Source organism: Rhea americana, unplaced genomic scaffold (assembly GCF_003343005.1).
Source record: "Rhea americana isolate MKP2758 unplaced genomic scaffold, rheAme1 scaffold_0, whole genome shotgun sequence".
NCBI classification, from domain to species: domain Eukaryota; kingdom Metazoa; phylum Chordata; class Aves; order Rheiformes; family Rheidae; genus Rhea; species Rhea americana.
This window is the reverse complement of record NW_028185037.1, coordinates 3,860,789-4,004,967: the sequence shown is the minus strand read 5'-3', so window position 1 is coordinate 4,004,967 and position 144,179 is coordinate 3,860,789. Positions and strand designations below refer to the sequence as shown.

Sequence of the window (144,179 nt, the reverse complement as noted above, 5' to 3'; positions counted from 1 at the left end):
GGCTAGCATATCATAAGATCACTTTAACCTCCCTAACATGCTTTATCATCACTCACCACTTCCTTACATTTGGTCACTTGAAAATTTCACTGGTATTAATTTTACATTTTGTTTCAGATTACTGCTATAGATACGGAAGAACTCTAGACCAAGATAAGTCACTGTACARACCCCATTAGATGTAGCCCTTTTAATGGGATAGTTGTGTTGAAAGGAAGGAGCTCCTATTACCATTTTCCTGAAAGATCTACGCTTGTAGTCTCACAAAACAGTGGAGAACAGTGTCTGCATAAAGGATGGGATTGTATTATATTCTGAACATGTAATTACAATGTCTTGTTATGTTAAAAAACACATTTTTACTTGGTTATAAGAGACAAAAAACAGTATTATATCTTAATATAAAACATCTTAAAGAACACATATTAAATGTTCACATATRCATGTATCTGTGGACAAATACACATCATTGGCAAACTGATATAAAGCATATATGTTGGTCAAGGTAAATCTGGATTTGTCCTTATTCTATATCTGCTGGTAGTATACAGAAATATTTATAGGCCACAACAGTATTTCCTAATACTAACTTATTTTTCTAGTGGAAAGCTAACCCTCTTTTCCATTGTTTTTGGATGATTTTTTTTCCCCCTAGTTGACCATTGTCAGGTCTGCTCTGGTTTTATGCCAATAGGCAGATAAAATCCAATATATGTTAATATGTTATAATATACATATATGTGCAGGATACAGACATTGAAATCTAAGAACTATTTAAATTTCAACAGTATTATATTATAAAAGAAATCTTAAAACTGGGGTCTTGCTGTGTACACTGATGAGGTTGGACCCTTCATCTTAAGATTTGGCTTTGTATTTCTTTAAGAGTTTTTTTTTTGTTTGCACTTGACATTGTACTTCTTGTAGAGGATTAAAATGTAAAGTATTAATARCAATGTCATCATAACTGAGCACAAACGTACTGTTTCCATCATCACTCTGCTCCGTTTTAATAATTTTAAAAGCAGTTGAATTTTATAAAAATTGTGACAAATCATTTCACTGTGGTGCAAACAAACTATGAACATCACAGCTTTGAAAATCGGAGCATCTTTTGTGTACCTGAGTTTGCTAACTTTAAGTAACTCCAGGTTGAAAACCCGCACGCCCGGAGCACCACTTGCCTCGCAGAGAAGCGAACAGGCTAAATCACTGTTTTTCTCACTGTGACGGATCGGGAATAAATCCCAGGCTCCTTCCTCAGCGCCTGCGGGCGGGGGTGTGGCCGCACCGGGCGCGGTGCCGGCGCCGGCGCCGGGGGAGGCAGGACGCGGCCGTTGGGACGCGGCCGTTGCCGGGGGCGGGGCCTCGCCGGGGCGGGGCGGGTTCGCGCTCCCGGAAGCGCGGCGCGCTCCCGCCTCCTGCGGCGGGTCGGAGGTCGCGCGCGCGCGCGGCGCCGCGGGCGAGGCGGTGGCCGCGGCGCCCATGGAGGGTTCCGGGGACGAGGAGTCCGGGGCGGACGAGCCGCTGCAGCAGCTCGTGAAGCGGCAGCGCAAGGAGAAGCGGGAGCTCCAGGGTGAGGCGCGAGGGGCCCGGCGCGGCGCCAGGCCCTTGGGATGGCGGGAGAGCGGCGGGGCGCCCGGCCTGGCGGGCCGGCCCCGGCCTCGGCCCCGGCCCGGCGCCCTCACGCCGAGGGCAGGCGCAGGCGAGGCTGGGGGCGCCGCGGGGGGCGCCCGGCGGAGGGAGGAGCTGGGAGGGGTGGGGGCGCCGCACTGCACCTGCCCGGTGGCGGCAGAGCAACGTGACTAAGCGGTTCTGCTGGCTGGATTCACGTGCCCCGGGGTGTCGTGGGCGAGGACGCCCCTTGTGTTGGGCTGTTCTCCTAGTTGGAGCACTGAGAAGGTCGTTTGTATGCTTGGCTTTCTTGGTGTCGAGTGAAAGGTCAATCTGCAGCCTGTCATCAGTTAGAGGGATAGGGAGGAGGAGAGGGACTRTTTATCTGCACGTTATTGTGAAATCTGAAGGATTGCGAGCTTTGAGATGCCTCTTCTTTCCTCAGATTTGATCGACATTGAAATGAGGGGTAGGAGCCAAGACTCAGGGTTACATGGCTGGAGTACAAGTCAGGAAGGGCCAAGGGAGTTACATGTTTAGCCAAAGGAAGAGAAGGCTAAAAAGGGAATATTTAGTTTCAGTCTTTCTCCACCTAAGAAAGGGGAGACACAGCAGATGAAACCAAACTGTTTTTGGTTAGGAGAGGCAAGTGACCTACATGCATCACCTGCTTGAAAAATGTGTTCTTGAGAAGTGCAACTGATGGATAGCAAAACAATTTTTTTCATAAGAATTAAAGTAATATGGATCTCAGCCCATGAATATCCAGCATCTCCACCTAATGATCCTCTCCATCCTCTGCACAGTTTGTACTCTCCTTATGTGTTAAAGTTGTGTGTGTTCCTTAACTTCTTGCATGGATTTCAATTTCACTTTTAATTTTTATTAATAAAATTGCTTCCAGTGCTTACAGTACAAAAGTTTTTCTTTTTTTTTTTCTTTATATTCAGACAACTTTCTGTGCTTCCGTTTGTGCCCTTGCCTCTTCTGTCACTGGGCATGAGAAGGGAGAGTATAAGGAAGATGAAGCCTTTCATATGTTTGTACATATTAAAAAGATTCTTCCTGAGCCTTCTTCAGGCTAAACAATTCCAGCTCTCTCTGCCTTTCCTCACATCAGAGATGATCCAGTCCATTAATCATCTCAGTAGCCCTTGCAGGACTTCCTCCAGTAAATCCATATCTCAGTTACACCAGGGAGCCCAGAACTTGACACAGTTCTCCTGGTGTGGCCTCACTAGTGTTTAGCAAAGGGAAGGATCACTCTCTCAACCTGCTGGAAGTGCTCTCTCTCCCCCTAACACAACCTTCTTTGCCAGAAGGGCACACTGCTGTCTTATGATCAGCTTGTCAACCAGGACTCCTAGGTCCTTCTCTGCAGAGCTGCTTTCCAGCCTGTCAGCCCCTACCCTGTATTGATGAACAAGGTTATTCCTCCCTAGGTGCAGGACTCTGCACTTCCTTCCCTTTGTTGAACTTCAGGAGTTCCCCTCTGCCCATCTCTTCAGAGGGACCTTGACAGGCAGAATGGCAGCACAGCCTTATGGTGTATCAGCCACTCCTCCCAGTTTTGTATCGTCAGCAAACTTGTTGAGGGTGTACCCTTTCCCTCCATACAGGTCACTGATGAATAAGGTGAACAGGGTTGGAGTCAGTACTGGCCCCTAGGGGGACACTGATGGCTACAAGCCCCCAAGAGGACTTTGCACCACTGATCACTACCCTCGGAGTTCTGCCATTCAGGCAGTTTTCAGTCCACCTCACTGTATGCTCGTCTAGCCTCTACTTCATCAGCATGCCTATGAGGATGTTACGGGAAACAGTGTCAAAAGCCTTACTGAAGTCAAGGTAGACAACGTCCACTGCTCTCCCCTCATCTACCAAGACTATCAATTCATTGTAGAAGGCTGTCAGGTTGATTAAGTACGATTTCCTCTTTGTGATTCCATGGTAACTGCTCTTGATCACCTTCTTGTCCTTCATGTGCTTGGAAATGGTATCCAGGATTCAGGTATCCAGGAAAGGTTCCGTCACCTTTCCAGGCATCGAGATGAGGCTGTCTGACCTGCAGTTCCCTGGGTCCTTTTTTTTGCCTGTCAGAATGATACTTGCTTTCTTCCAGTCCTCAGGCACCTGTCCTGATCGCCATGACCTTTCAAAGATGATTGAGAATGGCCTCACAGTGGCATCACTCAGTTCCCTCAGCACTTGTGGGTGTATTCTATCAGGGCTCGTGGACTTGTGTATGTTCAGTTTGCTTAAATATTCCATAACTTCACCCCCTTCCACCAAAGCAAAGTTTTCTGTTCTCCAAAATTTTCTGCAGTCTCTGTGGCCTGGGATTCCTGAAAACCACAGTCTTAACAGAAGAGACTGAGGCAAAAAAAAAAAAAAAAAAAAAAATCAGTCCCTTTTCTGTGCCCTTTGTCACCAGGGCCCCTGTCTCATTCAGGAGTGTCCTACATTTCCTCAAGTCTTCTTTCTGCTGCTGCTGTACTTAAAGAATCTCTTCCTGTTGTCCTTGACATCCCTTGCCAGATTAAACTGAAGATGGGCTTTAGCTTTCCTAGCCCTGTCCCTGCATGATCAGACAAGTTCTATTTATTCTCTGTATTCCTTCAGGGCCACCTGCCCCTGCTTCCACCTTCTATATACTTTATATTTGAGTTTTGCCACAAGCTCCTTGCTGATCTGCCTTTGCTTGACTTCTCACTCATTGGGATGGACCATTCTTGAACTTAGAGGAGGTGATCCTTGAATATTAATCAGATTTCTTGGACCCTTCTTCCTTCTATGGTCCTGTCCCATGGGATTTTTCCAAGCAACAGGCCAAGGTCTGCTCTCCTGGAGTCCTGAGTTGAGATCCTACATTTTGCCCTGCTCCCTCTTCTCAAGATCTTGAGCTCCACCTCCTTATGGTCACTGGATCCAAGGCTGTTCCCAACCTTCACATCCCTAACCAACCATTTTTTCTCTAATACTAATTTTGCTTTAAAAAATGTTATTCTAAGAACTGGTAAACTCTGTTTTCACTTTTAGTCTGCTACCTGTGTGATGAAAAATTTACACATCTTTCCTGCAAAAAGATTTGAAATCTTAATTCCCAGATAATCCTATTTGAAGAAACTGAGGCTGAGTTCTGCTGTGTTTTTAACGTTCATAATAGCAGTAATAGTCATAATGGACAGCCTAATGTCTTAACTGTTGCAATATACTAATATGTTGAGATTTTTGTTTGTTATGACTTGCAATCCTCTTTCCTAGAATGATTGTAGAGTATCTTATCTTCAGGGGTAATGTCTTATTGCACTACTTCTTTAACAGCCAAAATTCAAGGCATGAAAAATGCTGTTCCTAAGAATGATAAAAAGAGACGAAAACAGCTGGCTGATGAAGTTGCCAAGCTGGAGGCAGAACTTGAACAGAAGCACAAGGAGGAATTAAAGCAGCTGAAGGAAGCTTCACCTGAGCAGAATAAGGTACATGCTTTAACTTTAGCTGAATTTGTACCAGTACAGCTTGTACTAGCGATTCTTTAACTTTTAAAATTGATAATTCAGTCTTAAAGTATGCCTCATTTTCTTCTGGTAAATCTTCATCTTGAGAAAGGTTCAGCTATTATAGTAGATGGGCATTGCTGGAAGGAATATTTAACTGTATTATTGTTTTTGTTGAGAGGTATTTGGTTTTACTCCTGAAGCTACAATAATAGTTACGTATTCTTAAAGAATAATTACTTTTTAGTTCTTGTTATGTTGTAGTTATCTTATGTAGACTTACTAGAAAATTAATGACCTTCTTTGATAAATTTTTGACCGATTCAGTTTGTTTCATTTTGCAATTCTGTGAGTAATGTAATTGAACTTTTTTTAAGAACACGCTTTTTGTGGTGATGAGAGTTGACTTCTTAAATGTTGCTTATTCTGCAGGTTGTAGCAGCTTAGCTACTTAAATATTTCTTGTGTGCTGTTTGATGGCAAACATCATTTTATTTTAAAGAGAAATCTAAAATTAATTGCAGGAAATATGACCAGTTATGTAAACTAAATACTATAAATACTTGTGTGACTTACAATAATTCACCTACGTTTTTATCACTAATTAGTAAGTAGGGTGACTGAGACTCTTGTTGTAAGGAATTTGGAATTCATAGTTTTCATTTTGTGTATGCAGTACTGAAAAGAACTATATTTGTATCATATGCTTGAATGTAAGGACTATTTGTGCAAGTGAGCTCATTCATATACTTTCTCCTGCCTAAAAAGGAATACAATTAATGGCTAAATTGGTGCAGTACAGTTATCTGTGAATGATGATAATGCTTCTTGGTTGTATATCTTTTTAAGTGTTTACTTAACAATGTGCATCTTTCAGCTGTGTAAACATTTTAAAGAAACAAATAAAGTTGTCTTTGATTAAGAACTTGAGTGCTGTTGTGAAAAGTTTTGGTTTACAAGCGTTATGACCCCATAAAAATCTTACATGTTTTAATTTTTAGTCGGATGCTTAAGCAGATGATTAATGCAGAAACATTAAACATAGTGCTTATGTTTAGTATAGACTGGTTTCAAGAGTTAGTTTTGACAGCTCATTTAGCCAGATGAAATTGACTGAGGACCTTTCGAGCGAGAATCCTTGCCCCGGACATAGGTTTCCCTGAGAGGATTTAGGTTTGAGATGTATGTATTCTTTTATTTCTCAGCTTTTTTTATTCAGATGTGCATATCTCCTTGGATGGCATCTGATCAGTAACATAATGAGGCTCGATTTGACATTGCTCTTGACAACTGTCAACGCTGTCTTTAACAACTGCTYGTGGTACTTTGGTGTGGAAGGTGGAGCCTTCTCCTGCTCTGATGGTAACAGAACTTGGTAACAGCTGTTTAGGTACTTCAGTTTAACAGACTATCTGCTGGTACTTTGAGGAAAACATTCCGTTGTAGCCACTAAGCAGTGCTCAGGCTTCAATGTGGAGCCTATGAAACAACATATGAATTAAATTTCAGGTATGCAGTTCATAACTATTTTTTGTTGAGACTAGATAAAAAGAAATCAAACAATGCTGGATTGAGATGTGAGATGCTTTACTTTGGCTTTTTACGGTACTGTGTTACACAGGTTGTTGTGGATAAACTTCATATATATACAGTGAAATTACCTAGAAACATACCTTTAAAACTGTTTCAGGAGATGCACATCTTGGTTATCATTTATATTACTTCAATTATTAACTCTTTGTTCTTTTTTTTAGCTAGATTCTGTAGCTGATGGGGTTGCAAATTTAGAGCTTGAAAGACTAGAGCAACACATTCAGCATCCTCGAATATCAAAAGCACAGAAGAGGCGGGTATGACTTAAATGCTTAAGTAAATTGTTTAAATGTTAAATGAGTTCTTCAAAGAAATGGTGGTAATTCTATGCCAAGAGTAGCTTTCTAACATTTGGTTGAAGTTATATTTATCTAAACTTAACTGTGGTAACTGAAGCTAAAGAATTTTCCAGGAGATACTACACGGCTAACTCAGTATTGGTGTCTTATCTACCAGGTGTGTTGAAAATCTGTACGACTGCTATCTAGAGATCTGTAGGCATTTTTAAATATCTGCACTTGTTTACACTCAGTGATAAGCTGGGAACCAGAAGAGTTCAGGAGATGGGAGCCAGAAAAAAAAAATTAAAAATCATCCCAAAATGATTTTGAAGGAATTTTACTGAAATTTCACTGAAACTATTCATACATAAAATAATTGAATTAAAGTAATCTAAAATACTGCTTGTAAAATATGCAAGTAATAGAACTTGATAATTTAATGAAGGAAAAGAATTTTAATAGTGAAATTCTTTTAAACTTTTGAGATGTTGAAGAAATACTACTGTCTAGGCCATTGGGGTTAAGTCTTGTTCAGGCTTCAGATGTGCAAAGGATAAACAGTCTTGTACTTGCATGAATGTGAGTTCAGGGCAAAGTCTGTCTTCAGATGTGTGATCTCTAATGCAGAGATGCACCGTTACAAATAATGATAAATGGATGCTGTTAATTCATGGCTCTATTTCTTGGCAAACTGGAAACTTTGCAGTCTAGTTTTCCTATATCATGGTTGTATAAACTAGTCGGATCTTGCTTTGTGGTGAATTTTAACTATGAAAATGAAAAGATCATCCCTTGTACTCCTTTTTTATTATTATTATTATTTAATTTGCGTTTCTACTTTGATTCTTATTCCTTTGTTAGCTTAGGCCAAAACTTATGCAGCATTCTATAAAAATCTCTTGTTTAATTAGAATACCCCTTCCTATGACTTATACTATTCTGTGTGGTTTGCCAAAGTGGTGAAATTTATAGGTATAGAAAATATAGAAATTATTGTGATTAATAGCCTCTTTATGGGTTTTGCAAAGTGTTATTTCTATGTGTTGAAATAATTAAAGAGTTCTCTTGTTACACAGTTTTGGGTGTGGACCTAACTGAGGCAGTTAGGACGCATTGGTTATTTACATTTCCTAAGTTTTGGGTCTAGGAAGTTTGTAAAATTAGGTAGTACTGATTAGGGAGAGCATTCACAAACATGAATGTATTGAGGAGACATTTGAAGAGCTGTACAGACATTTTCTTAATTTTAGCATTTGAMATAGTTCTTATTGTAACAGTAGGCATGCATCTGGCAAATAATTTTGTGTGTTTTAAATCTAAGGAAAGAAAAGCTGCCTTGGAGAAAGAAAGAGAAGAAAGGATAGCTGAAGCTGAGATAGAAAATTTAACAGGTGCTAGACATCTTGAAAGTCAGAAACTTGCCTCCCTATTGGCAGCAAGACACTTGGAGATTAAGCAGATCCCATCAGATGGCCATTGCATGTACAGAGCTATTGAAGATCAGCTCAAGGATCACCAAAATTCCTGGACTGTTGCAACTCTCAGGAACCAAACAGCAAAGTATATGCAAAGTCACTTTGATGATTTCTTGCCATTTTTAACAAATTCCAGTACTGGAGACATGTATAGCAGAGGTAAGAATTTTAGAGGAAGAGATTTTAAGAATTGTTTTAACTGTGATAATTCTTGAACTTTTCAGTTACAGCTGAGATGGGACAAACCCGTTACAGTATGTTTGTTCCTGAACTTTGTTATGGTTTGTTTCTGCTGTTCTCTGTGGAGCACAGAATTGTGATTGGCTGTGTAACTTGGTATTTCCCATAAGAAGTGACAATATTTTTATATCTGGATTGCTTGGTTACTAGATGGTAATCATGTTCTGGGATGGAATTTAAATTGTATTATAAACAGCTTATCTACTAGGTTAACGATGATTTTGTTAACTTTGATATCAGTGTTTTTACTTTGACAGAGGAAAGTTAGTGAGAAATAAGATAAGCTTGAAATTTGAGCAAATCTATCTCATAATAGCTTTCACAGGTGTCTGTTGTTATTCTACACTTTCTTTTCACTGTTTACCTTAGATGTTTTGCAGCTCTTTTTCAGAAACAGATTAAACTGGAAAACATAAAGGCATTTAGTGTAGAACAACGTTGTAGGCTGAGTAAATGCAGCTAAATGGATTTTATGTACTACTTATTCCACCAATGTACTGTTCGTTCATTTTTTACTGTGTGTCTGGAACACCATGCAAGTTACTTTATCCACTTCTTAACTTATTGCTGTATTCATAGAATTCATTTAATAATTATTGCTGTAGAATTCATTGAGTGACTGGTGCTGTAATGCAGTCTTTACCACATTGAGAGGGATAATTGTCACAAGGTAAGTATGCTCCAGGTGAAGACTAGGTGTCTTCAGAGCAGTAGGGAGTCATAGTTTTTTTGTGTGTCAAAGCGTGTTTTAAGGAAAATGTGTGAAGAGCAATTCTGAGCAGAACCTGCTTACAGGATTCAGTAGCCTGAAGTGGTGTAATTTAAAAATGTTTTCATTTGAAAATCTCCTATAGGAAATAATTACAAAAGGTGTCTAGCTATTAACAGAGCTACTGTGGAGAGTGTATGGCCATATTCTTCTCCTGGTAAAACCATAGAAAAGTGGATATGCTGGAAACTCGCGAGTTTACCAGTTTAGCTTTTTGGACTAATTTGATTCTAGCAGTAACTTCACTCTTTTTCTAATTCATTGCAAATTCAGTTTTTTTAATATTAATAAACACATATTATTGTAACAGTAATTTTTATGAAGAAACATTTTTTGTTCCTTATATTTCCTTAACCCCAAATTTCTTGTTATGGAAAGAATATTTTCTTTGTTTTAAGTATTTCAAAAGTTTAGAGCAAGGCAGCCAGTTTGGAATTAACCTCCCCCAAACCAATCCTCCTATTGAACTACATATAATTACAGGATTTTAAAAACATATTTTACATCTAGCTGACATAAGAATATAAGAACAAAATGTAGTAGTTGCTGTTACATTCTTCTCTAGAGTCTCAAACCATACCTTTTGAAACAGAAAGAAACTAATGCAATTTCATGCTTTTTGTTATCAACTGTTCCTTGAATTAAAAGTTTGAAATGTAAGACTGTACTTCTTTCTATTTCTGTTCTCAGTCTACATTTTTTAGCTGTGTTTTTATTGGCCTCTAGTGTTCTTATTTTTCCTTTCCCTTCTCTTCAGGAAACATATTTGCCTACATAATGCATCTTGTCTTCTTATTTTTTCATTATACAATCAGTAGTTTTCCTTAATTGCTTGTCCCTGAATGAGACAATTACTGAAAGTTGTTTTTTGTTTTTCTTTTTTTCCCTTGCAGAGGAATTTGAAAAATACTGTGATGATATAGCAAATACAACTGCATGGGGTGGCCAGCTGGAAGTAAGTACTGTCTTGTTAACTTTTACTTGTGAAATCTGAAGTGAGGGAATGTATCTTCAAAAAGAGCTGCTTAAAAAAAAAATGGAACACATTCACAGCTTATCAAGAATTTTCTTCAATAGTTATAATTGTTTTTCCACCTAAATAACCTCTACTGATGGTCCCCTGCTGTTTTGGTATGTTTGGAAACTACTAAGGTCTTTAACTTGCATTCTGTCAGTATCATTAGAAACACTGACAGAAAGTATTTTATCATGCTGAGTGAGATGGCAGCAAAGCTGTCTGTACTGGAACAATGTTAGATTTTGTGATACAGAATGGTATTTGAGCTTGAGAAAATACGTATTTCTGTTTGACTTAGTTTACATTTTGCTTCGTACTGTTTTTTGTTTCATGTAAGAAGTAGTTAAGTTATTGAAGCTAACATGACGTTACCAGTTTCTTATCAAAGCAGTGATTAAAGCAACCTGGTTTTAATTTAAATTTAAAAAAAAAACTAAGCAAATTTGTTTAGTTTTATAAAGTATGTTTTCTACTAATATTGAAACTTTATACACAAACTCATCTGTTCATTTAAAGTAAATGTCATGTGTTATTCCCTCCCAACACCCCACACTCCTCCACTTTGGACATGATCCTATTCACTGAATTGCTTTTATATCTTAAAGCTAAGGGCTTTGTCACATGTTTTGCAAACGCCTATTGAAGTAGTGCAGATGGATTCTCCTCCTATTATTGTTGGTGAAGAATATTCAGGCAAACCAATAATACTAGTGTAAGTATGCAATTTTATTCTCTCTTAAAATTAGTTCACTTATTTATACAAGAGAGGGCTGATCCGCTCTTTTGTTTTATATTACATACCTGACATTGAAAAGCTGCTTCAGTAATGATCTTGCAGGTTAGAAATGGTGTTTATGATTTTCATACTGTAAAGATAATGTAATAAACATTCTTAAAATGCTGACAGTCCGTCTGATGTATGGTTCAATCACCACTTTATTACAATGTTATTTGTATACTATATACTTACACATGATATGTAATGTATATTAAAATGTTATTTGACCTGCCAGATAATTAACAATGTAATAGTGCAATTGATGTGTGAAACAGCAGAAAATATTTCTTATTCAAAATTTATAATCTGTGCCAGGAAGACACCAGAATTTAAGCATTGAAGCTAATAAATGTTAATGTTCGTGCAGTATTCTTTTCATCAAACTGAACACAAATTTTCTAATTTTTGTTAGGTATATGAGACATGCCTATGGATTAGGAGAGCATTACAATTCTGTAAAACTTCTAACAGACACTGCTACAGAAAACGGCAGCTAGCATAAAAAGTCGAAAATCCACATGGATAACAGTTTCATCTTGATATGTCGGGCTCTGGTCAACTCCTGAACAGACTGGAAAGTAAAACTACCTGGAATATAGTAAAAATGAAAAAGGTTTGACTGTAAATTAGAAATAGCTCTTGATTTTAAAAGCAACAAAAAACGGTATTTTGAATTTGCTGGTATTGATCACATTTAGAAAATGTTCTCTAAAATGCTGGCTGTGTAAATCAGAACATTTTGATAGAACTTCATCCCATGACATAGTGAAAATACTCAGCAGTAAATATTTTGGTTAATTTGCATTTCTGCTGAAGAATTAAGGTTGTCTGAAGAGTCCTACTGGATTATTTCTGGTAGATTTTGATGACTGTGGAAGACTTTAGACATTTAAAATTACTGATGCTTTTGTTTAGACTGATGGAATGTCCTTTGCAGTGGTTCTTTAGTCCCATAAGCTCCAGCTTTAATACTGTAGTAAGGATCCCATTTGTTTGGGCAAGGAAGAGCTGAAGGCAAATCCAGTAGTACTGAATATCTTGGGTGAAGTAATCACAAATATAATCTTATTTTATGGACTTTCATTTAAGCTTTTACCAAGGTTTGAGGACTTCTCTTTTGTTTTGCAGCTGACGTTAGGAACTGAACACTTGATTCTCTTCTTATTACTCTACCTGTAGGAAGAGCATTGCTGTTTATGACTGTATGTCATAGCGTTAATGTGAGTTAACTGTGCTGTTCATCCTTTGTAATCTTTCATTTATGCACTTTGCTGATACAAAAAGCTCATAAACAGAAAACTCTTCAACTTTCCTCAGTTCTGGTAGTGAACTCATCTGAGCATTCTGTTTATGGATCTGCTGTTCTATGCACTGAGGTGTAGTGCTTCATAATACTTCAAACAGCTGATTGCATACAGATGTAAAAATAACCGCCTTGTTTTTTGTCAGAAACTTTAAAAGCAATCTACAGGAGAATTAAGTTGATTTCCAGTGCTGCTTTTGGTGTGAAAAAAAGACTAGAAAAATTTCATTTTATATGCCTCGTCTCTTTTTTTTGTCTTGAAGTTACTAGAAATATGACTCCAAAAGTGACGGCATATTGAAACCAAGGTTGTTATGCAATCAGTTTTTTAATAACAAAGTGATTTTTTAAAAGCCTCAGTCAATGACTCCATAATTGTCTGTATTTTAGTGCTGATGAATAGATTTGGAGAAAAACAGTTCTTGTCAAATTTCAACACCTCTGCCCAGAGCTGAGGATTAAGAGCTAACAGTCTTCATTTTGTAATCCTTCAGTAAAGCTAGGTAGCAGTTTGGCATTCCCGGGACTTCTAAATAAATAAATAAACTGKTTTTTTTTTGTTTTTTTAAGAAGAAAATCTGAGATAAGTGTTCTGTTCATGGATCAGACCAGGTTGTCTGATTTAAAGCACTTTTGAAAGAGAGGAAAGTTTAAATTTCAAAATACTACAGGCACATTTTTTGAATAGGCAGAATTTGTGATTATGAATTTATTAGAATGATGCCTGTCACAGGAAAATCAAGTATTAACCAGATCTAGAGTTTGACATACCCTTGTTTATCTGATACAGTATGGCAAATATAGTGTGTTTATAGGAATTTGATGAATCAAGTTTACTATCTTGACTGTAAAACCCTATTTTTAATTGCAAACTTAAAATTGGATACCTTGATGTGAAAAATCTCTATTCATAATACTGTTACAAATTTCACTAAAGAATCATTAAAAATATTCGTCAGTGTTGCTTAAAAATGGTATGATAGGAAACACACATGCTACTTTTTACTGATTCCCTGAGAAAAAAGTTCTTCAATTTACTAGGTTTTCATTTTTGTTTGATTAACTGACAGAGAAAAGATGCTGGACTTTTGGAACACCTGCACCAACAGTTTGTCCTATTAAAGATGTTTACAGTTTGTATAAAGCAAAAGAATRTTTTAATATGATGAGCAAAAGATCCTTGCTCATGTTGTATGGGATTTGCCAAAAAATAATAAATTGTTTTTTGTGGCAAATTTTCTTGCTGTCACTTTTAATTTTGTACTTAGCTTGTTCAGATTATAGTAAGTTTATTCATTTAGTTTGTATGGCTCTACAATCCTTTGGTAGTATGATGTATGGTCCTACTGTAGTCTGAGGTCTCCAATAATTGACCCTTCCTATTCGAGGGGGCAGACTTTATTCTTTATGAAGCAGAGGTTGATTATGTATGTTTATAAATGAATTTTACCTTCAGTATTTTGGCAGTTAAACTTGAATTCTTCTAAAAAATGTACTGAAATATTCTTGAACTTCTCCATATATGGTGACTGAACAAAACCGAAGGTTTTTAAAATTTAGCTTTTAACTTCTTTGTGTCTGATTACTTTTTTTTTTTTTGCAAAACAGGGCTATTTTTGTTTTTCTCCTACTGATGAAAGTATTGCTTGCCAGTTTCTTCAGCCACTTTTTTTTTTTAAGGACTGTGTTAAGTAATTTTTTGCAAGGTAGTAGATTTCCAGTATGTACACTTACACGAATGGGAAACTGTCTCATGGGCTGAATAATCTTTTCTGTACCGGGAAGTGTGAGCTATGGTGATTCTGACGCTGACCAGCGATGTCTTCATTACAGCTGTCACCAAAAAGACGAGGCGTGAACAGCGTTGGTGAAACCCAAGCTGTTYGCTCCGTGCGAAAGGCTTCGCAGAGCCGCCGTGCCTCTTTGGGCGCTGGTGGTGGGTGCGCCAAATGCTTCTTGCTGGTTTTGTTACGCTTTACGGCATTATGCTCTGGAAGGAGGAGCTTGATCTGAAAGCAGCCGTTACAGACGCGGGCCAGGAACTCCTGAGAGGTGTGGGGCGGGGAGCTGCGGCGCGCTGGCCGCTGCCGGGCCTACGAAGGCCTCTCCTCGTCGCGGCCGCTGAGCCCGCGGCCGAGGCCGGGAGGCCGCGCTGCGCCGCAGTCTTCGTGCCGGCGCCGCCTCGGAGGCCACAGCGAGGCGGGGGAGGGCGGCGGCGCCGGCGCGCAGCCGCGCGGGGGCTCGGGCCGGCTCGTGGCGCCCGGCTGCGCGCGCTCCCGCCCCGTGCCGGGATGTCCTTCGCCGCGCGCCGTAGCGTCGCGCTGTTCCTACGGCGACGGCGTTGCCGGCCGCTGTTGCCGGAGCCGTTGCCGTGGCAACGGGCGGCGGCCGCCGGTATGGCGGCGCGGGGGGCGTCCCCGGGGCGCCGTGCGCGCCCTTTGCGGGAGCTCGTGGTGTCGCCCAGGCTCCGCGGGGGAAGCGGCGGGCCGGGGGCGGCCCTCAGAGACGCCCGGGGCGCGGAGCGGCCGCGCTGGGCCGCCGTGAGGCTGGTTCCGCCGGCTCGCTCGGGCGAGCTGTGCTCACCGCCTCGCGCGCTGGGAGTACTCCCAGGTGGAGACGCATGCACAGGCTTTATTAAGATGCAGGTTATTTTATAACTATCACRAGTTTAACACGTTCCTTGTTGTTTTGCTGTTTTATAATAAACGCTTCTGGATTTCCCGTGCGCACAGCCTTCCTTGGCATTTCACCGTTCTGCCCAGCCTGTCAGGCTTCTCCGACTGACTTTCTTCACTTAAATATGCTTTATTTCATGAGAATACGTAGCTACTATTTTTGTACTCAGACAACTGTAATTCTGCATATGTGAAAATAATTTGATTTATGAGATTTAGTCCAAATTCAGACTGTTCAAATTAACATTATTATAGCAAAGAAGTATGACTGGGAGTAGAATAAATTGCTTTATATTTTATTACCTAAGTGTACACATTACCCGGTGTGTAGATATGTATGTAATTATATATATTTTTTATATATATATATATATGTGCACTATATATAGTTGGAGACCTGTCCATTTCGTTATTTTAAGTTCTTAGCTTTAGTGAATTACAAAGTAGATTGTGATTTTTTTTTAGAAAGTGAAACTTGGCCTTTCTACGCTTAAGTTTAGGACTAACATATTTTATTAAATTATTTTTCTTTATGTATTAAACGCAAGTTAATTGAAGAAGTCCTTAAAGCTTACTGCTAGATTAATTAAATATATATATATATATTTACTGTACTTTAAAAATACTTCTAATCTATGTTAGATAATAATCATTCAAAAGCATTTCATGAGAAATGATCCAGTTCTCTGATCATCTTTGTAGCCCTACGCTGGACTCTCTCCAGTAGCTCCATGTCTCTCTTGTACTGGGGAGCCCAGAACTGGACACAGTACTTGAGATGAGGCCTCCCCAGGGCTGAGAGAGGCAGGCAGGATCACCTCCCTCCACCTGCTGGCAACACTCTTCCTMATGCACCCCAGGAGACCATCAGCCTTGTTGACCACAGGTGCACATTGCTGGCTCATGCTCAGCTTGTCCACCAGGACCACCAGGGTATTCTTTGTAGAGCTCCTTTCCAACAGGTCAGTCYCCAGCCTGTGCTCATGTGTGAGATTATTCCTCCCTAAGTGCAGGGCTGTGCAGTTCCTTTTACTGAGCTTCATGAGGTTCCTCTCCACCCAGCTCTCCAGCCTGTCCAGGTCCCTCTGAATGGCAGCACAGCCTTCTGGGSTATCAGCCACTCCTCCCCGTTTGATACCATCAACAAACTTGCTGAGGAGGCACTCTGTCGGGAATAAACTGAATAGGATTRGAGCCAGTGCTGGGGGACATGCCTAGCTGCGGGCTTCCAACTAGACTGCACCACTGAGCACAGCCCTGAGCTCTGCCATTTAGTAGGTTTTCAGTCCACCTTGCAGTCTGCTCATAGGATCTATAATGTCACTTGCGCTGACTTTTCCTCAGGTATCAGTTACATACCCACAGGTGGTGATACATGTATGCAGCAAACTGTCTGATTCCTGTCACACTTCACTAATATCTTAGAAGTGTAAGATCTGCAATATTTAATAGAGCTGGTGATCCACAATTTTTTGATGCTGTGCTTTTTATAATTATTTTGTTTCATATTGCATGGGAAAGCAAATATTTCTTAAAATATACTTACTGAATTATATGATTTTCAACATGACATAGGTGTCTTTTCTTCTACTTRAAAAATGATTGCTTTATTGGCATTTACAAGAAGAGCTAAAGGAATTATTTTTATAGTATTGAAGCTGTAATTTTTACAATCCATCCATATAATGATTTTCTGATCAGGTATATRTGAAGAAAATAGGGTTAAACATATTATTTAGTATCTTTACTTGGCACTATTTGAACATAATATTAGAACTTCATATTATGTTTCCCTGATTATGACATCAGTTTGATAAAACATGCATACATAAAGAGATTAAATGTGTTTAAGTGAAGAGTCAAGGATGTGTTTTGACTTAGATAATCACTCCTTGTTGTCAAGATGGGTCCAGTCACTCTTTTCCATCATTGCTAATCCAACCATAGTCTTGTCTATTCCACCTGTATAAAAGCAAGCAAGACAGTGCACATGGAACTGTGTGTGCAGCACTTGCAACGTTTYGTAGAGCAAAGATTGTATCTCTTACAAATTCTGAGATTCTAGGAAAAGCAGCAATCACGTTAAAATAATAGTCTTGATAGGAAGCATTTTTGACTCCCTCTGACCCCCCCCCCCCACCTCCTTGAATATTTCTGCTTTGGACTTTGATGCAAGTAGCCTTCCATAAAACAACAGATTCATTCAAAATTCTGAGTATGAGTTAYGATCATGTGAGGACGTATGCTTTATTGTATAGTTTAGAGGAACTGAATTTGAAGACTGGGTATGATGAACTAGTGATTTAAGAAGAAAATTAGTTGTTAAAAATGCTATATTTTCTAATGAAAAATAAAGGAAGTAAAATGACAACTACAGTTATGTGTTTGTGGAAAGGTCAAGAGTTGAGAGATATGTAAATATGAATATTCAACAYCAATTATATATACTAATGACTAAGATTTTTTTTTTTCTGAATAGATGTATTAGAAAAATTGGTAATTTTGAATCTGAACAATAGTAGACTTAAATGTCTTCCTCCATAAATAAACAAGTTTAATTATGATGTGGTGAAGTCTAACCTGTAGCTCTATAGTTTTTAATGGTGTGCATATTAGCTCAAAATACMGTATTTACWGGTATTACATGTATCATTTATCTGYGTGCAACAACTGCTAAAACTACTGCTTTGGACTATTGGGTAAATTTATGCTATCTTTTAGCATACAAYTGAGTATGAAGAAATAAAATCCTAGTGCTTCAATAGAACAGCTCCAAATAATTTTAAAATAATCTACAGCATTTTGACATTTTTATCTGATTTTCCTTTTGCCCTAATGTCCTAYTGTAGTAATTACATGGTTTAAAGAAAATATAATCTGCATTTCAGTTTGTGACCCTGAAATGGGAAGAATCAAGTGCTGAAGCTTTTATATTGCTGATTGTATAATAAATTGGAAAAAATATTTCCATYGCTAAAAAGGAAAGAATTCTTAATACTTTATTTGGCACACTTACTTCATTGCTGATAATAGTGATGGTGTTCTAGAGAAATGGTTTTGACAGCACCTTTAAGTCTAAGCATTTCATGTGTCCATAAATCAAGTAGATTACAACAYGGCTAAAACACAGGGAAGAGGGGAGTTTGTTTCACAGCAGCTTGCCTTGTGGTAAAAGATGTCACTAGAGGCATTTTTTGCCTCYTGTCCATGATCTCCTTTTTTAGCAGTAAAATTTTTAGGGATATTTCTAGGAAAACTTGCAGAAWTTATGGTTTATTAAACTGTTTTACCTATGCTGCTGATGTGACAGACTCCAGGGAAAAAATAAGAAAGGTCAAATTTCAGATCTATGTATAAAGAAGTTCCACYTGMATATAAGGAAGAACTTCTCCACTGTGAGAGTGACAGCGCACTGGAACAGGTTGCCCAGAGAGGCTGTGGAGTCTCCTTCTTTGGAATTAGTCGAAACCTGCCTGGATGTGACCCTATTTAACATGCTCCAGGTAGCCCTAGTTGAGTTGGGGGTGTGTGTGAGGGGAGGTGAATTAGATGATCTCCAGAGGTCCCTTCCAACCTCAGCCATTCTTTGATTCTGTAACATATATCTGCTGCTACTCTGTCTCTAAGAGTAAGGGGTGCTTGCAGCAGTGTGACTGGACAAGTTGATAATGTGGGAGGTTGCGCCCATGTGCTATGAGATGCTTGTGTGCAGTATTGTTCGGACTTACAATGGTGAAATCATCCTCGCTAAATGTGCTGCCAGCAGATGGAGCAGCGCCACTGCCTCTTGTGGTTGGTTTGGGGACTGTGGATCTTGGCCAGCTGTGCAACCTTGCCCCTTCACCAGCTGTAACTGGGCATCTTACAGTTTATGAGTTCGCTGATGTGAAAGTCGAGTGAGTGGAGATAGGCAGTGCCTCTTACACGGATGATGTGGGAGGCTGCAGGACGCAGACAAGTGGGCTGCGTATGTTCCAGGGTGTCCTGGTCAGAYGTACAGCAGTAGCATCTTCAGGGGTGCTGCACCCTTCGTGTAAAATCAGTGACTGTTGAGGACTCCAGAGATACCCTGAAGACCGTGGTGAGTGAGAATGACATGTTAGAATACCTCAGCTGCGTTCTTTGAACAGTCTAAAAGACAACTGTTTGGGCCATTACTTTCTGGACCATGAAGTTGTAAGTACTTTTTTAYTTTCAATTCTCAGAGACATGCTACCCTACTCTATCCCCTAGCTGATCTCCTGTGATATATTTGTTAATGACAAGCAGACCATGTTGATTACTTAATCTCTGTAAGTAGCTGAGCAGACTTAAAAATAGCATGTGAAATATAGAAGGCATTTCTGCTTTCTTTGGCTCCARTAAACACTAATCCACAAATTCCTTTGTTTTGAGAGACTTTAATAAAACCAGCCAGACAAGTTATGATTGATCACTATATGCATATGGTATGAATACTATTAAATACAATTAACATCCTTAGCAACTGCCTCCATATGTTGTAAATATGTATATCATAAAAAGAATTGTTCACTTACAGAAAAAATCTTGAGAAAAATTCCACATAAACTGACATAATCTGTATGTTCCACATTAAATACATCAGAAGTGTTGATCCTCCTTGCTGACTAGAAAAATTGGAGTGCTTAAGCTTAAATAGTAACCAGATAGAAAATATTTATKGAGAGCTGTTTTCTGGAAAGGCTCTCTGAACTTCTTTCTGCAACTGTCTTGTGATGATACCTGAAGAGACTGAATTCATGAAGAATTTGAGGATACTGCATCAAGAAAAAACTTAAGGGATCTTCCAGATGTGAGTATTTTTTAAAGCAAGATCTTTTTTTCCTTTTGAATAGCAGTGTTGTCTTAGGAAAACATTTGAGCAATATGTATTTTTAATGATTACACGAGTCATGAAAACACACTTTAATAATTGCATTCTGGAATGTGTTTAAAGACTTTTGAGGAAGTTAAGGATCTGGAGTTTTTAACTTATCTAGTAATTATTCCATATATATGTATATACATATACATACACACATACATACATATATAAACCCATAATATTCAAAATAGGAACAAAGCCTCAACAGTACAAATAGGCAAGTAGGGCCAAGTTTTCAGAGGACTACAGTTCAATCTCATTGTGTTTGTGAACTTAGGTTTGTTCAGATGACCTGATTTGCATCTTATTTGCTGTAGTTAGGTTTTACTTTTGTATGTGGAAAAATCATTCTGTYGCCACCAGACCCATTCAAGGAAGCATCAGATGTTGTGTGTTGCCACTAAAATTAGTTGTAAAGTCAGCATTTGGGTACTAACACTGTACCTTGCCTGTTATTAATATACTTTCATTAATTGGAACTGTGAGTCCTTTTTATGATCAATAATATATGCATCATTGAGAAGAAAATAAAGTTTTGACATGCAAGGCTTTTTCCTGTTTCAGAATGATAGTATTTATTGAATCTGATTTGCATTGCATATTCAGAGTTATCTTTGAGTTATATATTATATTTAACCTGCAAAGTCAGTAAAAAACTGAAATGAACCTCATTGCTGCTAAACAGAAAATATTAAAAAAAGCCCCACAGATGTTAATAGCTATATATCTTGGCTGCTCCTTGGAACTACTGTTTTAGCTGGTAATGAAAATGCTTTAAAAGTACTCACCTGAACTATGCATTTGTTCCTATCTCATATTCTCACAGATTTAAGTAATTACATTAAGAAATGAAAATTAAGTTATGAATTGGAGACTAATGGTAATTTCAGATGTGCAGAAGTCTTATATAAGAGTCTTTTGTTACTTCACTTGAGCTTGTGATATGTTAACCTGTAGGCTGCTTAAGCTTCCCATGCAGTGAAGAGGAAAGTTATAATGAGAAAAATGAAATATTGATGCTACAAGCAGTTTATGCAAGACAGAATGTGGTGCTAGAAGAGATCCTTGGGAATTTTGAACAATAATTTTATCTTTTGCTATTGAAGAAAATATCATTCTTTTGCTAATTCATTTTTGTCACTGTGAGGCAGCTCTGTCGCCTTTGAAAGGCTGTGGCAATTGTGGACATTCTTCATATCGGGCTTGATACYGGGGCCGACACGCTTTACCATCTTCATTAATAATCTGGATGATGGGACAGAGYGCACCCTCAGCAAGTTTGCAGATGATACAGAATGAGGAGGAGTGCTTGACAGACCAGTAGGTCTGCTGACACTCACAGGGACTTTGACAGACAGGAGAAATCTGCAGACAGGAACCTCATCAAGTTCGACAACAGGACAYGCAGAGTCCTGCACCTAGGGAGGAATAACCCCAGGCACTCGTACAGGCTGTGGGCTGACAGGCTGGAAAGCAGCTTGGCAGAGAAGGACCTGGGGGTCTGGCAGGGCACCAATTAACCATAAGGCAGCAATGTGCCATTGCATCATAAAAGGCCAGCAGCATCCTCTCGTGCATTAGGAAGAATAAAACCAGCAGGTTAAGGGAGTTGATGATTCCCTTCTATTCAGGACTGGTGAAGCCACACCTGATGAGGTGTGTAGGAGTGGAACTGTATTTTTTTTTTTTAAGTTTAAAAGATGCGTCCCTAAGGGTATAGGGTTTGTGAGGTTAGGTGGGTGGGCAGGAGGTGGCAAAAATTGCTTTTTGAATTAGAAAATAACTGAACTGAGACATTGGCACCAGGAAGACGTATGTGTATTCAAAATTTGCATATCAATGGGTCCCCTGTGTTGCAGGATAGGTGGTGAATTGTCCCATATGATAGCCCTTTAGAAAAACTTCTTAGTTACAGAGATTTTTATACTGGAGCTGGATGCTCYTGAACAGTTGTAGAGATATAACATTGCTGGGATTAGAAAAAAAATAGGTGGATAGCTTGCAGGACTGGGGTGATGGATAGAGGCTCCTCAGGAAGGAGGGAAGATGAGGAGGAAAGGTTTGCGCCCTATGAAGAAGAGCAGCTCAGATGCTTAGAATTCTGCTCTGGAAGAGATGACAGGGCCGTTCATAGTTTAGGGGGCCAGGGTCAGAAGGGCATCCAAAAAGGGGGTGGGTGTCTGCTGCAGACCAATCAATAAGGAAGAGAGGGTATACAAAGCCTTTAAAAACAACTGGAAGTGCCGTTAAAAAATTCAAGAAGCTCTATAACAGTTTGCTGGCTGCAGACCCTGCATCCAGGGCCTACCTCTGATAAACTGATTGCATACAGGACTTCTCAGGTACATCGTACTCATACAAAATAACAAGGGGAGACCATTTCAGTGTGCAAAAGATGCAAATTCAAGATACCAGAATTCTAGTAGCTTAGACGCAATTGAACACCACCTTCTTAATCCTTTTCCAAAGTATGCAGACTTTCTTCTGTATGTTCCAGATTTAATATTTGAGACCTTTTTCTGATTATACTTACTACAGGCTCAACTTTAAAATAAGTTGAGTTGATAGTTCAATTCTTTCCTAAATAAAAATACTTGAAAATACAGATAAAATAGCAGGTTGAAGTAGATTTAAAAAGGACACACCAAGAAAGATAAAGGTCAACAATGCATGGCTGTAATTTTACAACAAAATAAATGTTTCCTTGAGGAGCACTTTAATAACTGTATTATTTAGACAAGGTCAAGCATATTTTTTTCCAGGGTCATTTTTCCCCTTAAGCAATTCACAATTGTTGTTTTACTGGATTTTTCATACAGCAGTTAAAGTCTTCCATTTACTTCATTTGCCTTGAATCTGGAAAGAAACAAGCACATTCTAAACTGTGATTCATCTACAGATATTTCAGTGTTAACCTCATGTCAATATGTATGAATCAAAAGACAAAATTCTATTGACAAGGTTCTATACCACTTCCAACATTTAATTATTGCTACTGTTATTCAGGAACATATRAGGACCACTTAATAAAGCAGCAAAAATTAAAAACAGATACAATTCTGTCAAAATAGTACATGTGCGGCTACATTATTACAAATTATTTAATCAAATTAAAGCCTGTAATGATTAATTTATATTGAAACATGAGAAAGATTTTATTCTATTTCTTCTCAATCTCAATTTTCCAAACTGTTTTTTTCTGCTATACAGTTTATTTGAGAGAGGCATATCTGCAGCGATTATTGTGTAACTATCTCTGATTTACTGTAGTTTGAAAAAACATTTTGTATGCTTTCTTAAAAGATCTTTGGACATAATTTTCAAATGAGGATTTTTTCTTTCCGTTTTTCAAAGGGAATCTCACTGTATTTGTCTTAAAATGCTGGATGCTGGGATAGCAATAACCAGGCAGTTTTGCCACTTCAGTTTGTGTGATCTATATCACAAATTAAAAGGCAAAATAATGGAAATAGAGACGTAAAGAAAAAGATAGATGCTCTATGCAGTATGTTACAGTAAAGCTATTCCTTTGCCAAAATTTAGGGGCACGTAGTGCTTCTAGTACTTCTAATAAATGGTTCACATATTTCAATCAGACAGCTAATCCTCATTTGCTCTACTAGATTATTCTTGCCACTTGAATGGCAGTTTACTGGAGAGTTAGAAATTGTCAAAATCAGCCTATTTAAGACCCAAGATAATCAGAATACCTGAAATTAATATATTAAAATATTTCTTACTTGACTGATTTTAGAGGTATTTAAATATTTGTTACCTATAACAGATACTGTAAAAAAAAAACAGATTAATTTTAATAGTATACTCTCTCAGAAGCAAAACCTTTCTTGCTTTCCATTTTAAAAATGAAAGTTAAATTATTAAAAGTTGGGAATTTATTCATTAAAATGCCATACAAAGAAATTATATATTGACAATAATATATCTCATTATAGTAAGTAATAATGGAAGTGACTTAAAAATTATGGAAGCAACTTCACTTCTAATTTTGTTGTGGTACAGCTAACAAACATTTGCTTTTGACATACAGAATTCTGGGAATACATAATCCGTAACTATACTGAATAATTGAATTTAAATTATAGTTAAAATTGTGAAACTATGATTCTGATTGTCACTCATCTGCCCATGAAAATATTAGAAAAATATTGTCTATGTTTATTTATTTATTTATTTTAGTTTATTTTCTCCATGAAAACAGTAGTTACACAAGCAGATTTCTGGAATTACTGCTGAATACATTACAGGCACCCAAGATCAAAGAGCATAACATTCTGTTCATTTAGTTTATGTCTTCAAAGATAGTTTAACCAAGTGTTTGAAGGACTATATACCAAGATTAGTGATATGTATTCATTCTCCTTTGTTTTTTTCCCCTAAGTAGAGTAACTGGTTTCAAAATAACACAAAGCAMAATGCAAAGTGATGGAACTTGGAATTAGAATGTGGGTCTTAAAGCTTGGGAAAAAATTCATAACAAGGTTCTCAGTGGCCCAAGATTATCAAAATGAGCATACTGAAGGTAGTTTACAGGAAAAAAAAAGTTAAAATGCAATCATACTTTCCTAAAATTCAGTGGAAAACAGATGAATAAACATGAAGCACTAATTCCAYGGTTAGATCCAGTTCTATGCACTATCGCAGAACACAGAAGGTTGGAAGGGATCACTGGAGGTCATCCAGTYGACATCCAGCTCAAAGCAGCAGATCAGATTATTAAGGCCTTGTCTAGCTGAGTTTTGAGTTTCCAAGGAACTGCACTTTGAGCAACCTGTGCCAGTGCTCAGCCACCCATGCTGAGATTTTTTTTTCCTGTTAAATCCAAGCAATTTCTCTTGCTGCAGCCTGTGCCTCTTGCCCTTTCACTGCATATCTCTGAGAAGAATCTGGCTCTGTTTTCTCTATAATCTCTAACCCCTTAAGTACTGGAAGACTGTGTTTAGATCCCAGTATAGTCCTCTCTAAACTAAAATCTGAGCTCCTTCAGCTCTCCTCCTCCATCATTTGCTCCRGTATTCTAACGACCTTAGTAGTCCTCCTTGCTCCACTTTGTTAACACACCTCTTGTACTGGGAGACCCATAACTGGGCGCAGTATTCTAGATGTGGCCAGGTGGGAACAGTTACTTCCCTCTTGCTGATACATGCCCATTTGCAGTCAGTCTTCGTTACCATGAGGGTGCACTGATTCACCGTTTGCCAGGACTCCCAGGTCCTTTTCTGCAAAGTTGTCTCCCCACCCACTTTGTCCCCAGTACTGTCTGTACTACTGCATGGGGTTATTCTGTTCCTGGTGCCAGATTTTGAACTTGTTTTTGTCTAACTCAGGAAGTTCCTTTCTGCCCACTTCTTCCCTTCTTCCAAGGTCCCTCTTGACAGCACCTCTACCCCTCTGATATAATTACTACCTCTCCTCTTCCCAAGTTCGGTGTCACCCAGTAAATTGCTGAGGAAGCACTCCATCAAATCTTCAAGGTCTGTAATGAGGGTGTTAGGCAATATCAGTCCCAAGAACACCAGCAATGCTACTTGAAACTGGCTGCCAGTTAGAGTCCGAACAACTGACAACTACCTTTTTCAAGCTAATGGGACAGATAATTTTGTAGTCACATTTTAATTCACCCAGCCTGTCCTGTTTGACTTCAGGGACGTTATGCGAGATCGAGTTGAAAGCTGTACTGCAGTCAAGGTAAACAGCATTCGTTGTTCTCCCCCATCCATAAAGCCAGTCATTTCATCATGGAAGGCAATCAGATTAGCTGGGCACGGTTTACCCTTGGTACATCTGTTCTGGCTGTTTCTAATCAGCTTCTTGTCTTTTACATGCCTTGAAATGCTCTCCATGAGGACTTGCTCATGGTCACTGCAATCAAGGCTGCCACTATCACATCCCAGGCCAATTATTTCTTATTCCTGGATTAGCAAGTGCTGACTTGGCCTATCCAGTAAGTATGTAAAAAGCTGTCCCCGGTGCACTCCAGAAATCTCTCGGATTCCTTGCACGTCAGCATGTTGTCCTTYCAGCAGATACCGGAGTGATTAAATTTGCCTGTGAGCACCAGGGCCTGCAACCCTGGAAAGGTCACAGTAGGAAGGTTGCAGTTCTATGAAATTGTCATACAACTCTATTTTCATGCAGATTTCTTGGAAAAAATAAGATTTTCTTTAAAAGCATACCAACTGGATTTTTTTTTCCTGATCAAGAATGCCTCTCAATTAACAACCTTTTTTTTTTTTAATTGTCTTTATAAATCTTACGAGATGGAAAGCTGTTTAATACTTAACTCTAAAACTCAGTGGCGATGATAAGGCTGTGTTGAAAATAAATAGTGATAAGAGCGGAGACTGATCGTTGTTTCTGAAGTGAGAAGTAATAGTTTATAATATTTGAATAAATTACTTTAAATCTTAAATAGTGAGATACATTTATTTAGACTAATATTTCCAAATATTGTGGAAAAGTTTTAAAAATTGTATCTCTCTTCACAAATACAGGATATAGCTGCAAGATWTATTCTTGCGCAAATAAATAAGAACTTTACAAAGAATAGTAAAACAAAACCCAAAAGCATACTGGATATCTTCTGAAAAATTAGACTGTACAAAAGATGGACAAGAATTTCTGAGTATGTCTAGAATGGATGCTTTTTGTGCATGTGAAACCCCTCATTCTTCAAATGACATTCATGACAACTGAAAATGATCTGCTGGTTTGAATGATCTTATGGAGATTATTTTTTCTTTCACTTTATGGCCATCATCCTTCTGTGTATGAAAAAAAAGGGGAGAAAAGGGTGCTGAGAACAGTGTAAACCTGGACACGGGAGAAAGACTTTTTCTCTGTGTTTGTAGCAATTYTGTTTTTCTGGCCTGGCTAGTGAAAGGGACCACAATTCTATGAGTGTCTTCAGCCGAGGTTTCTCTCAGATTATATTCTCTTTTTGCTGAGGCTGGGAGCCACGGAAGTTGTCACTTAAGAATTTCACCCRTTTAGTATCAGTCCCTGCTTGAGACTCAAGAGCCGTCAGCTGTGCAACATGGAAGTTACGAACGCGCCCCAGGCGAAGAGGTGTGCTTACTGCGTTTGGGCAAATGGTGTGCAACACCGCCTCCGTTCTTTCCCACTTCAGTTTTAGTTTGTTATTTCTGGTTTATATTTGGATCTTTTTATTATTTCTTTCTCTACAGCAGTGTTTGAACCTCCCTCCAACTTAGTGTGGTCTGCACATCTCATTAACGCATTTGCTCCTTCCTGCACGTCACTAAAGGAATGTCGTGCAGGGCTAAACTGGACATCAGTAAAGCACCGTGTCGACGGTATTAGCTATTTCGCTTAGCGTTGTCCTTTCGTGATTCGCCCTGATTCTGTCTTCCTTCTAAGGCACAGAGCACCAGTCCACACAGCTATGGAGTRTATCTGGCAGATTTTGTTATGTGGTTTCAAAGACTTTACTGTCTATCCAGAGCTAAACTGCACCCACCAATTATTACACTTGTTTAATATGCCTTAACGCCTCCTTTGAAAACACATCTTCATCTGAGAGGAGGTAATGATTTTTCTGCCCATTCAGCCTTTAATGTCTCTGCTGAGGCTGCCAATAAGAGTTTCAACCATATAAAGACTTTTTTTTTCTTTTAAATCTGGACTTCATCCATGAGTATCTGGATTCAGGCCAGGCGGCTAATATCAAATAGTTTGTAGTAACAACTGCCGATTATTACTCATACAGTACATAATGAAAACAGTGACTTGGAAATAGAAGGCCCTAAATTCCATTACCGTTTCCCTCAACCATCCAGTACTCAAGACACATTTTTATGTATATATATATATATATTCAATTTCTGTAGTTCTGATGATCCCAACKTTTCCCTGGATCCTCTTAAAGTTATGAAGTTTCAGGAGTAAATGATTAGTGTGTTGGATAATGAACTTCCAGCCCCATATTAAATGATGTAATGCAGTTAAAAACTCTTTTTGAAGGAGATTGAAGTGGATATACCTCATCCCACATGTGTGTGACTTGAAGGATCACATTATGGAAAAATAAATGTGGTTTCATAACCATAATTACTTTAGCTGACATGTTTAGCTGTGCAACAAGAAAACATATATCATCTGAACATGCATTGTCTTTAATCTTGCCAACGATTTACACCATGCAAGCTAAAATTACCTCACCAGCTTAGATAGAATGTAGTCAATGAAAAATGCCACAAACACTAAGCTTGATAGTTATGCTAGACAAAATAGCAAGTATATTTTTTACTGCTTAGTATATGTTGCTGTAATATGTTTAAGCATTAAAAGACAATATGAAATTCCTACTTTTAGTTATGATTGCTCTTGCTATAAATAGATACAAAAACCACAAGATTTCATACCAGTAAATATACARTATTTTATTTCATTTGCAGAACTTCATCAGAATATGCTAAGATTTTAGGTTAAAAATACATCCAACCTTGAAATACTTCTGGTGACCCTTGAAAGCAAAGCAACAGGCAAGAGAACTTCACAGTCTGGATTCTTTTTACATTTCTTACCATAGTGCTTGGGGAAGGGCTTGGTGTCTTTTTGTTTGTTTTTTTGTTATCTTTTCTGATCCAATGCAARTCTGCATGGAAGTAGTAGGAGCTAGGAATCTTCTGTAATAATAGAAAAAAAATCAAATTGAGTATTTATCTACATTATTCTATTGAAAGMTAATAATTATTTTGATCAAGTGTACAACATTTATACTTACCAGGATGTTTTCAAGTACTTTAGAGTAAAATGAGAGAGTTATATTTCATCAGCCAACTGTATCTTTCTCTTTACTTTGTCCTTGGGTCTGTTTTGTAACAYCACTGAACAAGATATGCTTGTCAGTTCACTAAACTTTTTTAAGTAGACCGTAACAGACAGTCATATGATGAAGTTCTTAAAAGTAATAATACAAAAAAGGTAGCAGCAGCAGTAATTCAAACCAAAAATATAGGAGAAACAAATCCATCTGGCTTTTAAAAATATTCTTGTTTGACGTGCTATGAACAGCTTGGATAACATCCTAGTCTRAGATCTCAAACAGAACTCATCTGGCTTTTTAGTTATGGATACATAATCATCTAATTGCACTAGCACTTGCACTCTATAGGCCAGTGAACATAGGAGTGGGTAGAAGACAAATCTCTTCAAAACCAAGGCCTGATTTGTTAGCCTGTTCCAGTTACTCTTAGCTTGTGAGCGAATCATAGAGGATGTCCTCTTATGCCAGCCTAATTTTTATGCTGTTGACCCATAGCTGTTGGCTTGGATATTTTTTGGATCATGTGTGGTGTGCCTGTGACTCTAAGAAGCATCTGTTATTCTTTGCCTGCTTTTCTCGTTTTAAAGTTTCTGAAGTAATTTGAGGGCTCTTTGTACGCCCAGCAGGGTGATGTTTTTGCAGAATGAAAGTGAAGGCATGTATGCATGCTCCAGAGTGTGGAGCATAGCATGAGGACTTTTCGGGTTATGTGAGGATGCAGATCCTTCTGGGATGTTGTACTGGAGGACTGGGTATGCAGAAGAAGAGAGAACCGATGTGGCCTTATCCATGCTGCTTTTTGGCAGTGCTTTTTGGAGTGAACCATCCTCTGAACTTCATTCAGTTGCTTGGAGAAATCCAAAATAACTGGAGCGTGAGCTAAAAATGAAGCAGAATAGGCACTGAAGTGCATGAGTTCATTCTCAGGTATAGAAGTTTTCCATGAAGTCCAATTCCAGTTAGGCCTGTAGTACTGCAGTACAAATAATAAATAAACTCCTGCCTTCTTGAATTAAAAAAAAAAAANAGAAAAAAACAGAAGACTCAGAAAAGTTCTATATATTCCAGAAATAAAGTTTTCAAAATAGAAGAGAAGACATTATTTTTGAGCCATATATCCTGCCTTAACATTAGTCTMAGTTACATAGTTCAAGAGAGAGTCGTTGTAGGTCATTGTGCTTTTCAAGGCAGTKAACATCCAGAGGTCTCCAGATATGAAATGCAACCACTTGCTACCATAAYTTAATATGTTATTAATTTAGACAGTTTGAAGAAGCAAATTCTTTAATACCCTATATTATTTCATGTTATTAACGTCTTGGTTTTCTGAAGAATCTAAAAATAAAACAATTCAGACTCTTGTCAAGTCTTTTCATGTTAGGTGCTCATTTAACACCATCATAGCTTAATGTTTTAGTCTTTTATGTAAGCAATGTTACTGTCCACTCATAACTCAGTGATACACATGATACAGAAGATAACAGTTGTTCCTGTCTTAAGGATCTTTAAATGTAAATATTAGTCTTGAAGACAAAATTTGAGTTTAAATTGTGCCCTGGTTAGCCCTTGTGCCTTGTAAACTGTTTAAAAAGAAAACAAGCAAACAAACAAACAACATTTTACAGGATGTTTAAGTGAATAAGAATTCAGCAGTATTTATGGTATGAATTTGTGGAAAGTGATTTTGAAACACTGATATTAAAGCTTTCTTTTCAAATGCTATGTAAAATAAATATCAATATGTTTACAAAAGTATTTTGTTTCCTTTTTTTACTCTTATTTTTAGAACAAAATAAGTCAAAGTGTTCATCTATTACCTCTCAGGATATTGCTGTGCTTCTGCAAATACTTTATGCAATGTGGTCACGGACTCTTTGCTGTTGCGGTGCCGTAGAGCAGGCAGGAAAGCACTCAGTAGATCAGTGAGATTGCTCTCTTTGGYGTTGTTTACAATAATTGTTAATTAGCTTCCTGGGATAGTACCTCATTTGTGGTCAAAATAAAATGTACACCAGATGGAGAGAAAATTAATTACAAAGCAGTAATCTATTCATATACATAATTATTCCTTGCAACTGTGTAATGGTGGCATTTTTGGCTATCTCAACTCCAGCAATGGATGGATTCAGCAGATGACATTGTTTAAACATTATTCAGAGTTTTATTGGGTAAATTGTAAGCAATTGGTGTGGGATTGCTTCTTTGATTTGCTTCTCATGATCCATGTGTTCTAACTGTGATTTTGTAATTAACATTTGTTGTTTAGAAACTTTGCATTCAAATTGTAAAGTTGGAGAGAGTGATGCTTCTAATATATTTTAGCATTCCCAATATAAATCCTAGTTTTCAGAAGTTTAGAAATTGATTTTTAAATTTTGATATGTAGATGTCTTAATTCATAAACAAAAACATTTTTTTTTAATGAAAAAGAAAGGTCAGGTTTGAAATATTTGGAAGTTTGTTTTTTTTTCCCTGGAACCACTTTAAATTTAAAGTGGCACTTATACCTTGTGGAAAACAATGAGAAAGCATGAAATGATCTCTATAAATTCTATAGTTATATAGAATATATATAGGTATATATTCTATCTTCATTTTGATTCCTATGGATGTTTGTAGGTAGAAGCAAAATTATTGTTATTTTCTTTTACCATGAGAATCTGAGTATTCTAGTCATTTTTCTCTTCCCTAAAATTGTAATTCTGTTTGCTGTTTCACATCTTTTTCAAATAATCCTAATGTTATAAAAACAAATCTGATTCAGGAAACCTATTCTTAAGTACATGAGTAGCCAGATATTTCAGTGGCATTCTCAATGTGCTTAAATTTAAGGGAGTGCTTTTTTAAGCATGCTCTTCAAGAGCTCTAAAGTTATTTCTTTTGAAGTAATTCTAGCACTAATCTACTACTCCTACAATAGTTTCCATAAGACTGAGGAATGAATAAATAAAAATTTCCCTATACGAATGCAGAATTTTTCTTCTATTAAGATATTAAGGGTTTTCTGTTTTGCAAAAGCATTGCTGGAATACAAACATCTCTGGAGACTTTTAGCTCATAGCCTGATCTGTTCACTTTAAGCAAAAGAACTGCTGGGAGAGAATGAACTTCTTTTCCACTGCTGTGCAAGCCGTGAGGGGTGTGGATAGGGTTGTCCCAGAAGTGCTCTGCATATTCTGGCATCTTCCTGGATCAAAACATTTGAGTAAAAGGGTGGTTTAAAACATGTCATTCTTTTCTGACTTTGAGGCAGAACAGCTATAAAAATATATATACCCAGTATATTAAATTCATATCTTATCACATTAAAAGAATGTGAAGAAGGCTGTGTGAAGCACCTAAATATACGGAAATCACAAAACTGGAGTAATTTGGGGGACTTTAATATGAGGTCTTTATAGATCAGTGTTTTATGTCAAATCAGATTGTGTTTTCAAATACTTGAAGACCGGACTCAGACTTCTTTCATGTCTCAGTAGTCTAAGATAGAGCATTCTGCAAGGTATAAAAATCAGTTATTTCAAAAATTTAATCAGAAACTGTGGAATTTTTTTTTTAATGTTCTATGCGTATGTAATGTGTATAGCTCTTTTCCTTTAGGTAGGACATAATCCAAAATCCAGGTATGATGAGAAGAAAGATATATTACTGGAGTTTACACAAGTGCTGGCACAGAGTAAATGTCTGTGTGGGCAATTGCATAAGCTTCATCTATGTACAGGAATACACAAAAATATAAAAGTATATCATGTACAAACCCTTTTTTACACTTATTGTTTCAGTCTATCATAAATGCTTTCTCCCTCATTGTAAAAGCCAGCTGACAACAACCACCCCCTTATTCTCCTTTAAAGTTATTTTTATTTTATTTTATTTCCTGAGGAGGTGGCTAAGGTTGAGGGTAATAAAATATCTGAAATATCAGCTTGTGGTGCACACTTCTCTGTATTTCCAACCGGAAAGTTGCCTCAAATTACAAGAGGAATTTGGAGATATTMGAGTAATGCATTTGTCATTGTTGCAATCTGGAGGTTGCTCACAGAAGTCTATCACGTTAACTTCTTTTTGTCACTCTGCATTTTCCATCAAAAGACAAATAGAACAATGTCTTGAATCTGGAAATGATAATTTAARGTACCCAGAGAGATTGTCTGTCCTTAAAATTTAAGGCCAATTTATGGTTGCATTTGCAACCTTCCTTGTTCCCTGCAGAAAAAGGAAAGTACCGCAGCCCGCCTGTGATGCATTCTTTGGCTTAGGGGGACCCATAAGAGACATCTTAGGGAAATGGTTTCCGCTCGGACTGTAAGCCACACTCATGCATAACACAGTCATGCTAGGGAGTTTGAACAACGATTACTTCAGAACTATGCTCTTTTCTGTTTAAATGATCTCCGTGGTGTGTGCATGCCATGCTTTATGCCACCAAAGGATAATTTTCCTTGTATGTTTTTTTTTATGAAGAATAATTCTGTGCTATCAGTAATGACCTTGGCTCAGAATATTTCAGAKGAATTACTGGGATTTGAGGCTGTTCAAAATTCTCAATCAGTCTTAAATCCAAATACTGCTTTCACAGTACTTAGTGTGAGTTTATTTCCCAATCATGTTCTCAATCTGGAAGACTGATKACTGGTTAAGCACAAATTATGACTGCCTTACCATCCACTAAAATCAACACTAAATAYGTCCATTGTTTTCAGTAGGAACAAACTAATTTGTGGAGTAAGAGGCAGAAGCAGGTTAATGTRCTTGAGTTTGAAAAGATATCTTAGYCTCACATTTCTCCCTGCATTGTAATCCTAATTATAGAGGTATTTTGCATTCCTCTTCTTTCTGCTTYTGCTAGCAGTGACAAATATAGAGGAAAAGAATTACTTCCAGCTGTTCTGTAATATTTCTTAATGGAAGCAACGCACTTCAAGTGGTGGACTTCTTTTTAAAGGATTTTTCCCTATGTGTACACTATGCTTACAACACTGGCTGTGCCATTATCCACCAGAATTATTTCTATCCTTCCTCAATTATCAAGCTTTCTTCCCGTGCATAGTTTCTGTTGTTAGCAGAGGATGCTTATATATTAATCCCATATGCAATTATATGTTATGCTAGTGTTGGACAAGACAAAAGAGAGAACTCTTTAATATCTTTGGGCAGAATTAGTATATCTTGCTTATCACGGGATATCTCCATAGAAGGATGCWGCTGCAGTAGGCAAACGGCTGGACTATTGAAAAGGAGGGAGACAGTGGAGCTTGACAAGGCAGGACCTTGCAAACACTGTGAGTTTCTAAGGGCAAACAAAATTCCGAATGAGAAAGGTAATAATAAACAGCTGGAAAAGTGCAAAATGAGATATGAGAGAAAAATCAGCAAATATTTGCTTCAGTGTATTTGAGCACATTGGACAGGCTTTAACTWAATGGAAGAGAAATGTCTTTATGGATTACGAGAGTCAGAATGTGGAAATCTTGCATAAGAGAAAAATCATTTGTGAATGAGCAGAAGAGAAGGCAACAGCAACACAAGAGCTAAAAATCTCAATTTCAAAAGTATCAGTACAAAAGGAACTGTGAGGGGAAAAGATAGAAGAAAGTGATTTGTGTCCTTCAAAAAAATAAGAAACTAAACAAAAGCAACTGCTAAGCACCTGAATCGGCAAACTATCCAACCATATGCTCAAGTGCGTTTTTATTTAACAAAGCACTCCACAGTCAATTAAGCAATCATTGGGGTCGAGAGAAATCTTTCCAGCTGCAGTGGGAATTAGTTTAAGTCCTTAAACATTTTTTTTTTAATTCAAGAAACTAAGATATTGGGTTCCTATTGTGTATGGGATTGCAGAAAATGAAAAAATAAAAACATTTTTTAAAGTTTATATCTAAATTTCTAAATGAGTATGCACTGAAAAGCACAGTCAGGCTGATTACTTGCAATGAGTAGTTGAAAAAGTTGCGCATAATCAGTTGATGTTTTCCTGTTTTGGCAATACATTTTGTAAATACAGCTTTGAAAGCGTTCAGCACAGAACGGGAGCGTGACATGCTCTGGGCTCTCGTGCGCTCCCGCTGTCGCAACCACAGCTTCAAGGGCTGGAGCTGTCTAGGGTAGATATTGACCATTTTGAAAGACAACTAAAGTTCTGCAACAGTTGTAAAGTAGCTGTGCTGTGTTCCTTTTATTCTGACAAGTACATTTCAAAGAAGCATTTCAAKCATCTTAAAAGCAGGATTTAATTAAACCATACACGGTTCAGCCAGGTAATGAATTAACCATTACTTTGCAGTGGATCATTCACTRAGGTTATGCATTTTTGTATTTAATTCTTCTCTATCTCCTTTTCATTTAATTTTTTGAGAGTTTCAGTTGATCTCAGCTAGGACACAGGGAGTCTAGCGTAAGGCCTTTACGCTGGACACGATATTGTCTATAAACGGAGGCTGTAGGAAACAGAAGAGCAGAATTCCTATTTTCACTGTAGAAGAATTCAGTCAGTTCCAGGAAAGAAATCGATCTGATTTCTTAAATGGCCTAATCTAAGTAACAGCAGATACTTAAGAAAGTAGCAAAACTGCAATCTTTTCTTTAAAAATGAAGCTGCTAGCAATCATGTAATAAAAGRACAGACGTGTATCTTAATAATCATGTGAAACAGAGATACAAAGACAGTGCATTGCTCAAGGTGGCATAAAACAGACTTTTTGGACTAAACACAGGCCAGTAACAACGTGGGTAAAAACGCTCGAAGGCTGGAGCCCCGGATAAGCCAGGCGAGCCTCATCAGGCACGGCACTGCTCTGTTGGGCGCGCAGGCTTCGCAGCGACCGGGCGATGCGCTCCCCTTGGGGTTGCGCTGCACCCTTTAGGCAAACCGAAAGCGGACTGCGCGTTTGGGAACGCGGATCTGTGCCGTGGGAACTTTGGATAAAATGTGCAGTCTCCTGTGAATGCGGTCTCTGAATGAGATATATATATATATATATTTTTTTTGTAATTAGTATTTCCATGGGCTGTTAAGGATCTGGCATGCTGACTCACCATGTTCTCAGTTACCCTACACAGACCGAGTAGCTTTTCTGACACTTTGAGAGTAAGTGCTGGAGAAGCAGCAATAACGTTCCTGATTTCAAAGCACTTGGCAAGTATACTGGAGCATTTAGTTTGATTTATTTCTAAACTGGTAGAATTTGGAGTTTTTTTTTTTTTTTTTTTTTAAACAAGCTGTGGACCCATGTACAGGACAGCTTAAAATACTTGATATCAGGCATAAATACTTTGCATGTGTCTAGTTCACTCTGTCCCAAGTAAGGCTGAGACCTAAACAAGATAGTTCAGTACCAGTGTTTGCTGTGTGAGCTTTCTGAGGTCACTATCCTTTACAGCAGTAAAGCTGTTTAGAAAAACAACGTTCTTATGTTCTTGCACCTATGTGTAAATCGTTCTGGTTTGTTTTTGGAACGAGTAAAATCTGATGTTACAATCCAGGTTACTATTAACACAGAATTTTTTATCGCTAATTTCTTAGCAATTGGAATAGCGTTGCAAACAATACACTGGCTTTTCATATGTACTTACTGATGATTATTGGCCAGTTTGGTAATAACAATTTTTGGAAAGAAAAGCATTTAAGCCTTTCTGGGCTCATGTTTGAAAATGAACCATGTTTTTCTTTAGTACATACTGTACATTCTTCATGACAAGCACTGATACATTTTTGTAAAGTGTGCATGTTACAGAGTAGCAGTCTCATAAAAATACATGATTAGATATTTTAAAATAAAATGAGGAAATAAAGTATTATGTGAATTTGTTAATATTTTAAGATCAAGTTTTTTCAATAGTTATTTTAGCTGTTCCATGGGCTGTGTGGAATTCATTTGGTTGCCATTTTAGAATTTCCTTGGTTTACTATTTCAGAAGGCAATAAGATATTATTTAATTTACGAAATTTTAACTATTACACTTTACAGGCCGCTGTTTTTGAATGGCCTACTTTTCTATCATGTGTTGCAAAATCTATTACTTTTATGATTTACATTATGATAACCCACAGATCTGAATTAATATACTGCTGCTATTAGCTTAGTTTCTTCATTTAGGTGATCAACTACCTACTTCAGCTGGATGAAATTAAGCCTATGAGTAAAGTACATGGACAATATAAAATTGCAGATTTTTATAGCTAATGCTTGCACTGAATGATGTATCTCTGTAAAATACATAGTAGTAGCACAGTGCATAGGAACAGTGCCTGGGTAATAAGATATTTAGAAGTTTTCACATAGAAGAGAGTGTGATGAGATTATCATGGATATAAAAAAAAAGGAGTTTCATCTGCAGCAGGGTCTAGAGGCAAGATATGTTGTTATTTAAACTTTTCTCTGTAAGAGTGTCAGAACAAAAACTTATGATTGAAGGAAGGCTACAAAAATTGGGATACTCTTCAATTTAGTAGTCCATCCCTCTGTTASAACATAACGTAACACTCAGCAGTAGAGAATGTGAAAAACTTTGTATGTTACCCACATTGCTTCACTTAGAAGCTTAGACAATACCATGGCAGGCTACAGCAAAGTGACTCCTTCGGTACCATTTTTGAAGCAAAAAAGACAAAGACATCACGCTTCAGCACTCTTTTCTTTTTACTTGAAGTTAATTCTATTTATCTGTGAAATGACTCTTTAAATGATTCCTTTTCATGATTTTCAGGGATCGTACTTAAGATTTCCTGTTTTAAACACGCTCACAGGCAGTAGAATTACTGTGGCATTGGGGTGGCTCTCTTTTTGATCACACATTACTACAACTCCAGAGACTAAAGTGACGTTTGTTCTGTTTACTTTAATGTATTTTTGCATCTAAAGGCTTGGAAGTGAGTTATGTTGATAATTAATACAAAAGACTATTAACATTTTGAATAACTATGCATGATTGCTTTTTTAATAAAGCTGCCTTGTTATTTATCTGAGTTCACCTGAAAGTAAAGTAACCTGAACTGAAGCAAAGGACTCTCTTTTATGAAGAAGAAATAAAGCATGGCAATAAAGAAAACAGAGTCTGTTCTCAAAATTGTGCAGCAGGCAGAGAAGAGGTCATAAGTAGCAGCAAAGGAAATTCTTTTTGGATACAACAACAACAGCAAAAAATTGCATTGAGAGCCATTAAGCTCAAGAATAGGTTGCCCCCACGGCTTGTAGTGTCTCCCTCCTTGGAGAATTTCAAAACTCTCCTGAACAAGATCCTGAGCAACTTGATCTGACTTTGAAGTTACCCCTTGTTTGAGGAAGTGTTTGGATTAGATGACCTTCACAGGTTCCTTCCTACTTAAATTAATCTATGATTCTAAGAACATCTAGAGATAAAATTCTTCAGGAATGCTTATTTCATGACAGCTGTTCCCAAACAATTCTCTGATAAGACCAGCCATAGTCAATGAGTACCTAAATGTGCCGTGGTTAATGAGAACATCATATTCATACAGGTAGGTACTCAATACCCACTGATTTTAAGTTGAAGAAGAGTTGGACTGAGCAGGTTTTGAACCTTATTATCCTGAGTTATAGGCTAGAATTGAAATTGGTGAACAATTTTCTAGTCAGTGCAACTATCCTAGTCTAATTTCACAGTTTGCAAAGCCCAGGCCAGCTGTAAGATACACAATGAAAGCAGGTCTTACAAGCTCRGATCTATTTTTTTGCTAAAGTTAAAATGATCTCCTTTCAGTTTTTGTCTTACAGGTTGATTTTTGCATTCAAAACCCCCAAAATTTGGTTCATGAATTCTGTCAGCACATAAATAAGCAAAATAATAATAAGAAACTGAGGTTTGTGGCTTAAATATTTTTTCAGCAAGCATTTTTGATATTGAGACCTTAAACAGGTCATTTGTCCTTTTTATCTCCTTTGGACAAATGTCAAGGCTAAGGGTTACCACAAAATATTTGTATATTTAATATAATTGTATCTGTGTGTATGTATGAACGTATGCATGTATTTATTTATTTTGGCTATGAAGAAGAGTTTTCAAATCTATGAGTTCATAAATCTCCATTTCCAGTCCATTCTAGAGGATTTACCTGTAGCTTTTTTGCTACTGTGAAGGTATACTGAACTTTGAACAGCTCCTAGAAACAATTTTAGGAGAGAAGGGAAAAATTAGATTTTTCTTTTTGGAATATATGATGCAGTTTCCTTAAAAGACGGAGACTGTTAATTTGCTCATGTTCAGTTTAAATGTACTAAAATAATTTAATATTATTTCCCAATCACTTTAAACTATTTTCTTTCCTTTAACAGCAACCAAGTAGCAATCTATTTGCAGACAAATATATTAGTGGAGCTTAAGAGGTTGGTTGCATCGTYAGATCTTTTGCCTGTTCTGTGCTTGCATTTTGTTTCATCACCACTCGTTCTGGGAACTGAGATTAATGTGATACTTTTTAAAGAACTCCTGTGTTTCTTTGGGAGATTAGCTGGGGGCAGGCTGTACCAAGGATTAGCAGCACGCAGGGTTCAGTACCTTGCCAATCTGTCGGTGATCTGCTATCTGGAATTTCTTACCAATACACCGGGAATGTACTGAACCAACMCTTTACTGCTGTTACACGTCTGTGATTTTTAACATACTTCGCTATTAAATTGTGTAGTTAATATTATCCACTTCARAAAACATTATCTAAGGAGGCAATCAGACCCGGACAGCGTTCTTGGATCCTGCAACGGTTAAAAATAAGAAAGTACCGAGCAGAACCACTGGATGCCAGTGTTGCTTCACGCACTTCTGTGCAGCACAGCGTACTCAACAGCGTTGAAAACCCCGTTTACAGATAAGATGTTAAAGCTCAGCCGAAGCCATTTGAATTACGATCTGACTTTTGTGTTGCCTGGATGTCCATCTTTATCATGTGATAATTCCCACTGCTCTATGGCAAAAGAGGTATTAGTGTCAAGCCACAGTGTTTCTTAAAAGAGCTGTATCAGGAAGGAATGGGGTTTTCAGTGTAAYGTTTTTTTTTAAAGGGCAAGAATCTGGTCTTTTTTTGATTTATATTCACATTTAAGTATTCAATGTTAGGTATTACTAAACATAAATTTGATTTTTTACATCTGGTGCTGGAAGCTATATTGGGAAACTCTGGAGTCTGAAAATTATGTTTGGATTTGATGCAAGAAAAATTTCAGATGAAGAAGCTCCTTAACTTTTGGTAGTAAATCCTTTGCATACTTAAAAGGATGCAACTTCTCTGGGCTAGTTCAATATTTTACGTAATACATATGATTTACAGCTTTTGTTTTCTTTTTTTTTTCTTTTTCTCTTTTTTTTTTTTTACAAATTCTCAAAATTCAGGCAACACTTTTCTGAAGTTTTTTTGTCATTATTTGTGTTTTTTTCTGTTTTTCAGCGTCCTCTTATCATTCCAATAGCTTGTAAAATATTCTGATGTGCCACGTTCTGCCATGTGTGAACTGCACAGATTAGTATGTTTGAACCAGTACATATCACCCTTTATTTTAAACGTGACTTCCATTTTCCAATCAGCTATGTTTTCTTAAATGCATTTGGACATTTTCAGATGATTTCTCATAGAATTTTAGCCAGATTTCTTACAGAAACAAAGTTTATGTGACCAACATTTCTGCCTGTCCTTTTTTTTTTCTTAAGTCTTTTACCCTCTGCATCCTTTAGCCATTTTTATCTGAATTTGATGGAAGAATAGCAGTATCAAAATTAAGTTCACAGAAATCAGTGTTCAGGACAGAGGGCAAGGATGGACTGAAATTTCTTCCACTGCTGTGGAAAAGATGGGGCGAGCTCCTCCTTTATTCAGCAGGAATAAAGGTTTAGGTAGCCCAAAGTTTAACTGATTTAATCTTGTATGTCTGCACGTATTTAGTAAGTGACCTGGGGAATCTGTCTTCCCGGGAAAAATTGCTAAGAGCAAAGCGCATTATTGCCATCATGGCATCTATACCTGCCTTGGGTGCTAGTAACTTTATTTAATTTCTGTGAGCAGATGTAAACATAACCACAGTTCTTGAAATTCCCTGTCAGTTTATGTAAAGATTAAAACATGGAAAAATCTAATATGTTCAAAGTAAAAGCAGTTCTCATGCAAAAATCCTGCAATTTCCTATAAAAGTCATTTCCTTACAAAGTGGGGATTAGGACTTCTGGTTTACAGTTTGTCYGAAATTTTTCTTTTGTAGGTCTAGGAGGGGGTAAGATGTTAGCATGATTTTATCTTTTGAGGCTAGAAACAGAGAATCAAGCATCCTAACTCCCCATATCCACTTATATATATATATGAAAATATTAGAGGAGTTGATGAAAATACAGACTGTCCCCAACAGAGGTTACTCCATTTTTTCAGTGAATATATTTTAAACCAAGTCTGAAAAGTCCACTGGAATTGATTTATAATGCAATAATCTTTTCTTTTATGTACTGTCTATATTCTAAATTTTGCCTTCTGGTAGTTACTGTTTTAGCCTGGTATACTACTGGAATCACACTATTGTGTGTTGTCCAGAAAAAGAATTACTCATCTGAAAATAGACTCTACTTATACAAGATCGCATTAATTGTGTGCAATCTTACTTTACAACGGTGTGTGCAGGTATGTATGTACACTGACTTAAATACATAAAAACAATAGTTCTTTATGCACTGCAGAAAACTGTAAGTTTTATACATCTGCTTTGGGAAAGGATACTGACACTACTGGTGGCTCATATACATTACAGTACAGTCTAAAGTAGGACAGATCTGCACAGTCAGGGGTTTTATACAGGTTTATAGGTTCATGATAGCTATCTGATGTGAAAATGTTTAAACGTGAATGCTGATGTGATTTAGAAAGGTATTTTTTGATGTTTCTTTAAGATTCAAATATTGCATTTCTGTGTAGGGTACTACAGGTGTGCTATTATGCATATCTGTACATCTGGTTCACTTAAATATTTTGATTCCTTTATCTGCAGGGTAGCAAATGATATCTGGTTTACTGTCATTGCTACCTAAAATTACTTTATTAATTTCAAAGTTACAAGGAACAATGTTTTTCAAGCCTAATGACAATGTTGAAAAACTCCAGATTTAATGATAACACACTCTTTTACTCCTTGTAGTAAAATCTTGGAGTAAAATCCAAGTTTGAAGGCTTTGCATACAGAGTTTTTTGTGCTTCTAACAGTGCTTATTGTCAAAGTTTAGTGCAAGATGTTTGCACACATGCATGCACACATACCTATAGATGAAATCATCCCTTGTTATTGGTAATGGAAAAGAGTCTGTTGATACAGTTAATCCTAGGAATTCAGRTACTTCCCTGGGATTGACCAAAACTTTCCAAATTTATTAACTGTGCAAGTACTAAGTGGGAAAATCTCAGTTACAGAGTTTCTCGAGCTGTTCCAGCATTTTAATGCCAGAAGCGTGAAGAATGGGAAGTATGTTCCTATTTGCTTATTTGGTTTTCATAATAGTTTATTTTTACTATTTCAGAATATTCATTCTGGTGAACTGTATTTTTTTTTAATAGTGTTACTCTCTTTTACAAAAGTATCCATATTTTTGTAAATACATACCTATATCTATAAATGTATTTTGGATTATTTTGGCTCATTAAATACTATTACAGTTAGATGTATTGAATGTTTCCTCAAAAATATGCAGCCCTTTTCAGCCGAGTAACTCTCCCTGGAGCTAGAATGATTCCTGCCACTTTTGTCATTTGAAACTAGGGAAAGGTCCGTGTTGTGAAACACTTGGCAGGTAGAAGGACCTTGATTCATACGTCCTTGAACTGCACTGTTAGGAGACACAATACAGTTCTGCTTCAGCATGGCTAAAYGCAGCAGCTAAACTCAGGGACACAGGAGAGGAATCAGTCCTGCGGGTTTCTCACAGTGAACCAAAGTAAGTATGCRTTTCTTCTCCTCTTTAGCACAGGTGTGCAGGCTTAAAGGACGGGCAGGGCAAAGAATAAGTGTGCTGAAATAATCTTACTGGGGAATTTAGGCAGAATAAGGGTCTTGCTTACGCAATCTTTTTCTGCTTTTTTTTTCCTTTTTCCCATTTCTTTCGAAGTGCCATGACAGTGGACACCATCTGAAAGATACTTACCAATATTTCCCTCTGCACTTTTCTCCCTACTGCTTTTGAATGAAAGGTTTGACTTCTTTAAAGTTCTTTTGTGGTTTTTTTAGTTCTTTTCAAAATGTATAAACTGAATTATAAGTTAAGCTTAGAGTACATCCAGCAGCGTTATTAATAATATTTTGATTATATAATCAAAATAATATAATAATCAATAAATAATCAAAATAATAATATTGTTTTGCCAGCCAGAGAGCCAAAAATCTTAAAGGAATGCCACCGTGTCCTTGCTCCGTAACGGACGAGGCATTTAAATATCTTGACTTCTAATCTTCTTCCATGCTCTTATCACTTTGTATTTGAGCACCTGAAACAAGGTGCATGAATTTGCTACAAGATAAAAAGTTATTTGGCGAACCATCTTCACTGAGAGTACCTTGCTGAATAAACCACCAAGAGTAGGAAGGAATAGCTTTGAACAAGAGCCGCAGGCCCAGGTTTTGTCGGCACGTCACCCAGGGAGCTGACAGCTTGCCGTTCTTCGCGGCTCTTGGAGCTTCTTAAACCTGAGTCTGAGACTTCAGTCTACAAAAAGAAACTGTATAGGTTTTTCAGCAGGAATTATTGCTACCTGATGTTCAGATTTTTCTATATAAATGARTATTTTACTGTCATTTGGAAGACAACATGTTAATGAAGTAAACTAAGTTTGCTGTTGTTAGGGTTATTGAGGTCTTAATGCCCTCTAAATACTGCAAGAAAAGTTCTGTGCAGTAATTTCYTCACAAAAGAGCCAAAGCTGTTTTTCGTGTGGTTGGCAGGGAGATGCTTCGCTGGACACTTCCTGGTCGCATTAGCATAGCCCAGCCTATATCGAACACACACCCAGTAATACCTCATTTTACCACTGGACTGAGGCCAAAAGCACAACATTACAGCGAATATAAGGCGGGAGGTTACTGGAAAGAATCACAATCTAACATGAGACTAGACCAAATTTTTGAAAAGAGCACAAAATGTTATCTTTACTATAAATGATTTTTGCATTTCATATAGCTGTTTATATGAGTGAAACATTTAATATGTTTTATTGACTGTAGAAGAGAAGAGCTGCAGAAATCCAAGTGCTTTTTTCTTTTTTTTTTTTCCTTTTCTTTTTTCCCCTATAGTTTTGGAACTGTAAAATCTAAGAAAACTGGAGACTGACCCAGATCAGGGTGATTCTACAATTGTACATTCTTCTGAAAAAGAAACTTCTTTTGGAGGTGGGAATAATGACAGGGACAGAAAGAAAAAGAAGTGCAGTCTGGAGGAAGATCCATGCTGTTCGCGTTGAAGATATCAAACTGTGGTGTGTAAGAAGGCTGCCCATTTTGAAATGGGTGCCTGTCTACAACTGGAAGGAAAATCTGATTCCTGATACAGTTTCTGGGATGATGCTGGCCATTCAACAGGTGACTCAAGGTACAGTTAACACATTTGAGATTCATATTTAAAATCTRATTGTGCTGAATTGCTGTCAGATTTCCTTTTTACTTTTTTTCCTTGTTTAATAATATCTAAAAGCTTGGGTTAAAACAAAGACAATATATCTATTGTTAGATTCTTAGATGTATGTAATGGATGTGTGAATGTGGACAGAAATATATTACAGCTGATTTCTGTAAACAGGAATGTTTCTRTATATCCTGTCCCTTTGACACTTTTTCAAAGATGTATTATAGAAGATCATAGAAGAATATGGTGTATGGTTATATACAATACATTATCAACTAAATGACCATCCTTCCCTGTTTCACATGGGAATCAAAATATACATACAAAATGGTTTGTAAGATATGCTCTTCTATTCTAGGAGCAAGCTTTGGTATTATACTAYTACCTATGGAAAGCTGGAGAGCCGCAGTTAAAATTACAAGTATTTTGTGCATGCAGGAGGCTTCTGCCAGGGCCATTACCCATAGGAAGGTTCTGCCTGCACCCGGGGCTTGTGTCTTCCAGCTTCTGTGCTGGTTTCAGGTTGTGCAGTGTTACCTACCACACCTCTTTTCAAGCAGTAATGCAAAGTAGGGGTGGAGCTAGACTCCATTTGGCAGCCTTAGAAAAAAGGGGGAAAAAAAACAGGAATAAAACCCCAGCAGGAACTGAAAAGCCCCCATAGTCTGGACTTCTGGACTTGTAAAGTGATTGCTGCTGGGAAGTAAATGCTTTTTTCTCTCTCTCTCGCTCTCCTTTTTGTATGTCTTTGATTGTGTTACCTTCTTCTGGCAATATTTTATATTTGTCTCAGGCAAATCACAGCTTCTTCTYTTCCTCAGATGGATACCTTCCCTTGTGTAAACATGTATACATGTTATTTTWTATTATTTCTTTACAATTTCCCACATTAGCTATGCTTAGCTATCATTCATGTTAAATTATAAGCATTCCTTTAATTGAATTACACTGGAGCTGGAAACAACCAGTTTGTGTAAGTATTTGTGCTTTTAAGCTAATCAGGAACATCTGCATTGGCATGATTTAACTTTAAGAACCTTAATACCATAACAGTATGAAGTTTCTAATTTCATTGGTATATGCATGTATAACAATTGTAATTAAAATGCTGCTAATAACAGTATGTGGAAATCCATCAAAAATGTTAAGTTAACAGAAGTTCTATGCTGCTGGCAGGTTTAGCCAACATTTTCTTGGTTGAGTCTTGTACCCAGAAGTAATATCACATGAATTTAAGATCTGCTGAAACTAGAAAATATTATTTTCAAACTTTTTAGATTTTTTTGTGTATTCTAAAAAGAATTTTATCTTAACATTATTATATACTTCTTAAAAACAAATATGTTAAGATGCTTCTCTATTTCTAACTGTTTTCCCTTTCTCTCTCCTCCCTTCTCAATACTTTAGAATGATTTTAGGGGATGAAAAAGAAGGACAATTAGATACCAAAATATTTTTTCACACTTGTAATGTTCTAGCCTGAATACAACTTATTTATTTAGATCCTGCTTGCATTAGCTCTTTTCATCCAGTTACCAGGATATTATTTTAATGTYTTCAGAGAGAGGGTTATGCAAGAAAATAGTAAGTCCAACTTGTCATATAGCATGAGCACAGCAAACAGAGGCAGCAAACAGACGCAGCAGTTTGCGCAGCAGTTAGCGCAGAAGGTGCAAGAAGGCACAAGACGGCACCTTTGTTTCTAGCCATAGAAGTGCCCACTTCCTCCAGCATGGTCACGACACTCCACAAAGCACATTCRCCTGTTGGAGTTGCTGCATCAGCTGTGTCAGAAGTTTCGACCCAGAAGAAGGCTGGAAAATGGTCACTTCTCGTGGGAGGAGAAAGGCCCTTACTCCTCCTGAGGACTTGCAATCGAGGACTGGGTTGACAGGCCCTGTGCCTTGCGGGAACACCCACAAGAAGTGAGTGACTGTTGTGAGTGACTCCATGCTGCGGGGGACAGAGGCATCTACCTGATGGCCCGAGCTCTTGTCTAGAGAGGTTTGCTGCCTGCSAGGGGCTTGGATATGAGAAGTCATGGAAAGGCTGCCAAGGCTTGTCCACACGTCAGACTATTACCCTCTTCTGCACTTTCATGTGGGCGCTAATGATACCAAGGGCAAATTGGAAATGATCAAAGAAGATTTCAGAGCTATGAGGATGGTGGTCAAGGGTCTGGGAGCCCAGGTGATTTTATCCTCAATACTGCCAATGATGAGGAAGGATGGGAGGAGGAGTAGATGGATTTTCCAAATTAACAACTGGCCTCATCGCTGCTGTTGGCCACAGAGTTTTGGTTTCTATGATCGTGGGACCCTGTTTGAAGATCAACAACTGATGGGAAAAGTTGGGATCCACCTCACTAAGCAGGACATACATGTCTTTGCCCACAGGTYTGGCCTGCCTAGTGAAGAGGGCTTTAAACTAGGAAGGGTGGGGGAAGGGGAGAGTTATAAAGATAGGGTAGTTGACAAAACATGGCTCAAGTGGGGATGCCTCCAGTAGGCATATGCAGCTGGGGARGCGCATATGAGACTTGACTATGCRGGATCCTCTTGCACCCCTCCTGGGAAACATGCATGCACAATTTCTTCTCTGAAATGCCTSTACACCAATGCACRCAGCATGGGGAATAAAATGGAGGAACTGGAGATCTGCATGCAGTYGCAGGGCCATGATCTCATCGCAATTATAGAGACATGGTGGGGTAGCTTGCATAACTGGAATGCTGTCATGGATCACTAGGTGCTTTTTAGGAAAGACAGGCCAGGAAGGTGAGGTGGTGGAGTTKCTCTTTATGTGAGAGAGCAACTGGAGTGTATCAAGTTCTGCCAAGAGGCTGATGAAGAGTGAGTCGAGAGCTTATGGGTAAGGGCTAAAGGGYRGGCTAACATGGGTGACACTGTTGTGGGTATTTACTACAGGCCACCTGATCAGGAAGAAGWWGTTGATGARGCCTTCTACAGTAACTTCACAATCACAGGCCCTCTCATGGGGGACTTTATCCACCCTGATATCTGCTGGAAAGACAACACAGCCAGGCACAAACAGTTCAGGAGGCTTCTGCAGAGCATTGATGATTACTTTTTGACACAGGTGGTAGAGGAGTCAATGAGGAAAGGTGTCCTGCTGTACTTTGTACCAACAAACAAGGAAGGACTGGTTGGAGACATGAAGGCTGGAGGCAGCCTTGGCCTCAGTGACCAAGAGATAGTGGAGTTCAGGCTCCTGCAAGGCAGAAGCAAGACAGTAAGTAGAATTGCAACCTTGGACTTCAGGTGAGCGGACTTTGGCCTCTTCAGGGATGTACTTAAAGGAATCTCATGGATTAGGACCCTAGAAGGAAGGGGGAGGGTCCAAGAGAGCTGGTGTTCAAGTATTACTTGCTCCAGCCTCAAGATCAGTGCATCCCTATGAGTTAGAAGTCCAGGAAAGGGGACTGGATTCTTGCATGGATGAGCAAGGAGCTCCTGGCAAAACTTGAACGGAAGAAGAAAGTACAGAGAATATGGAAAAAGGGACAGGCCATTTGGCAAGAATATAGGAATGTTGTCAGAGTATGTAGGAATGTGACAAGGGAGGCAAAGGCCCATTTGGAATTAAATTGGGCAAGGGATGTCAAGGACAACAAGAAGGGCTTCTTCAAATACATCAGTAGCAAGAGGAGGACTAKGGAAAATGTGGGCCYGCTACTGAATGGGGCAGAGGCCCTAGTGACGAGGGATACAGAGAAGGCAGAATTACTGGATGCCTTCTTTGCTTCAGTCTTCACTGCTAAGGGCAGCCCTCAGGAATCCTGCAGCCTGGAMATGAGGGAGAAAGTCTGGAGAAAGGAAGACTTTCCCTTGGTCAAGGAGGATCGGAATAGAGATCATTTAGGCAAACTTGACACCCACAAATCCATGGGCCCTTGTGGAATGCACCCATGAGTGTTGATGGAGCTGGGTGGATGTTATTGCTAGGTCACRCTCCATCATCTTTGAACAGTCATGGAGACCAGGAGAGGTGCATGAGGACTGCAAGAAAGCCAGTGTCACTCCAGTCTTCAAAAAGGGCAAGAAGGAGGACCCAGGAAACTACAGCCTGGTCAGCCTCACCTCCATCCCTGGAAAGGTGATGGAACAGCTCATCCAGCATGCCATCTCTAAGCATGTGGAGGAAAAGAAGGTGATCAGGAGTAGTCAGCATGGATATATGTCTCCCATAACATCCTCCTAGATAAGCTCAGGAAGTGCAGGCTAAATGAGTGGACAGTGAGGCGGCTTGAGAACTGGCTGAAAGGCAGAGCTCAGAGGGCTGTCATTGGTGATGCAGAGTCTAGTTGGAGGTCTGTGGCTAGCAATGTCCCGCAGGGCTCAGTACTGGGTCCCATCCTTTCAACTTCTTCATCAATGATCTGGATGAAAGGACAGAGTGCCTCCTCAGAAAGTTTGCTGATGATACCAAACTAGGCTGATACAGAAAGCTGTGCTGCCATTCAGAGAGGTCTTGACAGGCTAGAGATTTGAATGGAGAGGAACCTCATGAAGTTCACCAAAGACAAGTGCAGGGTCCTGCATCTAAGGAGGAATGGGAATAACCCCATGCACCAGTATAGGCTGGGGGCTGATCTGCTGGAAGGCATCTTTGCAGAGAAGGACCTGGAAGTCAACAAGTTGACCATGAGCCAGCAATGTGCCCTTGTGGCCAAGAAGGCCAATGGTCTCCTGGGGTGCATTGGGAAGAGTGTTGCCAGCAGGTCAAGGGAGATGATCCTGCCCCTCTACTCAGCCTGGTGAGGCCTCACGTCGAGCACTGTGTCCAGTTCTGGGCTCCCCAGTACAAGARAGACATGGAGCTACTGGAGAGAGTCCAGCGTAGGGCTACAACGATGATGAGAGGGCTGGAGCACCTGCCCTATGAGGAACGGCTGCGAGAGCTGGGCCTCTTCAGCCTGGGGAAGAGAAGACTGAGAGAGAGTCTTATCAGATACTTCAAGGGGGGTGTCAAGAGGATGGGGCTATTCCAGTGGTACCATGCGACAGGACAAGAGGCAATGGGCTCAAACTGGAACACAGCAAGTTCCACCTGGATATGAGGAAAAACTTCTTTCCTGTGCGAGTGACAGAGCACTGGAAYGAATTGCAAGAGAGGTTATGGAGTCTCCATCCTTAGACATTCAAAACCAGCCTCAACACAGTCCTGTCTATCATGCTGTAGGTGACCCTGCTTTGCTGTGGGGGGCTGCACTARATGACCTCCAGAGGTCCCTTCCAACCTCAACCATTTTGTGATTCTGTGATTCTGTGATGAAGGATAAAAGTGCCCAAATTTTGAGAGTTCTTATTGTGTCTGTTTTTCCTTCCACCTACAAGAAAAAGGAAGAAATCCTTTATTAAAATGAAAGGCAGAAATTCTAGCAGTGTTAAGAAAAATTATAAATCACTGATCATTGATATGTAAAGCACTGTGTCATTTGGTGTTGCAGCAATATGTTTAAATAAAATTCAAACAGCTGTGAAGTATATGAAAAAAACTGTATTTGTATTAGTGCGCTAATCAGTTTTYTAAATGATAAGATCCCCATTCTCCAAGGTAGAGAACAATGAAGCMGCTTGAGAATAACTGTGGAAGGTCTCCGCTGTGTTTTTCACAATTTCATCTGGTATTGCCCAAGTTCAGACTATTTAGGATGGACAACTGCTCTGATTTGGTGTAATGCGTCCATGTTCCCATTCCTAAACAATTTTAGACAATATAGTTGGCTTTTCTTTCTTAGGGAGGGGAAGTAAGGAAAGAGGGAAATCGCTGCTCTTAAACCATGTGTCATAGTCAATGCAACAAAGATAATGCTATAACTGCTCCTCTTAGAATTTTTGGAAATTGTTTCTGGAGMGTTGAGATACAACAGCAGTTTTTGCAGTCTATTTTATATAAAGGAGAAAAACAAAAGAGCAAATTAAGCTAAAGAACAGCAATCAATATATGCAGATAATGTTGTCTCTAACAAAAGTCCTTTACAAAAGTAGAGACTAGCTCAGAATRGCTTTTCCTWCTGTCATCTTTTATTTTGGATTAATTTGTTAAGAGTTACTACCATTAATTTTTTGATTTTCAGTGTCAATGCCTTCAAACTCCTGCAAGATACCCAAGCTAGATACTTGAAAATTGAATGACTTGAGCTCACACATCACTTACTTTAGGGTTAAACATCTTCCCTCACCACACACATAAATGAGAAACTGTCCTGCGGTGACAGAGGTTGGGAATGGTGTACAAGAAGTGTGTGCTACCTGAATATTTAACTACCTCTACTTCTCAGTGCAGTGTGGAAGAAATGGATCGTTAGAAGGTAAAGTTACCTTGCCTTAGAGGTAACACCTATGCCTTTGTCCTAAGATGTTATCCRGTGCTTAGTTTCTCACAATACTATCCGATTTAAAAATCATTATAGAAGAATACATAAGAAATTATGTAATAACCTCTGCAGAGAGCAAATCTTTTGATGCTGTGCTTCAGATACTATATTCAAAAGCATATTTTGAATGTGCCCAAGTTACGGGTGACTATTCAGAGGGAATTCATAGATTAGTGGTATTCAGTATGACCAGTAGATCTGGTACTGGGGTGTGGGAGAGAGGATAGAAGAGGGTATTGAGATGGAGAGGAAAAGCCTGGGGCTATCACGATATGTGATGTCATTTGTGTTGAAAGAGGGCTCAACTCTGGTTATTGCTGAAATGAATCACACATTCTCAGTGCTTTCTCCAAGTGTTGTTGTAGTTCTTTCATTGTCCTCTTCTTCAGATAATGGCTAAAAATGCTGCTGCAGAACTCTTCTGTCCCATTTGCATATAGCAACAATAATTGTACTGTCTCTGTGTGTTCTCTAATTTTGGATTCCTTTTGCTAATTTCCACAAAATTTGACCGAGAAATAGAGATGTGAACCAATTATGCTTCTAAAAGCATAGGAAAAAAAGCCCTTCCAGCCTTGATTGCTGGAAAGCTTCAATTGGAGCTTGCACAGTCTCACACAGCAAAGTCAGTCAACCATGAGTCAAAATCAATAAGAGAAACTAGGCTTCATTAGTTCCAGCTCACAAAACTATCATTTAATAATATAGATCTCAACACCTCATTTTTCAAACACAGGATCATTACTTTTACTCTGRTATTTAGCTAGGGTTGAAAAACAGCCTTAGAATCTAAAAGGAACTTTGTCATCCAGTCTTGAAGTTGGCTATATATATTTTCACAGACAGATAAGAAAAATGAGCTTCCATGTTTTGGTAATCACTATCTAATTTGCCAATGTTTATCAAAAATCTGCTTTTTTAGAAACTAGAGCAATGTTCTTTACAATCAACAAACAAATGCATCCTTCACTTGCTTCTCCTGCTAGTACTTCATTCCTTTCTTCCCTTATCTTTGTAACTCATTAAAGACCCCACAGTCTTTAGTCTACAGTCACCATATGAAGATTTTTCTTTCAGTTTCATGCTCCTCACCTCATACACAAATTCAACTACAATATCCATATAAATGACTCATGAGTTCATAATCTGTTTTTTTCTTTCCAAACTGAAATTGTGTTTCCTACACAGTGTACTGTGGCATTGTAGGTAGTCAGCAGCTCATTTTTAACACAATTAAAAGATGACCTTAATGTTGTCCTTTCTGTAGCTCATCCATTGAGCTATTGCAGTAATATCAGAATTCTGTTTGTTGCTTAGTCTTGTGACCAGACAACAACATCTGCTTGGAAGAGATGCATATTTTCATCAAGCTGTGTTTAAATTTTTCTGAAGTTTCTTTGCATTACAATATTAAGAAGTAATCTTTCTGTGTCACTAAATCTCATAAAGGTATCATCCTTTTATTTATTTATTTATTTTTGTATTTTTCAGAATGCAGCTGCTCAGCTCATTTTAACAGTCTGTGGTGACTCTTTATTGCACTAAGCAAATTACTTGCCTGTACTTTTAAGGCCCTTCATAGCTGATCTTTCCTGGTATCGTTTATTTATATCAAGGTATAGATCCATCTCTGACTAGTTCATTTTGCTAGCCTTCTTCATCCAGTCTTATCTTTTCAAATACCTTTGTACCTTCTGTCAGGATTTGATTTATGCAATGAATGTTGGTTACTTTATAGTATACCCATCTCAGGTATACTATATATACTCAGTATAGTATACTCAGCATTAGGTTTTGGATAGCTATTTAGAACTTTTTTTCTTCTTTTGGCAGGCAGAACTGTGGTCACTGTCCACACAGACAGCATCTAAAAGCTGTGTAGGTAATCCTGCAACTTTTAAGCTTCTCTGGCTGTCATGGACTGCAAGAAAAGGGAATCTGAGTTTGTCTGAAAAAGGCTATGCAAATTTTTCCTCTGTCATGCAGTTAAATTCACCGACAGAGAAATTGTATCTAAAGTTAGTCTGTTTGAATAAGTGCACTAGTGTACATAACTTATTCAGGTACCTCAATTCTCTTTGCAGTTAGGGAACAAAAATACCTCTGAAGTGTAAATCAGAGTACTTTAGTTAAGACATTATCTTACGTTGAAGTTAAATGCTCTGAATTAACACATGAAGTTACCTTACTCGTTCTGACTGTAGACTCCCAATATAGGAACCTAAAAGTAAACCCTTCCTCCCAAGCTTCTTGCAAGATCTTGCCTAAGCTTTTAATAATTATAATCCTCTTCTGCAAGCTCTTGATGATCAGAGTGATTCCTGCTTAGACACAGACATGACTTAATTTCTCCTCTGCCATTCACCAGGTGATGGTAATGCTTACATGTCATACTCTTCATTATAGGATCTTGGAACTCTTTGCACTGTCTAGTAAGAACAAAGTATTAACTGTTCTTTCCGGGGAAGAAAATTAGAAACACAGAAGTGCTTCTGCTTGAAACACAGAAATTACTCAGAGAAGACTGCATAGACAGTTTATGGGGCAGACGATGCAAGCTTCTTCAGTTCTTCCCTAATAACACAAACATTCAAAGTCACAACTAGGTAAAAGTAAGACCTTTCAAAAAAGAAAAGAAAGAAAAAAAAGCAAAAGCTTCCTCAGCCTTAGCAAAAAAAAAATGAGAACAAAGCAAAGATATGGTAMTTACTGCTTTCAGGGTTTGATCAGAATTGAAGATAAGAGTCCTGATGCCTCAATAAATACTTAGTRCTTTGTCTCAGTTTTGTTGAAAGATGCTGACTTTGTCCGTACAGGAAACAGGCAAGGGCATGGATATGGAACTGAGATGATAATAAACTATAGGAAATTAAATTCACTCAGATCAAGGGCTGAAATGGAAAATCTTTAGCTCAGAATTCTGGAAGAATAGGTAAGTGACATCATAGATCCAGTAACAAGTACTTTTAATAATTTTGTCAAGTTTGGAATGTTTTATGACTGAATCATAGTGTGCATAGTATTGCATCCAAGTTACAATTCTGCTTTGCAGAAGACCAAATGCAAGCAGTAGAGGTATATTTCTCTTTAGTGATAATGACATAATCTTTGCACGCATAGCAATAAAGGATACCAGAGTGAATGATTGTGCACACTCAGCTCTGAAGTAAGGCTCCATCATAGCTAGCAGGTTTTGTTTCAGATACTCTGAGTTGTAGCACATGAACAACTGTAGCACAAGAACAATTTGGTATAAAGTAGCATAGATAAGTTTAAGCTTAAAACTGGAAGTAGTTCTAAAAGTATTCCATTAAAACACTGTGATAAAAAAGTGTATCTCCTTATCACATAGTTCCAGTCATAAATTTACTAAATTACTCATTTGCCTGTCATAACGGGAACAGAACTCAGTACACRAGGAGGTTTCTTCACAAGTTTATGTTCCCCTGCAGTATCTTCTGCTGCTCAAAAAAATGGGAAATTTTAAACAGAGATATTTCTACCTATAAGTTAAGACAAATGATTTTCTTTYAAAGGAGAATACTGTCACTGTATTTCCAGATTCAGTCTTTATCTTGATAAGATCCTGGTGTTTGTCTGGATTCATAAACACTATGCTTTTATACGTATATTTTTTGCAAATAAACATCTGCCCATATGCTATACTGCACTGCACTCAAAAGATCTCCAAGAGGAACCATGTGAGTATAGGATTTGAACTTTCAAGTCAGTCAGATTTGGGACTATGACAGTATTCTGTGATTTTAAAAAATACACTTTTTTTAGTCCACTGGTACAAGAGTATATATTTTATATAGAATTTATATGTAATATTATACATTTGCTGGCTTTTCTATGACCTATCATGAGCAAGAAATGATTTGGCTCAAAAAAAGTTTTAGTGAGTCTTTTTCGGAGGTTGGTGGGGAGCCCTTGAGACACGTTTTCTCTAAAAGTAAAATATGTAGATGGCATGTGATGAAATAAGTATTGTTATTCATGCCAACTTCTTTTATTCAGCAGGACCAGTAATAACTCACTGAGGATTGCTGTGCTTTATGTAATGTTTTAATTAAAGTTAATTTAATCTTGAGCTGGATTTATTGCTGAACAACGAATTCCTTAACACTGATTGGAGACCTTGCCATTAAAAAAATGGACCATACTGGCTTCATGCATTCCAGAACTGGTGCCCAGTGTTTTGGAAGGCATGATGCCAAAAATAAAAAGAAACCCAGCTGTGTCTTTTCAAGGGTGATGATTGCCCTTTTTTTTTCTTTTTTGTTTTTTTTTTCAGGCTCTGACCATAAATGTAGACATAAATATACTTTGAGTAGACTAACTGGAGCTAATAATTTTATTAAGGAGTAGGGCTGTCTTGTAAATATATATTTGGCATACAAATAGTATGTGTAGATGAAATTGAATAAGCACTTTTGGAAACTGAGCCAGAAAAAGCTGAGAATGCATTGAGGTATTCATACAGTTCGTAAATGATTTGCGGAAGAAAGTCTCCAGATGAACTCTGTTATAGCTCTCCTGTACAAAGAATAATGATGTAAGCCATTTATGAAATGTAACATGTTAGTAAGTAAATGCAAGCCAAAGTTTCATATTTATAAAACTTTCCAGCAAACGACTTAAGAAGTGATGTTGTATTTGAACAATTGGAACTCTAATGATTATTAAAATTCTTCCAAAGTTACACATGGACTAATACAGACCTCTCTGACAGACTACTAGAAATGTGAATTCAGCTTCTGGATGACCACTGAATCCTCTAGATCTTAATGCAAAAGTACACTTGTCTTAGTATGAGATCTTAGATCTCTAAGCCTGGATGGTGGCTGAGCACCATGGACAGAGACCGACTGCCCAGGACGTTTTGATGMAGAAGAAGAAATTATTTGACCTATAATCAGGTCAGAGAGATGGAGAAAACTGTTAGTGCTGAGATCCTTGATCACTGACTTGTCAAATAAATGTCTTTTTCATGGGCTTCATAAACTCCTGTTCATCTTGGTTTAAGGCTGTCATCAGTCGTGATTGGTCTTCATTTCTCCACAGTGTTGATGCCTCTCAAAAGGCTGCCTCATAGTTRCCTACTTGGCAGAAAGCCTCTTATAAGTTTGGTTCTCTGTGTGTTCTTATTGATATGCAGGGAAGTGTTCCTATAACACTCTTTCAGAACACTTTCATTTTGTTTTGGAGATGCTCAGAAGCTTCAGGTACTATGGCTGATAAGTGTAAAATAGYTTATAGAGAATTCTTTGTATAATAGCTTATAAAGTCTTTGTGGTATTCAGATATCATGTCAAGTTCATCCTATAGATACCTAAAAATTTCATCTTAGGTTGTCTGTCAATAGACTTCTCCCCCCCCTCAACCTCCAGGAGCGCCATGAAAAGAAAATACTATATATTTTTTTCTCCCTGTTTCTGTGTGCATCCAAGCTTTTATGTACTGAAAGATCAATCTATCTTTTATACAGAATTCTGATATGAGTCACACAGTCTGTTGTTTCACTGCCATTATACTTGTGTATCCTTTCTTTTGAATATCAAGATACAAGTGTCAGTATCTGGAGATCTGCAAAGTGGCAGAGTACACCAACATTTAGCCAAACATCCTTTGGACTTATTCTCAGATGGCACATTGGGAAAGSTGTTTTTCACATCCTGTATGTCTAATACAGCTGAGATGCTTAATTCKCACCTGACTGATAGTTGCTTATGAAGAAGATGCATGCTTCAAAAAAGAGGACCTGCATGCTAACTCAACACTGTAGTCTCTAAAAGATTTCCAGTAGATGTGGATTAGAAGATCTGTCCTCCCACCCTGTTTTTATTTGCCTCCCATCATTTGTCTCAGGTTTTGAATGTCAGAGGAAGCAAGAAATAATTGTAAACTCTTTGCACCAGTCTTTAGATAAACCAGGTAGAAGGTGCAATCCACATGTGTAACTGCAGCAAACGATGCTATTAGGAAATAGTGACCTTGCATGCATGAGATGTATGTGTGCACTGGTTATAAGAAATGACATTGTTTTTAAGTGATCATTAGCTCTTAACCAGTCAGTGTCAAATAATCTTTCAAATCTGTAGTTATATTTTAAAAAATTCTTAGGGAATATAATATTAAAATATGCTCTTTTTTAACTTCAATAAAAATTACTTTTTTGGGGAACCGTATTTTCCTCAGTTTGTCTCGAAGGGTGATGTTAGCATCTGTAAAAGCAAGTAGTAACACTGATCAAATTTAATTTGACTATGTTAAGCACAAAATTAAAACTAACAAATATCCTGAAAATTATTGGGAAAAGGTAATCCTGGAATTAGAATTTAAAGTCTGTGATTGATCCACAAAGTTGAGTTGGGATAAAGACCCAACACTTGTTGGGTGTCTGATTTGTTGGTTCCCCAAGAGGGACTGACAGGAGACTCAGTCATCAGATTTTTGCTCATGTTTATTRTACCACATTATATCTGTAGTAATTTTACATTTCAGGGTATCTCTTAGTCCTCTGCACTGGCTGACAGGAAATATTTTTCTTGTTTCATAACTGAACTTAGGGAACAAAGGGAAAAATTGTCTTTTTCTGAAAATCAGAGATTGACCACRGCTTCAGATAGCATTTTGAGCATGATAGATTGGACCAGTATTGATTTGAGTTCCCTTAWCTTGGGGTTTGACCACCATCAAATCAAAAATAACAGTGATGTCGTTTTCGTATAGCTCAAGCTGCTGATAAATTTATTTGAATATATAAAAATATAGGAAAACCTATCAAATCTATAGCTTTTCTTTGCAAAAAGATAATGATAAAAATTTCAAATTCCTCTATTTCATGCTCCTTAATTAAAATTTCTTTGCATATCGTATTTCCAAAAGGTATGGTATAGCTTTCCTCTGAGTGTACATATGCATCAGGACCATGTTTGTAGATGAAGAAAGTTGTTAACTAGGCAGTTGTACTCTGATGATCCATAGCTCTTTCTATGGAAAATAATTTTTATGGTTGCAATTGTAGCTTTGTCACTAGCACAATTAGCAGAAACTCTCAAGTTAACATGCTGAGAGACTTTCTTCCTGTGGTAGGACATGGCCTTGTTTCTACTTGTGTCAAGCACGTTACTTAGTAGTTGTTTGCGTTTGTCACCTGCCTGCAGTGGTACCACACGTCTCCTGCTTGTTCGGAGCAGTATGCCAAATGATTGCTGTGCATCCAGTGCTAGCCAGAGAACGTGGTTTTCAATGCAGCTGTCTCACACAATGTTATCTTATCACAAAGAGTTAGTTAAAACAAAGCACTACAATATTAACGCACAGCATTTGAACGTGTTGTTCATTCTTTGTTTGCATTTCTTTCCATGGAATTTATTTTCTTATTTGAAAACCTTAATGTCACTGCCATCAAGGGTTTTCCATGTTACCAGTAAAGACCAGCTGGGTTCTATATTTTATGATCTATTTCTTTTGAATATTTTTACTATTTGGAGTGAAAAAAATTAAAATAAATTTTCCTGTCTTTTGACTAGTTCTTGACCATATGGAATGCATTGTGGCAAAGTTTAATAAGAAAATTAATGACGTGAGCTGAAAAAAAGTACTGTTTTTTTTCTTAATAAAGTATTTGAACTTTTCAGAATGTTATATAGCTAATCAGAAAGAATGAAGTATTTGCTAATTCTGTTTTATAATGCCCCTCTGCTCTTATGCACAGCTGACGTGCTTCAGTAATGGGAGCAAACTGCCAGCAAACATAGCCAGGGCTAGAATCAGAGCCTGGTAATTTTAGCTCTGCCCTGACTGCTGCTGCCTCGTCACGAAAAGAGTGAAATACCACTTCTACAAACCTAATGGACACGAAAGGACCATGGGTGAAAGCAAACCACCCAGGGCTAGACCTATGAGTAGAGTATCTGTCCGTAAACCGGGCRTGTAGCTCATCAGCCGCTCACCGGGCAAAGCAAAGCTCCTTGACGGCTCCGGCGGCGTTGCTGGGCAGGGCAGCCCCTCCTGCGCAGCCCTCCAGGACTCATGCCAGATCTCTGCGAGCCCGTTCTCACGGCCAGAAGGGTTCAGCTTGTGGCTCTCTGTTCCCCTCAGCCCTGCCCAGCGAGCTGAATGGAGATGTTGACGCGGTTTCTGTTTTCCCAGCGTGTGTGATCTAGGGCTCTGTTGAGCTTCTGGTGCTCTACCCACAAACTTGTACAGTTTACGATGGATCAGATGCAGTTTGGCCATAATTGTCAAATGTTTCAGTTTCAGAATATCTTAGAAAACACAAAAGCAAAGTAAACACATCCAGAGGGATGAGAATCAACTTTTACAGCCGTACGGCTACAGAATATTTTGCGGTAGCTGAACCCTTGGTCTCCTTGTAAAAGCTGAGAGGAAAGAACAATGCATACTGTTCTTAATTTTGTATTAATTGGAAGTTTTGAATAGTAACGGAGCTAGTGGTCCCTCTTCTCGGAATATTTTAGCTTGGCCTGAGGTACAATACTGTGCCCTCCAGTTTTGTTCTGTACAGCTTCTAAGCTAAGCTCCTCTTGCACTGAGTGATTAAGTCACTTAGGTTGCAAACCTATTAAAAATGAAATGTGTAGAATTCCAAATGAAAATTTTAAGGTTCCAAATTAATACAATTTAAATGAAAACTTAAAATTCATATAAACATCATCTGATTTCAGCAAAATGGACTTGATATTTTGAAACATATTTTTCAAAATTATTAACTTTTTCTGATGGAGAGAGAGTTTTTATGCCTTCTTTGTGATAATTGATGGAGCAGTCCAAGCACTATAAATAAATAAATAAATAAATTTTGTGAGGAGCAGAGCATAAAGAAGAACAAGTTGAGGTGAGCTGTGTAAGTATTGCCTATCAGTTCTGTAATGAATGAACAGAAATTTCACAYACTACAGGGAATTTTATTATTCTATTTTATTTTCAGAAGAAAATATTCTATATTTGTAATTGTATATTTGTTTAATGTTAGAAAATTCATTCCATTTGATGATCAAGTATCTTGAACTTATAAGATTTTGTAGGTCATTTTAGCCAAAATTTATAGACATCTTAATGTTGCTTGTAAAATATATACCTGGCTCAACATTCAGTAATGAATCTAGTCTATTTTCCTTAGGCTCCTCTACACAAAAAAGTCACTCCATTTCAATCATATTGTTATAGGTAAAATGTGGCTGAAGTTATGCTTGTTTTACTTGTTCCTTTTGATTTTGGAGAGGAAAATAGATTAGCTTTGCATTAATCCTTTATGCAAGGCTAGAACGCTTATCTCTGTGAATGATAGTCCATTAGGTAGTTAATTATAAAGATTCTGTTCATTTTTGGTTTTATTATTAAGACTGCTAATAGTTAATAATATTGATAGAATAATATTCTGTGTTGAGCAGGCCTCAAAATTTTCATTCTCCTCCTTTTTTTTTTTTTCCCTCTGCTACTTTTTTGCTTGGATAGAGCCATACAGCTGCTGTCCTGAGCTGTTTCTGTTCTTCTCAGGTACATCGTTTGTGTTGCTCTTGGATCATAATCTTCTTTTATATCTACTGAACCTGTGAACACAGATGTGAAACTATAATTTCATTTCAACAGATCTTCCTGGCTCATGATAACAATGTGCTAAAAAAGACAAAAAAGCAGAACTGACRATCAATAAATGAACACATTTTAATTTTCAGTAAATATGTTAATTTAAAAGGYAAAAGAACAGTGAAGTCTATTTCTGATTAAAAAATAAAAAAGCATCAAAGTTTTAAAATGTACTTGTGAAAATCAACTTATACTTAAAAAAAAAAAGTATGCTCTCTCACTGACTGTGTTGGTATACTTGTCTGGGAGTGCCATCAAACGAGTTTTCTCATGGATATGGCAACACAGGTGTGACTGAGTTATCTTAATCCTTTATATTCTTCCTTCTGTGAAGTCAGAGAAAGGTTTTATTGCCTCTATAGGCAACTGCTAAAGGCCATTCARTCCTGAAAACTTTCTCCAAAGATTGAAATTGCTGATATTTTCCTTCTGCTTGTGAACAAAGTAGACTTTTTTCTTTTCTTTTCTCAGCACCTCAGTTTTCTCTTTTTTGTCCTTCCTACGTAATTTTTAAATAACAAGAGAAAAAAAAAACTAGAGATGAAATCTGTTCTCCAAGCAAAGGAAGACGGCTTCTGTCTCAAGAAGTTAATGTTTCAGCTGTCTAGTGCCTGATAACATCAACTTCCGACCCCCTCATCCAATCTCACTCATTCTAAGAAGCYAAGGCTTTCCTAGTTTTAGCCCTTCTCATAGCTATCCCTAAATAAAATAAAATTTAGTCTTGAGTATATTTGCAATTCCCTTGGTTAACATGCAATTAATTGCTAGCAAGATACTGCTGGTCAGTCTCTGGGGAGATGAATATGTTTTATGCTTTGTAAATGTCTRTATCAACAACTGTTTGCTACCATTGCATGTTAACAACTATTTTGGGGTGTTTATTCTCAATGTAAGTCATAACTGATAGAAATAATCAGAAAAATGCTACTCAGCACATCTTATGATTAGACAGCTATAATCAATTGCTTCAGTCATTAAGTTTTACTTCACATAGTCCAGAGTAAATGATGCTGATCAGTGTAAGATCTATRCTCAGAAAAATCTTCACTCAGATGATTTTTAAGAACAAATGAACTGCTTGATGTTRTCTACTTCACACATAACGACACTTCTGCCCTTTTGACATTTTATTTCCTTCCCCCATCACATGCTCTTCRTAACAGGCTCAGATCTAAATTCATGAAGGTAATTCTTGAACCAAAATGTCCTTCTTGGCCACTGAAAACCTAAAAGAAAAGAAGCTTTCTGGCACTCGCTTGTCATTAAAACCCCAGACACCAGTGCTTCAAATGACAAATGCTTTCTGGAGCAGTGAAGAAAGTGGGAATACCTAGTTTTCTCGAGAGATTTCAAATGTGTATAGAAGGTAAATTGGTCTAACAGATCTGAATCACTTGTTTCTCACAGAATGTGTGTGGTCATTCTGCTAATATATACATGCATATATATTACCTTAGGTTGGTAGTATGTTTGAAGTGGACTCAGTCTGAAGATGGACTTTAGAAAGGCACTTTGTGTGTTACACAAACCTTCCCTACTCCAGGACAAGCTACAAGGCATTCACCAAGATTTGTGCAGAAACCCTGCCAGGCAATTTCTCCTAGTTTTAGTTTGCAGGAGGAAAACAACCACAGAGCCCTCACATCGCATCACCAAAGCACCTATGCTATGAGGATAGCCAGCCTGGTCATGGAGACCCTGCTGAATGATGGGCGAAGAGAAATTCCAGTACAGGCTGCTGCTCTGAGAGGATCCTGGTTTTTCCTGTTGACTCTTCCAAGAAGTCAGTGCAGGCTTGTTTCCTAACTTAGGTATCGAAAGCGACCGTAGATGTTCCTTTGCAGGAATGTCTCTGTTAGAAGATGATTTCTTGGTATATTCAGAGACTTTCTAAGAGAAATGAAGACACTGTCCTCTACATCTATGCAACTAAGGTTAACTAGTAAATCTGTAAAGATAATTCCTTTATCAGTTCAGTTCATTTTCAATCTCAATACAAAATTCAAATGCTTTCTGTATTTCTGGACCAATAGCTTTACATAATGAAAGAAATATTAATATCTGCGTGAATAAAAGACCTAGGCATGTAAAGACAATGAACTCTGGATTTTTTTTTTTTTTTTTTTTTTTTTGAGAAATTAGAGGGAAGTAGCCTGAAGGGGCTTCATCCAAAGCAAAAATATAATTTTTGAACAGATCATAAGAAATAACCATCTGATCTCCTATAATTCTGGCAGAAGCAAAATTCTGTAACTTGTTTCACTTATTACTAATATTATTAAACCAGGGTCTATCAGTGAGGCATGAAATGTTGTTTACTTCTCTGCTGAGAACTATTAAAAAAGTTTGGAACCACTGGTGGAGACAACCTGGAAACATAGTAGCTGATGTCATAGATCCTGTCCGCGATCTATTTTTTTTCTGTGGTTGACCAAGACCAGATATTCAGAGGTGTAGCTGAGAAATGTGAGAATTTTGGTGAACGTATGAAAACCTTGCAAAGTATTTTCCTGATCCCTACTGTGCAGTATCTGGCTTATGCTCAAGATTTTTATAAATAGATTTTTTTACCTGTTTTTTGTAGCCATTTCCTCATAAGCAAAAATTGAATGCAGAGAAGCTTTATTTAATCTACATGCAAGGAACTAATTCCACTTAACTTTCTATAGGGCTGGCCTTTGCTGTTTTGTCTTCAGTCCATCCAGTTTTTGGTTTATATGGCTCTTTCTTTCCTGTCATTATTTATGCCATATTTGGAATGGGACGCCATGTTGCAACAGGTAAGTGTCTATTTGCTAAAACATTTCCAGAAATAAGGAATTGGAAGGCAAAAATCTTTCATGTTTTAAAACCACTTGAAGGAAAATTATCTGATACTAAACAGAAATAAGTTTTTTGTGATTCTTTTTACACTTTTTGTTTCCAATTTAAGAAAAATACTTTAAAGAGCCTCATTAAAGATGTTGGAGTTACTCCTGCTGCTGTAATTTAGTATTGTATTGACATTTCCTTTGTGAATGTAGTTTATTAAGTGTTTTTGAAGTTTAACTCTACAAATTTGCCACAGGCTGAGACTTTAACAAAGAGCTCAGCCCACAAAGTGTTTGCAAATAGGAATGAAAAAGGCTCAAATGCTTCTTAAAACATAGAAAACGCACATTACTTCTCACGTACATCAAACCCAGCTTTTCTCACCAAGAGAAGAGCCTTTCAATGTCTATTATCTGCTACTGTATTAAAGCTATAAATCCTCCCAACAAGCTGCTTCAGTACAGTTCAATACAACCGCCTCTTCGTTCAGTGTAACAGATAGGAAGCAGARGGTGTTTCACTGGCTGCTATGCTAGTAGTTACAAGGTACTTACTTGCCTTCAGTAGAGCTGACAGCAGCAGCAAAAGGAGAATGGATAGGTAAGCGTGCGCTCTGCATGGCAGGTGGAAATTACATTCTTGAGACTGAAGCATAGGTTCTTTGCTGGGCACTTGGTGACCTCTGAAGTTTGGAGGACGGATGAGGCAGGCCCAGTAGTAAAGCACAGTAGGATTGGGTAATGGCACACAGCCTCTCTGATCACCAGAAGATTTAACTAGAAGGGGGAGACRTGTTTGCTTTGGAGAAGGAAAAAAGCTGGAAAGGCGATTCTGGGAAATCACACACAAAATGAAAGCTGCCAAATCARATTGCTCAAGTGTATTCATCAGCAAATATGTTTAGTAAGAAGCTAGCCAAGTACTTTTGAGTATTTTTTTTTTGTTTAAATATATGCTAGAGCATCAAAATGCATTYTTAATAATTTTGTTAAAAACCTAATGGGAGCTACTTTGTGTGGTATATTGAGAAACCATCTTCCAGAGCTCATAAATTTGTACCTCATGATCTAAACCTCTGGCCTAGTCCACAGTAAGAAAAAAGTGGATAAATTCCTACTTTTTGACTCCATGATGTCAGATAAATACAACTAGCTCTCCTCTGAAGCACTGGAAGGCTGCCCATATCTGTACTTAGAAGTAAAGAGAYGGTAAAGAGATGTGGAAAGATGAGTTTGACTGTATGTACCTCCAGTACTTCTGTGTTGTCCACATCAGCAAGATACTGTCTTGTGCTGATGCTGACAAGATGCATACAGGATGCAGGGGGGATGTGGGAAGCCTCAGGACATGGTGGCATGAATTCACATTGAGATGCTGATCATGTCCATCTGCACCAAGGCATAGAGCAGAAAATGCATAGTGGAGGCCTTGTACTGTTTAAGTTTGAATTCCCCAGGCATCAGAAGATCCATATCTCCATTAAATGGGGCTTCATTAAGGTCAATATGGACAAATTTGAGAAGGTTATATCCCAGAAGTAACTCAACCCTGACAGCAACCCTGAATAGCTAAATACATGCCCAGACACAGTCCTGGACAAGTAGCATGTGCTCCATGCTACCTGATTCTCCCTGTAGCATCCCATATCCCTCCCAGCTCAGACATGCTTCAGGGGCTCTAAGTGACCCTGCTTGARCAGGCAGTTGGACTAGATGGRCTCTAAAGGTCCCTTCCAACTTCAAGCATTCTGTGGGGCAGGAYCTGGATTAGAAAGCAATAATTGTCAATCTGTCCATCTATATGCATAGCCTAATATGCATAGCCTAATCCCTGCACAATTTCTTGCAAACCAAGCCTGAATTACGTCAGTATCCCTAGGTCTTGAGGTGTGGACACAACAAACTAGAAATTCTTCAGTGACTTTTGTTCATATTTTAGAGAAAGGCTGTCAACTCTGTTTGGATGACTCATAATTCTTATGCCAGGCATTCCRGTATTCAACAGATTTATCTAAAACTGCTAGCCAACTTTAAACTGTCTTGGAAAGGGGAAAGCTGAAAATTTGTTTTCTCTAAATGCATAGAAAGTATTTGTGTCTTTTGATATCTGWGAAGGATCTGTGGATGCTGTTAGTGACTGGATGCTGTAATGAGCAACGGAAAACACTCAACTGATGTAAGAAAGAGAAAYATTTAAAAATGAAAATTTAGAATTTGGAATGTAATTTTAGCACTTGATTAGAGAAAGATTCCATTTTTTTACTTAACAGCTTTTTCATTAAAGGTATTAAAATATGAATATTTCAAAACTGAACTAATCTAGCAATAGATTGTTAGCTTTTTTATATAACATTATTAGACAAACAAGAACCTCTCACATATATAGGAAAGATGATAGATAAGTAAATATGTGGTTGACATAAATTGTAGTAATGAAAACAGAAGATGATGAAATGAATAAATATAAGCAGCTAAGTTAGATGTTATATCCTTGGGAGGGAGTGTCATTGGGAGGGATGAAATCATTCAGTGGATGATTTGCTGAGTATCCCTGCATGGATTTCTGCATGGTCCATTTCATGGAAACTTGTTCTTTTCACAGGTGTATGTTCTAGAATTTAATCTTAAAACAAAACAAAACATTTTGTCTCTTGAAATTTTGAAGAATTTTTAAGATAAATGCAAGTGATGTATGCTGTTTATCCTTCCAGTAGAAATGTTTTATGCTCCTACCTCATCAGCCCCAAATAGGAATTATGGTCTGCAGGCTAAGCTGGAGCTATACTGCCTGCCTCAGATCCCCAAGTGCTCCTAAAATCCTCTTGTATGATTGGTGAAAATTTCTTCTACCAACAATATCTGAAAGTGGGGCTTTCTATACGTATACAAGATGCAAGAATGATCTTTATTAGTAAGGTCATTTGTRTGAAATGTGAAATTCATCAGYGACCCAATTCTGTGAACTTTWACTAATTTGAAATGTCTCTTCTCTGACACAGTTAATCTAATTGCAAAGATTACCTGAGCAACAAATCACTGCACAGACTTGTTCTCGCCTACTTTTGATATAAATGAACTTGAAGAATCCTTAGACACATCTTTATTTGTGATCATACCRTATATAGAACTTTGATTTCAATTTTATGTAAACCATTTTAAAATCCAGTTTTGTGGAAGAAAAATGTAAAAATGTAGGAATTCATAAGAAAAAAAGGAGCAATCTTAAAAGCAAAACACCTACARGAATCTTGAATATTGCTAAAATAAATACGTACAGTAAGCTCAGGAAATGTATGTCTCATGATTCAATAAAGAAAATATGATCCAAAAAAMCCCTTCATGGCTTAATGGGAAAATTAAGAGGGTATCATAGGGAAAAGTTTGGCACTTAAAAAATAGAAAGCTTGAGCAAATGAGATGAACAGGAAAGCCCATGAAATGTGGTAGGTCAAACACATCCAGGAAGCTGAGAGTGCTGAAAACAGAATTTGAAGAGTGTCATGGAGAGAATGGTCAAACTGATAGTTGTTAAAATATACCAAAATCAGGAAGCTGAAAAGACATCGGTGGGATGTCTTTTTGACAAAAGTGTAACATGGGCACTTTGTGGTGAGGCCCTGGCAGAGAAGCTTAGCAATTTCTTTCTGGTGGCTTCTGTTACTGGAGGTGCTGGGGAGATTCCTACAGTTAACATGTTCTGTGTGCCACATTGAYCTGGAGAGCTAGATCAGCCTGAAGTAAACATACCTCAAGGAAGTACATGAAATGGATGTGATAGATCCCAATAAATCACCAGGGCTGGAAGGCTTTTGCCTAAAAGTTTTGGAGGAACTCAGATGTGAAATGCAGGACTGCTGAACAGTGCACTAGAGTCACTAGAGTCAGCCACAGGTTACCAGTGTAATTTCATCCAACAGAAGGGCTCTGGAGGGAAATCCTGGGAACTGTAGAGCTGTCCTTCACCCTTGACTTGATAGTCTATAATAAAAAARTAAGATCACTAAAGATATGTATAATCACAGTCTGGTGGAAAAGAATTAAAATGACTTCTGTAAAGGAAAATTCTACCTGACTAGCCTCCTGAAATATTTTAAGAGTGTCAATAATCATGCAGAAAAATAAATCCTTTGGATATAAAATATTTGAATGATGAAACAGCCACTGATAAGGTTCCACACCAAAGGTTATTAAAGAAACTAAATTGCTCTTGTGTTAGGAGAAAAKATATTTTATTTTTTTCTGGTTAAAAGTTAAGAAGCAAAAGATAGAGCTTAGTGACCATTTTTCAGAATTGAGGAGTCCCTGGTAGCTCAGAGAATTGGTACTGGGACTAGTCTTACTCTATGTCTTCATCAATGATTTGGAGAAAGGAGAGCACAGACAGATTTCCAATTTTAAGAATAATACTGTCCTAGGTAATCAAATACTGTGCTATTGGTTAGAAAGTCTGGAAGGACCTTGTATAACTGAGAAAGAGGGCAGAAAGGTAAGTGAGTTTGGATGTAGATAGGCATAAGATAATGCACCTGAGGGAACTACATCTAAGTTATGTCTATTTGAGGTTGAATTCAGAGGTTGCAGATGCAACTAAGGGAAGAGATTCTGGAGTCATCATTGACAGTTATCTAAATGGCCATCACAATGATCACTTGCAGCTGGAAAAGATAGCAAAACACTGGGCATTATCAGGCAGGTTATTGAGAATAAGATAGAGAACATCACTTTGGCACTACGTAGCATCTTGATGCAACTGCATCGTGAGTACTGTGCACAGTTCTAGTCTCTGCATCTCAGAAGGGKGGTGTGGAGTTAGAGAAGGTACAAGAAAGGCAAGGAAGTAAATAGGAGATGGAATACTTGTCTTATAAAGAAAGACTAAAATGTGTGGAATTCTTCAGCTGGGAGAGAATACAACTCTGGAGGCATGTGCCAGAGGTAAAGGTAGAACTGTACTCAGCAGAAGTGTATTYGAAATTAGAGATGCTCAATGAATCTGATAAAAGATCACTTTAAAAGAAAGTATAGTTTAAGGAAGATACTACAGCGGATAATGAACTCCTGGGACATGATGACAGAGGACATCATGGAGGCAAAAAGTATATACAGGTTCAGAAAGTGGTTTAGATAAATTCATGAACACTAACCCATAACAAGGGTGTACACACTAACATCGCTAGTGCAATAGTTGTGGTTGCTAGTGGATAATGAGGGGGAGAAAGGGGCCAGGCTCATGTGCTTTCCCTAAGTGACACCTCTGATTGCTGCGGTTGGAGGCAGTGCTGTGCCRGATGGACTGTTGGTCTGACATAGTAGTGCATTTCTTATGATCTTAGAGCTTTTTGTGATGTGCCTGTGCCTTTTAATATTGAATTACCATCCTTATCTGTCTGTCACTAAACTAGCTTTACAACTTTCAGCAAATAAATATTTCTTACAACCTGCCTCCATTTGTTAGTGTACATGTTGCTTGTTTGTTACATTTTTGAGCCTGCACATCTTATAACTCTTTTGGGTTGGGTACTCTATATATAGCATGAAAATTTGACTGCCCTAAAAGTTTGAATGGTGAACAATGGGAGCATCAGTCAAAAAGTCATTTCATCACACACACAGTGAGTCAAAAATGTCTGTGATATGTTGGAGTCGTTGTGAATTGCTTTGTTCCAGCCTCTTTTGTTAGTGTGTCTGCACAAATATGCTCACCAAAAATTTACGTTTAATTTGTTTGCCATATACAAAACAGATTTACACGTAGAAATTTATGTTAGACAAAAAAAAGACTATGAAATTTATTAGCATGATGAGAATAGACAAAAAGATGCTTTCAAGTATAATGACCAAATTTTGAAAAAGAGACCGTTAGTGAGAAGGACATAGAACTATTGGTGACTAATCTGTGACTTTTTTCTATAGGAACGTTTGCTTTAACCTCCTTAATATCTGCCAATGCAGTTGAACGTCTTGTTCCTTCAATCGGCACTAATTTCACTGCAAACAATAATTCAGGAGTCTTGGGCCTCTCAGAGTTTGAAATGCAGAGGATTGGAGTTGCTGCAGCAGTTTCATTTTTAGGAGGACTCATTCAGGTAGGTAGAGAACACATAATCTGTTACTGATGTATGGCATTTGTAATAACTATGACATTTGTTACAAATTTTTTTCACTTTGTGAGAAAAACTGACTATGGATCTGGTCAGATGCTCATGAATGATGAAATTAATTTGTTTTAAGAATTTACTACTCCGTAGTGGAGATGTAGTAATTGTCTGTATACATGATCCTAGAATTTTGCAATATAAAGTAAAACCACATTCAGTCAGCTCTAATATTCAGTTGCTATTTGTTCTCCATTTCCTTCTCCTTCAGAAACAAAACATGAATCAGCTCTCTGGAGAGCGTTGACATATTTCTGAGGTTTTCTATTGCTCTTGGCTTGAAGAGAAATAGTATACAATATTCAATAATTAAAAACAGTAGGGAAAACATCTTTAAATTCTCTTTAGAGTTCACACACCCATCATTAAAGCAAAATAAATTAGTAAAACAGATGTCTTCAAATGATTCTCCAAGCTTATTCAAATGATCAGGGGTCTTTTAAATTTTTTTCTCTTTTCCTCTTCTGACCACAAACACTGAGACCCTTTATCCATTGCCAGTTTCTTAAGTCTTCAGAGAAGGCTTCCATCTTTCCTTGTAAATATTAAGGCCTAGATCCACAAATGGAAGAAATATTCCAGTACCCAGGCCAGGTACCTGGCCTCCTGAAAGGAATTCTGATCCTCTGTGCTTAGTGCTTTGGATTCGCTWCTACACAGAAAAAGAAATAAGGAGCTCAGAAGGGGATCTTCAGTGGCCAGCATGCTCAACAGGAACTGGGGCATATGCTTATGTTAAACAGTAGGAAAAATCAAGAAGCACAGTTATTTCTACTTGTTTGTTTGTTTGTTTCATTGATTCTTTTATTGGTCACAGAATTATGACTTGAATATGAGGAAAACCCCACAGACAGCATAAAGACCTGATGCTGACTGTGCCTGGCAGCTGCATGAGCTGCACTGTTGCACCAGTGGGTGCTAAATGACACTGCCTCCTGTGCAGAGTAAGACTGGACTCACTGCTCGTAACCACATGAAGTCCTTGGAGCATATAAAGAGCTCTTCGCATGGGAGTGTTGGCCTCAGAGCCTCACAGTCTTTTACATGGTCCCCAGAGAGGCTTAGGCGTTAAAAAATAAAATGTCTAAAGTGGGAAGTTGGTGCGTGCATTTGATCTAACTTCAAAATTTGATGCAGAAAAACTTCGCTTAGCTGCTGGAGAATCCCTTGAGATTCCTAAAWCCCCTAGATCTCCTTTTCATTTTGAGAAGTTGTGCAGCCCTAAACTGCTCCAGCTGAGTTTTCTAAGCCTATGTCATGTCTAAACCTGATTGGAGTGATGAGAACTAGAAAATCCTCCGCCTGTGTCTTCAAAGTAGGGCTGACAGGGAACTTGCCAAGCGTATGCAACAGGACCTGGGCTCCTCTCTCGCTTCAGTAATGTCACTTTTATTGGAATCATACTGAGGTAAACCATGCTTGTAGTGCTAGTGTTTATGGAAGTCTAATGGTTAGAGCATTCGCCTGGAACATGGAGACTAGATTGAAATACATATTTCCCATCTTCCAGACGAGTACCTTGAAGCTAGAGACTTTAACGATATTGCAGTGGAAATCTGGACCAAAGCTATGATTAAATTTTGTTTAGAATTTGACATTGCTCCAGATGTTTCTAAGTGTGAGAATCTGTAAATCTTGTCATGATTCCAGTCTCCTAACTAGCAGTTACTGCATTTCCCACTTAAGGTGACGGGATGATTCTTGCTGGTAACAGAGAGCTAAGTCAGTGATCTGCTTCCAATTATTAGACTAAAGTAAAAATTAATGAATAGCCCTGGATTAGATATATTATTCTGTGACAAGAGGAATATTATAATGTATTTTGGAGAGATTGTTTTCTGTTGAAGGTGTCCTGAAATTCCACAAGTGGAATTGTCATGTTTCATCCTCTAGTTGGGAGATACTCATCTGGGAAGGGAGCAGATCCACGTTCTGGTGTTGGTTCATAAAACTGTTTCTCTATATTAAAATATATATATAAAAAATGCAGGGTCTAACCAGTCTATTACACAAAAAATGACAGATGCTATGACTGCTTCATTCCTTTGCCCAGTTTCCACAGAAGGGGTGCAATGCCCTGCTCCAAAATAGCTAGTTCCTTCTYAGTAGAAGGAGATAAYGACTTGAACCTCCTYGGCCAGAAAAGTGATTTGCTATTTTTTTTTCCAGTAGCATGGCTAAGTTCTCTAAGCAGCAAATAATGCTAAAGAAAAAAAGRCAAAAAGAAAAAAAGTTACTCACAAAGGGAAAACTGAAGGAAAAGCTAACCTTTTGAGAAAAACTGCTAGTGGTTGCTTTGTCTTCTGTAAAGAACATAACTGTGCACTTGTGGGCTAGGTAATTCCCCTTCAGGGAATGTAGGCTTTGTAAAYCTCAGTGGAATCTAGATATCAAGTAAATTTAGATCTACTTCATGATGATCAGACAGAAATAGGTGGAGACTGTGAGTTCTGAACTTGCTGGTTTAGCTGCCTAATTTTTTTTCAAGTAATTAATTTTATATTCATAAGCCATTTTTTAAATCTAATGTTTGAGGGAGTATTCATAAAAGAGTGAAGATATGTAAACACTATCTTAAGAGGCTCTCTTGTGAAGATAGCATTGAATTAAAATGATAAGTATGATGATAAGTAAACATAAAATAAAATCTTTGATTACCACAAGCATTTAATATAATACATTCATAGAAAATATTTCATTTTTAGAAGCAGAATGGAAGGTATAATACATATTTTTATGTGTATATACGCATCTCTATAAAACTAAACAGCACATGGAAAGCTGACAAAGTTAATGGAATTTTTCCCTGCTGTTAAAAAGAATTTCCCTCCCTCCCCCAGGTTTTGGGCCAGAATGACTGTGCTCTGTTACACCAGTTAAACTGATATATGAAAACTGAAAAGTTCATTAGTTTGTAGTGGAAAGATCATACAAGTAATTTGATGTAAAATATTCTGGAAAAGAAATAAAAATGTTCTCGGAGGTATTGATGGGGCAGGGAAATGACAAAATGAAACAAACTGCTATGGAAGGATTTTGTAATTAGAATTTGATGATGCCTTTATAGCATCAAAAATTCCTAGAAAAACTCCTGGTAAGATTTTTTTCCTGCTAGCATGCTGATAATTACATGAATATACTGAACAAAAGATGAAAATACAATAAATTGAAATTTAGTATTAAATAAATAGAGGAAATGCTGAATAAATAGAGAAAAGCTACTTGCWGTTGAGAGTAAGGATGCTAGAAAAAAGTAAGTTAGGAGCTGCTTATCTGGAGAACATATTTAGATGGTCTGTTATCAGTTTACCTAGTAAGAAAGGAACACATTTAAATATATGCTGTGTTTTTACAAGACTAATATTCCTATTCAATAGTTTGTTTACTTGTGGGGAAATTATGCTGACTATGCTATGTTATATATAGTTCTCCATGAGCTACAGACAAAAGGTTTTATTATATAGTGATAATCAGGGAAAGAATTCCTTTTCTATCACAGTGGAAAGCTTTGGTTAATGGCTTCTCATAGGCATGTGTTCTGTATCTTAAAAAGGAAAACTAGACTGAGTGGGAGTCCTGGTTTCCGCAATTACAGTAAAACATGCTACAYGTTAGTCCAGAAAGGCCACTGAAAGATGTCTTTTCCAGTGCTGGAGGGAGAAAAGCTCACTTCACACACCATCAAAAGCTAAAAAACGCTTCCTTAAGAGCTGTAATTCAAAGGACCAAAGGTTACCAATAATAATGTCTATTGAAAGAGATCAAAAAGGATTTTAGAGACTCAGCCAAGCAAGGGTATGGCTATTGGTCTTCAGAACTTCCTTAGATGCCTTTACTTTTGCAGCCTCCTCTTTTGAGATAACAGATACAAAACAGTAAATGACATGCTCACAGTCTATACTTCTGCCTTCCGAGAGGTATTTCCCGTGGCTGACCTAGTCTCCTTAGCCTGTGCAGCAAATGATCCTGAAAGAGAACTACTTGTTATGCTTTTTGTCCTGTTGAAGGTTCAGAAGACCTTCCAGACATCTTCCAGCAGGTGCAATTTAGAGCGTTTTAAAATCCATGTTCCAAAATGCAGCTCATGCAACAGGTAACATAATATCAGACTTTTAGCTGATGTGGACAGAAAGTTTGATGTTACTGATTTCCAAAAAGCCTAATGTGTGATTAAAATTTTTACTGGCCAGAAAGTTACATTGACTACACGATGGGAGTGGTATTTTAACAATAATAAACTGAGCTCGTTGTCATGGGAAGAAAGAATTGGAAGTGGACAAGAACCAAAAGGGCTTGAGCTAAAGAACAAAGAAGGGATTATTTTTACAATTACTCATTTCTCTTCTCCTGGCTAATTCCTCATCATTGTTTTCTACCTGACAGGATAAAATTATGGACAAGTAAAGACAAATGTAAGAAAAGATGCATCACCTTTCTGCCATTCTCACCTTTGCTTTCCACCTTTATCTATAGGTTCTTTCTTTTCACTTTTTTCTTTTTTTTTTGATAATCCCACTTTCCTCCACTTCARAGTTCAGTTCAAATCAGTTGATTTTATAATTTATAAAGGTTTTATCTCCTGTACTGTGCATTTGGTCTCCTTGACATTGCCGTGTAATTTATTTTCCTCTTTCTCTGGAGCCTCCTACAGATTTTATTCATATAAATTTCATCAGGAGTGTAAATCTGGTGAAACCAAACTTAATCTTAAGAAATTTACTTCTTCCTAATGAGATTTTTGTATGAGGAGATATACTGAAAAAGCTGCATGAAGAAACTACACCCATACACCTTTCAAATATTTTTTTACTGTGATTAGTCTCTCTCTGAAATATTTCCTCCTTCCCTAGAAATTGAATTTTTGAAAAATAAAAAATGATGGATAAATCATTTGATGGATAAAATGCGTGATTTTTTTTCCTTACACAGTTTTAGTAAAGACCAGTTTTAGTACAAACAAATAATAAAAAAAAAMCCCTTTTTCTTTTGGCAGTATTCTGTATATTACTTTTGTTTTTCTGACATCTCACTGTCAGTTTCATCTACTGCTTATGTACATCAGCAAGGAAGAAAAATCATATGGTATATTAGAAAATAAGATATTGAAACCTACAAAAAGGAGCATCAGGACTGCAGAGAAGATATAGTAGATGAAATAATTGAAAATTTCTTTAAGAATATTGAATGTCCTTTTACATTTTGGCTATTACTTAGGTAGCGAAAGATTTTATGACATAGTGGAATGTGATGCAATTTGATGCTGTCAACTCAGTTTAGTCTCGGAAAACATTTATCCAAAAAGCAGTGATCAGCAAACTGTGGACTGTRTGTCTGTCCCTCAGCACGAAGCGGTAACTTCAGTGCTGATCTAGGACTATAAATACTATCTACCTCAATAATGATAATTACTGTTATATCCAGAGTGTATCGAATGTATCTGTCAAGAAGACTCACATGCAGCTAGGTTCAAAGGGCTTGGTTCGGAAGAACTTTTTTACCCTTGTTCGTTTGAGCAGTTTGTGCACACTACTAATGTTGCAAGGATAGCAGGAATGTCCCATGTCTACTCGTGCTGAGRATAACACCTTTCTCCCCAAATATTTTCTGTCCTGCTGGCTTACTTGACAGATCTTCACTACGGAAGACATAGGAACATTCATTTAGTTTATTTAACTATAATGTAAATAAAAAGTAAGACATACATGCCGATGAAGCCTTCCCTTTGTTTYTGGAAGTCCAGAATTATCTTCCACATTAAAGGACCATGTCCAGAGACCAGCGTAGGCTTCTGCTTGTTGTTTAATTGAGTGGCTACATAAACAGTATATGTGAAATCCTAGTTTTAATGTATGTCGTGTAACCCATATTTGAATAAACAATAAAAAACATTTTTTAACTATGACCTTTTATTTAATACCTGTGAAAGAGGGTCACTTACCTCCAACATTTAAAGTAAAAAAACAAAAAACAAAAAAAAAAAAAAAAAAACTCAGTGTAAAGTAAATGTGAGGGTGACGCTGAAGTAATTTTTTCCAAAACTAATTTGCTAAGCGTTTGAGTTGTGACACCATTTCCCATGATTCACTGTAACAGTTTTCTCTGAAATACTAATATTAACTAGTGTTTCTCTGTGATATTATGCACTTCACAGAATTGTCACTGTGGCTTAGTGCTGCATAAACCTCCATCTCATTCTCTAGAAACTAAGCTACTATACATTTAGAAATGTCATATCTACGGAATACAAACTGATCTTAGGAAAAAAGAACTAGTGAAGGGAGAATTTATTTCTTATTGAATATTATTACTGTGAACAATGTTTCAAATATATAAATAAGCACACTCTTAGAACAAATAGCTAAACAAATTATCTGAAGTTGGTAATTATCAGTTTTAGGCCTGACAAACTAAATTACTGYTCACTCTGGGTATAATAGTAATTATCATTATTGAGGTCCAATCTTGAATGGCAATCAATGTCCTGATTGTTTGTAGTACTGAGCAGTTTGCATGCTATTAGCAGAAATACAGAAAAAACCCTTCAGATTTGATCTCTCAGATGGAATAGGCAATTGCTCACTGAAGGATTATTTGATAAATTAAAAGCAGTTTGGTATTTTTGTTTCTTCTATGCTATTATAGTTGTAGCTTACTATATACAGATGAGATTTACAGTGAAAAACAATTGACTTTCAGGCCTAAAAAATGATAATATTTGAAAAACATTGCTTTAGCTTAGAAGGAAAACACAAGAAAGGAGACTGTAATATATTGCAAAAGGATGATATTTACTATGGTAAGCACAAAAGAATMCTCGTGGAAAGCAGTGATTTAAACAACTGTCAGCTAAGAGCATGTAACTTTTCAGGCAGAAAAATAACAAATACAAAAGGCTATAAAAGAAATAAACCACTTTTTACCTAATTCATCTCCAGAACTCATTGTAGTGGGATAAAATTTGAATAACAGTATGGTTCAAAAAAGGATTAAGTGTTAAGCGAGCCTCAGTAGCATCTCTAGGTATGTAATAAACTTGTTCAAAGAAAGAAAAAAGATCAGATCTCAGATCTCATTCTTCAGAGGAAAAAGTGATTGCAGTCTGGGATCAGGGTAGAAAATGAAGTAGTAACATAAACTTGTTGTATTTGTCATTTATTCCTCTGAAGTACCTGCCATGGTTGTAAACAGATTCCTGGATTAAAGAGTCTTTCATTATATGCTTATAATCTGAAATAACTTCCATAAAAGTTGTAGGAAAGATTAAATAATCTTCAAGTTTGGGCATAGCTKGGCCAAAGTCTGCTCCTCGTTCTCGAGGTGAAATACGGTTTGTATTTGGGATTGTGTTTATGAAATCCGATGTTGTATTTGTCTTCCTGTTTTAAATTTTCTAATTGTATGCAGATATTCTAAGTTAGCTCAAGTATTTCCCAAGTGTATAGGAATTTGATTCTGAAGGTCTTTAAAATATTTTACTTYTACTCTAACATTATAAAATTTGTTTGTACAGAACAAATAGCTATATAAACATCCTTTGTTTGTATATTTTCTTTGTAAATAAAAAAGTATTTTGTATCTTCTGTAATTTGAAGCAACTTTTGTAGTTCCCTTCCCTGAACACCTGCAAAACCAGAAACCTCAATGTATGAAGCTGATGTAGCTAGTGACACTGGATGCTGACTATGGTGACGCTTGACACAGTTGATAGATATTGTAGCACCAAATGTTATGGCCTATGAAACCCTATGCAGAGGGTCAGTGGGCTATCAGGAGTCTATGGGTAGGCTTCCCTCTTTTCCCCTTTTGCTCCACTGTCACTGCTGAGGAAGCTTGCCCTCCTTCGTCGGCACACTCGTCCCGCAGTCCCCAAGCTGGCCCCACGGGTCAGCAGTTCTGCCTGGGATCTGTGCTGGTGAAAGAGGGTGTCACGGCTGGCCCGGAGGAGACCTGGTGGGGTGCCGTCTGCCTCCAGCCTCTCCACCACGGGAGGAGCAGAGGAGCTGTGTGATTGCATGGGACCAGGGAACCAAAGGCACGGCGGTCCGGAGCAGGGCTGAGCTTGCGTCTTGGCAATTTTAGCACCTAGTAACTTGGGTACCTATTGAAGCTCTGTTCACCGGGCATCATTGTACTGTCACAGTATTCATACRTTGGCAATAAATAAGCTGGACTAAGATACAGCTCTTTGTTTAGTCAATCTGAATATCAGTATAATTAAAGGAGTGTTAGCACCACCCTCACCTTTCTCAGATCCTGCTGACTCAGCTCTTAGTCATGATTTTAGGTAGTTTGATCATGCATTGGGATAATACAAATTCTTTTCTTTATGTTGCTCTGATTGGTTGTTTTTTATACTATTTATTGTGCTCACATGTTTGAGCAGGAGAAAACAAGTGTTACATGTGACAGTTTCTCTGAGTCTGCTTTTGTCACTAAACAAATACTTGCATCTGGGGAAACAGTGAGGTGAACAAGATAGCATAGGTAAAGCCACGGAAATTCAATGTGTTCTATTTTAAGATATTTTTATTCTTCAGAAAACTTCTGTGTTTTATGCTGATTTATCCTACAGTTTATTAAGAAGATTCTTTCTCATTGCCCTACCATCAGGTAGCTGCATGTTATTGCAATTGCTGATACACATACCTTTGGTTTTTAGGTAGCGATGTTTCTGCTGCACTTAGGCAGTGCCACCTTCTTGTTAACAGAACCAGTGATAAGTGCAATGACAACGGGAGCAGCTACACACGTTGTGACTTCGCAGGTGAAGTATCTGCTGGGAATGAAGATGCCGTACATATCAGGACCACTGGGATTTTTTCAAGTGAGTCCAGCAAAAGAGATGGGTCATTTTGTTTGCTAACATTTTCAAAACGACGATCTTTTGCTATATACATGGAGGGAATTTGTTATGAATGAGAGTGAATGAAGAGAAGATGCAATACTAAAACCTTCATCTTGCTAGTTCTGTTCGTAAGAACAGGTTAGTAAATCTGGATGAAGAATGAGTAGGGCTGGGTCTTGTTTTGAAATGGGACAGTAGCCGGTTTAGTGTGTGGTGCAGCATTAGTRATTCCATTTGTTAGCCCGAACAATTGCAAACGTTATACACTTAGATAGAGAGACCCTGTTGGTGGAGACTCTTTTTCGAATAGCTTGTGGGAGGGACCCTGATATATTGCAAACTTTATTCTAAACATATTTCCTTCATATTTTGCTGAATGTAACCTGACCATCGCTGTGGTAAAAGGAAATCAACCTGTGATTTGTGGATCTCCCCTGCAACCATTACCATAGATATACTTATTACTTCATGACATGATATTGCTTTGGTAGAAGCACAGCAAGTGTAGAGCTTTGTGTTGATTTTTGTAAAATGCATACAACCTTTCAGGTAGTGTCACAGTTGCTCCCTTTGGAAAGCAAATATTATTGAATGAAATATTTAAGGGCAAAGGTATGTAATTTTATTGCCTAAAAGATATATTAGTAAGAACGTATTYTCTAAGATAAGTCATTCTAGCAAACTCTAAGTTCAGGTGTTGTGAGCATAATCTCTTAGCAGAAGCATTAACGATATTATAATACTGTCTGTTAAAATGATATTTTCCTCATTATAAAATTATATTTACTTGCTAAGGTATATTTACATTCAACTGATGGCAATTAGTGAGTTGATTACCAGCTAAAGTGAGGCCTCATCTAGTTAGTCTTTGAATTAAGACACCTTACTTAAAAATACACACCATATTTTCTTGCATTACTCTACTCTTTCATTTTTCCACATTATTTTGGGAAATTTGTTAGCATGAACTCTGAGATAAGAAGAATTTTTAGAATGTTCTTAATAATCTTTGATATGTTATAGAATATCTTATATGAAGATTCCATTACTAAGTTTTTTACAAGACTAATATATTAATAAGAATTAGGGGCATGAAATAAACWCAAGTAATACGTTGTGAATGCATAGCTAAAAATGTCGTAGTCATTTTTAAAAGTAGTTTGTTCACCTTTGAGACTATTAGAAATGATTCATCATATACTAAAATATCTGTTAAGTCTTTAAAAATCTGTTCATAAATATATCTTGATATAAAATATGAACAGCCTTTTTTCATATTGTTTCCATGGAGACTATACTCACATAAAGGAATATTATCATCTTGTAGAGATGACTAGTGTTAAGAATGGCAGCCAAGACATAATCAAAACACACATTATGAGCAATAATAAAGAACAGCAGTGACACAAGGAAATATTTCCATGTTGGTGTGCTGATGATATCATAAATGAGGTCATCCAAATCCTTTGAAGAAAATATATTCCCATATCTCTTGTATTTTTTTATGTATTTGAAACAAGATTTTGCCCTTCACTTCACTTTTGAAATTAAACCCCTTTAAACAGTTTCCAAAGACAAATTTTCTTGACTTTTTAAAGGGTCTGAATTGCTCTGTAGACTTGTGTAAAAATAAATAAAAAAATCCGACTCCACCATACACTTAAAAGAATAATAAATAAAAATTCTCTGTATTTAGAAGGGAAAATTGTACCGTATAAGTATTTTTAAAAGATTTCTTGTGTCTATTCAGACTTATAGATTGCTTTCATAAGGTCTAATTCCTCAGACAGAAGGACCAGATAATGATTTTGACAATCATTGTTTCTATGGTGGTAATTTTTTATAAAAACTATACTAATTAGATGTAGGTTATTGTTTACACGCAACTAGAGAGTGAAAGGCAAATATAGCATCATCTCTTTCAATGTGTTCTTTACTGCAAATTCATGAAATCCAAAGAGTGGTATTTTTGTTTATATTTTTTATATTTCTCCACTCCCAACCACCTCCCACTCACAAAACCTATTTTTTTGCCTCAGTCTACAAGTCTACAAAGCAAGATATTAATAAAGTGTGATAAGAGACCTGAAAGTAAAGCAAGCCAGTGAAGTATAGTTTTTTATAGCAAGTGAGATCACAGTTAAATATGTAAAAACGAGCTTTACGTGTGGAGAAGAAATCTATCACAGTGGCACTGAGCCTAGGGATTTTTCTGTTTAAACACAGTTTTTGTAATTTATTAAATTTAATTTTCTCTATATGCAGTTTGTAATACTGCAACTGAGCTGCACACTGCAGCTTCAGTTGAGATTTTACAAAAAGGAACATCACGGCAGGCAGAAGGATATATATCAAAGGTGAAGAAGAGAAATRGGGAAGAATACATACAAAGTCTAATTTTTACAAGAGATAGCTTAGAGAAAAGCTGTCATCATGATTTACTAATATCTGAAGACAGAAAAACATATATTTGCCATTTATCTATGTTTAGACATATTTATCCTTCCACAAATTTCTGAAGAAAATCCAGTATTACAGAATGAATCTCTGCGACTTAGCAAACCTATATTGCAGAAGAAGGGGTTCTTTGTGATTGTGCTGCAAATTTGTTGCAAAATCTTCGTGGCTGTGTTGCAAGTCAGCTGAAAAAATCTTCATGTTCCCACCATCATCCCTTCCTTTTTTTAGTTTGCTCCCTATACAATTCATAGTAGTGGCCTGTGCTTTTTTTTGCACGGCACGTTATATTTGCTGGACAGTCTTCAATTACTAGGAAACACTTTTCAAAATGTAATAAGGTTATTTAAGGAATACTCTTAAATTGTATTCTTTGCATCCAGTTGTTTTAATTAATTTGTTGCTTTTATTTCTTCTGTTTGCTTCAACATTCATACTTATTTTTGGAACAAATCTTTGGGTTTTCATGTATACATTTTAAAAAAGAACTCAGGATTTCATTAATGGATCAGGTAGATGTTCTTTCTAGAATATAAACCACTACAGTGTGCATTATTACCATGTGAAAGTATGTGAAAATATAGTGGGACTCAAGGCGAGTAATTTCCCAAGAGAATAGTAAAACTTCAGAGACATTCAGCATATGTTTATATATGTATGCAAAGTTAGATATATATATTTGCAAATTTACATCAAGATCACCGAAATGTTTGCTGATTCCTCAAATATTGCTACATTATTTTCATGAAAAACCTTTATAAAAAGCTAGCAATAAAATATAAAAAAGCAAGAAACAACCAGCTCAACTAGYATGTCTACCTTTTTTATTGTATCTTTTAGTTTTGATAATTATGTAATGACATGAAAAACTACTTTGTACACTGCAATATCAACCTAAACTCTGCTACAGAATTTGTAAATTATTACCATAYGTGCATCCTCAAAAGATGAATATGTAAAATATTGAATTCATACTGATATTTGTGAAGAAAACAGTCATGAACATTCATTTAAGAAATACCCATTCAAATATTCTGGATCAGGGCTATTACAAGCCTGAGTTTGAAGGGCTTATATTTAGTATTTACATTTTCATTTTTGATGACCACAGTAACTGAATGGTTAGTATAACATATGAACTGTAAATATACAGATATTTACACTATTTATTAACTGCACATTTAGCTTTGACAGTCATATTATGAAGTGGGTGTTTTTAGGTTTTTAGAGAATGGCTATCTGGGAGTAGAGTAGTCAGTGGAAGCTATTTAGTCTAATGTTGTCAATTATTTAATATTTATATATTACTGCCAGGTTTGTTTCAGTGCACAACAAACACTAATATTTCCAATATCTTCTTTAGAAATGTGGTCCTTTGGGGATAGGGATGTTAGTGCTGCTAAACTCGTGTGAGCTATGTAATGTTAGTAAACCTGTTCTTTTTCACTTACTGTGTGATGTAGAGTGCATATTATAGAGTATAATTTGAACAAAAACACCAAAGAAAACAATAGGTTGTTTTTATAAGAAGGTTTGCTACAAGCTCTGATAGAGCTACCATAAAAGTCTAGAAGACTTGGCTATATATTATAAAAATTAAATGGAAAAAATAGTTGCTTCTTTTTATTCAATTTGTAAAGAAAGAAAGAATTTCTAAAATTTATACATGTTTCTTAGTAATCCTTCATTAATATTAGACTGATTCTCCCAAGCTTAAGTCTTAATTTRTCTAGTAAAAATTGAATTCAATACTACAGACATGAATAGCTAATGCTGACACTTCAATGAACACTACTTGTTTCAAAAAAGTTGATAGCTCTCTGATTTTCATGGTTAGGAATCAGTTGATTTCTTCTCTTTTCTTACCATTTTATCTTAGATCTAGCTTAGTCATTGGTGAGTTTGTGGGCAGTTTGCACTATAGCTTTCCAGATTGCCTGCGTTTGTTCTAATTAATCATGGCTTCTACTTGGTACTAAGACAAGCCCAGTGCTCTCTCAAAAATATTCTTGGAAAATTATGGATATAGAGAATGGTCCCAAGCCATCCAGGATATAATCCACATCGTGTGATTACAGAGGGCTAATATGGGGTTAAAAACTGTGGTTTGGTTAGTATTCTTTAGATTTATGACATATATGGATCATTTTATTTACAAAGATCAGATAATAATTTTGGAGTTGATTTTAAAATGGTTTTATAGGTTCCAAGAAGCGTTTGTGCTGATATATGCTATATATCCTTAATCTAAAGTTTAAAAACTAATTTTCAAATAACTAGATTCCCTTTATTTCCTCCCTCTTTATGAGGAAAATTGTATTTCTTATTTTTTTCTGCAACTATTTTTATAGAATTTTATTGTTTTTTTTCCCTAATGGAGTATGAAAATAGTCTTAGAAAGGTTGAGGGAGGAAAATCATGAAGTACTTTGTTATTCACTCATTCTGCCAAATGAACATTGTCTCTTCAAGGAATGACAGAATCAAAGCAGTGGAAAAAATATTTATTGTCATATTGACCAACCTTCTGGTAGTACAGGGTTGTTTCCTAAGATAATTTTTCTAGTACTTTCTCCTGCCTAGCATAAATAACCATATTTAAGCTCCAAACTGTCAAATTGGTTACTGTTATAAATTTATCTGAATATAGATTCTCTGATGTAGAAAATTATTAATCTCTATTTTGATAAAACTAGAAACTTCACTTCTTGTGTATTGTAGTGATTCTGGTTTTTACTACAGAAAACACAGACCTCAGCTGCTTGATTTTATTATTATTAATGTGGTAGTGAAAAGCTATTTGCAGGGTAGTGTAAATAGTCAAGATTTTAATTTTTTTCTCTATACAGTTTACATTTCAGCCTACACAATAGTTCTGAAAATCTTAACCAGAATTCAAGTGACTGAGCCTAGCTTGTTTTTTTTCCCTTGCAGCTTAGTGAGCATAAGTGTGATGTCCAAGTTTATGTCTCTTTGTTCCTCTAGGCAGTAAATCATTTCTATTACTCATGAGGCATGAAAGGACCTTGTGATAGATATACAATTTTTTTCTCTATTTTTCTGGACAAATTTGCTTCTAACTTTCTTTAGCTCTCCTAAACATGCCAGTGAACTTGCAAATCTTTTCATTATTTTCATTTACTCTGTTCTCATACTGATTTATGCAATTTTTTCTGGATCCTCAGATTCAAAAAAGAACTAAAATTGCAGTTTTCCCTGTGCAATAAAGATGCAGTTCCAAGCGTGCAGAAGATCAGTGATCTTTGAACTGTGCAATGAAGTGGTGAAGAACTCTGTTGATAATTCAGTGATCCATACTGGAGTAAAGGAAAAATATTCTTCTCAATCTACCTATATGCTTAGAATATTTTATTAATCATCACAGTTCCCTTTTATTCATCATCATAAGTCTTTCTATTCCTATTCTATATTTCTGTTCTTATTCCATAAGATCCTTATATTCAGCCCTTAGTTCCTTTCTTCAGCTTGGGTCCAGCTGCACTGTTCTGGCCATGGTTTAGGTCCTGTTGCACAGTGCCTTAGCCTTGGTAATGCTAAGGGCCTCCCATCCGCGACTCCCCTTTTTCGCCTCTCCTTGGACTCTCTCAGCACCACAGTCTGCCTTCCCACCTGCGGCTCTGCAACCCTTATCCCACCTCCTAGCAGTTGCTGYGGTACTTTTAACCTTGTGGCCCTCACAGCTGCATGCCCGCAGATTCCCACACGTGGTTATGAAGGGATTTCCCCGGGCAAGCAGTTACCACTGGTATGTGAATCATCCTTCCCTCCCACCCCCGACCCTGTTTTTACCACTCGGGCTGAGCACTATTAGCATAATGAGCAGGAGCAACGTGTTGGCTGGAGATTGAGCGGGTCCTGATGAAGCCATACAGTTACTGGAGAAAAGTATTTGCATGGACTCCCAGCTGTGCTGACCCTCAAGAGGATGTTCATCTGGGGAGATACTCGTCACTTCTCTTCCCAACTAACTACTGCGGTGTCTTTCTGTTTTCTTTCTCTCTCTCTCTCTCTCTCTCTTTTTTTTCTCTTTCCCCCACCCTTTATGTATCTTTTATGTTTCTCCCGAAGTAACTTTTACTGTTAGAGTCAATGTATGTCATGAGCTACAGGCACTGGCATAAATAAATTTTTGTGCATGTAAACCTCTCTCAACATCTTTTGTGCAACACTTACTCATCTCACTGAATTTAATGAAACTGAGAAAAAAAATGTTGGATTTACTGCAATTTTCCTCCTTGCTTCTACCTATAGAAACTTATAGTATTCTTTATATACCAATATTCACTGCATTTTGAGAGTTTTTCAAAAGTCTGTAGCATTTTAGCTATAGAAAACTGATGGTTTTCTTGCCTGTAAAATGTTACATGAGCACCAATAATCAGCTCCTGAGTATTGATTCAACTCTCAAGGATAATTCAATATGTCTGATATGTTTTGGAATGTGCCATAACACTGAGTGATGTACTTTGTGATCTGTGATTGTCGTTTGTTTTTCATTTCAATCACCATAGATTTATGCCTACGTATTTGAAAATATCAGATCGGTTCAACTAGAGGCTTTGCTTCTGTCTCTGCTGAGCATTGTGGTGCTCGTTCTTGTTAAAGAATTGAACGAGAAATTTAAAAGAAACATTAAAGTTGTTCTTCCCATTGATCTAGTTTTGGTAAGTATGAAATCAAATATCACACTATTTGCTTTACAAGGTTTTCAGTAGTTCAACTAATCTACTGAAGTTTACTRTGTTGTCTATAGTTACCCACAGCCACACCTGCCATTTATTGAGTGGATAGCTAATTTTCATAGAATCATAGAATCAGTAAGGTTGGAAGGGACCTCTGGAGATCATCTAGTCCAACCTTTCTGCTCAAGCAGAGTCATCTAGAGCATGTTAGACAGGGTTGCGTCCATGTGGGCCTTGAAGATCTCCAGAAAAGGAGACTCCACAACCTCTCTGGACAACCTGTGCCAGTGCTCTGTCACTCTCACAGGGAAGAAATTCCCCCTCACGTTCAGGCGGAACTGCCTGTGCTTCAATTTCTGCCCATTGCCTCTTGTCCTGTCATACGAGACAACCGAAAAGAGTTTGTCCCCGTCCCCTTGACACCCTCCCTTCGGGTACTTGTACACATTGATCAGATCCCCCCTCAGTCTTCTCTTCCCCAGGCTGAAGAGGCCCAGCTCTCGCAGCCGTTCCTCATGGGGCAGGTGCTCCAGCCCTCTGAGCATCGTTGTAGCCCTATGCTGGGCTCTCTCCAGTAGCTCCATGTCTCTCTTGTCCTGGGGAGATGAGAACTGGACGCAGCACTCGACATGAGGCCTCCCCAGGCCTGAGTAGAGGAGCAGGATCACCTCCCTTATTCATGGCTGTATGTTAAATACAAGAACAGGAAGCGCTTTGGCTAAATAATTAAGAAAGAAATGACATGCGTTCCCAATTTGTAAAATATTTTTCATATGTTTACTGTTTCTTACATAATTGCAAGAACGTGAAACCTAAAAGGTTAAAGTGTAAGAAATTTGAAACAGAAAATGAAAAGTAACTATCATATATAAACTCCAGTAAGGTCTTATGCAGGATATATGGCTTGTTATTTATCTGCAACAAAATACCTAAGCTACAGTTTTCTGCAATTTTACTTACCGGTTTCCTTTCACTTGGCATAGGCTAAACTGAAATTAGTTCTAGCACTGTAAATCCCTACTGTTAAGGATTAAACTCTGGTCAAATTACCGGCATCGGGGCAAAAATTTTCTCTTTTTCTGAAGATCTCTAACTGAAAACAGATTTGAAGGGCAGGTGCTTTTCAGAGCATATCATCGCAATTACTCTTGTGTTGAAGACTTTTTCTTGAACAACATGCTGGAAAAGGAGGTAGTGTGGTTCTGGTCCCTGCTCTAAGATCTTTTTTTTGTATTGCCTATTAAATTGGATAAAAGTTGCAAGCAAATATGGGATCATGGACTAGAACCTGTGAGAGTCCATCTGGAATTTKCATATTCATCTCACGAAAAGTGAGTTTGAACATCCTCAGGGCCAAACTTTCCACTTCCTCAGCAAGGTTTCTGCCCACTGGAACACAAATATGAGAGGCGGGTACATATCCCTCTGCTGTGTTTTGTGCCCAGGTTAATCTGCCAATCTGGATTAGGCATGCTCAGAGAGCATCAGCTGAGTCAGACCGCTCAGGAGCATCTAAATCATGAATTCCTTTATGTTGTTTGCGTGAATATAAAATCACAATAACCTGAGGCGTGTGTTATGTGGGGGCATTTTAAACGCTGATTGGCAAGATTTCCATGTCTTTTCAGAGACCTTTGTAGATTGCTTTCATAAAGATAGAGCGTCTAAATTACACTGTAGTCCTTCTTCACTCTTCCTTTCTAAACACATTTTTGCATCCAGATCTTAGCTTCTTTTGCCTCACATTTATATTTGCAAAAATTTTTGTAAAAGTACTTCCCTACCTTACTGGATTGATGTAAGGATAAATGCATAAGCACTTTTGGGTATTGCAGTAATAGGGATCGTATGAGAACCTAAAAGTGATAGACACTTAACATCTTTTCTGAATTGAATCACATAGATAATCACTACCTCCGTTGCCTGCTACTATGCTGATATGGAATACGTCTATGGGCTAGAAGTTGTGGGACATATTCCTGAAGGGTAATGTTTTTATTAGCTTGTGGATTTGTGTTGTGGATTTGATATGTATACATCTGGGAACAGCCTATGAAGATGTCAAAATAGTTTTCTGAAATAAGAAATAGCAAAAATCTACCATGTTCATTGCAGTCTCTTCAAATAGTCTCTCACAGTTCAGTCTCACATTAGAAAGRTGTAGCTATATAGAAATCATTATAAAATGCAGACTTTCTTTACACTTTCATGGTAATTTCACTACTTTATGTAATAAACTGGGTACTGAATGCTTGATGAAGCTGGTGGAGGTATAACAGGAGGGCAGAACACTCTCTACTGTTTCTGTGGGTTGCCTTGGGTTGTATAGAAGGAAGGACTTAAAATCACATAAGGCCTGGAGATTGCTACACTTTATTCTCCATTCACTTATACACTAGTTTTAGAAAATTTGGTTTCTGAGCAAAAATGAATGAATTAAATATTTTTAATCTGGAAGAAAAATCTGACTGGAGGTATGTTGTTCATCTTCGTGTATGTATAAAATTATTATATGAMCTTGAAGAGAAGGACAAAAATTATTCAGTATAATTAGCTGGAAAGAAAGATTAGATATTGGGAAAAATATTCAAACTCTAAGATTAATAAGGCAAACAGGATAGTAAAGCTGTTGTGTAATCTCCCTGTTGAAAATTATAGAGTTTTCCTAAATTTTACCAAATATATTCTAAGCAGTCCATGACAGAAAGATTGCATGTGTGGAATCTTGCATAAATAGAAATTACGTAAGGAAAGTTGCTGAGAAAGAAAAACAATTTGAGCTATTTGGAGCAAATTGYGTGCTAGGTAGACCTGAATTTAAAACAAGGTTACATATTTTTGATACGTATTTTACGTTGTTAGATTCTATTGGCACAGCTTTAGTCAGAAACTTATTTTCTRTCTAACCTGGCATGCTAATATTCTGTAGTGTTGAAAAATATAAGCACGAATGTGGATCCTTCCTAAGTATTTTTAGGCACTTACCTGGAATATCTAATTGCATTGTCAGCAGAGAGTGTCAGAAACTTTAGGAGTACTGTTCTGCTATTAGGTGGTGTGAGCTCTGGAGACACTGAAGCCTTTTCATGAAGTACAGAGAATATTTGGAGTGATTCTGTTCTTAACAACAGAGRCAATTCAGTAATATGTGCCAAAAATGAGACGAAATAAATGTGAGCTACTATCCATAACCTACAAAAATATTAAATCATTTAAAATTTAATATTTAAAAGCCAACTATAAGAAAGAAAAAATAATCCAGGAAAAACACTTTTATTTCCCATTAAAAAAAATAGGGAATGGTTACTGATTTTATTTCTTAGTAGCAGAGCTAATTTACAATGGTACCATAGTAATTTTTCAATCAGAATTTATAAATGGGAAACTCAATCTGAGACCATTTCATCTTTCTGTAAAAGTTCTCCCTAGTGTTCTCAAAAGATTGTGATCTTATTAATGTTATATTAATATTAAAAATATTGACAAAAGTTACTTTATAAGTATTTAAAAAATTAGCTGTGCATGCAAAGTTTGTTTCTCTTGTATTTTTATAAATCACAGGTATATTGAGGCTGTGTACAATGCTTTGCAAAAAGGACTATCTTTATTTTTACAGGATACCATCACCAAGAGCACCACCCATGAATGTCTTGCCTGAAGTAGTCACTGAAGCTTTTGGAGTAGCATTGGTTGGTTATGTAGCATCACTAGCTCTAGCCCAAAGCTCTGCTAAAAAGTTTAAGTACACTGTGGATGACAACCAGGTAAAGCTCTTTCTCTTTACTRTCAGTATACCTTGAAATTGCTTTACTGTTTTGGAAATGTATTATAGATGAATGCCTAACAGGAAAGGGAAATTCCATATGCCATCATGAGGCCTTTCAGTGATTACAGTAAAAATCAAATCTTGTCCAAATCGACTCTGCAGAACTTCCTAGTTGGTTGAGTGACTCCTACTGAAGAAGCAAATCCTTCGGGATAATCTCATAATGCTGCATTCAGCRCAGCTAGCAGCCAGTTTGGTGTTAATATGTTTTTCCAGTGTTCTAAGATGAGAYGCTGCTTTTCCTCTGGCAGCTGAGCTTTTAAAACCAGCTAAGATTTTAAATTAGCTGCTGATTAAAGGAACAGAGCAGTTCTAAAAATAAACTAGATACTTACAGCCCCAGGACATATCTGATGTTATAAAATAAGGCTTATGCAAAGTAGAAGTGTCCTTTGAAGCAAAGATTTACTCATATAAAAGAAGCAGGGTAGGTTCAGACAGCGCTGCCAGATTTGCAGCCATGGGGTCTTCCTATATGGAGAGCTGCCCTTTGCAATAGGCAAGCTTGAATAAAAGTGGGATGTTTACTTATGCTGCCTTCCTGCTGGTCAAAGAGGTTGGGTAACTTTAAGCCAACTGAAAATCTGTGGAGATAATAATATGGCTAGAAACTATGGCARGAAACACTTCATTCTAGATAAGGTCCTAGCTGGTAATTGTGCTATGTGATTAAAGTACTGTCCCCACCTTTCTGGTGAAGGGTTTGGGATAGATGACATAAGGTTGAACGAAGAGCTCCTCTGCAGCTGGAGGCCTGTTTGAACACCCTGTCAAGATGTTTCAGTTTTGCCTGATCAGTGCAATTCTTTTGGAAGTMATGGTATCGTGTGAAAATATGTTGAAAATGTTCTTGTCCGCTCAGGTCTCTAAAATCTTTTTCAGAAGGAATAAGCTGTGCCTTGAATTTCTGTTGATGCTCTAGGGCCATGTTGCATAGGGAGCAGAGGGAAAATGCTTTGTCTGAGTGTAATAGAAGCCTGAATTTATGACAATAAGCCGTAGGCTCCAGGGCACTTAGTGGAGCTTGTACACCTGCAGTTCTTTCAACACCCTTAGAAAATATGTAACTCGGCCTAATTATTGAGGTGGCGGTATCTATGAGTACATCTATGTTGAATAGTGGAGCAACGGACATAGACAGCAGCAATGGGACTGACTGGAGCCAGGGCAGTCAGCGATGCGAGCAGAGTGCTGCTCCGCGCCGCAAGGAACACGGTGGCACCGGGCTCACACAGCTGTGCTGCGCTCGGGGGCCGGGCATACGCCTCTGCCCTCTGACARGCAGGTGCGCGAGGCAAATAAAGTGTGTTTGCAAAGAAAGGTAGCATGCAGTGTAGTATTGCTGCTATACTTCGCTTTCACTAAAGCGTGCTCTAAATGAAGAAAATCAGTGATTGACCTTTTCTCTGCAGAGTCATAAGCCAGAAATGATCTGGACCCACTCCAGATGCCACTACTCCAAACCCTGGATGTAAAATGTTTTGGTTGAAGCTCATCTTCAAAAACTAGCAATGTCATTTATTCTGTGAACATAATGTATCTCCTTCAGCTTTTGATATATCTAGTTCAGCAGCTGTGTCATTCRAGTTAGCTCTGAGTCATGATACATTGCATTGGGAGATCTTCTGTCCTGTATGTGTGTAACATTTTACCCCCTGAAATATGGCCATTCTTTATCATTGCTGATATTTATGTGGGGAACTCAYTTGCTGGCAAGCAGCATTGAAATGACAGAAAAATGGGGGAAAAAAACTGTGTGTTCTTTTTAACAACTTTGCAGGAGCTTTTGGCTCATGGCCTCAGCAACGTGATTCCTTCATTTTTCTTTTGCATACCAAGTGCTGCAGCGATGGGACGTACGGCACTTTTGTATAGTACGGGCGCCAGAACACAGGTAATGGGGTAGACTGAAGTAAGTAGGACAATTACGGCTCCGATGCTGCTCGCTGGAGCTTTTACTGGTTCATCCACTGTATTCTTCTATCCTCCTTTTTTCTGTATCCTGAAGAATGACTTTTCAYTGTCATTTCTAACAGTCTGCAAGGAACTACATCTGATCAGCAAGTGTATTGCTAGAAAAACAAATGGTTCCACTGGTTCATTTTTATCTATTTAATTCAATATAAACTTTCAGARTCTGAGGCAGTGAGGAGGTTAGGTGTTTTCTTTTGTCCTTTCACAGACTGCAGGAAACTACACATAAACCCTTTCGGTTTTGTGTGGAATTGCCAGCACTGTACCAAAGTGCCCTCTAATGGTGTTTAACGGATTTAATGGTACATAGTAAACAGAAGCTTTTTAAAAAAATCAGTGCTTGTATTTCAGTTTCAAAATGAAGTGAAAATAACCTTWGGAGCTGCCTCCTAAAAGAGCCAGGTAATCTGCCAACTCCCGCCTCATGGCATGGTTTATACGTCCTGCCCGTCAGTAGGTTTGTGTTGTGCCCACGGAGGTGACATTCAGCTTTTCTAGGATAGATATTAACTATCTCCTGCTTTTGGAAACCAAACCCAAAAGTTCTTATTGCAGCAGCTCAGAGAATTGAGCATCTGCAGTCGGGCAAGATGACCGCTGTGACAGTGTAAGTTTTTGGGGTTTCTGAACCGTGCCCGTGACCAGCAGAGGAAACAAATTGTGCGGCTGCAACTTTGGCATGTGACTGGCCCCACCTGTGCCCCCCAGCCAGGACACCGGCTGGCAGCACCACCGCTCCTGCTTCTCCAGCCTTCCTCAGCAGCTCTGTGTCCATCGCACCCTGTAAATATTATGCCCTGTGGAGCTAAGTCACTATTAAATCAGTATAGTTCTTTTACGTCTGTTTACCTTGTGTAAAGGTAGTATTGCTAAGAAGAAGGTTGGGCGGTGTGACCGATGAGGCTGAGCAGAGTTTGCAAGCGCTGATTCTTCTTGACCACAACCTGCAACTGTTTCTCATGGAAATGCCACAAGACAAAAAAATGATATAATGCTTTATTTCAAAGCTCTGCATATTAATTACTTGATAATTGACTTGCACAATACTCTGAACTCAATCAATAATAATGAATAACTTATGTAATAACCATCTTCAAAAAGCATTTATATTCAAATAATTTAGCTACCACTTTATTGGCTATTTCAAGCCTGAGTTGGATCCAATGTCATACACCATGCCCTCATCCTTTACAATAACCTGTGCATTTCCTTTCTGTCTGAATTTCAGTCATACTGCATCATGCTTTAGGGTAACCTAGAGGCATAGACAGGTAACCCAAGACATATGGGAAGGGAGATGCAAAATGATGTAAGTCATGGGTGCTTGTAACTTTGATTTTGAAACTTGCTCAGATTGTTTTCTGTGCTGGATACAAGGGGATCAAAAATCTAGCAATCAGTCACCAACAGGGAGTTTCTTTGGCTTAGGACTATAGATGCAGTATAGCCCTCTTTTTTTTTTTTTTTTTTTTTTTTCCCCTAAGGTATAGCATAAGTAAATTAGAACCTTTTTCTGCCTTCCTTCTTTGGTGATAGAATGTGCAGCTGCTGAGCAGCTCTAGGGCTACTAGAGCTGATCTCTGACATAAAGCAACTAGATTCAGTTTTCTGGCACTTTCCAACTTCTGTGACCAACAAAGTGTATCACAGGAAAGACTCTGCCCAGGATATCCAAGCATCTTGGCCCTGGAACATAAGCAAAGGCCCTGATAGAAGCTGATACCGTGAATGGAAGAAGAAGCCACCAGGGTTTGGTGCCAGGGTAGGAAGTACATGGTCAAAATAACAAATATCCACTTGGTTCTGCCCAATGATTTCTTACTGTAATGGAGTCTGCATGTATCAATTAGAGTTTGTTCACGCATTAATACCATGAGAATAATTTGCTATGTAATACACCTAAAAGTCTCTGTCCTGTTTTCTTCTACCTTCTTTTTGGAAAGCAACACATCAGCTCAACCTTCTTCTTTGGAGGCTGTTCAGGCAGAATGAACAGATGAGAAGAATATCACTAAAAATATTGGTGAGATCACATCTCTGGTGAGAAGACCAGAGAGTTGCTTTGAGTACACAGACAGAAGTCAGTTTAATTTGATACATCATAAGGGAAACGTGAAGAGCCTTGCAGAAGCGCTGAGCAGCCCCTTTCTCTCTAAAGAATATACTTGAATTCAATCATTTACTCTTTGCTGCTATCTTTTGCTAGGAGATAACAGAAGTGAGGGACTATCATGGACTGAAAAGTGTCCTTCAAGTAGAATCAACACTTTTTTTTTCACTTTAGGGAAAGGTGGAGAGAGGGAAAAGTTTCTATGACTCTACCAGATTTTGTGTCCCTTCTGTAAACAGTCCTTCTTGATGTTTTTTTAAAATAAATCATGGCTTTTTCTAGTGTTTTAACAACTTGTCTGTTTTGTTTTTAACAACTTGTCTGTTAAAATGAAACCTAATTATTTTAGTAAAGAAACRTTTTATCAATACAAAAATAAGTGAGCATCTGTCTACTTAGCATCAAAAACCTTCTGTGAATCTGGACTGTATCTTAATGAGGCCTAAAGTGCTCTACTTTGTAATCAGTAGGAGTTGAGTAGGAGTCTGCTATTTTACTGTAGTTTTTCATCAGATTAATATCATCTAATACTGCGAAGAAAAATTTGACCGCATTAGTTCTGATTCATGTTACCTGCATTAAGTATCATTTTTAATATAAAATTATAATTTGCTTTTTCTATGCAAAATTTCTATGATAAAATACGTGGATGCTGCCATGAGAATCAGTGATGGTTACTAACTTAACACAATAGTTTCCTTTTAGTGTTGATACCAGTAAAAGTACAAAAAGCTTCTGTTGTGCAAAGGTAACCTTGTAGTCCTCCATACAGATTTTTTTTTCAATGCTATGACAAAGAACTCCGATCCAGTGGAACACTGGGTATACTACTATAATGTATATATTACAGAATGCAATTACAGTGAGTGCTGTGAATATCGTGAAATGAGTTATTGCACATGAACATACAGTATTTAATAGCTGATTGTGTAAATCATGCTGTAGTTTGTGTCTGTGTGATGACATCAAGGTCAAACACAAATATTGGTATCAGTTGCAATATTTTCACTGTAGTTGGCTGGAAGTAACCACCAGAGATTAAAATCAAAATTATACGCATCTGTAATCTGTAGATACATTAATAGCCAGAATCTCCAACATCTTGTTCTTGACTTTGTCAGTAATATTTGATTATTAGCACTTCTGAAAATTTTTAATTTTTCAGTCAGATTGAATGATGTGCTTTTCTTGTTTATTTGTTTTTAGGTGGCTTGCCTTATCTCTTGTGCTTTAATTCTTGCAGTGATCTATGCAGTTGGACCAATGCTATATTGGATGCCCATGGTACAGTACTTGTCTTCATTGTTAAAAGTTACATCAAACATTTTCTAAAGACTTAATTTCTTTCAGGGGAAGGTGGTTCTCTATCTGAAACAACTCTCTTTCATTTCAATGGCAGTGAGAAAAACAAGGGTAGAACATATCATAAAATCATCCAATGTATAGGTTACTGCATAATATAAAGAGATTTTATTTATATATATAAATGTGTATATATAGATATAAAAATATTTTGATATTTGATTAAATGTATAGATGTCCACATAAGTATATAATTAAATATTTATCTTATCCTTACTTCTGGCATGTTTGTGCAAATATACCCTTATTAAAACAGACAAAAATTGACAAGACTTCACAGAAATTAATGAAGATCCTCAAGTTTACTCCAATAATGAATGTGATGTAGGATTTTGCTAGTTAAAGATGCAAAATACAGCTACAAAGTTATCCAGAACAGTACCATGTTTGCATATGAAATTTTAGTTCAAATATATTTTAAATTTACTTTGTGAAACTGCATAATAATGTCATACAAGGGCAGAGCACTTTTAAAACGCAGATACTTACATAGCTTAATGTGATTGTACAAATTAGGGATACCTGAAGACGGATGCAAGGTATGTCTTTTTTCTTACTATGCTGCTTTCCTCTCTCCATTTGTGTATGGTTATATTTAAGTTATGACTATTTTCTTATAGGTATATTCTTTTTTCCTTTTTTTAAACACTTCCCATATGTTGCCTTCTTGGTATTTGATTCTTTTCCCATTATGTTTTTTTTCAGCTTTTCTGGCCTCTGCATTGTGAGTCCGTTGTTCTGGACTCCTCATGGCTCCAGATGATTTCTTTGTCTCTTTCCTCCTCCTTTCTTATTCAGAAACCTATAAATTTTCTGAGGTTTGCCTTAAAGTCCATGGATTCTTTGCTCTAGAGGCCTTTTGTAAGTGMCAATGAAGGGGAATTAAAATTCTTCACTCTATACAAATTTGGGGTTGCTATGCTTTGGAGTCCCATGGATTARGGTGGAATGTTGTTGGTCTGATGATGTGTAGAGACAGTCAGGAATTCCTGAAGTTTCTGTCCTTTTCTCATGATCTTTCCAGAAGGAAAAGTTTGGGTTTGATACTCCTATGTTTGTGTTATAAGGACACCAGTACCTATCCCATACTTGAAAAACTAACTCCAGTTTTCTATTACTAAATTATATTAACTACTGAGTTGGAGAATGAACCTTTGTTTTCTCTACCAGTTCCATAATGGGCTTTTTTTTAATTTCTTCATAGTGTGTTCTAGCAAGCATTATTGTTGTGGGCTTGAAGGGGATGCTGATGCAGTTCCGTGACTTAAAAAAATATTGGAATATGGATAAAATAGATTGGGTAAGTGAAACAATCTTAGGAGGCTTTCCCTGAGAAGCTTTAACAAATACTTACTAAATGAACTGTAATAGTTCTGGATCCAAGAAGAGAGAAACACAAGCCATAATTATTGGGTTTTTTTTGTGTGTGTGTACTATCAGCTTATTTTCTGTCTCAGAACAATAGTATCTGAAATGTTAATTGTCTTTATATAAAGAAGATAAATGGAACTCTTGCCAATGATTAAGGATCAAGCCTAATTTAATACTGAAGTTGTATATACAGACAGATCAAGTTAATTTGAACAGATGTGTATCTTATTCTGTATGTATWTATAGCCCTATTCTAGCCGGTTAGCACAGTTTCGCTAGTATAGGATTATCAAAGGTCCTGATATCTTTGTTCTCTTCGTGTGTGGATTCCTGTACTTGACAAACAGATCTGGGAACAGTCCAGGTCCTAAGGTGCTGTTGGTAAATTGCTCGAACTCTTTCAGGTTTTGCAAGCCGAAGAGATACTAATTTGGTCGTAATGAAAAACTCCGTAAGATGAGAGGTGAAAGAGGGCAGAAAGAGAGCAGATAGGTGGAAAGAGACATAATATCAAAAATAGAGTTTAGTGCAAAGTCTAAATAGTCTGACAAACATTTGCACAGAATTCCGAGTGAATATTAAAGGGGCGTTTGGATGGGACCCACTCAAATGTCATGTCTTCTTACCACCAGTTAGATTGAGTTTGATTACACCATATTTAGGAAGACTTCTAGTTTTCTCTTCTGAAAGGACTTTTGAATATATTAGYCAATTAATTATTGGAAACAGTACTCTAACCACTTTCTAGCTTACATATACTGATATAGWCATCCCTTAAAGATTTGGGAACTTCTGTCTACGCACCTTTCAGTTACCACATGTTCAGGAAGGTAGCTTGCTATAGCTTTCTGCTCTRTGGTAAGAGATAGCAGTTTCCGGAAGTAGTACTGGATTCAGTCGAATTCTCAGTAATTTAGTATTCTACAGCAGTAATGTCTAGTTTGTCTAGACTGAATGAAGTATTTTACGGAGTATTGGGTTTCAGGCAGAGCTGAGTAAACAAAATGAGGTTTGCCTATATCACATTTTTCACATTCTTTGACAGAAGAGTTGCTTTTTGCTATCATCCAGAAGAAAGGCTGCATCTTTTTATGAAATCTTATGTTCCTCCASAAGCAAAATTCAGAGGCTGTTTTGTGTCATTTGCACTATATTTGATCTTCTGCTTGACACAGGTTGCCGGTGACCTAAGTAGTGAATGATATGGAGCACGGATTATTTTGGCAACAATGGACTGAAGACAACTGGTAGTTATGGGAAGGAGAGCTATAGCTTTGCTAGCAGGGCACTGACGTAATAGCTAGCCACATTTTCAAACTGCATATTCTGGAAGCTCACTAGATTTGATGAGTCCTCAAAGATAGACTAGCCCGAATAATTTTTTCTTTTGTGATTTTGACAGAAAAGGATGGATGAATAGTCAGTAATTACACCTCTGACATTATTTCTAAGAGAGGTTATAYAGAGGAAGAATTGGCTGGGTTTGTCTTTTTGATTGAACATATCTGAAACAATCATTTAGCTTTAGGTAGTTGTGCCATCAGTCCYTGGTCTGAGAGGGTAAATCATTTGCTCTAAATAGTATGATCTAAAGTAAAGCTATAAACTGGTATGTTGATCTTACGTGATCCTACATGGCTGCATAGCAATGGTGGAGCCAACCAAGCCTAGTGACTGAGTAACTGCACTGGTGTTGATTTCGGACTGAAAAGATTCGCTTTAGCAATTGACAGCATGTTGGAAATGAATCAGTCCCATTACCTAGGTTGTCCAAAATGTTTTGAAAATAATAACTCTAATAAAATATTTGGAAAGAATTAGCAGCTGTCCTCTCTGGAACTGGTCCTTGGAAGGATCTGCATCACGTAACACAGAAGTCAGGTTTGTTATGCTCATACGTCTGACAAACGATAGTGCAWGGAAACAGAATATTATATTTTAAACTAAATTCTTACCTTGTTCCTTATCACTTCCTTAAGCTTCCCATTGAACACAAATGGCATCAGTAATATTTATTGATTGGTGCTTTATAAAATCTACTCCTTTTTAAGTGTAAAATGTGCAGCTCAAAATCCCTTTAATTGAAACATAGTTTGCTTTTTCTTGCAAATTTAATGTTTAGGAGCAGCTGAATTTAAAGCAGCAGCTATGCTGACAGAGCTAGTTTGCTTGTACCAAATGTTATCGGCTAAATATTATTGCATATGTTTGTTTTGGTTTTCTTTCAGCTTGTTTTTTATAAATTCTCAAGAACATCCTGTTTTTACACATCATCTCTCAAATCACATTTGATTTCTTTCTTGCTAGAGGAAAAGACTTACTCCAAAGGGTCCTGTCATTTGTATAAACTTAAAGGTCTCTTCCTTCACTTTGGGTTTTCTGTTAGTCACAACACTGTCTGTGATGGCTTTAACATTTTCCAAAATTCTTGCTCCATTTCATTCAAATATAAATAATATAAAATGCAGATAGAATATATGAAAATGAAAATATAAATAACAAGATAAATGACAAAATTAATTATACACATATATAAATATAAAAATAATATAAAATACTTGCTCAGCCACTCAAACTAGGCAAAGACTAGTGCCTGATGATAGACTACTAACTAAAAATACTCCTTTGGCTGTTARCAGTTGGATTTGAAAATGACCAAAGGGAAGGGAAATATATTTTAGAAATTGATGTTGTACATAAAAAATAACAACAAAATAAAGGTTATTCTAATGAGTTTTAAATAGTTATGTGATTTAGATATTCAACAGAGAAACACTACTGTATTTGAAGACAAAAAATGTTAAAAAAATTAAAGAACTGCTCTATAACTCTACTTCTATGCAGTTTCTATTGCATGACTCTAGCGATGATTTTCCACCTCAGCCCTTGGATTGTGAGTTTTGGTGCAGGGTAGCTTGAGGATATATACATGCATCTGCTGGTTGTCTGCAGATGTGTGCTCCGTAGCCTCCTGGAGGTCTGAGCATAAAGCTGGACTCCAGCTTCTCCACTGCCAAGGCATGCTCTGAATGAACAAGACTTTGATAGGATTCTCCTGGCTATGTATTGGTGACTACAGCGTGGGCTTCTGTACCTGAGCAAGTCAGCACGACCTCGCCTAATAGCGAGCACAGAGCTGCTCAGTATGGTCGGTAGAACTTAGGGTATGATTCTGCTCTTACTAAAGTTGGCACACGTGTAATCAGGTAGGATCAGATGAGCAGCATCCTAATGGATCTGATAACCAAATCTTCATTGACTTTGGTAGGAGTCTAGACAGCTCACTCAGCTGTAGACACCTGTGCTATAGATAGTTAATATGAGGTGAAATAAGCCTTACCTCTGCAGTCAATAGCTGATTATCTCTTCAGCTTGTTTTGAAGTGGTTTCAAATACGGTTTCAAAGTGGTGCAGAACAGAATTTTGGAGACAATGGCAATGCATGCACAGTCACCATAATTCCATGCTCCAAATGYTTCTATTCCCTTCTGGTATATGCGAGGTTCAATGTAAATTCATATGTTCTACTTGTTACTTTTATTTTCCTTTGGAATTCTTTTAATTTATATAGTACAAATATATTTTGAAGCTGCATTTTGTTTTAATTTTTGAGAATAACATGTATCTGTAATACATTATTGCTGAGACCTGAAGAACGCAGTGGTTAAATTCTGTCTATCTTGGTGTATATAATATCTATCTTAAAGTAAGTTGCAAAATAAACCTTTGATGTTTTTATGACTTCTTTGTTGAACCTTATGACAACCCATGAATTAAAAAAATGTCTAGCAGATCAGCATAACTTCTTTCTATGGGCTGATGCTACCCCATCTAATAAAGTACTGACTCAAGGCCAACATACATTGCAGAAAGGGTGACTGACAGCTGAGAATCTGGTTACAACAAAGATGCAAGATATTAGGCTGCTATAGGGGCACTCAATTAGCTTTCTCAGTACTCAGCAATATTTAAATATTTTTTGTCTTAGATTCTTCCTGTAAAGACTTTGCATTGGCTTTTCATCCTTTCTCTTTCCTTCTGAGACTGAGAAGAATTTTGCAGGTCTCGCAGCAGTGATTAGTTAGTTGTGATATTAAGAACAAGCTGATAACGAGGCTCAGTTTTGTAGTAGAAGTAGCTTACTTGATTTTATGCTTCATCAAGGGTTAAGTATCACTGAATGGGCTAAATATTGATCTAGTTTGAATTTCCATCTYGTAGTGCTTCTGTTAGCCCTTTTATGTGCCATAAACAATGCTAAAGATATATATTGGATTTATAAATCGTATAATTAATTTTTCACTGATTAATCAGAACTCAGTATTTGTTGTTCATACAGGTATTCTTTGTAAATACACACAGAATAATTTATATAGGATCCTATTTTATTTTTTATCTTATTTTTAATATGCAACTGGAAATTGTTTTAAAGAATGAGCCGTCTCTTTAATTAGCTACTGTCACTGAAAATACTGCAAAATTTTTTGCTATGATTTAGAGTTTTAAAGCAAAGGAAAAAAAAGATTTCTCAGCAAAGCTATATAACATTCCATCCTCTAGAAAGCACAATTTAATACTGTATGACTTACCTTTTATAATTTATAAAATAACAATTCTGAAATCGACTCGAGCAAAATTCCTGCGGTTAGGTTGAAAGTATCTCTGGCTTTCTTGAACTAACTGAAAGGATCAGAAAAGAGAATTTTAACACTGATTGTGCCATTGTAATGTGATCTGTTCCTCTGAAAACATTAACAAGCAGGACTGTAATTGTTCAGACATGCACCTGTGGAGAACAGTATATTCATAAAAATTAAAATACTTYCCATTTTTCTTTTACACTGTATATATAAAGATTAGATAGCATTCTTTGCTTAAAGCTCCCTCACGGAAGGGAATACATGCTTATCCTGATAGGCTGACACAGGAAATCGAGTCATTCATACCTTTCTCATCTTAATGTTAAAATCTGGATATGTCTATGCCATACATGACATTGTAGTATTGTAATACTAGTGATCCTCTCTCTTTAGAAAATAAGTGAGGAAAAAAATCCCAAAATGTCAAAATCTTTTAACTTTTTAATAATTTAAATTCTTTTTTAAAGTAATGTTTCGGATACACTTCTTTGCATTGTTTTAAAATTTTAGTTAAAATGAATAAAACATTTTATTAATCAGTTATTGAGAGGTGGGGAAGCATTCTGTAATTCCAACATTTTAATGTAAACAAATTGATTTCTCAATAATTTCTGATTGAGTTGGTTTAGTCTGCTGTATACTTATAAATGCTACTTTTAATTAACTTCATTGCAAATTATAACTCCCACTTACACAATTAGTGGGAGAAGAGTTCTCTGTATGTGACCTTTAGGCCACTTCTTTCTATAAAAGGAAAGGATTTTTTTAAATATGTGAAATGGCAATATTTTGACAATGTGGAAAAATTAAATATAGCTTTCACAAATTGYCAAATTTGTCCTGAATTATACTGTTATCACTGTTACATATGCTCTTTTGAGTAACTTTGAAATGAACTTCTATGAGCATTAGGATTTGTAGTCTCATGCCATATGTGTTCTCCAGGGGAGAAACATTATTTTGCTCACTAATTCAGTCTTCCTTATTTGCTGGTTCTAAGATCCTAATGTTCACCTCTTTATAYCTAGAAAATGTCTACATTTTTAAAATTCTTATTTCTATAAAATATACATTATTGCAAAAGTTGAAACTAATCATCTCTTTCTGCTTTCTCCCTTAAAGAGCATATGGGTTAGTACCTATGTGTTTACAATATGCTTTGCTGCTAACGTGGGACTGTTGTATGGAGTTGTCTGCACAATAGTAATTGTGATTTTCCGGTTTCCCAGGTGAGAAATAATTTATTGAAATATTCCAATAGTGCATAGTTATAATTTCTTTCTACCCTACTGCTTCACACTCTATATGGACATACAATACACTGAATTTTACAATGAAACTTCACCTTTTAGTTKCAGAAAAGTACAAGATAAGATAATTGAAAAAGGAACATCACCTGTGCATTTGCTGAAAACTTCAAAACATTTCATTCTGTGGGGTTATTATGTGTTTTCTGTTAGCAGTTACACACCTCTATAACTCATTAAGTGAGGGCATAAGTTCAATAGTAGGATCAATAATATAAATTTTATTCTATAAATTTTATTCCATTCTGTATTATTCACTTTTTATTCCATTGTCCAATCCAAAAAAAAAAAAAAAAAAAAAAAAAAAAATGCAGGATGTCTGGCAAACCTTGGTGATTAAGTTCCTTTATAAACTTCCAGATACTGTATTGTATAGGAGATGCCAGCTGACAATTTCATTCTTAAAATATCATAATAAAAGACAATTGCTCAACTATTCTCATGTCTGAAAAGTACATTGTGAATATTATGTATGCATTAGAAAAGTCAGAATAAAGAAACTGCAGCTAACATAAATGCTTATATTTTTCATTATATTTTAGAATTGCTACTTTGTTCTGTGAGTAAAGAAAATTTCGTCTAAGGTCTATGATCATCCARTACTACAAGATTAATGTATAGCTCATCCAGCTTACAAATGATTTGCCTCACKTGGGCAGTTATTTGCATGAACATTGAATCCCACTGGAGTTAACTCCAGTATGGACAGCTTGAGTCAATGCTTGTTAAAGTTTACAGTGTTGACGGTTTGTGCAGGGTTCTATTCTCATAGATTAATTTGCAGAACCAGCATTTAAATAGTTTAAAATTGCACCACAATTATAAATTGTAATAGTTTCTGCTTGTGTCAGCTAGTGCATTTTTAGCAACCTCTGGCTACTCAACAAACTAAACTTTTGGAAAATTCTGCTAGTAAAGGAAAAGGTATGTTTTCATATTATTTACATGCTGTGATTGGATGTCTGATGTTCAACAACAGCAGAGGGCGAGGGATATTTGCCACAAAACAGCATTATTCTCTTTTGTCAGACATAATGGAGACTTGAGTCTGAATGGGTATTAATTAAAGTAAATAAGATTTTTTTCAGTGATTTCTGTGGTCTCTAATCAGGTTGCACATGCAATTTAATGCATGCATTCAGGTTGTTCATGCAATTTAAARGTGATGAAAGGACTAATATCTTTAAAAATTGTAACGTGCAGGTATTGAGTTTAATAACCAAATGCAATAAGCCACCCAATAATGGGAAAAAAATATTCATAGCAATGACTGCTGGAGAAGAGAGAGATAGTGAAGCAAGTAAAGTGATGTAGATGATGTGCTGTGAAGTTGCTGGGCGCTGCCCTTCTGCTCGTACTCTAGAGCGTGGTACRTTTTATGTATCAATGTATTAAATACAACAGAAGCTATAGTTGGATTTCTGCAAACAGGAGAGAACAACTGACTTTTGCAAACCTCATTTAGCCTTCCCCAGTACCTGCCAATGGTCCCCWGTACAATGAGGCATCTATTAAATGTTTGTATTATGGGAGTATTTCCATTGCCTAGCTCTAGGCCTATAGCTTAGATGATAGCTGTTTTTACAGTCTTGTTCTGCAGTTAAATGGGTTACCATACATGGTGATTTAAAGAAGGCCCTACACTGAACTGTCTTTCCAAAGAAACTTTCTCTTTCCATTTATTGTCTAGAGAGCCTAAGGAGAGACTAGGCTTTTTCAGTTGTCTCCTACTTTGTTTTTGAGTGTGATCTTCTGCTTTGTCATACTGAGATGTATTGATTTTAATTAGGAACAAAACATCCTTAGTTTTCATGATACATAGCTCTTCAATGTCTTTTTTTTTTTCTTTATTACAATCTGATTTTRCAGGTAAAAAATGTTAGCTAAATCTCTTTACTTTTGAAGTAATAGMTTATATATTAGCTACCTTGACCAGAGAATACTTGTCTGGTCAGATGTCTAGCAATAATGAAACTTAACATGTTATTTACAATTTACATTACTCATATTTGAATAAAAAATAATGATAACAAATTTTCAAAGTAATATACTATATCTACATTTCCTGGTTAGCAGAGAGGTTACTTCTTGGTAGTTGTCTATCATTAATATGCTGAAAGGATATTTTTTTCTCTTTTTCTCTTTTCCCTTTACTGTTTTTATTGCATCGCTGTCATACAAAGTAAGCTTTTTAAGCACAGAAATATATACKGATTACATTGTCACAACTTTAAATGTTTATACTATAGTTTGGGGATGTATCTCTTCYTGTTTCTGTTCAAGGCTACTAACACTTTGTCCTACGCTTTTACTCCATGTATTGATTACAGAGCAAAGACACTGAATTTGAAAAATATGAAAGAGGTGGAATATAAATACAAAACAGAAGATAACTGTGTAAGTTTAATTCTCTTATTTTCTACGAATTCAGTTTTGTTTATCTTCTGTTGYTGCTTACAGGATTATAATCAATGCCTTAAAGGAACATTTCTGAGGGATTATCACTTCAAATTTAAAGTTAATGTGAAATAGAAAATAGAGAATTAGTTTGGGACACAGGCAATTGGAATATTTTCCTGGTCCTGCTGCTGGTCTGCAAAGTGAAGTTAGACAAGCCCTCACCTCTCTCTATCTCAGTTTATTTATTATTTTTCTACACGAAATTGCTTTTTGCAAAAGGGGTCTCCTAAATCCAGTCAGTCTATGGAAAGTAGAGACTATGAAGTCCCTTTCCTGATAATTAGGGATCTTAACATTTRGCCTTCATACAAATGTTAACCTACCAAATGAGAGTTTTAAGATTCTTTAGTTTATTTTCATTACTGTTATCACCATTTTCTTGCGTTCTGGTATGTSATGAGAAGAGAAAGGTAATAACCCRGCAGGGTGAACTCCCTCCTCCAAAATCAAGYGGTAGGTCGGCAGCCGGGAGGGAAGGACAACCTTGTGTCCCCTCAGTGCAGAGCCCCAGTCACTAGGACACCCTGCCTTTTTTGCAGCGGCGGTTTCTGCTGCGCCTGCTTTCCATTTCACATGCTTGCCAAGCATCTTGTATAGCAGCGAGCAGCATTCGCAGCAGTTATTACCTCACGATTAAGAAGCTCCCTTCCGAAGAATTTATTTTTTGTTACAGTGTTTCAAATAGAGCTATCTTAGGCTCAAAGTCTTCGCTCAGGAGAGTTTACGGTTCAGGGATGCTAAAAAATTCTGCAGTGTAAAAGGCACATGAGAATGGAGAGGACTCTAAAATGTGGATTAAGAACACCACTGCTGAGCGTGGCTCAACAAAGTAGTCAGTTATTGTATCACTTTTCATTAGTAAAAAAAGTTGGACTAACTTTATCAAATCAAAATTTGATTTGCATGTTTCCTTTTCATATAAGTTTGTAAAACATTTGTGCAAATCCATATGAATCTCTTTCTTAAAGCTAAATTCTCTTCTGCTTTTTTTCCTTAATCATTAAGATTAATGCCTGTCATCAATAGCAAACTAAAGTCTGCAGATAGTGAGGGGGGGGGATAACATTTTGTTAGGAAAACCAATTGCTCAAGAGCTTATTACACAAAACAAAGAAGGAAAATATTTTTAAGATTTAGAAAAATGCCTTTAATTTAATTCAGAATCACTGGATTGAAGCGGTAATTTGGCAGTAAATATATGAATGTTAGAGTGATCCAAGTTCCCCTGGTAAATAACAGCTCAGACATAAACAACAGGACATTTAAACATGAAAACATGCAAGTTTAATGATTTACCCTGCCATTAAGGTCTGTGGATTTATGGGGATTATTTCATCAGTAGGGAAAGAGACACTTTAATGTGGGAAAAAATTAAGAAAATACTTAGAAACTTATGTGAAACACATTGCATCATGGGCATTCACACAGCTGAGTTCTTACTGGAGTGTAGGTAATGCTGTGCAGTGTGCATAGGGCAGCTGTCAGCATCCTCCGAAGTGACGCAGCGAGTCAGCCACTTCGGGTGATTTTATTTCTTCCTTTGCAAGGATACATCAAAAGGAGCTCATTTTCCTCAGAACAATCTAGATAAAGTTTGGAAATGTTTTAAGAAAGGTGCTAGAAGTGAACTAGAGCCGGGAATAACTGCAAGTCTGGCAGTTTTCCTTGCCCGTCCGAAAAAAAAAAAAAAAAAAAAAAGATTATACCCGAGCTTTCCATCTGCTTGATCTGGTGTAATGATTTGAACCTTTCAAGGTTTACACCTTGTTTTACACCTGGAAGACTATTAGCTTGCTGCTCATCATAGGCTTTGGCCTTTGCAGGTCTATCTTCCTTTTTTGCCACCTCTGGTACGTCACCGAAGCGCCTGCTTGTCTGTGTCTTGTTTTTAAAGGAGTCTGTGGGAGGGCCCCTCCCTTCGAGCATGCGTTGCCCTCTGTGTTTTCCTTCGTTTCCTTTCTTTCATATAATCTTAGCCATTTTAATTGAAAGTTAGACTTTGCCATTTGACTGACCAAGGTATGTGGGTGATGGGATATTTACCATAATCACGTTCATAGGTAAATTGCACAAAATCACTGTACATCATAATCTGGGGTTCATTGCCAAAGTTCGGGATGTTTGAGATGTTTCATTAGTCTGTATGATGGCTGCTGTGGTGGTGTCTGAGAGGTCGCCTGGTTCCCAGAAGTCTGAATAGCAGTCTACAATAAGGAGGTAGTTTGTGTGGTTTGTGGTGAAGATTTCCATTCCTGTTTTGCTTGGAGGTCTGTTGGGAAAGCTGTGTATCTTCAGTGCAATCCCATACTTTTCTTGAACAACTTGAAAAATTGTCTGTGTGTCAGCTCCACTTACTTTTTGTCTTTGAGTATGAGCTCATTAAGTAGCTTTATGCATCTCTGGATTTTATTAGGATGAATAGGGGCTTTTGGCCTCTATTCCCTTGTGAATTCTTGCTTTTTACTTTCTGTTACTAGTTTGTCACAAGTAGTTCTTATAGTTGCATAAATCATTTTTTTCAGTAGCAGATGCACGTTTTCTTTATTCAGATCCCTTTTACACTTGATGATAAGATACTTTATTATATAAAACATTTCTGTGGATTGAAATCGTTTTGGAGTACTYCTAGGGAGTAGACTCTCATGATGCATTGCTGATATACTGAGACATTGTTAGGTGGAGAGTGTTTCTCCATTAAAATTAGTTGAATGGCGTCTCTTATTCTGTTTTCATTTTTCAAAGGTAGGCAATTTTTACATGAAACTGTTGAAACTGATGCTCTTTGATACCTTGTTTTGCATATGGAAATAAGTAGAGAGAATCATCACCGTAGATATTCAAGCTGTGCATTCAGGGATCCTTTTTTTGCCCACCTGAAAGCAGAATTTTCTGAATTTCCATATGTAGTTGAGACATCCCCAGAATCCATAAAGGATATGCCTGAAGCAAATGAATACTATTGAGCTGCTGGGAACAGGAGCTTATTAGTTGTGTTATTATGCCTCTTTAAGAATGTCTAGTAACATGCCCATCAGGTAGAAAGTGCTACTGAAAACACTAGAAACTTTTACAAGCCAACTTACCSTGTTAATTCCTGCTTTATAGCATTAGATGTATAACAACTTAATACAGTTATTTATCATAATATAGATAAAAAATGTATGTGCATGTAGTATGTATTATTAGATGGAGTAACATAACTGTAAAAAAATAGAAGACCTTGGCAGCCAACAAATTTTTCATCAAAATAGAAGCAACAGACAGCAAAGCAGCTGAGAGCAGTTGCTCCGTGCTGAGTTGGGTCTGTCTCAGACCATAATAGGGRACAAATGGTCAATACTGTGGCATAGATGGAAAGTTTGTTGGGGAAAAGCAAGAATATGATTCTTTCCTAATGAAAAGAGAGACAATTTATAACCTATGCAAGTGGTAAGGTTGGTAGAATCAGAATAAATCTAAAGTTTACGGAAACAATATTTCAGCTGAGCTTGTGATTTCTAATACACACTACAGTTGTACATATTAATTTTCTTGGATTTCGGAAGTGTTTTCTAGAYCTACCTTGAGCATGAGAGAAAAAGTGCTTGTTTTGTGAGGAATGCTACTTACTGGTAATTATTTCTGACCTTTATCAGTTCTTCAGAATTCATGCTGATGTATAAAGTCTATGTAGTAAACTACATAGATATTTGGTGAATTGAATTAAATRTATTCCAGGAAATGCAAATGAAGGATCCAAGGTTGCTGATGTCTGTGATGTCCGTGGATTATTTATTGTGCTGCTTATAGAAATATGTTAGCAAAGCCTTACATATATCATTCAAGTTTGGTCTATACAATTTTGTACAAGTTGGACCRTCAGGATTTTACTTTTCCTGAAAGTTTTGATGAAGTAAGAGAGAACCAAAGAGGATTTCTCTCAAGGCTGGAGCTCTTACTGCAGACTGTAACTGTGAAATGATTTTCTGCTTTGATTGGAGATCAGGTGAGACCAGGGCAGGCAGGTTTAGTGGAAATTTCCTTCAGTACCAGAGACTCTTTGTTCTGCTAGCTTTTTCCATTTCCCTGGAGAAATGACCTTGTATTAAATTCATCTTCAGATGACTGAGATGCACATTACGAATATTCCCTAAACCGCCTGCAGTATATGTCCCCAAAACTTGTCTACTTTTTCCAATACACAAGTTTGTTTAATAAAAGATATTTCCTTTCTCTATAAGTCTGGTCTTGCCTATGAACGATACCTGCTGAAATAATGCTACTATTATTTGTCAGATAATAGTTCTTAATAYGATATATTCTGCTGAATATGATTTTGCTTTTGCACTAACTTGAATTAAAGATAATTTTCCCTATAGCTTACTTATATTTCCTCCTTGACTTAAGCCTTGTGGGAAAACTGATTACCTGTTAAATTAATCTCAAAGCCCAAATATCTTATTTTGAGTTACAGGAATTTGGGGGGGATTTTTTAGGAAATTATGTTGGTTTTTAGTCTCCAAAACCAAGATAATCTTCTCAGCCTTTTGTTTATTTCATCCCACAGGAATCATTAAAACAGGTAAAGATAATTTCAGTCAACAACCCATTAGTCTTTCTGAATGCCAGAAAATTTCATGCTGACTTGATAGAAATAATCCTGAAGGATAGCACAAGCACCCAGGCATATGAAGACGTAAGCAAGGTAGGATGTGCGACGTGCATCAGTAATCATGATGGCAGTGTTGAAGATCATGATTGCTTTCCTTGCTTTTCTTAGAGAAAGTAATCAGATATAGAAACGGATAAAAACCAGGTAATACTACAAATGATTAAAATAACGATATAATAAAGTTAATTCTAACTTTAATCAGGTTTGATATATTTTGTTTTTCACGTTATTACTTGAAAAGTGGCTCTCTAATATCTCTCTATATGTGATTCTGTAAAAGATATTAAACTGCTAACCCAAAGTTCTTTAAAATTTCTGGCAGACCTTACATTACCTCAACTAATAATACAAGGTGATTTTAAAAAGACAGTGAGCAGTTACAATTGCAGTTGCATAAAATGTGGAGATTGTGCTGGGGCACTGAATAGGTACAATTTCAGTAAAATAAAAGGTGGGGAGTTATGCTAAAGATCATTATGGAGATCATTTCTGAATCTATTTGTAGATGATTTTGATAGAAGTTATAAATGTGTAAAACTGACTAAAGTTTACTTCTAAAGCAATATTGCTTTTTCATTTTCTATATTGTATTTTTTTCCAGTAAATGAACAGTATAAAATTGTATATAATTTGATTTTAGGAGATGTGACTGTAAGTATAGTACTTTTCAAATTTATCTGCACATAACTACAGCAACTTCCCGCAACTTTCCCCAAAAGGGAAAAATTCTTACTAGTTTTCTTTCATTACAGTAATACTATGCATAGCTTACTGGAAACAATTTAATCCAATTTGGTAGACTGAGTTGATAAAACCACAGCCATTTCCTAGACAGGTTGTTAAGACAGCATGCGTTGATATCTGCCCACCGCCTCTTCTGTCTCTTGGCAAGGAGCTGTGCTACCCAGCACAGCTTGGTGGGTGTCTCTTCGTTTGGGAATTAACTCAGAAATTGTGATGCTTATTTTCCTTTGTTCTGCTGAGGGTAACTGATACATGGATTAGTATAATAATATACCTCCAAAGAGAAAGAAATTATTTAGTATTTGTTTGGAATTAATTTATAGTTTAATTTGATAAGTGAAATAAATTAATAAGTTAATGTAATAAGTTAAATTATAAGTTACTGGGGCGGGAGATGTTATCCGTTGTTTCTTCTGGAAGGTACTTGACAGTAAAGCTGGCTTAAATATAGTACATACGCTCCTGTTTTGTGGAATAATAGCCTTTTTGTAGAACAGTGGAAGTGAAAGAAAAAAAATGCACTTTGGGTTTTTCTTTCTGTTCTGTATTTCTGAATATAATTGTTATTTTTATGGAAAGCTTAGTTAATTTCATACTGAAATCATTATCAAAATTTCTTCTCCAGGTAAAAATAATTCTTTAAGAAATTTACATGTCAACAGCATTCTCACTAAAATTTTATTGTGTTAGATGAGATTGTAGCAAAAAGAAAATAAATCAAATGTTAATGTTGTGAAATTACTTATTCGAAATTATCTTTTAAAGAACATCTTTCCYACGCTTTAACCACTTCTGCTTAACCCCCTCCTGCCCTAAAAACATTATGTTCATAATGTGCTTTCTAGTGGATCCAAACATCATAGAAGTTGTCATCTAAAAAAACAAGGTATGAGTTTGATGTAATAAGAACACTAGAAGACATACTCAGCAAATAGAATATATCCAAAAGGCTGCCGCACAGAATGCTGAGTGTGTAGAGGAGGAGTTAACTTCGATACTGAGAAACTGAATTCTTATGTATTGCGTTGATTTTCTCTGGTAATTACACACGGGATTCGTTTTCCTTGGTATGTTAATTGTTTCTTGCTTTTATTTCAGTGTGAGCAGAACACATTGCTCTGTTCATTTCCCAATGGAAGTTCTCATGGTGAGTTTATCTTTATTTTTGTTCTATTCTTGACTAAATTTCTAAGTTTTCAGAAGCAGGAATCAATGAAGACGCCTTTTCTCCAGGAGTCTCCACTTATTTTGTATAGATCACTGCACTGTGTGTTTACTAATATATGCACATAGYGGAGGGAGTCACTTCCAGTATTACCACCTTGGCTAGTCTTCAGCCAGAGGCCTAATATACTGCTTTGCTAAGCTCTGCTCTTGTTTTGGGTTCACAGTGGGACTTGGATATTAGTATGCAAAACTAAGAATAAGAAAGAATTAAACTATTTAAATCTTTACGGTCCATTTATGAGGGAAAACTCATGAAATGTCAACTGAATTACCACTGGCACCATAGTCACCAGTACAGTACAATATGCCAATACCACATAGAGAAAAAAATCCCTAAAGGTTTGCTTTTAATTAAGGATGAAGCTGGATAATTCCATCTCTTACCACATTTTATAACACACAAATCAGAACAGAGCACACACATTCCTGTGGGATAGCTTCAGCAACCTTTTGCAGAAGATACTTTATACAGATGACCTCATCATGGATGGAATTCAAATATTTGATGTGTTTAAAACACTTAAAAGCATAAAGACCAGAGCTGAGAATCTGATTTGGGTCTATGGCCCGAATTTTTAAACTTATTAACTAGACTTAATGGCATTTTTATGAATTTACAGTGTCTACTTTGTTTGGGGGTGGCAGAATGCTTTGCTATAACACATAGCAACATAAAGATAATGGCTATCAAAGACTCTGTAACGCTGTACGATAAAATACTGAAAGAGTGTACAGTATTGTATTTGTGAGGAGATTTTTGGAAGGTCTTATCAATATGCATTTCAGTCTTACTGGGATGAACTGGTTCCCATGTTATAGAAGTGACAGACTGCACAAGACCTCTTTTCTGATTGCTGAAGTCCTGTCTTGAGGACTTAAATGTTCAGTTATTCCWTCTGCTAAACAGTCCGTGGAGTTTCAATATAAAATTGGAGAGAAAAAAAATCTTAGAAAAATTCCTCAGAAAATAAAAGCAAACTATGGGGCTTAAGGTTTTAGAAAGGAGGGGAGCAGATAGATATAGTCCTTAATCCTTACAGTTGCCCTTGGAAGGCACAGCAACTTGTGCATGTATAGGATGTGTGTTTGTGTATCTTTATATTCACAAAGTTTGTCAGGAAATAGATTTCACAGTGTAATAATAATAATGTTCCATGGTGCGCTGGTGTAACATATCAGCTAAATACATCTCAAGTGTAAGGTAATCTCAGTTTGTGTCCTTGAAGGTAACATTTCTAAGATGAAGCAATGGTTATTGGCTTTCATTCCTTTTTTTAATTTTTATATTTGCATTTTGCTTCTGTTGCACAGAGGTTTAAGAGCAAGATACATACAATTTATTTTTATTTAAAGCCTGTTCTTGAATTGTCAAAAATTAAATTCTATTTAGGCAACATGATGACCACAAAGAAAAAAATATCACAAGACRTGTCTGAAGGCAAAACTTATTGGAACCTGTAAATATAAATGTAATAATCCCCAAATGCATTYGGGGATGAGTAAGAAATACAGAGAAAGACTAAATTCTTTTGTTTCAGAGACACAGGAGGTGTGCAGAAAAGCCTGCAGTGAACAGCCTGGCAGATCTCGTAAATTCTTTTAGGTTTCTATAGCTGTAATGTCAGGCAGGAGATTTCATGTGAAATTCTTTATTTTTTTGCAAAGTATTTATTAATGTACACTGGACAATATAAAAACAATTAGTCTTTGGAGGTGCAAATCCAAAATACTCTGGCTCTCAAACTACTTTCAAGAAGGAGTTAGTACCATTGTAAGTCTACACTTGGGGAAGCTGTAAGTCACCTAAAGATTTTAAAATCTTTTTCCTTTGCTCTCTGAAAACCGTTTAGCTTAATCTGTCTTTACATTCAAACTTCTTTTCTTCATCTTTTTTGAGTACTTTGTATTTTATGATAAATAGGATTAAATTAAAAATAAATAGGATTTATCCATGGAGCAATGTAAATAAGTGTGCATTCTTTCCAAGTTTTGCCTTTATGAAACGAATCATTTATTTATGTCCTACTTTAARATGCTTTTAGGGCAATATATGGTTTGTTTAAGCACAAGCTAGCCTGAATTTGGAGAGTGAATTTAAGACCATCATAAATCTTAACAACATCATTTTTCTCTAGGATCAATACCTGGTAGCAGATATTACAAAAACATTAACTAAACATAAAAGAACACAGTAAAAAAACTTACAAAATAAAGCACACCACTTTATGTATTTTTCTTTCTTATAGGAGGATATTGGTTAGGTTACACCAGGGAAGGCATTTAGGTATTACCGAAATTAATGAAGTATCAGGACCTGAAAGAGGGATATGTCCTCAGTGTATCCCRTGGAAAGTTTCTGAAAATAGCCAAGATCTAATTTAGAAATTCAAGTACAGAGAAGTACTTCTTTTTTTCCTTGAGAGAATATTCCTGTCTGATACATCTCACTAAGAGTATGTTCTTCCTGTCATCACTTCATTTCATTTCTCTAAATATTCTTCATTCATATTTCTAAAATGAGCCATTTTCTTGACTGATACACAATAGAACATTTTGTACTGTGATAATTTTAGTTTATTTTGGTGATATGTTATTAATTTCAGGTGCATATTTCTTGAGCATTCTTCCTTGGAATTGAAACTCATTTCCTCTATCAAATACATAGGTGAGTCCTTGTTGCAGCCGTGCCACAGGGAGCGACATGCTTTGATACTTGACTGCAGTGGGGTGAATTTCTTTGACTATACTGGAGTCTCAGCATTGCTTCAGGTATTTGTGACATCAGATACATTCGCTATATAAAAATATATAATTACACACACTAGTTGTTGGAGTTAGCTACTAGTCATCTCGGTCACATCAGTGGATTAACATGATTGCTAAAGAAAAAGATAAGCGCAGGTTTGATATGAAACTGCCCTGTGTTTATATRTAAAATTATATAAAAATGTTTCTAAAGCTTTTGGGAGGACATTCAGTGCAGATGTAAATATCCGTATTTCCTGGARATGAGTTTCTGAAAACATTCCTTTTTTATTACTTTAGATCTGATTTAGGTCATATTTAAACCTAGTTCAGTTATGCCACTTGCAGTGGAGCTCTGTGTGGTTTTACCCCTTAGAATTTCAGCTTTTATTTCTGTGATTTTATACGTATGTCCTGCTTTCCACTAGTCTAGGGGTCTTAATGATCTTCATGTTTTATTTTATGGGTATAWGTAGCTAACAGACAGGATTCCTCATTCATAGCAGGAGCTCCAATATGCTCCTGGAAGACCAAAGGCCACCTAATGATCAGTTCTATGTAGCAAATGTAAAGCTGTGTTCAAGAGCTATCTCCTAATTTGCCTTTGGGCTTGGCATTATATAGATGTTTTGTGGGTATAAATAACTAGRTATGCAAGATTTGTCTCCTGTTATCTCTCTAAATAAGGTAGAAGACTTAATTTGAACTAAAGTCTTAGCCCAGCACTTTCGTTATTGTAAGCATTTTCTCGGTCTACTGAAATGTTAAGCAGCTAAGCAAGCACTAAATTAAAAAAAAAAATGTGTTAAATTGAAGCTACACATATAAGTGGGAAGATAATCAAAATGAAAACTTGAAAAAGAAAAGAAGGTGAATGGGAGTAACTATTATTTCTCACTAAAAATAAAAAGTATTCAACAAAATCAGTAGGAAAAACATTAATTAAAAAAAAAAAATTGAAATGAATTTCCAAAAGATCTTGGAGACCTCAGAATTAYAAGAAACATCAAAGGGACGTTAGATAAATTTGTGAGTGGTAAGTCCATCTTTGGCTCTGAAATGCATAGGTTGCATGAAACACATGGACACTGACTGACTAGTTGGAAACAGACATTCAAGGGAGGAATATATRAAAATCCTATTTGTTACACTTCCTTAAATATCACCCCTACTGCTGGAGAGAAGATACTGGTGAGATGGATCTATAGAGTGAGTCAGGCTTTCGATTCTTTTCATAAAATAGGATATTCTGATGTGGTTCTGGTTTAATCTCTCCTCTTAGACTTGTTCCGCTTTATATGGATTATTTAAGTATTTTTGAAGCAAAGATTCTAAACAAGATTCCTCAACTCTCAGGAAATAGGCCTACTCYGATTCTATAGTTATTTTCAGCTTTTCTCATTCACTTTCTAGCTCATTGAATATTTAGTCTCTGTGAAGCTGAACACTTTCTAGGAAGGAAGAGAGAACAACTTGCTGCAGAGTGCAGCACATTGGYTATGGCACTTTTCTGCTAGTCTGGTGGAAGTTTCAAAGTCTCTTAGGTCCTGTTCCTATCTTTGTGGTCTGGTATGTAAGAATATGGAGACAAGTGGAGGAAACTTGTAGGAAAAGGCATAATAAGATATTTTGAAAAAAATAGAATAAACAAACCAAAGATTGTTTAATCAAATTCAGACTTAATTTAATTTATTAATTGATTAATTAGCTTAATCCAATTCAGACTTAATTCAGTTTATTATTAGTAGAGTTGTAGAGTATTCTGAGGGAGGGGGAGGAAATGACCCTTCTCTGTTTAGTGTAGGKTTTGGGATGTTTATATTATAGCATGGCTCTCTCTGGTGGCTACTATCAGTATAGCTTGAATACTTCATGCTCTTTGCTTGTTTTGAATATGTTCTTTTGTGTATTTTATTCTCTGTGACATTTTAAACATTTTTWTTTGAATTTATTGTTTTCACACATTTAGGTTTACATGGATTGTAAAAACAGACACATTGATGTGTTGCTAGCAAACTGCAAAGGCAAGTATCAGCTTACAGCAGAATTTTTAACATGACTGTTTAGATATCCTCACTAYCTTATCAGTACTCATCTGTTTGTTTTGTTACAGCTTCCTTGATAAAAGCTATGCAGTACAGTGGAAACCTTGAATCTGAAAATCCTGTCTTCTTTGAATCTATTTCTTCTGCAGTTGGTGCCATTCAAATTAACAGGGTGAGACAGCAGGGGGGAGGTGAAGTTGGGAAGGCTTCTTGGGAAATCTTACTTGTCCGGTGAACCTTTTGTGTATAAATCTTTTATATGTGTCTGTAACAAATTCCTAGCCTCTGGAGTTCAGTAATTAAGGATTTCCAGCTTGAACTGTCTTCCCATCATCTTCTCCCCTTCCTTTAGCAATGACTTCTAAGWCTTCCGTGCCAGATCCAGAGGCACCATGTTCTGGAGCATTAATCTGGATGCTTTCTCCACTGGAAGGTGTGATGTCATCTAGAAATACCTAATGTAGTCTCTTGGTGAGGTACATTAGCTTGCACCTCATTCTGCACTACTGAAGCTGAATTCCTCCATTCCTCAGTCCATGTTGCTTAAAGCAACCTAGTGTCTATCCTGCCCCGTAGTGTCCTGTGTTGGCTTGCTTGTAGAAAGAGGAGGTAGGAACTGGATGGGGTGGAGAAGAGAGCTACAGGGGAAGGAAGAAAAGGATTGGCTCAGAAATTAAGGCTGGAGGCTTGAACATGCATTTATTTGCTCAATAATAGTTCTTGCATTCCTTCTTAAAAGGCTATAAACCTGGGCTTTCCTCATAAACAGTGTGAGCCTTTTCCACTGTAATCCCACTGTAATTGAGCGTGCATTGTAAGGAGTGTGCTTTTCCATGGTTTTATTTATCATTCAAACATGGCTAGGGCTCAGCTCAGAGCCTTCTCCCAGAGACTAATCATGGTCTCTGTGTGTATTCTCTCCCACCACTACTGTGATCTGGTACCTTATACTAATTAAATTACAATTGTCCGTGGGCAAAATCACTTTCCTTTGATTTATCCAGATAAGGTGAATTGGCACTTTTGGCTTAGTAGATTGCAGACCAAGAAAAATACGTTCTTTTCTGTGCTTTTCAACATTCTTCATTTTCTTGTCATGCAACAAAACCCTTACTGAAATGCTAACTGTAGGGCAAAACTAATGGGGCTGACTATTGTATATTTTGTCTGGGTCTGATTAGATCAATTAGSATGATTACTCTGTTATAAAATTTATGCATTCTTTATGGACATTAATTAACTTCCTAACAGTCTTCTGAGATAGTTACGTAGTAGCATTCTCATTTTATGTAACTGGTGCTTGGAAAGACCTGATGAAGTGTTCAAAGCACAGAGGGAACTGAAACTAGAGGTCAAGCATCCACTTTTCCAGGATCTGATACTATGTTTGTACCAGAGCTGCTAGGCAAATCAAAACCCTGAACATTGGCTTACTCCTGAATGTCTTGCATTCAGTCTCAGATTATGAATGTAATTATGAACAGTATATATATGCAGAATATATATACTTCTCTTCTGAGTCTTCAAAGTGTTTGGTTTTGTTTGGCTTCTTGCTGTTAATACCTGAGGATAAGAGCTGATGGACAGGAATAAAAAGGCCAGGTGACCACAACAGAAACATGACAGTRTAGTCAACACTGTTGTGTGCATGCACTATTTGTATGCCTTTTAATGATGCTGAGGTCAGTAGGAATTTTGAGTGCTTATATAAGGAAAACATGGTAAGGATAGGATAGAAAATAATAGGAAGGGAGGAGATAATAATAATAATAATAATAATAATAATAATAATAATAATAATAGGAAGGAAGTGGAGATTTATAGAAAGTGATTTGTTCCAATTTACATTTTTAATTCCACTGCAAGAAACAGTCTTTTACTGGCAGAAAGGTAGAGACAAGCAGATTTGGTTACATGTCATCTCTAAGTGTCATTTGGATATGCAAAGGTGTTCTTATCTAAAACTTCCAAGGAAAATATCACACTACCCTTGTTCTTATAAAGGACTCATCTGTTACTTTATGCAGTTCATCCTTATCATAAATAACTTCTGATTTATTAGCATTTATGACGATAATRTTTTAAAATTAGCACTGCTTAATCTGCTATTTTATACTGATATTATAGGAAAATACTATAACAATATTTTACTTTTTCTCCCACTTTAGAATTACAGCAAGTTCAGTGAGCAAAGTGAAGTGTGATGTCAACTCACTGCACGTGGTTTTTTGATCTGCTCGTATTTGGAGTGAACTACACTACAGTTTTTATTTGGCTTCTTTTTTCTCCAGGAGATGTTGCAGATGATATTTTGTGTACCATATAAATTTACTACACTCAGTAATGACAGGTTTGCAGTCCAGAAAAAAAAATCAGATATATCACTCATAGAATATTCATATAATTGTTCTATAGTGGTTTTATATAATATTTTTACACACATTTAAATACAAATTATTACAAACCAGRTATGTGATATTGACCATGTTTATGAGTGTGGTATATTCTTTTAAATCTCTTTTGTAATGTTAGTTGTAATATGCATCTATAGTTTTGTGCATGGAATAATAAGAAATTATAAATCCTGAAAAGCAGTGCATTGTAATTGACTCAGTATATGCAGGAATATACTGATGCATATTCTGTTTCTAATATTTTTACCTATCTTTTTGATCAAGACAGTCATTTGCAGTAGCAGCATCATATCACAGCTAACATTTTTGCATTTTTTGTACTTTGTTTTCCTAGTGGGTGCCAAGATCAGTGGGAGCTCTGCACATTCAGAGAAAGCAGATGTGTGTTGGCTAGGTGCTCTAGATAGYCTCCCCCTCTAGTAGTTGTCATGAATTATTATTATGATTTGATACATTTTCAAAGCCACAGGTATTCTTTAGCTGAAATAGAAAAGGAAAACTGGCAATGTTTTTCCAAAATGTTTAACTGTTTCTAGCATAAAGTAGTTGTCATTTTTAGTGTGAGCTGTGAAGCAGTTGAAATCTTCGGCTGTGGCAGCTGAGAGATGACAGTGGATTGACCCAAGGTGTATGCCACATTTCAGCTCAAATTTCCATGTGCAGTTCTGYGTGAGAGCACACAAATGTGGTGGCAGAATTCGCAGTTTGAGTATTTGCCTTGTGATTATGGATTGCTATCAAAAATATTAGATTATGCTATTGTATTAAGATCGTACACAGGAGAAATCAGTACTATACATTGTTATACATACATGCATGTCATGCTATAGCTGGTTGCAAATGACTCGTTACATTCTTGGACTCAGGAACACRTTATGATATTTGGTTAATAGTCTCAAATGGTCTTAGTAATTTACTAACACTATAGATACTATTTACATTGTACTTTAATTGCAGAGTATCAATTGTATGTCACAGCTAAATGGAGAGCTCTACTTAAATACAAACTGAATAAGTGAATAAAAGGTATCTTCTGTACTAAAAGTTCACTGTTTACTCTCTGATGACTAAATGTATTTTCTGAAAATTTACAGATAAGTTGATTAATGAAATTTTTTAAAAATTAGATCATTAACAAACACAGAATCCACTCTGAGACCTTTGTTTTTGTTCTGAGTGATCTTGTTACTGGAACAACACAAATGCTTTTAAGATTCTGTGTAATGTTAGTGCTTGTTGCAATCCTCTGCACTTTTGCATCAAATCAAAAATTGTTTTCCATTTTCCACTAATTTCAATAGGAATAAATTCTCCACAGCTAAATGGCTGTTTTGAGGTGGCCCTTTATTTCCCATTCRGTCAAAGACCTTCTTGTGGCACAGTGTCATTTTGAAATGTGTTTAATTAAGGCAAGACTACACATATAAAATACCTTAGTGCTGTCATTATTGCTTGGTTATCTCTCAGGGTAGAATCAAGGATGAAATGCATTTCTTACCCTAAAACATTAATTGTAACTTTTTAAACATTCCAACACTGAACTTTGAGATACTTGTAATAGTCCTGTAATRTATTTTACTTCATATTATCAGCCTGAATTTCATTTTACTTCTGAGAATATAAACTATTAATTAGCTTTTCTTTCTGGCAAGTGACCCCACTGTAAATAGGATACTTATTTTTTAACGGAACATTCAAGGAAACTGTAAAGTTAGCTGTCTCCTCAGTTGTTTTTGAAACACCTGTGCTACTACTCAGTACAAAATACTGAGTTTAAGCTTTGTCGGACCAATACTGCTTTACMGAAGTGATTAGTGGATGAGGGAGGGTCATTTCTTTTCTGCTGCTTTTCTACTGCTGATCTGCTGAAGACAAATTACTTCAATAGTGATTCAGTTTCCACTTTTTCCATCACCACCCTTCTGAGTTATTGAAGATTACAAAAACTGATAACAGTGTGTCTCCTGTCTTCAAGGGACCAGGATAACATGTCATCRGATTTCAAACACCAGTGACTGCCCACCTGGAAATCACTGATTTCTCTGGTTGTGGCTGTAGGGCGCTGAGCATCTTTTCCAAGTTGCTCATTACAAATCTCTCTTGATAATGTGTTTGCTTCACTAATACAGTAATCTAACAAACTAGCAACAGCCTGATTCTTCTTCCTGAAGATTTAAGGAAACATCCTAAGCCTTTTAGACTAAATCATGGAACATAGTATCAAYTCCAACCAGTTTATCCATACTTCTTTGTATAGACTGTCTGTTGGCTTTCCTCCGGCTCATCAGGAAGTTTTAGAATATARTTATATAGGAGCTTGTCAGAAAACCTCCAATTAGTTTTCCCCGAATTATTCTTCTGATTTAGAAGGGCAAAGGAAGCCAAACTCAACGGGTAGCAAAGACCCTGCACGAAGTTTGTGTGCTACGGAACTCCCTCCTCACAGTGGGGCAGGCGCCCGTCCCCTTATCGGGGACGGGAGTTAATTCGAGACATTAAGAGTAAGGGGGTTTAGTTATTGTGCCCTCTAAGGCAGACGATCATTGTACTTAATTAGCTGAATATCTTTAAGGCAATTTTCAGAATAATGTACATTTTTATTAGCTGTCTTTGGATACACAAGATTGTGCAGTGTCAGTAATAAGGATGCAGTCCTGCAAAGTGCTGGGATCTCTTAGATCCTATTGATTTCTTAAGGTGTGAAAAATACTTCRCGTTTCACACTAAAGACTCGAGGAAATGTCTCAGTTACTAACAAACTATTTTGAAAGGTTTTAACTAATGAAATCAATACGAAGTCTGGGAATTAAGCAATTTTGTAAAAGAAACCATTCATTTTGGCTCCATTTGGTTCCATTTGGTGTGCATATGTACACTTAGATGCTTAGATTCTGCATTCCTAAATCCAAAGCATATGAATCATGTAATTTCCATCGTTCAATTATATACATTTTGATATATCTGCACTTCATCGGGAAACATTAAGATATGATTGTTTTCAAGAGATGATTACTATTTTGAGAGCTATTTACTTCACAGTTTTAGGAATTTTTAGGAATTTTTATGAAGTAATCTAAAACTTTAGGATTCACTCATTATGTGAATTAAGATTTTTCTGCAAATTTTAAGATGCACTAATCAGAATATGCTAAAGTATCATATGCTTTCTACAGAATTTGTTTCATGTATTCCAAAACAAAGCAAGCAAATATGAAAAAATGGAGTATAAACTGATGTTAAGAAATGAACAGTGACAGTTATAAATTAAACATAAAATTATAAGAGAAGAATAAGACATTATAAGACAAAGACTGTTAACGTTATATTTATGCAAATTAAATATTCCTGATTCTCATCATATGTCTTTCATTTTAAAGGCTATTTGCCCTGATTCTGGGATTTGAGTGTCACGGGGTCTGAGTTTAACTATCTTGACATAATTTATTTGACAGTTCTGTATGCCATAAATATACAGCTTAACAAGGAAAGGTATCTTTCCATGTTGAATGAAAACATTAATGTGTCAATACCGTCTGTGAATATTGTTTGACATTTACTGGTTACCAAAATAAAACACGCAGTATGCCTTGAAAATATGGCAATCCTATTTTGGGGGGATACTTTCTTTGTCAACAGAAAGTAGTTTCTTATAAATAAATGAATGTATGCAATTCCAGAGTGGATGCTAAATGGTGCTTTTATCGTTAAGATGGATTCCTACTAAAAATCGCTTGATGTGTACATTTCCATTTATTTTGCAATGCATTTAATTGTTTTTCTCCTTATTTCAATTCTGTGTATTAGCACATACAACAATAAATTCATATGGAAATAAACTGAAATAGGAGACAATTTACAAGTYGATGGAAGAAAATGTCCTTGCTATTTCAATACCTAACAGTTTTTTTTCCCTTCTGTACTAACCAGTCTATAATGAAGTACATTGCCTTCTCCAACCTAAAAATGTGTTAAATCTTAATAATGAGACAGAATAATTGTACTATATTCAGAACCTGCTTCCTCACAGGTTTTTAGGGGAGAATGGTATCTGACAGACCTCTGTAAGAGATACGGACATTTTTGRCCAAAGTTTCACAATGTTACTTTTATGCATGTACAGTCATTTTAATATGTCTTTTTGAATTCTGTCATTTCCATCTACAGATGGTGCACCTTATATCCATTTTGTAGTATTGCTTATACAAAGYCTGTGGCTTACCTCCGTAGAGGGGAAAATATGGGTAATTTACCCCCAAGCACCAATAACTGTGATAGTATAAATGGAAAATAGATTGAGATCCCTTTAAAATTTGCCCTTGAAAATAATAGCCTAATTTTTCAAGGCTGGTAAATTATTAAAGCACGTACTGCTACAAAAATTAATGCAACCTCTACATTTTTTATTTTACACTGGTGTGCAAAAGTCTAAATGACTTGCAGTGCCATAAATTGGTAGTTGCTACAGAGCTAAATATTCTTAATGAAATTCTTAATGATGAAGTCTATTTTCTAGAACTATGCTCCACAATTACACTCACCAAAAGGTAAGGAAACTGTTTTGGAATCAGATGGCTGAGTAACTTTTTTCTTTTCATTGCCAGAATTGGAGAGCAAGAATCCAAGATCAGCTCTCATCAAGGACTTGAAAGGTAGCATAGGGAGCACCTCGGTCTCTAATGGGAATTCTCAGGCTTTGTAGCATTTCTGGACAGTATGACATGCAGAAGCAGAAAAATGGCTGTTTGTTTATTTTTCTTTCCTAGGGTGCTTTCTAATCATAAAAAAACTCTTTTATGTTGGATGCATTCAGGTGATTAAGAACTGGGGWAATGGATCATTGTGCTGCGTAGGTTGTCGTAAAAGTCTGCATTGGTGCCCTGACTGACTTGGTGATTCTAAGCATTTTTTATCCCCATTGTAATTTAACTGTTGCCCTGTCACAGTTTAAAAATGCAGCCAAATTTTAGGAATGCTACAGGTCTTTAAAACTTCACAATGCTGAATTAAGCTGCACTTTGTACTTTCACTTAAATCCTACAAAGTATGTCYCACTAATTATCTTACATTTCACTTCAGAGAGAAGATCTGATCCCTTACTTGTTAATAGTAGCTGTAAGTGGTTGGTGAACTTACTTACTTTTTGCACATTTTTCCCTCTGTTGAGTAAATCACAAACTTATATAAACAAAGCATCAGCACATATTATATGTATATATATAGCCTGTCATTTGTAGCTCCAGGTGGTACAGTTAAAAATGCTGGTTGGTCATCAGATCATCAAACAAGGTCCCTCTGGTAGCCTGCAGAGGAAGTGCCAGGAGCACCATGTAATGACACATAAACATCTCTTAGATAGTTTCTGATTTGTACCACTTCCAGCTTCCAAGGGGGTTCAGCCAGCAAATTGGAACAGAAAATATACGATTTTAGGAACAGAGGACTGGAGAGAACTTGTTCCATCACTGGCCTGCATTTTATGTGATAACTAGTAGCACTTCTATAATTTTATAGAACAGTGAAGTGCTTCACACATCTCTACTAGCTGTTACCATCCCTGTTCTTGACTTACAGTCTCATACAAGCGCAAACTTTCATACACACATGCCTCATGTGACCTTTTGAGCCTGTGAACTGCTTGGAAACAGCCTTGTAAATCCCCCTGTAAGATGGGGGACAAGATCCCAGTCTGTTGTTCCCCAGAATAGGAGCAGGAAGGAGTTGATGGTGTTTGCTAATTCATCCTTGAGAATTAAGTCTATGACAAAGAGTATCCATCCTACATGCCTTCTATGATAAACAGAGAAGGGTTTTTCTTAGCCCTTGAGCTTTAAGGAAGACTATTTCTATACATCATACTTGGTTGTGGTATTACAGTAGTTTGCTGCAGTGTCTATAGCTGATTTTCCATTCTGTCGTTGTGAAAGTCTTGTGTTTACATCACTAAGTCTCATTATAATAAATTAAAAAATAATACTATGACATTTCCTATGCAAGACAGTTTAGTAGTCACATTGCCAGCATTGTTAGTTTATACTCTAGTATAGTTAGGTTATATACCAGTATAAACTAACAATACTAAACTCAGTATTTTCTTTAAAGTTCCTCTTTTTCTTTGCTCTCACTGCCACGTGAGACTTTATTCCTTTTCTCTTTTAGCTTGTTTCCTACAGGCAAATTCTTATTTCAGAATACATCCACAAAGGAAGGAGTTCTTTGGAAGAATTAAAGCAATCCTAACCGATAAGGAAAAAAAAAAAAACAACACTTTTTTGGTCTTGGAGTATTTCCAGATTTGAAATAGCTTTTGGAATACTACATTTGCAATCTACAATTTGTGATCATTTTCACTTTATTTTCAGCAGTAAAACTGTGTTTTAATCCGCTGATTGTAGCTCAGACCCAATACCTGCATGGCCACACTGTCACTCCCACTTCATGCCYCTCAGATGGCCTGTTCTCTTCAAGTCCTAATTCCATGATCCGAAGATGGTGACCTGGAGAGGACATGTGAGTCTCTGCAGACCTTAGCTTTGCGTGCCTCACTCCTTCCTCTGTCCTGGGAGAGGCCTCTCTGCCATAAGAGAAGCAGGTGGGACGGGGTGGGGGGGTGCTCGGCACGTAGCCTGCATTGTATGGACAGGCTGTGCAGTCCACGTGCTGGTGGGACACACTGGTGGACAGCACACGTGTGATTGTGCAGCTGCGTAGCTGCAGACCAGGGTGAGGYGCTGGCAGGCTGTGGGGTGGCTGTGTGTGGGGTTGGAGGTGGGAAGGCCTTTCCCAGGGCACATGGGAAGGGAACAGGGAGCACTGCCTCCCCTGTGATCTTCTTGTAATATGTCTCCACTGCCCACTCGGTCAAAGGAGCTCACTATCACTAATCTGCTGTGTTTATATTAAAACATGAACACCTTTGRTCAGCATGTGTGTTTATTTTCTTCAGAAGTATAGTCTGCCTTGCACAAGTATACTTCCCCTGCATTTCYGCTGGTCCTTCTAATGTAGTTTTCAACAGCATTTAAACTACTTTATAGCAATRAGAGTAAGATTTCTTTTTCAGACAAATCAAGCATTTATAGGAGTTTCATCCACAAGAGTGTGAAATGCGTATATGAGCAAGCTCACATCTGCCTCTCTTCAACCTCWTAGACTCTACCTTTTCAGAGAGACAGGTGGTCCATAAGGAGGAACAGGTGCATCCTGAGCATCACCGCCTACATGTTATGGACAGTCATTGCAAACACTGTGCTTGAAGTACTTTAGTCATCTCTCCATCAATGTTGCTACTCAGATACTTCATCARAAACCAGCAGGGGTAGCGGTAGCTCAGTTCATGGCATGCATCCAAGAAAATTGAGGATTGAATACAAAGTATAATTAAAAGAGATAAAAGTAGAAGAGAAATATTTTCATTTGTCAGAACTRGTTCAAAACTTGAATAAAAGTTTTAAAATAGCTGAACAGTTAGAACTTGTCAGTAGTTAACAATGAAAAATATTGATATCATTTTGTGTGTTAAAACCCCAAATTTAGTTAGTTGTTATGTGGTCAGCATCTACTTCACTGCATTGACATTTAGGTGAGCTAGAAGATAAGCTSCCTCAGTGACAGGGACTGTGGCTATGTCTGGGAAGCACGGTCAACACCCCCTCGGGTTACATCCCGTGGCTGCCTGCTCCTCCAGCCCCTGAAGCATGCTCAGAGGTGGAACGGGAAGGCTGTCAGGGCAGGAGGGCTCCTGTGCAGACAGTACATGTCCTATACTCTCCACACTGCCTTGAGGCCCCAATTCTCGAGAGCACCTAGTCCAAAAGGTGACATGGCTAAGCCACACTGTGCGGTGACCCCAGCACCTCATGCTCTGCCATGTCACCTGCACACCCTGCATGGTAGTGTCAAACGAGGCTGTAGAGACATCTTACACTAGGCTACCTGTGTGGCCTCAGCTGCACTAGGGTACCCTAGGAGATGTGTGGCCACCCAGAGGACTGCTGCTACCCCAACAGCACAGAGGAAGTATACCCTAGGGTAGCCAGAGTGCATTATTTCCTCATACATCAGGAGGTGGATATCTGTGTGGGTCTRAACATGTATGATTCTGACTTCTAGCTGGTCTTTGATTTAAAAAGACAACACGCTTCCAGCTTGGGTTTTATTCACCAAGGTGTAGTCTCAGAGCTTAATTCAAGCCTGAGACATGAATACTGCCAGGTCACCAAAATCTGCCTGACTACTATTGTGTCTAGCTCAGGGTTCTCCCAGCGTGAGAGACATGGAGCTACTGGAGTGAGTCCAGCAAAGGGCGACTAAGACAAGTAAGGGATTGGAGCATCTCATATGAGGAGAGGCTGAGCGAGCTGGGACTGTTCATCCAGGATAAGAGGAAACTCAGGCAGATTCTTGTCAATGTTTATAAATAGCTGATGGAAGGAAATAAAAAAGATGGAGCTAGACTCTTCTCAGTGGTGTCCAGTGACAGGACAAGAGACAACAGGCACAAATTGAAATACAGGAAATTTGACTTAAATATAATTAAAAAAAAATTATTGTGAGGGTGATCAGACACTGGAACAGATCTCCTAGAGATATTTTAAAGTCTCCATCCTTGGAGGCATTCAAAATCAAACAGGATATGGCTCCAAGCAACCTGCTTTAGTTGACCCTGCTCAAAGCAGGGGGTTGAATTGGAGACCTTCAGAGGCCTTTCAATCTCAGCGATTCAGTGATTTTACTTACCTAGGAGCCCAGAAGGGTTAGACCAATTAAAATGTGTCTTTCTGCCTTGTGTGCTGGTTGTCATCCTTGCTTTCACCAGCTCTTGTACAGGGGAGCAGTTACAACCCGCTTGGCCCATTCTCTTCTCCTCTCTCTGGACAAACAGCAAATGCTGATGTACCTGATACTGTTGGTTTCAAACAGTGGCTGTCAGCCAGTATAGAAACAAACACACAGACACATGAGTCTAGAAAGTCTTATGTGAATGTTGCTCAAATAAAAAACATTTCCTGAACTGTGGAAGCCATGGTGCAATAGCCCTCATCTCCCAGCCTCGACTTGACAGGGTGGTTTGCTGAGAAGAATTAACACTGACTCAGCCCCGTGAGACCCTTGGAAATCTGTCCCAGCTGCATGCCAGCTCATGTCTAGCTTTGTCTTCGTCAGAAACTCGTCATAGCGAGCCAAGTGRCTCTGCATGGTTGTAATTGGACCTGTGGAACAAAAAGGCAGGACATAGAAGTCTGCTTTCCTCTTAGGTCATCCCTTTGCTGGCCTGCAACTTCCCTGATCTGCAGCAAAGATTAATCTACACTTTAGTCTGTCTTCTGCTGTGACTCATACCATGTAAAATCCAGTTTTACTTCTYTGCTTCTGAAGAATGAGAGGTGAGTATTTTTGGAGAGAACAGGCTGAGGTGAAGGGGAGAGCTTGAGACTGGTTTTGCATTGAGAAATATGTGTGTTTCTGCTTCCTAATGGATATAGCAGGACGAGGTCAAGAGAGGATCATCTTTCAAGGGTGGTTTGCTCATGTAGAAATCCTGCAGAAGAGCCTTAAAAGAGCATCTGAGACCACTTAGACTTAGTCTTCTGCTGCATATTGGCAAAGTGCTTTTTCCACAAAACACATTAGTTAATCTGCAGGAGGCTCCTGTTATAACCTACCAAACTCCCCTCATGCTGGAAGTGCTGGGGGCAGCCTCTTAGAGGGAAGCTTGGCTGTGGCTGTGCCAGCTAAGGTTCAACTCCAGCTGGGCACTGAAAAATTTTGCTCATGTTTTAAAGCAAGAACAGCCTGGATGGAGCAAAAGCAGAGGGAAAAGACGTTCCTGGTGCACCTGTTTGCTTCATCAACACTGACCTCCAGCTCAGCAGCTTGTCTTCGTTAATCAGCAGTTGCTCCACCTCCCTACTCTCAAGGAATCCTCTAGTCAGTAATTTTTGTCAGTAGCCTTTGCTGCTGTTGAGCATTAACCACACGGTTTATACCCATCATATAGCCACAGTGCTACTGCTTGCTAACAGTTTGTCCCAGCCTTGGAATGTGGCTGTGGCCTTGTTTTGCAGGGGGCAAAACAAGCACAGGGCAGTGTTACTTTGGAGCTTATCTTAAGAGCTGGGACCAGCATGGTTTTTGTCTACATTTCCTATCAGCTGCAAGTGAAGTCACCTTCAGGCTGGATCTATGCTTACCTGCTACTCTAAAGGAAAACCAGAAACTAAATCTTGTAGCAAATCAGGAAAGCACTTAAAGGAGAGTATTGTGGGCTCATTTACAGGCCTTCCTGTGCACACAACCTGCCTCACCTTTATATTCTCACTGTCAATTTTCCAGGCTTGCCAGTTCATGGCTATGAACATTCACTTACACTCTATACTCTGAAAACAAGATGACGGAAATAAGCATATAAGAAAGCTATGTTGCAGTTTAAKAAAAGAGTGAAGATTTGTTAGGAATTTCCATCTCAAACTGCTGTTTTTATATGTCTTCTTAGGCTGCCAATATTTGGGAAATCCAGAATTAGAGCATTTGTGATGCCTATTTTGAGATCTGGCTATTGGCATTCCTTCAAATAAGTTATGCTGCTTATGAACACATTTTGGGAGTGTTCTGTGCCTTGTTTTGTCAGAAGATGCAGGAACAGGTTTTCAGAGTGATGCTTGCAAAGTGAGGGTTAGTGCTCAAAAAGGGAATAGGCAACTAGGAGAACGAAATTTTGGCCCTGGAAAAGAACATGAGTGTAGGATACTGGTGCAGTCAGGGAGATGCTCTCAGTGCCTGGGGATGGCATCCCAGCAGCCAGTCAGGGACTCAAGGAACAGCCTAAAAACACATGCTCAGTGCACAGGCTTGAGATAGCTGGTAGGATAGACTCAGGGCAGTGGTACAGCTCACCTCAGGCTGCTGCAAACCACTTCCATACTCTCAGGATCAATGGCTGAATCATTTCATTTCATGAAAGTAGGTACTGAGGATTTTTCTTCTAAAAAAGTAAAAAGGGCTCACTCTTTCCTTTTCAAAACACAGCTGGAGAAGGGCCTAGGTTTTCTGTATACTTTTACATAACGTCCTTGTGGTTGAAAGGATCTCCTGACAGGCAAGATGTCCAGATTCAGTTATTGTTTCTGGCTGGTGAAATTCAATCACACATGTCCTTTTCTTCCCTCAGAAAAGTGCCTTTAACCCTTCTATGAGAGGATATGGTTTTTCTCTTCTGGAAATGATCCTGCTGTGGAGAAAACAGTGAAAAAATCATTGCAGCAGAGGACAAAAGCAACAGACAGCATAAGCTGATGATCTAGAGGTGAATGTCCTGGGTGCAAGTCTTTGCAATGGTAGTTTAATGTTAATTATAAAAAATGGTCCTAGGAAGACAGCCCCCCAGATGCTAAAACGAAGTCTCTCCTTTTCCCCGGCTGCCTAAGTTAGAAGGTGTCCTGACCTGTTGGTGAGTAGGGTATTTCCCTGAAGGTAAAAGGGTAAATTTGAATCCTATCAACCTGAGAAGAAAGTTGTTTCTGAATTTCTCATGTGGCAGCAACTAGGCTATTGTATTGAAGGAGCTGCCTGACTTAATTTTTTGTYAGCTCTGCTGTTAAAATGGTGGAAACCCTGAAAGACTGAGGAGGAACATCTTGACATTTTTTTCAAGGTGAAGTGGAAGATCCTGTCTGTCTGACCTGGTCAGCAGTAGGACAACTCTAGAGCAGACAAGAGGCACAAGTCTAGGCACCGGATAAATTAACAAGACAGTCTCCCAATGCTAAGGCACCCTCAAGATAAGGTGGCAACAGCCAAAACTTTTACCAGGCTTTGGAGGTGGCTATCTCCACTAGTAAGGGTGTCAAAAAGCCTTTTAGGATCTTGCCATAGGAATACAATTTCCTTTAGCAAGTACCACTACAAAAAAGAAATGTTCAGTTTTATGACAGGAGAAGTGTTTCTGTGCCAGAGACTGCTGTTCCACTTGGGAAACAGCAGGTAAGTTTTGAGGAGAGTCAAACTCAGATTTTTTTTCTTGAATTTCTTGGTGTTTCCTCCTTATATAGTTTTTTTATGTGTTGGTTAAAAAATAAACTTAACTGAATACTGCATTTAAATGTATTTAACTAAATACAACCTATTTAGGAAAGGGCTGACACCAGACCAAGCCCTAAGGCAGTGTGGGATGCAACATCTGCTCCGTCAAATTGTACTCAGATATTCCCACTTCTCGCCTGTTCGTCACTGCTCCACAGCCTCTCCATAGCTGCTTTCCTCCTGAGGACCTTAAATTCGGATACAGACCCACAAAAGCTAAATGTCTCCTTTAATTCTCCCAGACATGACCAGCTAAAGGAAGTTTCCACGATACACAACACTTTGACACACTGAAAGAAAAAAATCTGAACAAGCTACACAACGTGTTGTTTTGTCACAGGAAATTTGCTTTTGTTCATTTATTTATTCAATATTGAATTTGACATTCATGTGAAGTATTGAATCTACCTTAGGAACCCACCTATTTTAAATGTTAAATATCTCACTTGGTAATTTAGCAAATATAATGCCTTCCATTACTGCTGGTGCTGGTTCTCATGACATAACAGAAACTGACTCAGAAAGTAACATATGCTGTTATCACCCATAATAGATCAGCCACATCTCAAAGACTGGAAGCCAAAATTCCCATTTGGCGTGTCTGTAAATTCAAATACCGTCTGTCCTAAGTTGAAAATTAATGGAATTGTGTCTATTTTATATACATATATCAAAGGCTTTACTTTTACTACTGCCATAAAAGAGTTTCATTTAGTATTTATATTACAGTAATTCTCCATGGGTGTTTAATGTTGCCGCAGAGCTCACCCTGCAGCAATTCTGTGAAGCACATCATCTTCTGACCCTCTGTAAACTGTTTTTTCCATAGATCCAGGGTCTGGGCTTTTAGAAACACAGAACTGGCAGGAAAGACTCTAAGAGGTTGTTAGACCATCTCCTTGTCCCAAGGCACGACCCACTGAACCATTCCCAACAGATATTTTTTAACAAAATGACAGCCAATACTACAAATATAAGCATCTGCACATATATATATATATATATATGTTGCAATATGCATATTGCAAATTTATAGAGGAAGCCAATATTCTGGTATACTTGGTAGTTTGCTAAATATTTTTCAGTTTAAATAGCGCYTTTAGAAATGCAATTGCTCCAGTAAATACTGCTCTGTGTGGAGTGAAATTATTTAACTTTTGTTTTAATTGGCCTATATAATTCAGGAAAGGGTAATTGCTGAGGAGGGACCCTACCTGCACACTTTCTGAACACAAACTCCCTGAGACCAGGCAGATTTCGAAGCACACACACACACGACAGGATTGGACCTTTGATGGGTAGCCCATTTATATAACTGYAGTTGTGGCACATTTTCAGCCAGCACACAAATTCCTTTTTAGGGTTTCTTTTTGGCCAATTGAATTCACAAACTTTTTTTCAGGCAGCCTCTGCCACTCGAACGTGATTGTTTTTGATGAAGGCTTCTTTTTCACAGCTACAGTTTCTAAAAGGGACAAATTATGCGTCCAGTCCTGCAAGCCTGTTTGCAATGAACGCCTTTTGAAATCAGTGGAGCTTTCACATGGCAGATGGCTCCCAAGGATTGAGCTCTACATAATTTTGTGATATTCTAGTTAGGGATATTTTGGTGGCTTTTTCCCTATGCATGACAGCATGATTTGCTGGCTGCTAGAAAATGTCATCAGACCCTTTCTCATTCCACAGTGAAACCTTTGGATTCTTTTGAAAAAGCAAAAATGTTTTCATTCCCTGTTCTGCAGGACACTCCCATCTGACGAAAAACAGTTCCAGATAAAAACAGAGGTAGAAGATTGAAATAGCCATGTTATGTTTCAAAACAGACCTAAAGCCAAAAGAAGGGGTAGATATTTCTTTAAATCCTTTAAACTAATGTCCCATTGTTGAAAGTATTTCTGTTCCTTAAAATCATTGCAGAGGACTTTCTCATGTATTTAGTCTTATTTATGGTATGAACTGATACCTCCTAGAATGCCAGAAATGCAAGAATGTGATAAAGTCACCAGACTGAGCTCTTTTCTCAAAAAGGTAATTGCTCAATAAGTGCAGTGGTCACTGCAGAGTGGGCTGCAGCCAGCCTGCCTCCCACGAGACTACAGCAAGGGGGAAAAGAATCAGTGCAAACTTCCCTCTGCTTTGCCAGCTTTTGTCTCTGCCCCAGAGAGAATTCCTTATCTCAGGCTGGTTCTGCATGTGCATACAAGTTTGTAATGSATAGCTTTGCACCAGTGTTAAGTGGTAGACTTTGCAGTGTAGATACTTCCCCACAAAACTTAAATGTGTAAGTAACTATGACTTACCAGCTCTGGCAAGTAAGTTATCATCATTTTTTTTTTGTGTGTGTAGATGTCACTCTAACCACCTGAACCTGTTTAATATACCAAAATAGGTAATCTGAATATGTCTCACTCACATCTTGAACTCATTAGACTTTCAAGGTAACCAGTCTGTAATATCATTTACAGCGCACATACATACCCCCACCTTGTAGTTTTTTTTTTTTTTTCATTCTGAGCTTGTGAATAATTATTCCTTCTCAATGTTTCCATTTGTTTTCGTTAGACATACTCTTTCTTTGACCTTTCAGTATGATGTGTATTCAACAAAGCTAAAATTAACGTGACTCTGTTATTTCTTTTTTATACAACAGCATAATCAATGCTATCAGCAGATCTCTGGAGGCAGGGACTGTTACTTAACCTGCATTGCCAGTCTTGACTGAACAATTGTTTGGCTTTGCAGAGCATAAGACATTGTAAATTACAAAAAAAAAATAGTGGCTATGTTTAAAAATATGGTGATACAACAGTTATTTTAACTTTGTGGTGTTTTGAWCACAGTCATTCCCTGTTCACAGAATAAACATTTCAGAATCTGAGTTTGGGATATGGATTTTCTTATTATTCTTAACTGTCTGACCAACGATGCTCTGAGCCAGCCTGCGGAGCAGAAAGGCCTGAACGYGTGGGAAAGTATTCAAAGTCCCAGCTGAGAGCTGTGTGTGAATTTCATGTGCTGCCCTGCCTCAGCCTGGAAATAAAAATGAATAAAAACCTTCACAACACACAGGCCTACTTATGCTATGGAATCAGCATTTKCTTTGGAGGGAGACACTGTACCAAACAAAGAAGAGAAAACTAAGTGAAAGGAGGGGGGATAATAAAGAATTTGCTTTAATATTTGAGAGCCTTGACTGATTTTGCATCAGGTAACCAAAACAGCCAAGGAGGAAGAGCTTTCATTGCTGTACCRCTGAGAAAAAGTCAGTGAAGAATTAAAAAACCTAAGTTTAGAAAGTTAGGGAAATGCCCGAAGGCATAACATGCAAAGCCATTTTTACTAGTTAAAGAGGCATTGCAAGTTGCTTCAATGAAAAACTCATTGCTGTCCAGCTCCTTCATAAAATTCAAAATTGTGTATCTAAACTACACATTATTTAATATTTGGYATTGAAGGACTCAACCTCTTTTGTCAACACAGGAATCAACAGATTATAAGTTCCACTTTCTGGACTCCATCCAGCCAGGGTTCCTGACCTCTTTAGCTAACTTTCGTAGACTTGTAGATCTAACTCCATTCATGAGGGTGAAAAGAGAATTCATTTCGTAATAAGATGAATGCATAGAATGAGCTTTCTTTGTACAAATTCAATGAACCAAATCAGTTAGACTGATCCTCTATATATTTCATTTGCTTCTAATTGCCCACCATTTACTAACTATGTGAGCACTCCTTTCCATATTTTGGAAGAGCCTACCATTTTTGAAAGCTTGTCATAACATCGTCTATGTAGTAACTTTCACATAAACATGTGCTACACTGAACTTCAGAATAGAAGTAGTCCCTCAGTTTCCTCTTATATTCCAAGAACTAAACTACATGCTGGATTATAACCTGGAAATTGATAARTCTTTTAAAGATCCTCTTCATCAAAAGTCCTTGAAAAGTGAAAGTAGTATAATTTATATGGAAATTCAGGTCACAAGGAGAGAAAATGGAGGACATTTTTGAAATGTCAGAATTTTTCAAAATGCTGTTGTGGAGCTAGACCGGGAATAATGATGACGGTGTCCCATCTTCTCCAATGTGGATCTGAAAGGAGTCAAGGTAGATAGTTCCTGAGAAAGGACTTTATCAAGAGAACTGAGTCATTCCATCAGTCATCAGAAAAAGTCATTGATGAAGTGGTGGATTCCCAGGTGGACACCTGAAGAAGAGTTGATGTGCCTGAGATATTCCCTTCCCTTTCTAGGAGGTGAATTTTGACTCCGCAAGTACTATGATAAAATAGAGCTAGTTAAAGAGAGAATGTCAGAGCAATTTTTCCATTTTATTCAGAAAAAAATGTTTAGTCTCATTCTTTTAAGAAAGGCTTCAGGGAAAAAAGATGTTGTTTTCATGGCAAATTCTTTCTTCCACCAGTTAAAGGGAATTGATGAGTAAAAAAAAAAAAAAAAAAAAATTGCAAGTTAAAAGCAAGTTAAAATGCTTTTTGCCCACCAGTGAGCAAAAACAGATGAGATTTTTTTTCAAGATTTTTCCACTTGAATATTTGTACCATTAATTAAAGGACCGACTCTTGAATTCTTTTAGTAGCACTTTCATGTTAGTTGAAAAGTAATTTTTCACAGGGAAGAAAATTTCAGTAGAAAACTGTCAATTCAGTTTGATGTATTTTAGAATGAAATCCTCCCATGTCAGAGAAGAATAACAATGATGTGAATGCAATTATAATATACTGGGGAAAAACTAGTTTAATTAATGGGAGGCAAGAGCTACAGGGGCAGTTCAAGTGAAAACCGCCAACGTCCTTCCAGACGCTCAGTATTAGGTGCTTCTAACATTCTGGATGTGTACAAGATGCAGATTTTAATTTAGAGGACATAGATCTGTCTTGGCCAGAACTTCTGCTGTGTCATATTTCTAGACTGTTAACCATTCCAGAAGATATCAAAATAAGCAAATTGTAAAGATTTGACATCTTCCAGTGCTGCGATACTGTTACATGAATGCAGATCATGTGTATCATCGATGGTGAGTTTGAAATATGCACAGTTATGCCTGGAAACAATTTCCAGAAATGAAATGAAAAATAATATTTTCTCAATCTAGGAACAGAAACAATGTCATTTGATTCTTCTGACCATTTACAATGACTGTTTATAGTAATAATATTAATTACATAATTAATCTATCTATTGACTCCATCAACGTGTTAGTAGTAAGTAGAGTCTTGGCAAAAGTTGTTTGCTCTTGATATGTGTTTGAAAACACTTACAAAAAGCTGAATTAAGCTTTATAAAATCTGCAGAGGCTATCTGTGAGAATTTTGTTGGATAACTAAGCTTTTTGACTCACTGCCCAACAGTTTATTTAAGGGTAGAATTGCCTGAAAACAATTTGACAGAATAGCTTCCTGAGCAAAGTACAATTTCATTATTATTAAAATACTTAATCTGTTGATTTTGAGAAAACGTACCATGAAAAAGGTCAAAAGAACATCTATTGCTYATTCAATTGGTTTATTTTTTTTTGTTTCATTAAGTTAAAAATATTTTGACTGGAATGTTGGTTATCTTTTGATTAGTCTAATCAAATGTTTTGAATATTAAATTATAGGTAATAAATTTTAATCTAATATAAAATCCAAATGAAATGTCTGAAATGATACCTAAGAATTCAGCATTTTGAGAGCTTTTTATCTGGTAACAGATAATGTTAATGAGGTTGGAATAAAAAATGGGCATATGCTTCAATGGACATATATTGAAATTTTATGAAATTTTTGTTTAACCAGAAATTTGGGAATTTCAGCTTGCCATTTCATTTAATTCAAAGTAGATAAAAACGAAAATATTACCCAAAATATGATGGAAYTTCACAACAAATAGAATGCCTGCATTCCAAATAGTGTTCAGAACTATGAAAACTAAGAAAGAAGATGGAAAATCTTGGTCTAGGGGATCACATTGATATGAATAAGTCCTAATATTACTTATTATATTAATGAATCTGCGTATAGGCAGAGTTGAAATTTAAACAGGGATTTTGGCATGACAGTAAGCTATTCAGGGTTCATCCTATGAATCAAATTACCTTGTAGTAYATATTTATCCCTTTCTTGAAAACGCATAACTTATACTTTTTACTTGACCTGAACCACTAAAGCAAAAGTATTACCATCAATTCAAGTCAAGTTTATACAAAGACTCTTTTCACTGACAATATGGTGCTCCAGCACAATAACCTATTAAAGACTCTGTGTAAAAGAATCTATAGTGTATTTTTAGTGTATTTTTTATAATTTTGGTCTGATTCAGTTTACTTTRCATACTTTCCCTATGTTAACGTTACTGGAATTATAACTAGAGTGGACTTTGTATAAAACTACAGAGGAACCAAACAAGGAAGGAAAAAATGAACCCATCTATGCTTGCATTTGTGGTCGGTCACCACAATACTCCCTCTCATTTCTTTTGAGATTTGTAGCCAAGAGCAGATCTACAGCCATCTGTTTTTAATCTACTATTCGGGATGATAGTCTGTGGATCGATGAACTCTAGCCACAGTCCATAGAGAAACTGCAAATTTTTGCGGGGGTCATTTCCAACAAATAACAATATTCACCAGAGACTTCTCTTGCCTTCCTTATCTCAACCTACAGTTTTTCACAAAGGAATGGTATCACAACTGCCTGTTCCAGCAATTGGTTCTGTCATGACGCATTATTGCCAGTGAGCTGAACAACTGAAGTCATAAATYTCTGAGCTCTTAACTATGCTACCACTACCCATAGGAGATTTCGTGAGACACCAGAGAGCTAAAGACAGTCAAGTGACTAAAAGCAAGAGGGTAAAATGGGACAGACTAGATTTCCTTCTAAAAATATTCTTTGGATTTTCTTGCAAGAGRACATAGCATCAAATAAAAGATGCCTGACAGGTCTGAAGTTAAATGAGGTGCATTTGTTTCTGTTAATGCCCAATAGACACTAAACTTACTGACAGAAATGAGTAACTCTACTGACTGCATATTACACTGGAAAAAAAGGTCTAAGTAGGAAATAAAAAATTCTACTCACTGCCCATTGACTTGGCATCTGTTGAGAATCAAACACACAGACAGATATGTTAGAAAGTGTTATTTGCCCTGGCATTAGTACAGTTCACACTGCTAGCACCCCCTACACACATTCACATTTCTGTGCATGAGCTGCAGCTGTCCTGCCAAAACCAAAATATACCTGGCTTAGTAAATAAACCCTAGAGAAGGGTCTGCAGTGCTCCCTTTCTCCCATCSCCTCACAGTCCTGAAGAGAAATTTGGGAGAGGGATGTATCTGGGGCTGAAGGAGATACAGATTCACAAGCTGAAGTTAGCTACTGCTGCCCAAGACAGTCATCTCAGCAGAGCTGGACAAAGTCCCTTGACCCTTCAGGGTGTTCATTACCAAGTATGCAWCCCTTCATGACCCGCAGAGTGTCATCAAGACGGGCAAGACAGCCTCCCAGACCACTCCAAATAGATAGAAATAGGCAGCAGTCCTTAACCGCCCCAACAGGCTTTGTTATTTCTTTGAGAAATCTGTCCAAAGTGTAACCACCACAAACTCAGAAACACTTTCTGAAATGCAGCCCTGCTGACCGGTGCATCATTGCACTGAAAACCCTTTCTTGTTGAAACAAATACCCATCTTTTCAAATTATCGTTATATAGCCCACATAAGCTGTAGCATCCTTATCTCTTGAGAAAAACAGCCTAAGCTGACCACTCTTTCGATCAGATTCGTATAACACTATTCAAATATGTCAAGATTCTGCACTTTAAATATGAACAGCTGAATTCTCCCCTTAGATATATAAATGCAATTCCCACTTAAAGCAATTAGAGCTGTCTTGAAATCTTACTGAGTACCCTGAGATTTATATCTGTTTATATCTTGGAAATATTTGGAGATATTWCATGCAAATTGTCTAATGGAATGATGAATCAGCCCCATTTCAATATCCGAAAGCAGAGTTCGGATACTTGATCCATAGCTCTCCCGTTGCTGTAAATTTTCTGTGCATCTCAATTTGTATAAATTATTTCAGTTTCACGGTGCTAAAACTCTTTTTCTGTGAACCTTATATGGATTTCCTACCAATGAGGAAAGAACAGTGAGGAAAACGTTAGATTTTAAGTTTTAACCAAGACAACTCTTACATAAAATATTTCTACTCTATAATACCATACAGAGCATTTTATAACAAAATGTTTTTATACAGAAATCAGGTTATGTTTTTAATATGGGTAGCATTTGCCTGGTAACTGGGAAGTTCATATTTGTGGAAATTAACACCCCATCCAAATTAATAGAGTTTTTGCCAATGACTTCTGTTGGGTGAATTTCACCATCTCTAAAGGGTAGAACTCTTCATTTATCAGTGGACTCCTTATGGCCTGTAAGGAAAAATGGAATAGAAATGTCTTTCAAGAATATTCTTCCAAGAGTTCCTTGAAACACTGAAAAATTTGTTGCTGATTCTGAAGCGTCTTTTTACTTCCAAGTTGTCTCTCTTTTCTATTAAAAAAGTAAGGATTTTAAACTTGCCCAGAGTATTTCCAATTAATTACAAGATATTTTGTCTGAAGCAATTTTTGAGGTATCATTTTTGTTGCTTAAACAGAAATGTTTTCCTGGTTTTAATGGCTTAATGGTTTGAATTTAGACTGAAGTAAATTTAGGTTGGGATGGAAAATCTATTTTTAAAACAGATCTAGCTGGAAGATATAACTAAAAGTCAGAACCTATTTATAGCCATTTTAAATTACCAGTGTGAACTGTCGTTACTGAGAATGGAAATGTGCAGAATCTTGTAATCAGGAGATAGTACCTAGAACCAGGAACTGAGGAAAGCATCTTTTCCATATTCCTCTCATTTATACCAGAAWGCTTGTTAGCTTTAACTTTACATAAGAAATGGCCTTCCTGACCATACTTTCAACAGAACAAAACTTTTTATTAAGAGATAATCTGAATGAAACAGAATATTTTTGTAGAATAATAACCTTTCGTTGTCACATTGGCAAGGTGTTTATTGAAATGAAATTGATCTTCAAAGCAGGAGATACTGATCTTTTGCTATTAAAATAACAGTATTTTTCTTCTGCCAGATGATTGATGCTGATGCAATGGTTTTTGATGGATGTCAGTACACAGAAGAGATAGTGGTTTCACATGATGTTGCTAAATAGCAGGTTGCTGAATAGTGCAAATCATAATTGCCCCATCTGGGAGTTGGTAATCTAGGAAAAATTTAGAAAATTGTATATTTCTTCCATAAAACAGTTAAAATTAATTTAAAAATATCATATGATTAGGATACTTTTTAATCAACTGGTTTATAACTACTTATTTATAATAATTTTAAATTCTTTCAATAAATTTTTCTTAGCATTGAAGCAGTTTTACTAATAAAGATTAAAGAATAATTTTTGCATTCATCCTCAGAGTTCCATCCAAGATTCATGAAGTGTTTCCACGAACACAGAATGCACCTGCTGTAATCATCTGGTTGTGTATTTTTTGGGTTTAAGTGTATTTTTCCATAAATTTCCTTCTGGGGTTTCCTGTGTCCTCTCCTAGGAATGTGAGAAATTCAGTTATTTCTTAAGAAAAGTGTGGAAATGTGCGTGAGTGCGTGTGTGCTTGTATGTTGTGGTGGGAAGGGAGGACATTTGTAATCTGTTGCTCATTTTCCTGAATCTTTGGTAGAAGATGCCATAGTCTTGTGGCAGACTGAAACAGAACCGCAAACCTCTCCAATGCTCAGAGGCTTGTTTGGCTGCGCCTTGCAGCCTTGGAGCACCCAGCAGCTAAAGGACAATCTGGTCCAAATGTGAGCAAACCTCTGCTCATTTGCAGTGAGAAGGTCACAGAGGATAAACAGTTTCAAAAAATTTTGTTACAGGAGGTAACTGGATTTTTAAGGTAGGCCTTTACTTGGAACATAAAATAATTGGGTACACCTACTGGAAAAATCACTTCCAAATTTGCATTATGTATTAGGACTTGCGAAGCCAGGCCGACTGCCACACCGCCCCAGCACTGCGGTGCCTGGTCCTTCCCCCGGCACTGCAGGAGTTCCCACCTTCCCACCTTCCCACCACCACGCCTCACAGGACATGCCAGTCCTGCCTGATATTCCTTTTGTACCCCATTTTTCCTTTGGAAATASCCAGAGTGAATTTGTCCTTTCTCAACATACACTTTCCTGGTACCTCTTCCTTTAAAAATAGGAGAGGAAAAGCAGTGGTTTTTTATGCTGGCCATTTTCAAACTGAAATCTGTAGACAGGACTTCCTTTTCCATGAACTAGTAAGAACTCCAACTTCATTTTCACCCCTTCTTTAAAATTTATTTTGTCTTATTCATGAGGACCTTTTAYGTCCTCACAAAATCTCATTGAATCTGCCCTAAATATTGTGTTTATTTCAGAGTTTTACAGTTCAGATCTTTCTGGCCTGAGCATAACAATACAATGATATTGAGTAAAGGTTGAGTAAAGGTGCTTAAATATTTTTATYTTTGTTTCTATTTTTCTAGTGCATTTGTTGGGGTTTTAACACCTGTGAAAAATATTTGTTTCCTGAGGCCTGTTAGATACTATGGAAGGTTGGGAGCATTACGGAAAGAATGAGAAACTTCCAGTCTTCAAGATCTTGCAGAAGTTTATTTAATTGACTCCATATTTGGGGTTCATTAAATCCTCCAGTTTTTGAAGAAAAATAGATGCAACTATGAATAATGCGTATTTTTAAATATTGAAATCAGTATTTTGCAAAAGATGGGACATAACAGGTCTGGCATTGTCTGCCAAATGTGCATCTGTGTTGTCCTGCTAAAGTAAATGCTCGTATTCACTAAACAGGTGGCAAAGAAACGTAAGAGTTTTTTAAGATCTCCGGAGGTAGATCTTTTCTGCCAAATTGTTTAATGAGTCTTTGCTCTGGGGGTCTTAAAAGGAACCTACAGTTTCCTATCAATCATGCAAGGTATTACTTTAGCCAGACAGACTTACCGGACACATAAAACAGATGAAGTTTGGGTGCCTGCCTTGGGCGGCTCTTCTGACCACGTTGTCCTACTCCCTGGTGGACAGGGCATGTAGACTGTGACGTGGTGCTTTGGCTGCTGCTGTGCTGTCGATTCCAACAAGCACTGGGTTGTATCGTCACATAATAGTTGTGCTATCATGAGGTATGGGGATGTATTCGAGTTTGGGTATGAAATGAGGAGAGTATGAAYAAGTGTGTCTGGGTGACTGGTCATCCGCACTTCAAGCTGGCTGTGGCTCCCAGCGCTCCTCCGCAGCCTCTCAGTGCGGCAGGCGCAGCTGGTTCTTCATTTGAATAAAACTGTCATCAAGAGCATTCAACCGAGTCAGCTATTAAAGCACTTAATTCTAAAATCCATACCATGGGTGAGTTAGAATGGGTGATTAAAAAGCCAGAGAATAGTCTCTAAGTTTTCTTTTACTGCCAACTTTATCTGTTTGGAGTACCGCTTGCCATCAGCTTTGCTAATAAAAGTCTTGCTACACAAATTGACAYAGTGTTTTGTGGGTGCCTGCTTTCCTTCCCATCCTCTACTCCAGTGTGTCAGAAAATGCTTTCTTGGAGAGAAATCACTCTATATTTTTTCTGACTGCAGGTTTAGGGCTAGATTATGAGTGGCCATGGTATAACCTACAGAGGACCAAAACTATGAAAAGAAACACCTGGTGGCTCGTAGTAGCTAGGTACAAGACCGGTACTGACTGTGTTTTGAGCTTAACACACTTGCCCTSGTCGAAGTAAAGGAGCAGCAGGGCTTAGGAATGAGCCAACTCCATCACCGGTCTGTTACTGCAACAGCAACTGCTGAAGCTGCCCCTTCTCAGGAAGAACAGCAAGGGTTCAATCTCACTGTGGAAGGAAAAGAAAACAGAACTTACATGTGCAATTAAACTGGGCAAAATGCTGCTCTAATATCTATCAATTCCAGAGTAACAAAATTGGGAGAGGAGTGATGAAAACAATACAAAAGTAAGGGCAAGATTAAACTGAAATCTAATTTTTTTGTTCTCTGGTTCTCCTCTTAGATGCTCAAAAAGAAAATTAGTACCATGCTAATTTTCCTTTTCACAGATGCACTGGATAAAAGTGACGTGTTCCCATCCTGTGTGTCTGAACAAGAACCTGGCCCACATGGTAGGTCTGTGTTTCCACCCATGCCAGTGGGTCAAGGTGCTTTGTAAAAAGACCTCTCTTTTAACTCCTTGTGTTCAGCTTAAACCAGTGAGAATTCAAAGCACTAGGAGTTTGGACCGAACTTGACTTACCTTCAGATTAAAAAAATCCAAAGAAACACACAGCCTGAAACCTTTACTTCTCTTCCCGTGCAGGAAGAAGGGCCAGAGGGAGCAGTAAGCAGGATTAGTTCTGTGCTCCCTGCCAGAGCAGTGCAGGAAAACAGCAGTATCATGTCTGAAGTGAAATTTTACAGACAGAAGCCCCTCAAAAGAGTTGATCTACCCACAGCAGAGATCCCTGACCGTTCTGCATCCAGCACATGGGCCTCTATGAAGACACTTCTGTCATGTTCTTCGCTTTGATAATTTGTCATCCCAAGCAATTGTAAAGGCAGTGCTCCTYGCTGGACAATATTAACCGAGGAGTGTTTCCATGCAGTTTTTACAAATGTCTGTTTTTCTACTTTTCTCCCCCTTTCCGTTTCCTGTTGGCATCACATCCTAAACTCCTAACCTCTTACACACATGCACGATTTTTTTCGCCTGCTGGGAGGTGCTGCACAATGAAATCCGTGTAGTGAGAGTTCAGTCGCTGTATGTTAGAGCACTGCAATATGCTAGCCAGTTTTCTCACCCACACCCCTCTCTGTGGGATTTCTCAGCACACTTCTTCCCAGCTCTTGCAGGCAACATGCGGTACAAAGTGTAGTGGAATATCCGGGTCTGAGGCCCTGCAGTGTACATGAGGACTCTTCCTGAGTAGTATTAATATTACTGCCAGTGAAATCTGTGGCATTTTGATTACTTTGGAGCTTTAGCACTGAAATGCATTTCTCTCTGCTTACCCATATGACTCTCCTTTTGGCTTTTTGTCTTCACATGAAAGAGAGGGCAAAAAAAAATCTTTTGATGTTTTTGAGAATATTGCAAGATATTCTCAAGCAAACACCATTACATTTGCTTAGGCTCTTGTTCATACAGACTTTCATGACTTCCAGGATTGACTATTTTAATTTGTTCCTGGTGGTGTTCCAGATTGTTTGCTAAACTGGCTGCAGATGGTTTTGAATGTTGCTGCTGCCAAAATTGTTACTAGGACTTGATCTACAGATCATATTTCTCCCGTCTCACGTTCCCTCTACCCTGGTGCCTGTTAAGCAGCATATGGCTTCAAAATTCTTGTACTAACTTATGAAGCTTGCAGTGGTCCTGATTCTCTTTACCTCCCTGACCTTTTAACTCYTTAGACTTTTAGGCTCCCAGCTTATCTGACATCCCAGCATTCAGAAGCCAGTGCCAAGTATAGCTTTGGGACTGACTCCTTGTCATGCTTTTCTGTAACTTCACTGTGGAGTGAAGAGTGTTTTTTTGTTTGTTTGTTTCTGTTGCCTATTATTCAAATGATTATCCCGCAGACAGTATATTAGGGCCTT

The 144,179-nt window shown here is 37.3% G+C and overlaps 2 protein-coding genes and 1 pseudogene across 4 annotated transcripts; all 3 read left to right on the top strand.

Moving 5' to 3' along the window:
- The first annotated feature begins 1,408 nt into the window (after positions 1–1,408).
- OTUD6B (OTU deubiquitinase 6B) lies at positions 1,409–13,803 on the top strand. The gene is made up of 7 exons (XM_085307387.1): positions 1,409–1,576; positions 4,939–5,093; positions 6,866–6,961; positions 8,307–8,619; positions 10,363–10,424; positions 11,093–11,199; positions 11,678–13,803. The coding sequence occupies exons 1-7, from the start codon at positions 1,486–1,488 to the stop codon at positions 11,760–11,762; spliced, it is 909 nt and encodes a 302-aa protein (XP_085163513.1). The 5' UTR covers positions 1,409–1,485; the 3' UTR covers positions 11,763–13,803.
- Positions 13,804–44,305: 30,502 nt separating this feature from the next.
- On the top strand, positions 44,306–118,184 carry SLC26A7 (solute carrier family 26 member 7). Of its 3 annotated transcripts, none has more exons than XM_085305657.1 (18): positions 44,306–44,495; positions 63,219–63,329; positions 69,273–69,445; positions 78,174–78,338; positions 85,348–85,500; positions 87,422–87,504; positions 89,135–89,282; positions 91,125–91,238; positions 94,635–94,712; positions 95,995–96,090; positions 101,924–102,030; positions 104,439–104,505; positions 109,115–109,231; positions 111,062–111,110; positions 113,856–113,959; positions 115,905–115,959; positions 116,049–116,152; positions 118,149–118,184. In XM_085305657.1, the coding sequence occupies exons 1-18, from the start codon at positions 44,306–44,308 to the stop codon at positions 118,182–118,184; spliced, it is 1,950 nt and encodes a 649-aa protein (XP_085161783.1). The 3 variants fall into 3 exon arrangements, with proteins under 3 accessions (XP_085161783.1, XP_085160979.1, XP_085160180.1); XM_085304853.1 differs by having other exon boundaries at positions 109,115–109,252; XM_085304054.1 differs by having other exon boundaries at positions 101,924–102,031; positions 104,416–104,505; positions 109,115–109,252.
- Positions 64,257–64,928, top strand: LOC146601962 (large ribosomal subunit protein uL16-like; annotated as a pseudogene).
- Positions 118,185–144,179: the final 25,995 nt, after the last annotated feature.

Bases quoted from the DNA above. Each gene is read 5' to 3' on its own strand.
- SLC26A7 (XM_085304054.1), top strand. From the start codon at position 44,306: ATGACAGGGACAGAAAGAAAAAGAAGTGCAGTCTGGAGGAAGATCCAT. The intron at 104,506-109,114 runs GTAAGTTTAATT...TTCATCCCACAG, and splicing joins ACAAAACAGAAGATAACTGT to GAATCATTAAAACAGGTAAA. The intron at 109,253-111,061 runs GTAGGATGTGCG...CTTTTATTTCAG, and splicing joins CATATGAAGACGTAAGCAAG to TGTGAGCAGAACACATTGCT.
- OTUD6B (XM_085307387.1), top strand. From the start codon at position 1,486: ATGGAGGGTTCCGGGGACGAGGAGTCCGGGGCGGACGAGCCGCTGCAG. The intron at 5,094-6,865 runs GTACATGCTTTA...TCTTTTTTTTAG, and splicing joins CTTCACCTGAGCAGAATAAG to CTAGATTCTGTAGCTGATGG. The intron at 8,620-10,362 runs GTAAGAATTTTA...TTTCCCTTGCAG, and splicing joins TGGAGACATGTATAGCAGAG to AGGAATTTGAAAAATACTGT.